Source organism: Archocentrus centrarchus, chromosome 22 (assembly GCF_007364275.1).
Source record: "Archocentrus centrarchus isolate MPI-CPG fArcCen1 chromosome 22, fArcCen1, whole genome shotgun sequence".
In the NCBI taxonomy this organism is placed as follows: domain Eukaryota; kingdom Metazoa; phylum Chordata; class Actinopteri; order Cichliformes; family Cichlidae; genus Archocentrus; species Archocentrus centrarchus.
This window is the reverse complement of record NC_044367.1, coordinates 20,499,456-20,628,377: the sequence shown is the minus strand read 5'-3', so window position 1 is coordinate 20,628,377 and position 128,922 is coordinate 20,499,456. Positions and strand designations below refer to the sequence as shown.

The window sequence follows — 128,922 nt, the reverse complement described above, 5'->3', positions numbered from 1 at the left end:
CACGAAACAGCTAAACTCAAAACAGCTTTGAGCTGGAGGCTCAAAGGTAAAAAACTTGAAATACAAATCTGAATCTCAACCAAGACAAAACACCAAGCCTGGGCAAAAAAAAAAAAAATAAAAAAAAAAGGGGGGGGGGGGGGGGGGGGGGGGGGGGGGGACACTAAACAGGGGAACTCATGGGGGGGGAGCACAGGCAACAACACAACAAAGAACTAAACACTGAGACCTTAAATACACACACTAGGTAATCAGGGAAAAGAGAGACAGCTGGGGAAGATGAGACACAGGTGAACAAAAGAAAAAACAGAATGAAATATAATAACTAATAACAGAACACCCAAACAATAACAAGCTAAGGATCTAAACTGTAAGGAAATCTAAGAAAACACAACTAGAAAATACAACAAAAACAGAACCTCACAGAAAAACACTGGGCCAACGGCCCAGCCATGGCCATGGCAATTACGACTTAATACAAACAGACCCATCCAGTGTGCCTGTCTTCTGATGACTGCTTTCAGCAGGATAACACTCCATGTCACAAAGCTCAGATCATCTCAAACTGGTTTTCTTGAACATTACAATGAGTTAATGGTACTCAAATGGCCTCCATAGTCAGCAGATCTGAGAGCAGCTTTGGGATGTGGTGGAATGGGAGATTCACATCATGGATGTGCAGCCAACAGATCTGCAGCAACTGTGTGATCCTATCATGTTAAAATGGACCAAAATCTCTGAGGAATATTTCCAGCAACTGGTTGAATCTGTGCCACAAAGAATTAAGTGAGTTCTGAAGGCAAAAGAGGGCCCAACCCAGTACTAGCAAGGTGTAACTAATAAAGTGGCTAGTGAGTGTGGTGAGCGGTGATTGATATAGTACATATTACATGCCTATATTATTGTTTAACACAACATAAGACAGAAATAAAGATACCTGGGGACATTTAGATGATGTCTTCAGAGCATGTAGCCAAGTAGCATCACATCAACCAAGATATTAATATAAGCTCCCAAGGAGCAAGCGAGCCCACAAGATGTGGTGAAAGCCTTTGAAATCGAGCAGGAGCACCCTCAGTTACACTTTTGTTTGCTGTAACTGTCTTCTGGCTGATGATTTTGTAAAGTCAAAATGTGCGGTATCCAAGCAGAAAACACAGTTGATGCACAAATTAAGAGGAAATATGGAAGCCTTCCTCAGCGAGCTCCACCTCTTTCCCACTCTCCCTTCCGAGCTCCACAGCTGTACAGGAAATCATTCATCCACCATCCACTGCTGTCACCATGGCAACACAGAAGGGGAAATCCATTCTTACTCTCTGTCAAACACCCCCCCCTCCTTTCTTTTGTCTTGTTGAATTAGGTGTAGCTTCATTCTGACCACGTTGAAGCTCTATTTTAAAATTTTAAAACAAGGTGTCGTGTGGTGACCCAAGTAATGCTCCCGTGTTACTGCGCCTCATTTGTATCCTCTCTGATATTTCCATACATCTGTTCTCCCCATCAGTGAGCATGCATGTGTGGGTGATCATTGGTGCTGATTGTTTGAGAGTATTAGGTGACAGTGTCTCTCCAGCAGCAGTGGTGACCTCTCCATAAATCCCATGGGGCATTGGGAAAGGACAGGCGGGGCAGTTATGCTCAGATCGGGCCAGCAGCTGCCTGGAGGAGGCAGATGGTCGCAAATCAGAGATGAAATCCAGGCCCCTCCCCTGCCTGCATGATAACCTACCCCTCCACACACACACATACAAATACTACATAAGCAGAACAGTTTATACAGCCGTCATCTTCCTCCAGAATTTTTTAGGCAAGTGGGATGAATGAATGTTGATGAATAAAAACCTTTTTAAAAAAAAAAAAAAAACATGAGACAAAAGATTAAGAAAAATATAACCTTTTATAAACAGGGGGGTCAATCAGAATCAGAGGGGATGCTTTCTGAGTTCCTGAAAAACCAGCTAAATTTCAGCTCCGCCCTGATGCACAAACATCATTAACTGCTGCAGAATAGTCTGAAGTCACCACATCTGTCCATGTGGAAATGGATTAACAGCTCTTAATAAAGCAGCCTATTAACCTAAACAGCTGCACTGACACCAAAAGGAGATGATCCCCAGAGCCGATAATAATAAAAAAAACAGTAATCAGATTACAAATAAGCGAATCTCTGGAGTTATCTCTTCTCTATTGACGGAGGGAGGTGCCTCACTGTTACTGGCTTGAGTGATGCTAAACAAAACCACAACACATGTAGCTCAAAGCCAGTCAGCGGTAACTATACAGTGCATCTGCAGTTGCTGCCGGGTAAGTGGAAAGCTCAGCTAGCTCAGAAAAATAATTCTTAAACAGTTCTTTAAAGGGCCTCTGGTTCCTCAATGAAGCATCACCACTTAAAGAACCTATAGTTTGAGGATGCCTCTTCATGTACTTTATGTGGTTCTTTAAAATATAAAAGCCTGTTTATTTGTATTGAAGTTATTTGATGGCAGTTAACGGAATGAAATATGTTATTTTGACAGTCAGTAATCCAGAATATCCATCATATTGAGTGAAATGCTTTGCTGAAAGTAGTGGCTCAACATATAGTGTCTTCAAATGGGAACTTGTTTTAGGTTTGCTTGCTAAAATATTTCTTTCGTCCCATTCTCCATCTCGCTCACTTCATTTGTGATTTCACCATGGACCTCAAGCTTGTACAGAGAGCAAACATGAACTTCATGTAGAGAATCATCACTGGTACGACTGCTGCATATCCGGCTAAAACCCACAAACAACATTCCTCAGTGTAAAAGCAAGCCTGTGTTGATAGCTGGATGTTGCATAGCTTTCTCCATTCACTGTCTGCTGTCTGTCCAATAATATACCAATATATCTGCCTCTGTTAGCAATGACTGTAGAATGTGTGGTGCATTAAAAGTCCCAAATTTACACAAGTTACATTTGCTTCTCTCTATTTAAATTGCACATTAGGTATAAAATATACAACAAGGTTTTGTTTTTTGTAATATAAATAGATTGCTGCTTCTCTGAATAGAATCTGCATGAAAAACACAGGCACAGCTGAGGGTTGCATTGTTGGCCGATGATGACATGACCAGTTTCCTGCTTTTCAATACTGTGTCAGACTTGCACCTCTATTTTTGGAGGACCTAATCACACATATTGTTGTTACTTTTTCAGCCAATGGTTGCTAGAGACCTTTCACACCTCATCTTAAACCAGTGTGTCAGTGATTGTGAAAACACTGTGGGTGGTTGCTGCTACAACATCCCATGACATAACTCAGGGCTCCTTTCAGTATACAATTTATTCATTTTTAGCTCAAATTTCTGTGTCTCTGCCTAATTCTAATGGACAAAAAAGATTTTTAATGGCATTCATCTTTTAAAATACACTTTCTACTATTAACAGTACCAGGGGCATAGCACAGAACTCCGGGAGTCTGATGATTTAGTAATACATGAAAACATTCGTGGGACTGTATACGGGTATCTTAGTGTGCTGCCTGAGGCTGTTTAGAACTAGCAAAAAAGCTAAACAAATAGCTTTATCCCCATTTAATTTAAGCAGCAGAGTTTTGTGGTATTTTAAAATGCAATTTCATCAGCCTGAAACACACTGACTTCCTCAGAATGGTTTACTTATCTCGCAGCCTACAGGTTGAGAACCACTGGGTCAACATACAATAAAGCTCAACAGTGTAGCAGATAACAATATCATTCACAGGTAGATACAAGTACTAAAATTGGTACATATACCAATTGTGTGATGGTAAATGATTATATATCTTTCTGTGTTAACCTACTGATAATAAAATTTGATGATAGAGAGAGCTGAGCCAGGGGTAAAGGAGTCTTCATGCGCTGAATACATGAACATCATTGACTGGAACCGGATGAATGTAAAATGCGTGAACCTACTGGCATCACAGTGCTAAATGGGTACTCCACTGACCTGCACAGCACCATGCAACTGCATTTGTCCTCAGATCATTTAAGCAACATGTGTCAGTACAATTATTGTCTTTTACTTGAAAATAAGGAAGATTGTGAGTTATACATTTGACATGCAGAACCAGTCAAAAGTTTGGCCACACCTTCTAATTCTGTGGTTTTTCATTATTTAAAAATTGTCTGCATTGTAGGTTAATACTAAAGTCATCCAAACTATGAAGAAATACAAATGGAATTATTTAGTAAACAAAAAAAGTGTTAAACCAGAATATGTTTTAGATTTTTAGAAGTAGGCACCTCTTGCATAGACAACTTTGCAAATTTTGGCATTTTCTCAGTCACCTTCATGAGGTAGTCGCCTAGAATGGCTTTCAGTTAACAGCTGTGCCTTGTCAAGAGTTAATTTCTTGTATTTCTTGTATTTCTTAATGTGTTTGAGACTATTGGTTGTGATATGAACAGGCAGAGTTGGTATGCAGTGGATAGCCCTATATGAGTAATGTTCTAATCCATATTATGGCAAGAATTATTCAACCAAGTAAAGTAAAATGACAGTTCATCATTACTTTAGGAAATGAAGGACAGTCATTCTGAAAAATTTTAAGAACTTTGAAAGTATCCTCAAGTCCAGTCACAAAGACCATCAAACGTTACGATGAAAATGGCTCTCATCAGGACCACCCCAGGAAAGGAAGACTAAGAGTTACCTCTGTTGCACAGGAGAAGTTCATCAGAGTTACCAGCCTCAGAAACCGCAAGTTAACAGCACCCCAGATAAGAGCCCACCTAAATGCTTCACAGAGTTCAAGTAGCACACACATCTCAACATCAACTGTTCAGAGAAGACTGCATGAATCTGGATTTTATGGTCAGATTACTGCAAAGAAGCCACTTCTAAGGAAGAACAACAAAAAGGAGAGAATGACTTGGACCAAGGAACACAAGGAATGGACATTAGACCAGTGGAAATCTGTCCTTTGGTCTGATGGGTCCAAATTTGAGATTTTTGGTTCCAAACACCATGTCTTTGTAAGACGCAGAAAAGGTGAGCGGATGGTTCCTACATGTGTAGTTCCCACCGTGAAGTATGGAGGAGGAAGTGTGATGGTATGAGGGTGCTTTGCTGGTGACACTGTTGGCAATTTATTCAAAATCCAAGGCACATTTAACCAGCATGGATACCACAGCATTCTGCAGTGACATGCCATCCCATCTGGTTTATGCTTAGTGGGACCATCATTTGTTTTTCAACAGGACAATGACCCCAAACACACCTCCAGGCTATGTAAGGGCTATTTGACAAAGAAAGAGGGTGATGGAGCGTTGCATCAGATGACCTGGTCTCCACAATCACCTGATCTAATTGAGATGGTTTGGGATGAGTTGGACCGCAGAGTGAAGGCAAAGCAGCCAACAAGTGCTCAGCACCTCGGGGAACTCCTTCAAGACTGTTGGAAAACCATTTCAGGTGGTTACCTCATGTGTGCAAAGCTGTAATCAAAGTAAAAGTTGCCTACTTTGAAGAATCTGAAATCTAAAACATATTTTGGTTTGTTTAACACTTTTAAGTTTACTACATGATTCCTTATGTATTCCTTCATAGTCTGGACTTACTGCACTATAATGCTGCTTCATGGTGTTTCATTAGAACTAGCTAAAGCTAGAATCCATTACAACCTAACAAAGTTTTTTTTTTTTAACTAAGAAGTGTCATTGTGGTATTTTAAAATGCTGTTTCATCAGTCTGAAACACTTTGGCCACTGACCGCTGGTCCAACATGCACATTAAAGCTTAGTGCTAAGGTGCTTCTGCTGAAACTGTTCATACAAATGATCACTTGGAATAACCTTCAGTTGTTGCTATATGAGCCTACCTTGCTTGCAGAGGGGCCTGCTCTTGCTTCACGCTTTCCGGCTGTTTCTGAGATTAAGGGTCATGTGTCATCAGTTGTGCTGCGTAATTCTAAATGCTAAATTAGTAGCCAAAATACAGTACTGTGCAAAAGTCTTATGTCACCCCTAATTTCTTTATATTTTTCTAGGAAAATGGGAAATAGATGCTGACATACATGGAAATACAGTTTACAAGGCAAACTGGCTCTAAAGAGTTTGAAAGTCAGTATTTGGTATGCTGCCTTATGGTGTTTCATTACAACTTCATTAGAACCTTTATTCTTCAACACAGCCTGAACTCTTTTGGGCAGCTTTCTGTAATTTCTTTAAGTAGTCTTCAAGAATAGTTCTCCAGGTTTCTTGAAGGACATTCAAAGCTCTTTGGATGTTGGCTGCCTTTTGTCGTGTTCTCTGTTAAGATAATCCCACATAGCTTCAAAAATGTTGAGGTCCGGGCTCTGGGGAGGCCAATCCATGACTGATATTGTTCCAATGTGTGTTTTTCTATCCAGTTATGCTTTTACTGCATTGGGATCATTGTCATGCTGAAAAATGAAGCCATTGGCAGTCAGATACTTTCCAGATGGATTGAAATCTGGTGGTACTTTCCTGCATTCATAATTCCATCAATTTTGACAACATTTCCAGAACCACTGTCTGAAATGCAGCCCCAAGCTGTGACAGGGCCTCCACCTGTGTTTTACAGATGGCTGTAGATACCTCCTGTTGTACCTCTCTTCCTGAAAATATTTAAGGACACACTGCACACCATTGTATATACCAAGTTTTTTTATTAATAGCTTTTTGTGAATCACCCTGTTGGTGCAAACACTATTTTGCACCTGTCAAATAGTGTTATCTTTGGCATTATTTGTAGATACAACTAAAGAAATAGGAAGAAATTACTGAAGCAAAATATAAAGAAATATATAAACGGGGTGGCTGGGGTGGCTGGGGTGGCTGTCATACGGCAAGAGGCAGGGTTCACCCCAGACAGGTCGCCAGCCTGTCGTAGAGCTGACAGAGAGACAACACACTAGCATTCACACCTAAGACCAATTTAGAATCACCAGCAAAAATTGCATAACAAAATTATTTAAAGATACACATTATTATACTTAAAAAAGTCTTGATTGTTCATTTGAACAGGACAGATGATGCCTGCCGGTGATTCTTGATTTTATAGACTGAAAGGACTGTGGGGATATAGAAGAACAAAACAAAACAAAACAAAAAAAGGCTGTAAACCACTGGTTTAGTGGACCCAGGAAGGGCTATCCCAGACTGGTAGTGGTATCCTGGTGACAGAGGCAGATTAACCATGACTCACTATCTCTCCATCTTCCTCCTCCCCCTCTCCCTGTCTCTCCCTGGATGTGAGTGGCTACTGTAAGTCACAGAAAATAACATCTGCATGAATGGAGCTGAGGAAAATGTGACTCACAGAAAACGTGACGCTCAGACAGTAGGCGGAACATGAATAACGTTTGCTGAGTTTACCTGGAGGCGAAAAACTTGGCATGCATGAAAGCAGATGTACAGTATGCTCATACATACACCATCTGCAGGGATACAGAGAGCTCAGAATTACAAACTAGATAACTCTTAAATAGTGCTTTCTAATTTAAATGAAATCCCAGGAGAGAATCAGGCTAATATGATCATCACTGATTTTTTTCTCATTTTTAAATCTAGGCCTTTTACAGATTTTAAAATGATGAACTCAGACTTATAACTTTTCACTTAGAGGTTTATAAATGTAGCATCAGTTATCAGTTAATTTAGCAGGATTTCCTGGTGTAGATGCATAACCTTTTCATGTGTACTGCAATGTTAAAACCATCAGCCTAATATTGTGTAATGCTACCAAAACAGATCTGGCACTGGGACGTTGGTAGTGGATGCTCTGAGTTCTGTTGGATGCTGGGAGGGCCTCTGTTTATTGGGATTGCTTGGTATTATCATACTGTTGATTAGTTTGGAGGCCTAGACAATACCTTGCGGTCCATGATGTCATGGCTTGCCATGAGTATTTTATTGTATTTAATTAATTAATTTTTTGGTTTAACAGGGCGCATTGCCTCCTGGCAGAAGGAATCTGCCACCAGGGAAAGGGGCTATGGCACTCTCTGTCAGTTTATTTCTGCAAAACAACATCAGCCTACTGCCATAACTGCGCAGAAGACACACTCCACCAGACCCTACTGATATAGTAAGACTAGCAGTAAGACTGATACCAATACCAATATTTGGCGATTTACAAATCTGATATTCTGATTCATCATCCTTTCTTTCAGACAAATGAGACATTTGTTACGTGTAGTTATTTATGTAATCGTTTAAGGTCTGTGTGATCCTGACTTGCAATATCAGTCAATATTGGCTATTTGCTGATATATCAGTATCAGCATGTATAACAACCGAAAAAAATTTGAAGAGTAAAGAAGAGATGGAAGAAACATTTTCTTTAACCATTATGAGTGTTGATTATGAGTCTACTCTTCAACTTCCCCATTGGCAAACACCATGAACACAAAAACCAGAGTCAGGCGGAGCAAAAATGAAAGCGAATATTGGTCAATATATCGGACATATCACAAAATGTCAGTATTGGTATTGGCCTTAAAAATCCTATATTGGTGGGGCTGTATGCTCTGCCCCTGTGTTCCAAATATGTGTTGCCAATGGGGATGTTGGAGACTGCCCTCTGGTGGAAAAAATATGAATCGTTAATGCACGGAAGATGGTTTTCACATTTTTAAAAATCTTATTTATTTATTTATAACAGGGTCATGATGTCACGATCGCTGACAGTTATTTACAAACCTGTGCAACTGACACCAAAACAAGCCAGATGGATTAACTGGTGAGTCAGAAAGTTAGCACAGTTTGTTATGTTAAACGCATGATCACCAGGGGAAACCTGAAAGCATAAGAAAAATCCAATCCCAACAAGGAAAACAAAAAGGTTAATATGAAATCAGAGGAATTCAAGCATATGATAGCACACAGCTATTTCATTCATTAATGCTGTTAGATGCTGTTTAACATCTTTGTTCATTGCTGATTGTGTTTGTGAGTTAAGTATCTGACTTTCACATCAGGCAGTTGTTTGCTAAGTGCCCTGGAAGTGAAGAAAGCAGAAAAGAAAAGAAAAATGTCCCAGTCCTACAATAATATGAAACATGGCGCCATCAAGATAATGTGACAAGAGATGTTGCAAAGTGCTGTCCCTTCTATTTATGCCATTTCCAGTTGTTGGTAAGCCTCTTGCGCTTACCAGGTGACGTCAGTTAAGTTTGCAAGTGTTAAGTGCTTAGGACCTGTTTTTGATTTCTTCTTCTGTCACACTTGATGTTGTTGATCTTGCCCAAATTGAGTGCACAGAAAACTTCTGTACTCCGATACGCATGGCACGCTGTTTGAGCACTCTTTCTTTTTTTGTTGTAATCTTGTGATCTTTGGCTTTACTGTGATATGCAATTAGACTGATGATTCAACATTTCCGCTGTGGCAGGGCATGTGTCATGCATGCAATACAGGATGTTGTTAGATGGGGATTGTTTCTTTTTTTTTCCTTTTCTTTTTTTCTTTTCCTTTTTTTAGTTATGTAGCTCTCATCAGTCAGGATTTTAAAAAAAAAACAAAAAAAACAAAGGCAGCTGAAACCGTCCAGTTTGAATATTGGTCAAGATTGAAATCCAGCTAGTGGAGACTGTCAGCTGTCCTGGTATGCATCTGTTTATTGTAGATGTTTAGAAAGACAGTCAAGGCTTTTCCTGTGGACCTCTGGGAGGCAGAGGAAATGTGTCCTAATAGCAGAAAAGAAAAGACACAAAGAGGGAGGGAGGACGAAGAGGAGGGTAGATTCTTGGAGCCTGAGCGTTTGGCTGAAGGGTGGAGACTCAGCGGCAGTGAGGAGGGAGGATCTCAGCGGGAGTAGACAGAGAGAGAGAGAGAGAGAGCGCGAGAGAGCGAAAGGCATACAGATATAGGAGTGTGTGTGTGTGTGGTGAGTGTGGATGTAATCGGCTGCCTCTGTGTGTGTGATCAGCAGAAGGGAGAACGTGTGGCTACTACTCCACATGACTGGATGCATTTGGATTCACGGAAGGAGAGCACACAACCACAATAAAGGTAGGTTGTATTTTTGTTTAAATTCTTGCCTGTTGTCATTTATTTTTGTGCATTTTGGTGGCATGTGGGTTAATCACATCCCAAACAGGGTGTGTTCCAGAGGAGGAGGGGATTTTTTTTACATATCCATGATGTCTTTTTGTCAGCACTTGAGGGGTAAGATTGATGCTGCTGGCTGGTTTACGTCATGGAATCCCCTCCTCCCTCTAAAAATCACTAAAAAGCTCCTTCCTCAGCGGTGAGCCACTATTTAATATCTCCCCCGTCCATTACCTTCTTCCACGTATGTTTGTGTGAGAGCAAAAAGAGAATGGACTCTCTCCCTTGCTTTTCTTTTTCCTCACTCCTCCTTCTTGCCTCAGGATTGGGCAGATCTTATGATGTGGGGCCAGAAGAATTAAGGGCATCTGTTTCAGGGGATATTTGCTTGAGCAGAAGGCAAAGAAAGAGGTGGATGAAAAGGGGAGAATGCGGCTGGCAGGAAGAGATGCACAAGACAGAAACAGCAGAAAGTTATCCCCAAAGCTTTACGCGAGGTTTCCTAGCCATTCCAAACCCTCTCATCCTCCACTGAGGAAAGGGAAAGACAGTTGACAACACACAAGCTCCGTGTAGTGGTTGTATCAGGCAGATGGCTGGGAGAGGAGGAGGAGGATGAGGAGGCAGGGGGGTTGATGTTTTTATGTAGCTCACAGACTACATAGTTGCTGACAGCCGCACACATTCAATAGAAAACCAAGAAAACAAACACAGATGTGCTGTTTCCCCAATCTTAGCCTGTCACACAAGGGCATCGTCATGCACAACTCATAGTAAATCACCCAATCATGTGCATGCAGTTGTGTTACATATCCAGGCCTATTACAAATGCACACTGCGAGCTGGAATTACGCAAGAGCTCACGTCCAGGCGGGTCATACTGTATCTCAAAGAGGAACTGCTCCGAGGCCACATTTTCAGCTGCATCGATGTTGAGACTAAAAAGAGCGGCTCACAATGCTTCACAAAACCTTGAGAGTTTTATAGAGCCCGGTGATGAGTGTTTAAATAGAAAGCGGAAGGAGTGAGGGAGGAATGATTGAAAAGAGTAAGGAAAACCAAGCAGCAGTCCGTGCCTTACTGAGCACGTTGACCTCTCGCCGCTCCTTTCACAGCCTCCAACCGAAAATAATCTGTCCATTTCAGGGGTAAAGCTTGAGGACATACAGTAAGCCTTGTTATCTTTGTGTCAATTTCCTTATTGAAAATGTAAGCCGGAGTAACTTCATAGGAAAATCAAACATGAGGTGGGGATTATGCTGAATTAAAGGCTTTGACCTTTGTACTCGCTTGTTTGCTTCTAACAGTGTTGATTTAGGTTTTTAAGCTTATTCGACTGCACTCTGTTCTCAGCTGTCGTCTATCAGCCAGTTAGAGGAAGCAAAAATCAAGCCTCAAGTTCTTGAAACAAAGCTGAAGTCATGTCCCTAGGCTTTAGTTTGAAATGAGTTTTTATTTTTTTTGTTTACAGACAAAACTTAAGACCTAATTTTTACAATTAAAACCCCATCAGCATATAAAGTGGAATGTCTGCCACGTGTTGGTTTGCAGCGGGCAGTTGGTCGATGTGGTGGACTGGCTGTTGGTTCAGTCTCTTGTCTCAGAACAGAGTAGTTTGACTTGGTATGCGCACACTTAACATTTCTAATTGTCAGTCACTCTCACTGGCTTCTCATCTCTTCCTTTGTGTATGCCCCTTTAGGTTGCAGTATAGTCAATGTATCTTTAACTCTCAAGTCTTAAAGAATGCATCTAGTCACTGCAAGCAAAACACAAATTGCAGTCCAAGGATTTGGTATCAAGTCACACAGCTGTCACACACTTTTGAGGCATTGTTGTGCAGCCACTGCAATTGGGGAGAGCTATTTCCATGAATTTGTGGTTGGGTGGGCGTTAGACAAAGATACATCCTGGTGAAGAATAGGGCCCCAAGGTTTCCCAGCAGAGCACTGATTGCAATGAGAAAATCATTATTTACATTTACATTTTCAAGAACTAAATCTGCAAAGTGTGAGTCAAATCCACCAGATGCAAGTCTTATCCAATTAAGTCTCAAATCCTCGAGTTTCAAGTTCACCGGAGCAGTTTTTAAGTCTATTGGAGCAAATCCAGCAGACAAAACTCGAGCCATGGCAGAGGTCACCGCAGGAAAAACTTTCTGTTTGAAGTCTCAGGTCTGTTGTGGGGAGTCAACTCTCATAGCTGTCATATAAGTTTATAGGCTCTCTTACATTGGTCAAGTCTCATAGAGTTTAAATAAAGTCTGGCAGCGAATCTGACTCGAGTTCAAATCGATCACAAGAGTTCAATAGCAAATAGCGTGTCAGTTTCCAGTCTTTTTGTTTGTAAATGCTGACCAGAAAGACCTGAATAAACAAGACTGGTTCATAAAGGATTGGATGAGATTCATGATTTGATTCTATTTCAGCCAAAAGTACAGTTAAAGCCAGTGAGTGTCTGATAGTCCTTCAGCAGACTCTAAACAAGTCCAAATGATTGTAATTGTTGTTAACAGCCCAGAAATCTGGCTGTGTTATTTGATTGCATGCTGAATAATTCCAGAGGAAAAATATGTTTATGCTGCCTCAGTCAGGGCAGAAATCCTTCTGATTCCTGTCAATGAAAGCATGGAAAAGAGGCTGATGTACACAAAAGCTGTTAAAACAAAAGCTGCTAAAACTTTTCAATCTCATTCCAAGTATGATTTAGAGAGAGGGAAAAAAAATGCTCCACATGATGGCCGATTAACATCCAAAAGCCTAGCCAAAAATCACCAGTGTTATTTGGCTGGTGACTGGTGTTAATTTTCCACCCTGGACACATGAAAAAAAAAAACAAAAAAAGGTTGTTTTTTTTTTGCATGCTCCTGAAGCTCAGAGGCTGTTCCTGTGACAGCCAGTGTCATGCATTGTTTCTACCCCACTAACTGCACTGCTGTTACATAACACGCAAATCAAAGGTTTAAAATGTTTTACGTTTCAGGACAAGAAAACCATTCGGTCACTGTTTCAATCTAACAAAGAAAAAACATGCAGGACCTTGATTGTTTGATTTAATAAACATGAACGACCACATTTAAGCTCCCTGGAGCAAAAAAAGCCTCCTCCCTGCTGCCTCCTTGACTCCCAGCGGATGCATCATTTCCTGGGCCACTGCCTTCTCCCCTCCCCCTTTAGGGACTTAGATTACACCCAGTACACATGTATACAGTATATGCACACACACACACACACACACACACACACACAGTCTACAGCCTCTGAGATGGTAAGATGGGCAGGGCATCCTGGGGGTGGCACAGATGTCTGGGCTCATCGAATGATCATGGGTGGTGGTGGTGGTCTGACCGAGAGGAAGTGGCACGAGGAGTGAGTCGGCGCACAAAGCAGCCATTACATTCCAAAATTAAAACAATACTGCTGAAAAAAATGAATGTGATGATGATGATTATAAATATTCATTTCACTTGACAGATTCTAGAAACTGTTTTTATGACTGAATCAATAAAATGAGAGATTTACCGCTGCATGTTTACTAGCCCTTTAAATGGTTAAATGATTTAATCAGTAGCTAAAAGTGTAACAGTTTTAGAGGTACTGAATGGAGATTGTATTTTTCATAAATGATGAATGAAACGCAACCACAAGCCTCCCTCCCACACACAATATAGATCCACAGCTCTGAGGTACTCTTTTAGTACTAAATACACAACTCTGGTGGCTCGTGTGCTCGCTAAATATGAGATTTTTCTATGATGTTTTCACACATTTTTCAGTCAATTTATGGTCAGTTGGTTAATTAGTAACAGAAGAAAGTGCAGAAATTGTTATATGTTATATGTTTAGGTCCTGCTCAGAGCCCAGTATAAATGAAAACTGTGATGGAGAAGGGCGTTCAGCTGTCGCACTCAGTGTCATCTCCACAGACAGTTATGACCTGACAGTTCAGCTCTCTGTGTCCCATCGCTTTGTCTTTGTGTGCAGAGGGAGGGGTGTCCTTTCTCCTGTTCAAGGGCAGGCATCCGTGCTAAATTACAGTCAATAGTCAATATCGTCTTGATTGTGCTCATTATAACTCCGGAGGTCAGTTTTATGTTTCTGTACTTCTCCTTGCTGCGGTCAAAACTACTCTGGAAGAAAGTGTTGCCACCCCATCCTCTCTTTCATCTCCCTGACAAACTTTATTTCCAGCTTTTTTTGCTTGTCTCTCTCTTTCTCTCCTCTAGTATCCGTTTACAGTTCTGTAAATCTTTCTTTAGCTCTATGAGACTCAGATGACCGAACTTTCTGCACGCATGTTCTTTTGCACGCTCACACAAGGCTACAGAAATAAATAAAACACTGCATTTTAGCAGGGTTTAGGATTTGTTTTGTTTTTGCAGGAAACCCTGACTCGCTCAGAGAGATTGCAAATATTTCTCTAAAGATGCTATGAGCTAATCTTAATTAATCTGACAAGAAATCATATGTTCTTAAATACTGCTGCTCGTATTGAGCTACGTAGATTGTTTGGTGCAGTGTGCAATTTACCTGCATCTACTAAATCATTTTTTATCCACTGCTCTGTCTGATTTTTTTGTGCTACTGAAACAATCTGCAGCACAAACAACAATAAAATAAAAATTTACTTTGACTTTCAGTGTTCGCGATCGTGTGAAAGTAGAGATGTTAAGTAAGACCCGATGATCTGGATAGGGTTCTGTTTCAACTTCTAGTTACACCGCCATTATAAAACTGCTGTTTCAATATGAAAACTACAGCTAACTAAATAAAAAAGATATTAAACGGATTTCTTCATAACTCTTGTTATGATATATCGAGAGGAGCGGCCTCACTCTTGTGTAGAAAGATCAACCCAAACGTGTCTGCCGTTCACAGTTAGAACATGCAGTCCATTATGCTGTTAAACACATTGCAGAGTGAGTCATTTTCACATATTGATTGACTCTTGAAGTCCAAGTCTTCTGCTGAACTCAGTAAATGTAACAAGGTCCCCTCCTTCCATGTATGGAGAGTTTCAAATACGGGTAAAATAGGGAACGACCTGCTGCAGATGACACTCCCCAGGAAAGCAGAATAAAATCTGTCATCAAAGGAGACAGCTTTCTTTAAACTGTAAGCATTTTGTGCTGTTGTATTTTGAAATAATACTTTAATTTGATGTAAATACTGAAGTTAATGGCACAGCTGCTGTTTAATCTGTGTCTGAAGAAATAAAGGTGAGACTGAAACTAAGACCTTTTCAGAAGGTTCTCATTTTGAAACAAGTCAAGAGAAACCATTCAGTAATCAGCCAGACACTTAACCTAGCTTGGTAAACCCCCAGTCACATAGGCCTGGAGACTGGTGGCAACCACCAGCTGCAAGGGAAAAATGTGCATTCCCCCAAAGGATGCAAGTGTTTGCTTTGGGTTGCTGCTGGTTGCTGTGTAACTGATTGCAATCACTTAGTGACATTCTGGTAAACACCAGTTGCTAGTAAAAAGTATGTATTCTGCAACCAGTTGGTGAATGGTTGCTGGCAGTTGCTAGTGTGAAATTGGTGGCACAAAGGTGTACGGGACTGCAACGATAAACTCCTTGTGATTGTTTTTGATGCTAGTACATTGCTGCGGTCACATGTAGTTTGTATGGATGACATTGACTTGTCTGCAAACAATGGTAAAATACTTTCAAAGGCTAGTGAACCTGAGAAAAGTTCAAAGTAGACCAGAAACAAAGACCGTTACCCTTCAAAGTAAAAGTTGTGCTTTTTGAAATGTGTTGGCTAAAGCAGTAAGGCACTTTCAAGCCAAACGTTCTCCCTCCACTACAGCTCAGAGAGTAAATGTTGAGTATTTGTAGACAAGTCTTCCATGCAGACTGCAGGTGACTGTGGCAATCTGCCAGTAACCAAAGCAATCACAAAGAGGTTTTTGGTTTTTGGTGCAGCACCCTCTTTTGAGACCATTTCATTTGGAGACAATCAGCAAAGTCTAGCAACCACTTGCCAACTGGTTTGGGATTCTACATATTTCCCTAGCAATCAATGGTTGGTAGGGTGTCCCCCTCCGGTCTCTAGGCCTTTGTGACTGAGGCCTAAAGTAGACAATCTGCCAATAATAAAAAAGCAAAGTTGAATGACAATTTATCTAATAGGAAACAGAAACTTTTACTCTTTTTGAAAGAAAAAAAAAAATCCATTACTTCAGAAATTACCAAAAATTTGCCGTAAATCTGCTTAGTTTATCATTGCAATTTATTTTGGTGAAAATCATTTGTAGCAGCAATAAGTACGGAGGCCCAGGCTTTGGTAAAGGTCTGCTGTTTGGATTCATTCTTGTATAGACAGGCCTTAAGAGACCATCAATTTCATCTCTGAGCAGGGGTTATTTCCTGCCTTCTTGCTGTTCCTGCAGACCCTTGCAGGTTAATCACTGACTCTCCAGGGTCCAGATGGCTGAGCCAGGGACACATTTTTAATTACCACGCTCTGATTTCACACCCTAGGCATCACAGAGGACAGAACACTCCCTGCCTCGCTGCTTAAATTTCTCTCTTTGGATGGTGTAGAAAAAAAAAGACAGGATAATAAGGTGTGCACTACAGAAAGTGAAAGGAGGTGAAAAAGGGAGGGAGAACTGAACCGAGAGTCAGCGTGTGTGGGAGTACGCGAAAGATCGTCACTCTCGACAGGCCAGGAATTATATTTTCCTCACCAGGATGTTTCCTGTGGCGCTTAATCACCCTTTAAGTCAGCGACACCCAGAGTCGAGCAGCAGCTATAATCACATCTATGGAGGTCCTCGTCACGAACACAGACCCCCCAAAAGCCTGTAGGAAGAGGTTCAAAAAAGCTCCAAATGTCAGGGGAAGGATGGCAGAGGGGGTTAGATTGATTCAGTGGTGTTAGCAGCAGGACAGAGCATGCTGGGGGTGTTTCTGTCATATCATTGGACACCTGTCTGCCATACAGGGAGGGATGGGAAGCAGAAGGCTGGAACAAAAGAGAGAAATGGATCACCACTCAAGTGTTGCATTTGTTTTTCTCCACTCTTTGCAGTTTAGTTCGTTAGAAATGCTTTACTGGCCTAAAAGTAGAGAACAATATTGCCGAGTATTAAGATTAAAAAAAAAAAAAATGCTTGCACTTGAGTGTTTTAACACCCTTTGTCTCTCATCCACTGATCTTGCTGCTGCTTTGCAGCATAAATATGATGACACAAACGGTTCACAAGGAAATCAAACTCAGCAACTTTTTTCTTCTTTTTTTTTTTAAGACCAATTGGCTTCTTGCCTTTCATGCAAGATGAAGTAAACTGAAATAAGCAGGCAAAAAGTAAAGTAAGTCCATTCCAGTTTCGTACTGACCATTACTTGGGCGGTATAAAACTATTCAAAGCCGTGTCTTCTCTTTTCTACAGTAAAATGTGAAACCTGCAAAAAATCAAACAACTTCTTACGTGTGAAAGAATTCATAACACTGCAGGTGTGGCTTCTTTCTAATTGTTTTGGTTAGTCCATAGCTTTATTTGGACTTTACAGCTAAAGAGACAAGTATTTTGTTAACACATTTGCCTAACATGTGAAAGCTCCCTGGTTTGATACCAGGTGAAGCCTCAGGGGGTCACATGCTAATGTAGTCCTATTGCCAATCCCAAGCCTGGATGAGTGGGAAGGTTTCAGCAGGAAGGGAATCCAATGTAAGTTCTGTGCCAAATTAAACATCCATCCACTGTGGCAATCCCTTGGGAAATGAAGTAGCACCTGAAATCACCTAGTACTTAATTTTGACCTAACAGAACTTAAATAAAGGTGATCGTTGTCTTGCTGTGGCATCATTAGTAGCATAATACCCCAGTAGAGCACTTCGCTCTCAGACTGCTGGCTTACTTGTGGTTCCTAGGGTATTTAAAAGTAGAATGAGAGGCAGAGCCTTCAGCTTTCAGGCCCCTCTTTTGTGGAACCAGCTCCTAGTTTGGATTCAGGAGACAGACACCCTCTCTACTTTTAAGATTAGGCTTAAAACATTCCTTTTTGATCAAGCTCATAGTTAGGGCTGGATCAGGTGACCCTGAACCCTTTCTTAGTTATGCTGTAATAGGCCTAGGCTGCTGGGGGACTTCCCATGATCCCATGAGTGTCGCTCTCTATGTGTTTATACACCACTCTGCATTTAATCATTAGTTGTTATTAATCTCTGGCTCTCTTCATCAGCATGTCTTTTTTCCTGCCTCCCTCTTCTCACCCCTAACCATTCATGGCAGATGGCTGCCCTTCCCTGACCCTGGTTCTGCCAGATATTTCTTCCTGTTAAAAGGGAGATTTTCTTTCCTACTGTCACCGCGTGCTTGCTCATAGGGTGTCGTTTGATTATTGCTGTTTACCCTGTATTATTGTAGAGTCTTTGCCTTATGATATGAGGTGACTGCTGTTGTGATTTGTTTGTTGTGATATAAATAAAACTGAATTGAATTCAAAATGTTATCATTACACAGCTGGAAATGTTAGTTCAAATGCATGCCAGTGTTTCTTGATGCTTGTTTATGCTCCCCTATTCAAAAGCTTAATGTAGCCTCCAGATTGAACCACATTCAGAATTGCCTTAAACCTGCATTTTATTTAATGGGCAGCAGGGGGTAACTCCTCTGGTTGCAAATAAGTCTGATTGCAAGGAAGTCTATTAGAAAATTCTGCTTATTATGGTTTCAGTAACTAACTAAAACTAAACTTATGCTCATTTTTTAACCCTTTTTAGTGTAAGCTAGAGGATAAATGAGGATATGCTGTAGGATATGGCTATCCTGTGACTTGGACATGCTGTGTTCTCAGATCCATCCATTGTTTAGCATTAGCTTATGCTATAAGACACGAGGAGTAATTTTTTTTCCCCAGTAAGTACATTTTATTTCAAGAATGCTTTTCTCTGGACAAAGTGAGCATGTCAGTAAATAATGGATGCACCTTGTTAACCAAGCTAGCTAGCTAGATGTAGAGTTATATGCTCAGCTCCATCTTCTCATCCCAATATGGTCACTATAGGTTAAAAAAACAAAACAAAATGCAAAACACCAGGCTTCAGAATGGCCATCTACAAACCAATGGTGATGTATCTGTAGCTATGTTCTTCTTTTATATACAGTCTATGGTTAATGCAGGTTTAACAAGTAATGCATACACTACTTTTTTTTATTTGTTCAGATTTCAAGTCTTAACTGTGTGTCGCGTGCACAATTAACACTTAAGTGAAGTAGAAATTTTTTATACATTATTTGCAAGATAAATTATCAGAAAAATACAGCTACATTTTAAAAACTGTGCCACAATTAGCCTAATTTGGTTTAAACATGGTCTGGTCCTTTTAAACATCACAATCTTAGATACAAAGGGTAACAGACTGCTAAATCATTTGTCTAACTTGTTGCAAATTCAGTATTATAAATACCAATGCAGTATTATAAAACTTTCCTATCATATTTCCATTAAACCTCTAAACCAGCAATGATCTACAGAATATAAATGCTGGAAAGTTCCCGGATGTAAAAGCGAGTCTTTTGATTGACAAGCCGGATATTTCTGTAAGCAAACACATGCTCTGAACAAATAAAACTTATGATGACACAGTCGCATGTTACTAATCACGTGACTCTGTCACTGTGTAATGTCAGTAACAGCACACAGGAAATACATGTACTGGCCAATTCATTGGGTATACCTGTTCAACTGCTCAGTAACACAGACATCTAATCAAGGAATCACATGGCAGCAACTTGGTGCAATTAGGCATGTAGACGTGGTTAACATGCTGAAGTTCAAACTGAATATCAGAATGGCAAAGAAAGGTGATTTAAGTGAGTTTGAATGCTGCATGGTTGTTGGTGCCAGATGGGCTGGTCTGAGTATTTTAGAAATTACTGATCTGCTGGGATTTTCTCACACAACCATCTCCAGGGTTTCCAGAGAAAGGTGTGAAAAAGAGGAAATATCCAGTGAGCGGTGGTTCTCTGGGTGAAAATGCCTTGTTGGTGCCAGAGGAGAATGACCACACTACTTTGAGCTGATAGGAAGGCAACAGAAATTTATATAACCACTCATTACAAGCATGGTATGCAGAAGACGATGTCTGAATGCACAACACATTGACCCTTGAAGGAGATTGGCTACAGCACAGCACACTGGGTGCCACTCCTGTCAACTAAGTACAGGAAAATGAAGATACAGTTTGCACAGGTTCACCAAAACTGGATGATAGAAGACTATGACAAACTGGTGGTGATCCCAGCAGCCGGAACTGTGAGGAATATTTTCTTGGCATGCTTGGGGCCCCTAAGTACCACTTGAGCATTGTTTAAACACCACAGCCTACATAGGGTGTTGGCCTTGCTGGCCATGTCCATCGCTGTATGACCAGTGTAGTCATCTCCTGATCGCTGCTTCCTGCAAAATAATGCACCATGTCACAAAGCTCAGATCATCTCAAACTGGTTTCTTGAACATGACATTGAGTTGAGCTGCACTCCTACAGCCTCCACAGTCACCAGCTCTAAACCCAGTAGAGCACCTTCGGGATGTGGTAAAACAGGAGATTCCCCATTATGGATGTGTGTGATGCTATCATGTCAATATGGACAAAAATCTCTGAGGAGTGTTTCCAGCACCTTGTTGAGTCTATGCCATGAGTGAAGGCAGTTCTGAAGGTGAAAGGGGGTCCAACCCAGTAAGTGGCCAGTGACCATACATAAAACATAGTAAGACTTTTGAAGTGCCTACAGGTTCTTTATGCTAAGAACTTGCAGAAATATGAGCTACTTGCAAAATCTGACAATTAACAATAAAGCTGTATTGGTAATGCATAGTTTTAAAGCAAATCTGAGAAAGAATTGCTTTGGGCTCTATTTTTTATTTATTTATTTATTTTTTTGTAGCCCTACACGTACAGCAACATTTGACAATTTTGTCTTTTTTTTTGTAGGGTATCAAAAACATTTTCTTTGGCTTCGATAACTACAAAAATGTTCTATTAAGAGATTATATATTACAAGACTATCCTGCTACATACTACACACCTGCTACATAATACACACCAGCTAATAGTTTAAGAGTCACTGCACAGATGAAATTATCATACAGCTTTCATAACACAGTGTAACAGTGTAGATTAATGGCTCCAGTAAATCTGGAGGGGTTACAGTACACTCCAAGACTGTCTTTTTTTTTTTTTTTTTTTTTGCTTGTTATTTAAATTCTAAGCAGCTTCAGAATTGCTAAAATACTTTGGCTCAGGGGTCCTGCTGCTTTTGGCGAGGTTTTGTTAATGGATTCCTCATTGTAACGTTGCTTTAATGTTGTGTGCTGTGCTACCATGATTTATGATGGCAGGAATTCCCTTCCTCTGCAGATCTGCTCATGCAGGATAATTGGCCCATTTATCAGAACCGAGATGCAGAGTTACAGATGCATTAAAGAATGAATCTGAATGACCAGAAGATGAAAGAGAGGCCAATGGGGAGAAAGTTAGGGTCAGTACCGACTGAAGACTTAAAGGAAAAGCTGGAAATTGTTAGAAGTGTCATTATTTGCGGTCATGCTGAAAGTTGGATGGCAGGACTGATAGTACTGTTGTATTGCTAGGCTAGTTCTGTCCTACCAGCACATCTAAATCTCACTAGAAAACACTTAATATTCCATGTGGCTTCCTGAAATCCTGTAAAACATCTGTATCCTAAGCTAGGCTAAACAGCTGCTCCCCGTGATACATATTTATTGCAGGCAGAAGAATGATCAGCCTTCTTCTCTTGATTGAAATCAGGTAAGTTTACCCCGAGGATTTGTATGCTTGCAACAGAGACGGCTATTTCCAAATTATGTTGTAGGTCTTTACTCTCACCAGGGGGCAGTGACAAAAATCCATGGCACAAGTAGTCTGTGGAAGAGCAAAGTAATAACACACAAAGAGCTGAAGTGAAACCAAGTGTTTCAAACAATGAAGTGTCTGAAACTGTAGCCATTTTCTGTGCTTATCTGGTGTTTTTTTTGTTTTTTTTTTACACCCTTCACTCCCTTTCCCATTCTGGCCCACTTTAGGACTACAGTACCACTGTACATGCAAGCATGTCATGCATAGGTTGCATACCCATAAACCTTCACTCTGCATAGCAAAATACATACACAAATGGACACAAAGGCAATACCATGAATCCCACATTATCCTTCTACCCCACACGACATCTCGGGAATACCTCGTGGGGATTTATTCAAGTTTGGCCCAAATTTTTAAATAGATTTAAGGTGAACTGACTTAAAATATGGGGGTCAGATTATGGCACCATTTCACACTAATGTGTAGTAGATTAAAATGATGAGGAGATGGCATTTCTGAAAAGGTCAGTTTCAGTGTGACATCAAAACACTCTGCAAAAACACCTTTCCAGCCATTATTCAGCATCATGCCTCTGAAACAGGGAGAGATTTCATTTTGGAAGGATATTAAATTGGTGACATCCGTCACAGCATGCATTTTTATGAGTCACACACATAGCCTCTCTAACACTTTAAAATTTGTGTGGATTCAGCAAATGAGATGAAGTATTATTTGATGAGTTTTTGGTGGCACTATTGGCAGATTTTCTTACCTTGTTTGCAAGGCTGGCCCCCCAGCTTTAGGATAACCTAATTGGTTGTGCAAACAAATATGAAAATCATCCTCTCATCTATCTCTCAAGCACAATTCCTTTTAAAGTATAAAGTAATTTGCCTCTTCACTTGTGCTCCACATTCATCTTCGTCTGTGCCGTTTCTCAATCAGTGATTTGTCTTTAGCTCAGTTTATGAGAGCTATCTGTGACATTCTGACACACAGTGATCAGAGGACAGAGGCTGCACAGACATACGTAATTTATCTGGAATGTGGGACTGAAAGCATGTGGAGCTCTGATTCTCACTCTTCTCAGCTTCTCTTTCTCTCCTCTTTGTTTGCAGAAAGTGTGGCACACACAAACTGCTGACTGAACCGCAGACGCACACCAGGGCAGAGCGCGGAGGAGTAAGCAGACAAGGTACGTCCAGGCAAGAGGAAGAAGGCTGATGAGGAAAGACAAGCAGCAACCTCTTTCTCAATTTTGTGGCATGAGTGCACAGCGGTGACACAGCCCTTTTGCTGCAACTGCAAAGAGTTTGTGAACCCGTCTCGACAGCTACCACAAAGTTGTCGACAACTGACGGAGTTAAGGCCTCTGTCCGTCTCAATGCATTATTTATCAGTGTCACACTTATCAGCATGATGACACCACATGCAACATCTCAGAATGGTATTTTAAGCAGCTAACAGATAAGAAGGATGCAAGAAAAGGAAAGGAGGATGGAAGGAAGGAAAATGTGAATCTGTTACATGTCACCGTCACCCCACCCTCCTTTAGCAGATATGAAAATGTCAGGGTGGCATTTTCGCACGCTCCAACAGTAATGAACAGGAAAGTGATCTCGTGGCCTCGGTGACAGCTCTACCCAGTTGCTGCTCACTTTTTCCTTTCTCTTTTTTTGGTTCATATATTACCATGCTACTGTGTTAAATTAACATTGTGAAAAGGAGTAAAGATGAGATGAAATGCAGTCTTGTGAAAAATTAGCTACACCCTTACTGCTTCTTTAAGAATTAAGAGCACTTGATTAATTAATTGATCATCATCAAGTGTGAACACTTGTGAAAACTGAAGTTTTGGTAGTTTGCTGGTCTGGAGTATTCAGGTGTGTGTTAACATAATGCTACATGCCAGATGTGGACATTTGAGCATGCAACGCTCAGAGAAACTGCAAAAAAAAACCCAAGAGTTACATCTCAGACTCTACAGGCCTCAGTTAGCATGTTAAATATTAAAGCTGATGACATTACAATTAGAACAAGACTAAACAAGTATGGGTTGTTTGAAAGAGTTGCCAGAAGAAAGCCTCTTCTCTCTAAAAAGAACATGGCAGCACAGCTTAACATAAAGTTGCACCTGAACAAACCACAACACTTCTGGAACAATGTCCTTTGGACAGATGAGTTGGATACAGCAGCAAAGCTACAACAAGGTGCTGCAATGGCCAGAAAATCCAGACCTCAACCTGATTGAAAGGGTGGGGCAGGACTTGAGGGAGCTGTGCGCAAACAAGTGCCGGCAAACCTCAGTGAACTGAAGCAACATTGTGAAGAAGACTGGACCAAATATTAGAGACTCATAAAGTCACTCATAAAGATGATTACTTATTGCAGCTAAAGGTGGTTCTGCAAGCTACTGAATCATGGGATGTGCTCCTGTGAAAACTTTCTTTTTTCACATGACTGTATACTTTATTTATCTCAAAAGTGGGGAAATTCCTGTGTTACAACAGCCATAAAAGGAAATACCCAGATTCACTAGCAGAGCTGCAGTGTCATACTACGTTAACTAGTGTTTCTCCTAGCTGGTAAGACAAAGTGTGAAACTTTTTTCATTTCTCTAATTTCTGGCTCCTAGTCTCCTCTGTCCTCCATCCTCCTCTCTGTGACCTGGAAATCAAACTTGGTATGCCATTGTAAAGGATGTCTCAGCTCCTAAAATGCATCTGGAGGACATGAAGCTTGCTGGAGAAAGCCTCCTCTTCACTAGTTCGTATTTATAAAGAAATTGTGGCGCATAGATGGAATACACAAAACATGGTGGGACTCCGGGGACTATAGGTATGATCTCTCATCACATTGCCCCATGTGGTGAATTTAATTAAAAGCAGGCCTAATTATAAAAGTTGGCGTGAACACTGTTATGCCCATCAGTACTTGGGCTGTAACGAAACAATTTATGATGCATCTGTGCCGAGCATCATATTTAATTGACCTCGCTTTGCTCTGAAGCGAGGAAGCCTCATTGTGTTAAATGCCTGATACCTGCAGTCCTCTCTCCTTGTGTCTCTCCCTCATCTTCTTACATCTCTGGTGGGATGAACTAAGACAGGAGGAGAGGATGCAAGGAAAAGGATGCAAAAACTGTGACTTTACGGGGGTTTGTTTCTGATATTTTAGCCTCTAAAATTTTCTGTTTCCTTTACAGCATTTATTGAAAACATTAACTCTCCATAGCAATTCCACTTAAAATAGGTTATTGTGCCTCTTTTTTGTGTGTGTTAAAATGGAAGACCTACTTTTCTACACACATCCCAGAAACCTGACAGAGTGACATTTATCCCTATCAATAGTCGGATGATATGCTGGCCTGTTTTGACATCTCCCAGGAGTGTTGAAACAATATTGTGGCCTTGATTTAAAAGACACCAAAGACTAATTTCTGCTCAGCAATCACGCCTTTGTTGTAAGTCTCTGTCCTATTTTTATTTTGGTGAGGGACAAACGTGAAGTTTGCATGCAGACTTTAAAAACCATATAACACAAGATTAAAGAAAAAAAAAGAGTTCTTAAAACCTAACAGAGTTGAATAGCAATATCAATAACATCATAATGGATTTTTTTTTTTTTTGTCACACTATGACCCTACAAGGTGACGTTTTGAAACTGAGAACATCCAGGATCCCTCAGCTGCAGTGATTATAAACCATCTTGTTTATGTTCCACTCTTCACATTTTGAGTCTGCTGCAGGTCGCTCTCATGGATCGTCTACACATTGTCATTTGGTTTGCGTTGACATTGTGCTGAGATGTTCCAGCTTAGGTTAGAGGAGGGAGGAAAATGGAAAAAGAACAACTCTTCCTGTCTTTAAACGCCCATTCTGTCCTCCCCTGAAAAATTTCAACTATATTGTTGATCATTAATCTTCTGGACTGTATTGAATTCAACTTTACTGTCACAGGTCATGCAAAAATTCCAAAAATTAGTCATTATAGCTTCTCATGCATGATGTTTTGCAGCTTTTCTCCCATTTAAAGCAGTATTTTAGGGTTAGTCCGACAATTAGCGTAGTACTTAATACCAGTGACCCAAAATGACTCTGCTTGTAGCCAAGTAAGAAGAAAAATAATCGTGTTATTTTTTCTTCATCTGGAAACTAATAAAGAAAACTGTAACGTTATATTCTCTCATTTTGTCAGATTAAGCTGCTTCATTTGTTTACAAGCTCTCTTGAAAGCATTCCAGCATTAACAAATCTAATTATGGAAAATAATGTGTAACCTGTGAAACTGTGCGGAGGAGCAGTTCACCGGCCTAATGAGCAGATGTGCCACCACGGAGCGTTAATGTTTATGCTTTGCTCCAGCACCTCACTGAGATCAGTGCCGAACCCACACTGAGTCATACCACAGTGCGTACAGACCAATGACGGGGTGGGGGGGTGCAGCGATGATTGATCACATACTGAGTATGAAGCCGTTTTGGAGAGCTTGATCTGTTTCATCAAAGCAGTTGTAGGTGTCAGGGGAGCATCCCGGGGCACAGTGACAAATGTGAAGAATAAATAGGTGGAGAAACATAATGAATACATTATGCTTAAACACAGAGGACCTCGCTGAATAGTCTAAATCCATCTAAAGACCTGTCCACCAATATTTTATCACCGAGTGAAGTAAGAAATGTGATCCATCAGTGGCGTTTCAGAGAATTGCACAAACACAAGGAGCACTGAAGAGGCAGTAATTTATTTGATCTGCAAGAAGTCCATGAAGCATTTGAACAGTTTTAAGCAGACAATACAGTAACTACAGTCAAGAGAAAAAAATATATATCATTTTAAAGATACTGGAATAAGTAGATATTTTCTGACAGATTCTACGTACATCTGTTTTTTTTTTAGCTACATCTGCTTTACCCTGTAGAGGGCTTCAAGAGGGCTGGAGCCTATCCCAGCACAGGTCAACTGGCTGCCATTGGGCTGACAACGAGACAAACAACCACATTCACACTTGTAACCAATTTAGAATCACCAGTTAACCTGCTGTGCACTGTGAGAGTAAGTGGGAGTGCCTGCAGATGAAGATAATATACTCAAACAAATGGCATGTAAAAATTATTTTGTATTCAGTTTAACATCTTGAAACTTTTATATGGAAGAGCAATTAAATTTCAGCAAGACTGTGTCAGAGCATGGTGGAAAGATAGGTGCAAGCCAAGTTTTGTCTGATAAATGGGACAATAATGGCTTCTGAGGCCAGGAGCGCTTACTTTTTCACTTTTTTTTTGGACCCCACCTCCAATGTGACACTGTGACTGAGAAGCATCAGCAATTATGTTCCTTGGAAAACTATCATTATTGTGCAAAATGAGAGCTTTTCTTTCTGAAACCTCTAATGTTTCTTATCATTTATCTTTTTTGAAATACAGTGCCGGACAAAGCGCCGCCCCCACGCTCCCCTCCCACCTCCTCTGCCTCCCTCTTACTGTCAGGGGCTGCCTAGCAACTGACACCATAAATAATATGCTTGTGTCTGTGGTTTGTGTGTGCTCATAGGCATGTGATAATAAACAGGGTATCTGTTACTAGCACTCCTCTCTGCATGCCTGTTAGAGTATATTATAGTGCTCGTCTGTGAGCTAAAATGTCTGGGATGTTTAAATCTCTTTCTCCTCCACGCAGACAGAGCACACGAGACCTGACTGATAGCGCCCATGGCGAGCAATAACACAGCCAGCATCGCACAAGCCAGGAAGCTGGTGGAACAGCTGAAGATGGAAGCCAACATCGACAGGATAAAGGTGGGTTGGCGCCTTGTCGCTTATGTCTTTAATCAGGTTTTAGTCCATTAACTTGCATGTATTTTTTTTTTTTACAATTGGGCTTAAACTTTTACAGAGGTGCTGAAGGTAATCGATAATTGCTTTTTATTTTTATTTATTTATCCAAGTAAAAGGCCTATGAAGAACAAACAGTGTCCTAAGAGAGCAACAAACATTGTTACAGTCATAAACACAGGCAAACACAGCTGTCACACATGATTTATTTTATTATTATTTGTCAGATTTACAGTATTGTGCAAAAGTCTTGAGCCATAGGTCAGTGTTATGTGGCTTAACAACATTTCTTCTATTTTGTTCAAAGGAGCCACACTTACTTGAGCAATTCTGAAGGTCTTTTAAAGTTTTTCTTTAGACACTGGCTGCTTTTTTCACTTGTTTTGTTTGTTAAGCCACATAACACTGACCGATGAAACATTCAAGATTGAAAAACGCACCAAACTCAAGGGATGAACCAGTGTTGTGTTTACACATTAAAAAACTTCAGCAAAGAGACGATTTTAAATTGTATCTTTAAGCACTTTGTTACCACTTTGCGTATGTCAGCTTGTACTGATGTATGTGTGTGTGTGTCCTTGTAATTGCAGGTTTCTAAAGCTGCAGCAGACTTGATGTCATACTGTGAAGCTCATGCCAAAGAGGACCCTCTGTTGTCGCCGGTGCCAGCGTCGGAGAACCCGTTCAGGGAGAAGAAGTTCTTCTGCGCCATCCTGTAAACTCGGCATGTCCCTTCAGCAGTCTGCTCAGTGTGGGGACTTTGAACATGGACGTTCAAAACACGTAGAAATCTTCTAGTAGGGCACGGTGATTATTGCCCTCTTTTCTCGAACGGCACTTAAAGAGTGCAAAAATTAAAATCTTCGAGTTAAAGTGTAAACATTAAAGGGGTGCGACTGTTTTTGAGGGGTTTGCGGCATGTTGAAGGGGTCTGCGCTTTTAGGTGACACAAAAGGGATGATGAGGAGGAGGAGGAGGAGGAGTGTGATGATAATCACCTGGATACATGATGGACAACCGGTCAACCTACCAAGTCGCCGGGTTGTGATGTGTATAAACAAAAAATAGATAAAATGTGGTTTTTTTTGGGACTTCCAGATGTTCTGTTCAATGGTTTGTGGGTTGGTTGAGCTCTATAGGAAAGCAAAAAAAATAAATAAATCTACGCCTACCACTAGACGCCACCTGTATATTGGAATGTGTTTTTTAAGTTGTTTATTTTGTGTTTATTCCAACTTTACCTAGATATCTTTCTATAACTATGTGATTACCGAAGTCTTTCTCTTTTACACCAACAGGTTAGTGAAAGATTTTTTAATGGGATGTTTGACACATTTGACTCTGTGATCATTTACACATTTACCTTTCTGAAAAATCAGTCTCTGTGTATCAACATCTAGCCTTCTGGCACATGTGATGCAGTTTGTCTCCTTCCGATACAAACCCTCTTTCTACTATTTGTATGAAATGACTAGCAAGTAAACTGTGCTGTGCTGTGAGTTCTGAATGTTTGTGTTTTCATCATTAACTATTGCACGAAACAGGCAAATGATCTTCTCACTTCCCTTTCATGTGGAGGTTGTATAAAATAGGCAATCTCAGTCTGGAGGTGACAAAAGTAAATATTAAAAGAAGAATGATTCAATGCAGGCTCAATGAGGACATCTCTCGATCATAAATGATACTGCTGAAAGCATTTTTCAGAAGGGATCAGATTTGTGAAATATTTTTTTCCATGTTGCTTGTAATCATATATACAAACTAAACAAATCAATCTCTGGAAACATTATCACATCTCTATGCTCCAGTCAAACTGACACTGATTTCACAAGATAAATACATTTTTACAAGTATTTCTTTGTAATATTTGGCATCCTAAACTCTCCACTACAGTTTAAAATAAAGTTTGAGAGGTGCAACATAAGTTCGCTAAAATGGCTTCAGCAGTGTGTTTGACAACAGTAAAGGACATTTTCTTCATTTAAAATAACTGTTTTGCTGCTCTCTGCAGGTACTTAAAGGTCAACTTAATGACTGTCATTTTAAAATAATTATTTGCATTTAAAATATAAAATAAAAATTTGTAGACCAGTTAACACAGAAATCTCCTGTCTGTTAAGGCTTCAGAACAGGGTCAATAACTAAGCTCACTGAAATCAAAACTGGTACTTTAGTTGTCAGTTTGGGTTGATTTTTTCTGCCATAAACACATATTCAGTCAATATTAACTATAAAACAGTAAAAACCACATTGTTGTGTCATAAACGTTAAAATAAAGTACTGTCAGAAGTGGGATTCGAACCCACGCCTCCAGGGGAGACTGCGACCTGAACGCAGCGCCTTAGACCGCTCGGCCATCCTGACATATAGTGAATAACTGCCAGACTATCTTTTAAACTATATCATACTACTATCTTTTTCAATCACGTTTACAGAAAATATGTACAATATAATTCCATACTGTGTTGCTAAAACAACGATTAATTTCACTGTAAAGCCGCTGTTCTAAAATCAGAAGACTCATTAGCTGGCAGCTTAATTTCCATCACGTTAAACACGATGATTTTTCACTGAAGAATCTGACAGCTGCTTCCCTCATTGATGGATTAACTGGGACGTTACACCTAGCATTTCGACAGACTTAATCCAACCTTGGTTATATAACGTCTATGTCTGGTTTTACTACAGTAGTTTTAGTACTAGTTATCAGCGAGACTGTGAAAGTACCTGCCATACACATTAAGTACGTGCTAACGGCGAACGTAGCTTGGACTAGCTTGGAAGTTCGTCTGCAACGGCTTGAACAAGTGTCAGAGAGCTCATTCATTAGTAAACCGTGAGTAATTCGATGGGTCATTTGTTAGGTAATAGAGAGGCAATAGCTGTCTACAGGAAAGCTAGTTACTATAGGTTGAATTGCTCAGTTTAACAGTGTTTACAAAACTGGGAGGTGGTTGGTTTCCTGATACAATAGCTAACGTTTAGCTAGGTGCTACCTTTCGTTTCTGATCTCTGAAAGCAAATAGGTGGAGTCTGGTGAGGCCTGGACTGTATTTCCATGTTTATATTGTGCCTTATTATGTTTAAATAATAAGGCACAATATAAATATATTATATTTACATAATAAGGCACAGGTCCGGTATGAAACTATCAAACCAATCCCTCACTGAATCACTGACTATCTATGCTAATGTTAACTAGACAGATAGCTGCACAGTGTCATTCTTTGCATTTTATTTACTTATTTATTTTTGCGCTCTCTCACGACTCTTTGCTGCTTTATTAAAATTGTTAAAGTCGTTCCTGCTTTATCTGTATCTGTGTTAAGTTTACGTGTGTCCAGGAGTGTTTTTAATCCTGAGAAAGATCCGCTTTGGTATCTCCCACTTAAGACAAGAGTATCGTTTTATTTTACGGTTTTGTTTATTAGTAATATTAACCGATTCTGTGTTTGAGTAAAAGTATGTAAAATAAATCATAGCTTTGTGTCCTCTCCTCAGCTGAACACTCATGGCATCCTTTCCGCCACATAACTTCTCCTGGGTGGAGCCAGGCAAACTGGCTGGACTGGCTATGCCCAGGTTGCCATGTGAATACCGGTATATGATGGACAATGGCATCAAGCACCTGGTTTGCCTCTGTGAGAGGAAACCACTCCACCATGACTCATGCCCAGAGTTGAACCTTCACCACATCAAGATAGCTGACTTCACTCCTCCTTCTCCAAGTCAGATTGATAGATTCCTCTCTGTTGTGGAAGAGGCCAACTCCAAGGGTGAGGTAAGATCTCAGATGCTGACAGGCTGTGCTTGATGGTTGGTTAAGGTTTTAAAGTACCTTCAGACTTCTCCTGGGTTGCTGTTTGAGTTGCATTCTAGCTCTGCACTGTAACCTAAAACATGTGACATCAGGGTTACTTGACATTCATGAAACCCTTTGGAACAAGGGAAGAAATCATGTAACACCATTCCAACAGCCTTTTAAACAAGGATGAAAGGCTTTAACAGGCTTTGTCAGAAGGGTTTTTACTAGTCTTAGCTGTGCTGAGTTCAATATACTCTGTTATTCGGATTCACTAATCCTAATGTTGGGAATCGATCTAAGCGGTCACACAAAGCTGTTCATCAACTTGTTTATCAAGTTGAATGAAAATGGTGGGATTGGTAGCATCCGCCCACTCACAAACATGGATGTGTGTACTGGCAGCAGAGCAGCTGATTTTACAAAGGAAGATAAAACTAGAAGCTGTTAAACACACAATACAGACTGAAAGAAGTGGTGTATGTGTGAGAGGAAAAGCACTGTGAAGGAATTTAGTATCAAAGCACTGTATGAAAGTTCATGTGCTTTAAGTGCTGTTGTAAGACTGGACAAGATCTACTATATTAATAAAGTTTAGTTTAATTAACTTAACTGAAGCTGCTGACAGTGTAAATTAACAGATTTATTGCTATCATAGCTTTATCATTAAGACCCAGGAGAATCTGATCAATTATAATCCAGCCTGTATTTATTACTTATAAATATACCCAAAGACATTATGCACTATTAAAAAACTTTAAACCCTCCTGCTCTCCATGCAGGAAAATTCTGAGCAATCTTCTAGGAATGTTGATGCTGTTCTCCAGAGAACTGATTGGTCAGTAGGCAGTGATAACACACCTGCTTATTGCCAATCAAGATCATAACTTGTTCTGGGGCAGGTTAGGTTATCAGCACAAATAATCATGATGGTATAACTCAGTGTGAAGTGATCCACCTATGTAGTACAGAAAACCTAGCGTTAACTCTTGAGTTACATGGATAAGATGAAGTTCTTCTTTATAGTACAAGACTATGGTTGTTTGAAGACTGGTTACTTTCTCTGTCAGTCTGCCAGTTATTTCTTTAATCAGTAGATTGTTTGTTTTTTTTTTTTCCATAAGCAAACAAACATCTTCATATTAAAATCTATAGCAGGGTTTCCCCTAACATTGCCAAGTGGTGCACTCTACCAAACCAAAAGGTGGAAAAATTAATATATTATTTAAAAAAATAAATAAACAAACATTAAATTGCCTTAATAACCTAATTTATTGCTCCTGGGACCACCTGCCTTCCCCAAGGCAGCAATCCTAGGAGAAATATTCCATAACCGCCAAAATATTCAGGTATCCTTACATATGAAATAAGTTTCAGCTCTGTTTCTGTTTCTCATCACAGACTGAATCCAATAAATATTTTATCGTTGTCTTCAGGGTGTGGGAGTTCACTGCATGCATGGTCATGGGAGAACAGGAACCATGCTGGCCTGCTACCTGGTGAAGACCAGGAAGATTTCTGGGATCGATGCAATCAACGAGATCCGTAGACTGCGGCCAGGTTCAATCGAAACTCATGAACAAGAGAAGGCAGTAGTGCAGTTTTATCAGCGCACAAAGTAACATTAATTAACTGCTTCAGTTACTGTTAAAAAAGAAAGAAGAAGTGCCTTAACTACTCCTAAATGAACACTATTTATCTATCGATAGGAAAATACAAGAGGAAAGAACAGTACTGTATTGAAATTACCCACGTATGTCCCTGGGACAATTTGATTAAGGCAAACATTTCTACCGTTAATATGTGCTGTCATATTGCTACCAAATGATTACATTTTTTTATTTAGACATTTTTTGTCTTCTGAGGTTTCCGTTTAAGCCTTCTTTATGCACTGGACGTGAGGGAAAAGAGACGTTGACGCTCCTTGAATGTGAGTTTCTCAGGAGCCGGCACTCTCTTGACTTTCTCATCCTGGTTTCTGCAAATACACAACCATAACATTAGGAGTACTTGAAATATGTCACACATACAGATGCAGCCACCTAAAGTTGCCGCATCCAGCCAGACGTCGGCCAGCTGAAGTCCAGCCCCCAGCTGGCCGACGTCCGGCTGTCGTCGGGCTGGAAGTCCCCCTCCTTCTCCTGGGCGTATCTACTTTCCAGCATGAACACACCCCTTTCCCTCAATTGTAGACTGTCACCAAAAGGTGGCGCCTTCTTAACAAAAATGTTGAGTTCTGTGATTCAAAAAAGTTTTGGTGAAGTATCAAGTTTTGAAAACCTAAAATAGATGCCTAAAATTTTTGTCAGTATGACCTTTCACACATTTCCATTGCGAATCACCAAAAGATTCCTTTGTTTCACTTCATCTTTTAACTAAATAAGTAAATAAATACAGTAGGTTAAAAAAGAAGCGGTGCTGCGCTGAGCCTACCCGGTCTCACGGCAGTTCGTGCAGTAGTCACGAAATTTAATCTATTGATTCGTGCTCATGAACACGAATTCCCTCTTTTTTTCGTGTTACTCGGCACGACTTCTATTCTGCCTGAAATGCAGTGGGATAAAGTTCGTGCCTCTGAGCACGGCTTCTAAGCTGCAGTATAGTTTTTTTTTTTTGGCCCTGTCCCCCTTTTTTCCCCCCTTTTCTTTTGAACCGGAAGCTCAGAAGCTGAATTATGCCTTTAATTGCGATCCTTAAGCGCCACTTTTCCTTTTGACATGAATTTCTCCTTGTTTCATTTAATGTGGGGTGCTGCTTATGGTTGTAACGATGACATTTGTGGGGCTTTTTAGGTCTAAATTTATATTTACGTGTTTATGGTTAGTGCTATATTCGGTGTCCAATTTTTTCTTTGAGTTCCGTGGTCTGGGGAAACAAATATCCTGTGCTGTTTTAAAATGTACTTATAAAGGGGACTCTGCAGATTTATTTTACTCAGGGATATTATTGCTTTCTTGTTTTGCATCACTGTGGACAGATGCATCATTAAGTCTTTTCAATTATGTTGCATTAGTAGCTGCATGTAAAATTAATGTTCAGCTTTGTGTGCCAGAAAACTGTAAACTCACTCTTTTGATGCTGTTTCATGAGCATCATGATTTAGTCCACTTGGTCTCCGAGCTGCAAAAAACATGGACATTTTCCCCAGTGAGAATAAACTGAGATGGCTGATGTGCACATACTTTTTGAATAAACAAAAGTGACAGAACATTTACTTTAATGCATGAATGAATTATTACCTCTTGTTTCTTCATCTTCCTTTTTGAAGAGGTGAGTTCCTGTCTGCTTTTCCATTTTGTCCTTCCCACCGGAGTTTCTTGTGTTGTTCTGAACCAGGAAATAAAATAATTTAATCTGTATTATTGTGGGAGGTTTGTTTTAAATAATATCCTCAAATAAATTTGTTGTTACAGAAGTCTGCATGTACAGTTGTGGTCAGAAGTTTGCATGCTAGGGCTGCAGCTATCAATTATTTTAGTAATTGAGTATTCTATCGATTATTCCATCGATTGAGTAACCAGATAAGAAATACTGTTGTCTTACTAATGAGCAATAATAAATATTGAAAAGACAAAACATGGATCTTTTAATAAAATGAACTGCTCATTGGTTTCCATTTTACAAATTGCAGCGTTTTTAATAGTTTAACTGCATACGCTATCTGTCCAAAAACTAAACCTTTTCATTGTGCTAATCATATATATTTTTAAATAAAACATCTTAACTGCAAAAATAAATAATCACAAGTGCATAATGTCAAATACAGTAAGGTATACATGCAACCTAAACTAAGGCATATTACTATTTGGGTTTAACATAGGAAACAATTTAACGAATATTTTTGGCCATGTCTCAGCTGAAAAAAAGAAACGCATCATCCTCATGTAACATTTGATTGGGATATAATCTGGATACATGAATGACACAACTTTTGACTCTCTATCCATCCAATCACTCAATTCTCCTATTATTAGCCCTATTATTACCCACCTAACTAACTGCATAATTTTCTCATTATAAGAGATAAAGCTTTTGCAAAAAATGAAAATGCCCATAAAATTAAAGTTTTTTTTAGTTTAGTTTTAAACCTTGGAAAATTAAGGGCATGGACAATAGGACCTATGTGTTATCTTGGTGATTTGATGTTTGGAGAGTGACGTGTGTGAGGTGGATAACATTCAAATCAGCTAAAACGTCTGACGGGTTTGTTGTGCCCCGCACCATCGTTGCAGCCCTATTACGCATACGCTCATAATGGGCATGAATGTCATGGTAAATTTTGGACTTTTAATGTTCTTTTTCCAGGGAGATTTAACCAAATATTAGTGGGGGAGTATGTACATATTTGAGCCTGTATGCATACTTTTGACCCTGTGTGGATTAGAGAAAATCCAAAATAAATTCAAACTTGTGCACTCAGTTCTTATTTTATAAAGTCATTAATGATTTATGTTGTACAATCAATCATTCCACCCTAAAAAAGGAACAGTTCAAAGAAATCATTAAAAGCCCAAAATTGCCATGACATTCATCCCCATGTTGAGTTTATGTAAACTTATAACCACAAATGTATTTTGTAAAAAGTAAACTTTTATACAACACTTCTGAAAGAAGAGATTTTGGCTTAAATGAATGGTGGCCTTGCAAGGAGAGGAGGCACAACAGCTCATTTTAGATTGTGGATGAACTGAGGGGCTAACCCAAGGTTCAGTGTGTGAATGTGTTTCATGCGAATCATACAAAGCTACTCTAGTGAAGTCCTAGATTAAATGAGCAAATTAGATATCCTTTAATACACTTAATACCAAGAAACCCTTTGGGCATCCCTGTGTTTCAGCTTTAAATTAAATGATCTGCGTAAAGCTGAGTTACCTCACAGCTATGAACAGTTTGCACAACAAAACAGGCTCAAAAAGTAAAGTTTTTGGTGTGTTTTCTCTTTAACCTTGGCCTGTGACGTGCTTTTCTCCAGCTGCTGTATCATCACCATCATGTCCAAATCCTCATCTTCTTCCTCGTCATTTCCGCCCTGCTGAAATTCCTGCAGCCTCTTCTGAAACTGCCATTCCAGGTTGAGCTTTCGGAGTCGGTCGTTCTCCTCTGCTGTGCGCCTGGCTTTAGCCTGAAGCTCTTGCACCTCCTGCTGCAGGAGCTCCAACGCCTCAAGCCTCTGCTGCTTCTCTAGCTTCTCCTGGGCTTCTCTCCTCCATGGGTCAAACATCTCCTGGGGGTCTTTCTGCTTCATAGGACCTGTGTTCTTTTTCTGCTGAGAGGGAGGTTCTTGGAAGGAAACGTGTTTTGTTGGAGTGATGCTCACTTGAGGTTTTGCTGCTTGATCTGTGTGTGTGCTGAAGTTTTTTGATGAAAGTGAGGGCCGAGGTAGCTTCTTAGTTGGAGATACTGGACATGCATGAGTACTACTAGCTTGGCTTTGAGGACTCAGTTTGTGTCCATTGACTTGAAGAGTTTGGCTCATTTTCACTGCCAGTAATGAAGAACTCTGCTGGAAGGTGGTGAGTGGAGGATTCAACTGTGGGCTCACCACTCTGGTTATGGGCATGTCGATGCGTATCGGCTGGATTGAAGGTGTGGGTGTTGTGTGTTGTGAAAAGGGCGTTCTCCAGACACCAGCACAGCTTACACGACTGCCCTGTTGTTGTTTTGTGGGAGAACTGTTATTAGAGAGGATATCATGAGTAGAAAGACAAGAACGGATTGGGAAAGACGTGCAGTAGTTCTCAGTTTGCTTTGCACCCTGATCCTTCTGTGTCCACTTGCTCTGCTTTTTGTCCAGCAGGGGGCCTCCACTGTCCATACACAAGTTCTCCTGAGAGAGGGCCTGGCGCTGGGGGGAGAAGAATAGAGAGATTTTAATATAATTCTCCATAAGAGTACAAGCGTACTAGTTTTCCTTTTTTATTTATTTCAATGCGAGAGGTCACTAAAACGCACCATGAAGGTTAGAGACGTATTGGAGCTCTGTCCAGCTAAAGGTTTCAAAGAGACATGGAAAGTTTTCTGCGGACGACTGGATTCAAACACATTCCTGTCCTGGGATCTAGGGGTTGGTAGAGTCAAGTACTCCCACTGAAATGTCTGAACACAAGAAAGGGAAAGTGTTCAGCTGAATCCTCAAATATTTTTTTTCTCCTGCAATAGATTTATCTGACAGAGCCTGTATAAGATCGTGACAAATACATAAAAATAAATGTAATTTCAAACATGGAAAAATTGTAAGAAAAAAAAAATTACCTAATAATCTTACATTAGTGCAAAGGTTAATAGTGGACACAGAAGCAGTGTTGTTTCCTGTGGAAGGGTCAACAGGTTTATCTCTATCCTCCAGGCAAAAATCTGCTGGAATAAGGAGAAAATCAAATTACTGGAGCTGTTATTATGACTTGCCCTCAAATATTAAGCATATGTGACAGTAAGAGATATATGCTGTGTGTGCTCAGCAGCAAAAAGTGACAAAAGTGCACCCACCAGTCATGTTGGGGTTGGAGCGATAAAGTTGTCTGTTTCTCTGCATTATCTGGTCTTTCTTCCTTTTGCTGCCTGCATGGAGCTGCTCTGAGGGACTGTGGTTCACTATGCTGTACTGCATAGCATGGTGTCTATCCCCTTGTGAGACTAGAAAAAGTTTTTTCACCAGATAAAATAGGGCAGAAAGTAAAAAAAAAAAAAAAAGCAGAGATTTGACTTGTGTATACTGGTTCTTACCTGCAGTCTTCTCTGGGCTGGGTTCACTCAGCAGGGCTCCGAGGCCGTGACAGCTGGCTGCAAACTTTGCAACCTGTAAGGTCACAATGGGGCCAGTTTGCATCATGATTGCTGCAGCCCTAAACCGGTGTAAGATTAATAATTCATTAATGTCACAGTTTAGAGACTGTATTGCCATTATTTAATGCTTAAACTTTGCTAAAACACTCTAATATTCCAGTTTTTAAAATTAAAAGCATGCTACTCTCAACCTGCTGTGTGTCTCTAATGGTTACGTTACATTTTCTGAAAAAGTAAAGACAAATACAGAAGCAGTGAATATTACATAAACTCTGTTGTGTTGTCTCATTGCTTTTTATTGCATGTCAAGATTATAGCCATGCTAGAATCTGTTGCTGCCATTTGCTTTGAGCTAATGTTAATGTCAGTATGCACAAAGAAAAAAATTATAATTTACTTACAGTCATGGTAAAAGAGTACACCCTCTTTCAGTTCAAAGGTTTTATGACTTCATAATAAAAATTACCTGATTATTAGCAGGTCTTAAAATTAGGTAAATACAACCTCAGATGAATAACAATACATGACATATTACACCATGTCATTATTTATTTAACAAAAATTAACTCAAATGCATAGGCAGTCTTGTGAAACTAATTCCACCTTTACTGCTTCTACAGCAATTAAAAGAGTAAGTAACAGCCAGGTGCTGATAATCAGATGCACATGATTAAGTGATCATTAGCGCCTGTGAGCACCTCTATAAAAGCAGAGTTTTTGGCACTTTTCTGATCTGGAGGTTTCAGGTGAGGAAAGACAGCAGCACTGACCTGAGAGAAGCAGTGACTGATGCCCATCAATCTGGGAAGTTTTGTGAGGTCATTTCCAAACAATTTGAAGTCCGTTATTCTACAGGTTACCTTGGCTCAGTGGAAAACATTCAAGACAGTTGCCAATCTTCCCTGGAGTGGATGTCCCAACAAACTCACCCAAAGGTCAGACCATCCAACACTCAGAGAAACTTCACAAAACCCAAGAGCTACATGATCTCACTCTAAAGGCCTGTCAGCACGGTGGTGGAGGGGTGGTGATTTTCAGAGGTGGGAAGTAACGAAGTACAAATACTTCGTTACTGTACTTAAGTAGATTTTTCAGGTATCTGTACTTTACTTAAGTATTTATTTTTCTGACTACTTTTTACTTTTACTCCCTACATTTTTACACAAGTATCGGTACTTTCTACTTCTTACATTTTCACACAGACTCGTTACTTTTTAACACGTCAGAGAGAAGTTTGCATTTCCGGTCAGTGCGCCGTCAAACATCAAACGATCTGAGCCTAAACGGAGGAATAATAACACATAAGAGACAATCGTACTGGTGTATCCTTCATCATCGGGGCTTATCTCGTACAAAGGGATTAAATACGCAAACCCATATAATTAATGTATCATTTATAGCGCTATAATCGGGCCGGACCGAGTCCGTAAGTTGCGCTGCGGCACATAAACAGCTTAGCTAGCGCTACTGAAGAGGAGCGAGCATGAAGGGAGTAACGTGTGGCAGGTAAATGCAACGTTTCTAAATGCTCAACAAATATCAGCAAACACACAAAGTGTGTGCAGTTTGTCACACAGTGTGTCTGCTAGCTAAAAGAAGAGCTGCTGCATTTCAGGGAGAGCAAAGAGAGAGAAGTTCACTCAGAGATGGAGAAAGAGGACAGGAGAGGAAGAAGAGAGGTTAGAATTAAAGGTAAGGACTGGAAAATAAACTGAAGTATGCTGACGTTGTGTAATTCAAAGATTCTATGAAAATACTGCAGTTTAGTGTGTAATAAATAGGTTAGCTTGTTGTACTGTATTTACAGTAAAGCTCTGTGTTGGACTGGAGCGCAGTGTTTGTGTTCATGGTCAGAGTTACAGGTTACATCAGTGCAGCAGAGATGAGTTTGAATCAAAGCTGCTGATGCTGAGATTCATTCACTGAATCCAACATTTCTACAGCCTGTATGTTGTCAGTGTAGGGGATGGAGATCAGCTCAGGTAGCTGTGAAATACTGGGTTACATCTTTGTGAGTTCAGTTCATCCACACAGAGCAGTAAACCTCAGAGCAGCAGCAGCAGCAGGTCAGCTGATCACAGCCTGCACACCAACATCATTTACTGCAGCTACAATAGAAAGTTGTGGTTCTTCTCCCCATGCAGAGCCACTACAGCTGATCTTAGGGTTCCTCCACCTTCTGAATCCCACTGTAACCCCTGAGTATCCTCATGTTGGTGTTTAGGTGGAGGCACATTCACCCTCTACTATGGAGGACACAGAGAACAGAGCTGTGTTTAAATTCCCTTTCACAGTTTGTGTCCTACATAACAGATTCAAGCTGAGTGCATTCATTAGGATTAAAATTTAGATTGGAATAATGTTTGCATTCTCATGTAATTTTATTTTATATTATTACAATAATATATAATGAGGTTCGGTTAGTTTTACACAAAAATAGCAGGTAGAAACATCCTCCAAAGAACTACTTTTACTTTCTTACTTTGAGTACATTTCAGAGCCTGTACTTTTTTACTTTTACTTAAGTAGAGAAGTTGAACCAGTACTTCGACTTTTACTAAAGTATTTTTTAACATAAGTACTTGTACTTCTACTTAAGTACAGAATGTCAGTACTTTTGCCACCTCTGGTGATTTTGGGCTTTTTTTTTTAGCAGCCACAGGACCTGGGCACTTTGCAGTCACTGAGTCAACCATGAACTCCTCTGTATACCAAAGTATGCTAGAGTCAATTCAGAAGCCATCAGTCTGACAGCTAAAGCTTGACCAAAATTAGGTCATGCAACAGGACAATGATCCCAAACACATCAGCAAATCTACAACAGTATGACTGAAAAAGAAAAGAATCAATGTGTTGCAATGGCCCCCTTCATGCAAAGTCCAGACCTCATTCTGACTGAAATGCTGAGGCGGGACCTTTACAAAGCTGGGCATAAATGAATGCCCACAATGAACTGAAGTAATGCTGTAAAGAAGAGTGGGCAAAACTGATCTGAGAGACTAATAAAATTATACAGAATATGATTAAGTTATTGCCGCTAAAAGTGGTTTACAAGCTACTGAATCATGAGGTGCAGTTAATTTATCAAACACTGCTTCTGCATTGTGGTTGAATTTTTGTTAAATAAACAATGAGGGGTGTAATATGTCATGTATTGTTCAGCTGAATTTTAAGACCCACTAAAGACCAGATTATTTTTACATACCAAAAACCTTGGAATTAAAGGGGTGGTTTTTTTTTTTTTTTTTTACGACTACAAGTGAAAGTACTTACTAGACAAATTTATAAATGCTCCATTACATGTAAAATTGCACAAATTGTGTAAGCATAAATAAGATTTACTTAAAATTGAGAATTTTCACTACTTATCCCTTTATCTTTGCACATTTCTTTCTACTACACTCATACACTTGTCTGGAATTTTTATTTTATTATTATTATTATTTTACATTACTAAAGTTGATAGGCATGTATTGAAACATAAATAAAGTATGCATTTGCTACATTTACCCTCTGTGAGAGCATGTAGCCTACAGAGGCTGACAGGAAGTACTGTGATGAGATTATAGATGAAAAGTAAGGGGATCACCAAAGTTATGTTGTCATGATGGGAATATTAATGTCTGTACAAATCTCATCCAGTACCTGATGATGCATTTCTCTAATATTAAAAGAGGATAAGTCAGGGATCACTAAAGTTACAATCAAGACAGTAGTTTTCAGTTTAGGCCAACCGCCCTGCTACCATCCTTTTAAAAAGAAAAGCTAAAAGGAGCTAAACCTTTCACAGGCTGGTGTGTAGCTACCTTTCTTGGCTGAGGCCAACCAGGCATTGACCATCCACACTGAGCAGCTGGTCTCCAGCAGTTAACTGGCCATTCTGGACAAAGTAGATATGTATAATTAAATTCAGCCTTTCCTCATGTGATTCCATGAAAATTCTGCTGTTTTTCGAATATGATCCTAAAATGTGGTTGCTCTCACCATTTCAGCTGGTCCTCCCTTGACGACAGATTTAATATAGATCCCGAGGGTACACTGCCCAGCTCCCTGCAGCAAATTAAGAGGGAGGTTGTTCATTTACTGGAATGCTTTCCATATCTTTTTAGTGGTTAACTTGTAAAAACTAAGAAATAATAGAGACAGTCAGAAATAAAATGGTCACCTTGGCAGCCACAATGCTGACTCCCATCCCACTGTTCAAAGGTTTGTTCAATGTGATCGTCATAATCTCTGGCTGTCTGTGTGCTGCCTGTCAAGACACACAACCTTATTTCAAAGTTACATCATATTTCAACACATCTGGGACTATGTGTTTGTTTGGCTTTACCAAATATGTGCTTTCTTCAGGCAGGGCAGATTCACTGAAATAAATGGTCCAGTCTCCTTTGGAGTTTGACTGGGATGTCAAAGAGCAGAGACCTGTGAGAGAAGGATGTAATATAGTAAAGCAAAGATCTGACTTACGATTGGTTACTGTAATGTGAATTCAAAAAAATCCATACCTTTTTGGCACATTGGCTCCAAAAACTCTCTAAATCCTTGAGGGATTCCTCTGACAGTGTCACAAGAGTATCCTCCCTCTGGCAGCAGGAAGGGCAGGTGGAGGTCAAGGCTCTCCTCCAGCTGGATGTCCCGTCCTTCGCTTCGAATCAGGTTATCTGCTGAGGCCTCGGCAGCTGTCACTACAGCATCGATCAGATCCTGCAGCGAGGACAGACAGTGGATCGCACAGCAGAAATATTTCAGGAAAAGGTCGATGTGCTGTATAGAGTAGATTGACATTTGCCATTATGTGGCAAGGCTTCAGGAAACGGATATCCAATCTGCTGGGATTCTGAGGAAAATATGGAAAAGGACTCTGACCTCTGACCTCCCTGGAAGCACTGAAATCAAGTGCTGTTACCATGAGGTAACTATAGTAATGAAACTGGTAGTGTTTCTAGCTGTAAAGGCAGTAAAAGAGCAGCAGCAATACTATAAGTTGCAGTAGAATTAGCACTTAGTTAATATCATTAAAATACTATATATTCAGTATTTTGTAGTTAAAACACAATTAGTTTATGTAATGTAATGCATTGCTGTAATGCATTTTATAATAACATAAAAAATCAGCGTAAAAAAACTGCAACCCTCAACAATTTATACATGTTGTGTGTTTCTAAAGAGTTCAACAAATGCTAATTAATCAAATGCTCACATTCTGCTTGGAACCTAACCATTGCCTCTGAATTTGTTTTTGGTTTTAATGTTCGCATCTCAAGTACTTTCTGACAATCTTGGAAATCTGAACAAAAAATTATTTGTCTGTCTGCTGCATATCCAGGTCACAGGGACAATAGTCTAAACAGAGATGCTCAGACCCTCCTTTCCCCCAGTAGTGCCTGATAGGTTCAGATCGTTTTATAAAACATGGAACAAAGCACGCAACTCTTATTTTTACTTGCAGCAAGGGGAAACCGTCCTCTAAGCTCACTCCGAACAAAGAGGAAAAGATCTCCGAATGACGGCCTCCTTCGCAGCTGTTTTATTTCACTCGCTCACATGATTAAATCACGTGTGTGTGTGTGTGTGTGTGTGTGTGTGTGTGTGTGTGTGTGTGTGTGTGTGTGTGTGTGTGTGTGTGTGTCCATCAAGATAAAAGGGACAATATAACATCGAAAACAAATTATCAACTTATAAAAACAGAAGCTATGATAATTCATAGCAACCAAAATAAAGTTACATACAACAATTCCAACAGTGCCCACACCAAGACATTCTCAAGCCAAGTGAGAGTGTCTTGAGTCTGCCACTGGACCTCTTCCCAGTTGGACATGTGCAAAACACGTCACATATGACGCATCCAGGAAGCATCTTAATCCGGTGCCCTAACCACTAACACCATCTAATATTATTAAGGTCCTGCAGTAAATTCTAAGCTAATTAAAGTAACCAAGGGGCAGTTTTTGAAATAACAGCTTTAGAGAAGTGTTGATTTAACTGTTGGACTATTGGAGGATTTTGTTTGTACACGCTGAAACCTCCTTGGCTGAAAAATGAAGCCGATATCGAAGGACCAAAAACAGTTCCTCAAATGTCCACTTGAAGCTGGCTCCAAATAGTGAGTTGATCCCTATAGATTTCAGTGTGTAAAAGTGTGTTTACACGCAGGTACAAAAATATTTCCATTCCTATATTTTGACTACTGCTTATGTATATATTTCTTGACTGTGTTTTTGTACTTTTTTGGTATTTTTTTGATGGTATATATTTTAATCTTTTTATTTTAACAAATCTTACCAGAATTGCAGGACATGTAACACTTTTTAATAATTGTAGTATTTTCTACATATACGTATGTGTATCTTTCTACATGTATGATTAGTTGGATTCTTTAAATATTTATTGAATACTCATTGCATATTTGTAATATATTGTTTTGTAATGGATTTATATATTTATGTTTTTCTTTTCTGTTGATGGATGATTATATACACGTGTGTTTTTTGCCTTCCTCCTTTCTGATAGGTGGGCAGCGTCCATCACATGACTTGTTGTGTACATATATGATGTGTCCTGTTTGTTCTCGCTAAGTCTGAAGAAGGGCAATTTGTGGCCCGAAACGTCACTTCTTATTAAGATTTGTTTGGATTAAAAACGTGGTTTAGGAGCTTTGCCGGTGTGTGGACCCCTTTTTTTCTCTTTGCAAAAATATTTCCAGCCAATCAACCCCTTTATGACAACTCTTTTTTTTTTTTTTTTTATATCACCCTCAAAATGTATTAAAGGTGAAAGTTATGCATTATTAGGGGTGTGGCAGCTCTGAGTGACAGGTGGGCGCTGACTGGGCCTCTATCGCTCTGCAACGTGTCACCTCAGCCAGTTCAAGACATTAACATGGACTTAACTGTCTTTGCACTACTGGTGCCTTTTGGATTCTTGATTCACATATCCAGCAAAACTACAGTCCTGTGCTCTAGCTTTGTTGTATGTTACTAAGCATTAATAAGCAGGTATCTGTATCTGTGCACCTACCTGATCAAGTATGATGGCATTTGATGGCTAGCTAGAGTAAATAGTTGTCCTCAAACCTCGGATTAAGGTAATATGACAGCTCAATTTACTATTTCTTATATATTATTCATTATTGTATTATTCATAATTAATTATTCATGCAGATCAATACAGCGGCACTCCTTTTCTGTGACTGAATCTCTTGCTTCAGCTCTGAGTTTATGTCAGCGTACTATTTTCTCTGCCACATAGAAATTTGCTCCACTAAATCTGACTAACTGAGCTTTAGATTTGTACCTTTTCTTTCAAGGATTTGTGAGAATGAGTGGATTGGAAGAGCAGACTGAAGGTACTCACAGGGGGGATGTGTGGCTCATTGGGTGCATAGAGGTAGCCAGCTAGCAACATGTGCAGCTGCAGAGAGTTCAGCTTGAAACAGGTAGTCTGGATGTCCTTCGCATCCTGCTTTGAGTACTTGTTCATGGTCAGGAGGGTGGTTGCCTAGAAACAGCCAGGCAATGCTATTTTAACCAAATGAAACATGCTGTAAATGAAAACTAAACATTCATCTTACAAAGTTGCTCATATGATTAATATAGAGACCAACACTTAATTCAGTTTTAAACCATTTTTGAGGTAGATAGTTTTGGCATATTGGTGGTAAAAGGTACTACTGTTTTAACAGTATTCAAACAGAAAGTTACATACCTGGATGATGTGCCCCAGGTGACAGTCAGCAGCCAGCTCCAGACCCTGTCGCTCTGCCCAGGCTTCAATGGCTGTGAGCCTCTGGCAGAGAGCAGCTCCCCAGTAGTGGGAGCGTAGGCCTGGGGTGCTGGCTTCTGGGCTCACGACCTGATTGAAAAGCCAGATGCTGATGTAATGAAAGAGCTGGGAGAAGAGTTGGATGGTGAGGGCAGGGTTGACCTGACAGCGGCGCAACAGAGCCATGGTGTTCATCAAGGTGCTAAGCACCAGTTCTGTAACAGGAAGACAGGGGGAAAAAAATATGTTTTGCACCATTAAGTAGTAGCAGTAGTAAACAAATTATATATGTGCTTTTTTATAAAGAACCAAACCTGTACCTATACCAGCTGGCAGTGAGCCATATTGCTCAGGATCAATCAGAAAAGTTGGCAAATGTTTCCTTAACTCATTCTGCAGACACTGTAGCAGACAGCTTTGAGGAATAAAAAGCAAACAAGAAAGAGACTTTATATAATACACTATGCATAAGATTAGATAAGATCAGAGTTAAGCTACACAAGTATCATCCTGTACATGTACACAAACATGAGACATGCAAAAGTGTCTTTAATTGTTTGTAAAACTAGTTTGGCTTGTCTATAGTTAAAGAAGGCTTGTTATGCTATTTTCTTCTTCTTATTATTATTATTCATTGAGCTACTGAAGTAGCTTTGCATGATCAACAGTTTTAAATAATCCTTATTTATTTTATGCCTTGGTGCTTCACAATTCATTTTCTCCCTAAAACAAATCATTTTCGCTTCCTACCCTCTCTCTTTAAGCCTTCTTCCCCTCTCACTATCATGCAGAGCCAAGAGCAGAAAAAACTGTCAGAAACCAAGGGATTACAAATACTGACCTCATTATTTGAAACTTTGGGCATATTTAATAGAAACATCATCCTTCTGTTTCCTATTACACAATTGTTACAGCAGATACAAGGACAAGCATAGTAAGTCCACTTTAAAGTTCTTGTTTGTAAATGTATCACTGGATATATAAAAATATCTTTAGCTCATATTAAGATCATATTAACAAAGCAGGAAGAAAATTGCATGTTAAAGTCAAACATTGCTGGAGTGCTTGTGCTCTGTGGGAGTAGGCTATGGTCTGACTGTGTCATCTCTACCTGTAGGCTTTGTGCACCAGGTGGGACAGATCCAGCTGGCTCTGCTGTGTCAGTGGGCTGAGGTCTTGGTCTTGCTTGAGGAAGTTTAGCAGCTCTGAGGAGTTGGCCATCCAGAAGGCAAGAGCCCCAGCAATGGTCTGCTGCCTCTGGAAAGGCAAATGTAGCCCATATATGAGCATCATGCAAACTTGAAGAACACCTGCAGACACGATTCTGAGGTATTAGTGTCTGAAAAGTTCATTGTGATTGTAAGCATAATTTATCTTAAATAATAAATTAACCATTTCCTATAACCTAGGCCATTTATTGAAACAAATCTTTGCAAATGCCACAGAATCTTTCATGGACTTGCCTGGATGACCGTCCCTGTCATCGCCACCATTTTCTTACTGATTGAGGTTACACTGTGTGCACGGCCTGAGGGTGGAGAGCCTTGACTGTAATGGCGTTGTAGAGCAAACCGGCACACAGCATAGAGGATGTACGCAGGTGAGAGCTTGAAGTGAACTGTGGAGCTGTTGGTGTAATTTATAACTGCAGACAGGAAGGGTTCTGCAGCTACACGGTAAAAGAAACCAGCAGGGGGCAGGAGGACATTATGAGACAGAAATGCAGTGAGCTTTGAAATGGCTTGTATCAAACCATGAAACACTTGAAGGAGAAGTGTTTTGTTTCATACTCACAGTTATCAGAGAACTGAATGGTAATCGGTAATCCAGGTTGATCTGAAAATTCAGATTTAAATACATAGAGAAATGAAATAAAGTGTGCATTTAGAAGTTAAATATGCCAGGCTGTGTGTATGTAAAGCACATGGTTATGATCTAGGCTGTACTGCTTAAGATTACTTACCCATAAAAGTCTGCCTCTGTGTTTTGTTCTTTTCTGTGCAATACTTTTGTGCCTCAAGGTTAGACGAGGAAATGCTGTCATTGTTCAGCGAATTTTCAGCGGGCCTGGATCATAATTAAAAAGCAGTGGATGTTATTCTGATGATGTGAGACCAATAAAAAGTAAAAAAAAAAAAAAATGTGAATAATGAAACATTTTACCCATCCTCATCCTCTGAAACCTTGTCATCTGTATTATTACTCCTCTCTTTCTTCTTTCCTTTTCTTGACAGTGTCCTCTTAAAGTTTTGTATCAAGCCTCCTTTCTCTTTCTCCTGGCACTTTTCCTTTATTGTTAAACACATAAGCAGGTAGCACAGTTGTCAAATAGTACATTATGTTATTATTCAGGTTCTGGTTTTTGTGCATAATGGGTTTGAGGGTTACCTCCAAACTGTCCTTGTCTTTCTTGAGCACAAAACGTCCTTCTCTGTTGTCTGATTGCCAATTTAATTGCACAACTAAAGGTCTCTCATTCAGATCCAGTTTGCGTTCTCCTTCCATGCACAAAACACAAAAAGCAAGGAGAGCGTAGTTACTAAATCATATAACTGACTACAGAGTATCTCTTGGGCAGTATGTGGCTGTGTTTGACTACTCCTTTATGTAATATCAATTGTTTTAAAATACTAAAGCTGTGCCTGACATTTCAGTTCTGATAAATGCCCTTGTGATCTATTTTACTGTATGAGGATTTATTGCCCACATGTCCCATTATGATAGCAAATAAGCAGCCAGGCACATGCAGTTTCTTCACTTGAGTTAAGTTCTTACCTTTATTGGTGTGGATTTCATACAGGGCGTAACTAGTGGTCAGCATTTTCATGTCAGGCCTGAATTTCTCTGACAGCATTTCAATGATGTCACAAGTCACAGAGTTGCTGCAGACACGCAGACACTTTGTGGCCACGTTGCCTCCAGCAGGATCCTCAAAGTAGAACCGCATCACACCATGAAATTCCAGGTTCTGCCATAAAACATGCCATTTTTTTAGAGTATTTTTGGGTGTGTTTGCCTTTCATATTACTGTAGTTGTGAAAAAAGGGCGCTGGAGTTTGGAACCAACAACTTGGGTATACGCATGCTAACCTCTCATCACTGAGTCACCATTACAGATGACAGCTTTTAACTCTGTCCTGTGTTTTCTCTTCATTCAATTTACTTTTTTCCTCCATTGCTTAAAAAACCCACGCTTTTCTACTCTTTTGTGTGCTCCAGACTGTGGAGGTAAATAGACTTTGAGAATGAATGGCCCAATCTTGTCTTTAGAAAGAACTGTTTTATATATAGGAATTTGAAAAGCTTTCAAAATGTCCCTGAGAGATTTTCCTGCAGCTTATCCCTTGGTCTTATGAATGATGATCAGCTAGTTATGACCCCACAGAGAGAAATGGAGAGGCAAGAATGTGGCAGTGGCTTAAGCCAGAACTAAATGTATGTTAAATGAGCAGAGCAAGATTTACAATTTCTAGGTTCCTATATACAGTTGTGGTCTGAGGTTAACGCACACTCACTGTGGAAATGAATGTCATGGTAATTTTGGGCTTTTAATGATTTTTTTTTTCTCTTTTGACTGATAATGATAATACAGCATAGTTAGCAAGTTGCACCTAAACAAGATGGTTTTGGTAGCTATCATCAAGCTTCTGGCATAATTCTGGCTGGATATTTGACCACTCTTCTTGGCAGAATTGGTAAGTTCATTTAAATTGGTTGGCTTCCTGACATGGACCCAACATATTCCACAAATTTTCAATAGGGTTGAGGTTTGGGCTTTGGGAAGGCCATTCCAGAAGCTTAATGTTAGCCTGCTTTATCCATTCCAAAACCAGCTTTGGTGTTGTTTACAATCATTGTTCTGTGCAAACACCCTGTTGTGTCCAAGTTTTCAGCTGAATCTGAAATTCTTCCTTATTCCATCGACTTTGTGTAATTTACCAATACCACTTCAATTCAATTCAATTTAATTAATATAGTGCCAAATCACAACAAACAGTCACCTCAAGGCACTTTATACTGTAAGGTAAAGACCCTTATGTACAGTTGTTTGAACTGATTATCTTGGAATCTGCCATTATTTAGAAATTGTTCCAAGAGACTCTCCCAACTTGTGTAAATCTACAATTTTCCTTAGATTTTCACTGAGTTCTTTGGACTTTCCAATTGTTCTGAATATTGTTTAATCCAATGAGTGCTGCCAAACAAATCCTTTTTATGCTGGCAAAGACAAAACTACCAGTTATAAGATTTAAATGAGTGTATGTGTATATTTGAGCCTGTATGTATGTATACTTTTGACCCTGTGTGGATTAGAGAAAATCTAAAATACATTCAAACTTGTGCACCCAATTCTTATTTTTTAAAGTCATTAAAGATTAATTTCATTCCACCCTGGAAAAATAAAAGCTCAAAGAAATCATTAAAAGCCCCAAATTACCAAGACATTCATGTCCATGATGAGTGTATGTAAACTTCTGACTACAGCTGTAGAGTCTCTAATCAGACGTCCACCATTAACCACAAGCTCTGCATATACACTATAATAACGTGCGGTCAGAACAGGATGTGTAAGTCAAATCAGAGTGGTACAGGTGATTCATGCTGTTGTCTTCTAACTTACTGGTATTAGGCATAGTATTTATAATATAATATTTCATCTACTACCACCAACTGCATACCCTTAAAGCAGTTTTCTTGCCATGACAGATTGTCAGAGTCAATCCTTACAGTGTCAATGGTTGCCACGCCATCACACAATAAGGTCTTGCCACCCAACTCAACCATGGGGAACCTCAGTGGGAGGTTGTACACATTCTCACAGAACTGTTGTTGCATCCAATAATTGCAGTTTTTCAATGAGAATCTTTTTTGCAGAACCGCTACTGCTCAATATATTTGCGTTTGTCTTAGGAGCTTTGTTAACAGATAAAAGTGAAAAAGCTTTAACAGCAATTCTATTTCCAATTTCTGTGCCCCTCCAATATAAGTAATAGTCTCAGCCTGGCCACCCCAGTAAAAGCTTGAATAACCACATAATAACTAAATAGCTTCATTTTTCAGTGGTTTGAAAAGTGTGGTTGGTGGGTGTGTATAAAACATTAAATCAAAAGCTTAAAACCACACAAAGACTGTATAACTAACCATTATCCATCATTGGTGAATATGTTAGTTATTTTATAATAGATCATTGCTTTGTTATATAAAAAGTCAAGAATACAACAAGAATAAGCCAGTTGCAAAGTGTCTTTATCAGATCAGAAATACAAAGGTCCAAGTTGCTCAGTTGTTTCTTCTATGTGACAATTATAAGCAGTAAATCCTGTAATTTAAGAGGCCAGAACTCCAGAATTTTCTTTCTTTCTTGAGAACTAGCTGTAACTAGCTGAATTGTTCATCAGTCATTTTAGCTTTTAAGGTAACATTTTTGTGTCATAATATTAACTAACACTAATAATTAAAAGTATAAAAGCAGATTTATATTTAAACATACACCTAAAATTCTGGCGCTGACAGAAAATATAGAAACCGTTTTGTGTGATGCATTTTTGTGCCTGCAGAAAACTCACCTCATCGGGTTGGCTAATTTCAAACAGGTCCAGTCTGTTATTGTTCCACTGTCTGATGACTTTGGCTAATTTGTCTCGTTCCTCCACTTCAGGCATTTTTAACAACCCGCCTCAAGGTTGCTTTCTAACTAACAGCAAAGCTCCTTCCTACAGGAAAAAAAAAACAGAGGGAAATATCCTGTGGCACAAACGTGAGTATTTACTCTGTTAGGACTCTAGTCTTCAATAAATCCATTCCCCATTTACGCTGTCTTCTGCAGTGAGTTCTTAAACATAGTTGCCTACTTAGTACCCACATACTCATCCCCTCTCCAAGCCCCCACTCCCCTCTGCCCTCATTTAGCAGGTCAGTGGATCTTTGTTATGTGAGAGACACAGTTTCCTAATCACACATCTGACACAGGCAACTAATTCCCATCTTTATAGTCCAACACAGATTTAATCTATCATCTTCTCTTTTCATAATTTTCAACTGTAATTATCTATAACGATTATGCGTTGCTGAGAAAAACTTTTTTTCCACAGTGAGCAAGATTTTCATCCTCCTTTTGCAGCATTGTTTATGCTTGAGGGAATTCCACTTCTCATGCATGCCATTGATTTTTCAGCACAATTTATGGTTACATGTCTTCCCATTCAGTCAACACTATGTATGTGGGGCAGCTTTTGTTGGCTGCTCCAAAGCTTTCTGGGTAAACCTTCAATGGAACAAAAGCCCTAACAAAACCATCCTCAATAATATATACAGCATAGCATTTAAAAAACTGAACAATCAAGGGTATTGTTGTCTGGATGATGGAATGTGCAGATTTCTTTCAGCAGAAAAAAACATTATAGTTTCTGCCATTGGTGTCTATTTGATTAACAGATAGAAGCTCCAATCCATGAGAATAACAATTTATAATTGAATTCTATTCTAAACCTTTAAGTGTGTACAACTCTGTCAAGGCTATACAATATTTTATATATGAGATTATATATTATAAACTAAATGGCCACTTTGTTAGGTACAACTGTTCCAGTATCTAATCTATCACTTGGAAGTAAGTTAATGCATTTAGCCATGTAGACAAGGTGACTTGCTGAAGTTCAGACTGAGCATCAGAATGAATGTGACTTGGTGCTTGACGAGCAGGTCTGAGTATTCCACATCTGCTGATCTACTGGAATTTTCCCACACAACCATCTCTAGAGTTTACAGAGAACGGACCGAAAACAAGAAAATATCCAGTGAACGGCAGTTCTTTGGGTGAAAATGCCTTGCTGATGTCAGAGGTCACATGAGAATGAATGACCAGACTTCTTTGAGTTGATAGCAAGGCAACAATAACTTAAATAACCACTCGTTACAACCAAGGCATGCAGAAGAGCATTTCTCAATGCACAACATGTCAAAACCTTGAAGTAGATGGGCTACAGCACATAAGTGCCACTCCTGTTAGCTAAGAACAGGAAATTTAGGCTACAGTTCACATAGGCTCATCAAAATTGGACAGCAAAAAATTGGAAAAATGATGCCTGGTCTGATGATTCTTGATTTCTGCTGCAGCATTTCGATAGTCAGATCAGAATTTGGTCTAAACAAGATGAAAGCATGGCTCATCCTGTCTTGTATCAATGGTTCAGTCTGTTACTGGTGGTTTAATGGTGTGGGGGATATTTTCTTGACACACTTTGGGCCCCTTAGTATCAACTGAGAATCATTTAGCCCATCTGAGTGTTGTTGCTGACCTTGTCCATTCCTTTATTACTGCATGGCTGCTCTGAGCAGGATAACACACCATCTCACAAAGCTCAAATCAGCTTTTTGATTCCTATTTGTGGTTTAAGTTGCAATGACTAATATGCATCCATATGCATTTTAGAACCAAGTTCATGAAGTTGTAGGAGTTGTGAAATAATAAGTGGATGTAGCCTCCGTAAATCACCACCTTATTGTGGTGAAGGGGTTTGTGTCCCAGTGATCCCAGGAGCAATGTTGTCCAGGGCCTTTGCCCCATGTTAGGGTCTCCCATGGCAAATTGGTCCTAAGTGAGGATCCAGACAAAGAGTGATTCCAATGACCCCCATGAAAAATGCATCAAGGGTACAGTTTACCCTGCACGGAATAGGGTTATGTTGGGGATTATTTTCTACTCAATGAATAAAATGACAAATGTTTAAAAGTAAACTCCAGTAAATTAATTAATAAATAGTGGCTGAACCAAATAATAAACAATTAAATAATACATTAGACAGAGAGCAACAGAAAGATAGTGTCAGACCAACTTCACAGCCTTTGGGAGATATGTTTATCTTATTTATGACCTTCTTGGTCTGGCTCCAGATGAGTGAAAGAAAATGGATTGATGGACTGTCATTGATATATCAGGTGTTTATTTAATACAACCAATAAATTGAACAAAAGTGGCATTACTCAGACAGGACGTGGTGGATATGATGCAGCAGGACTGTGTATTTAGGACTGACCAAAAATAAAGTGCACTGCTCATTGACATATGAACATAGGATCATCTCAACTTGTACCATGGCGGGGCTCAATGATGTGTGAGTGAGGAATAATCTATAGCAGGTTTCTTTCACAAGAAATATTTGTTATAGCACCAAACTTGTGTTTTGGGAGGCAAAATGTTAAGTGTTTTAAAAAATGGCCACTTGGTGGTAAAACTGCATATTTTAGAGAGTAAATGACAAATCTGGAAAAGGCTTGCTTTTCCAGATTTGTCTCGCTGTTCTCTGCATCTGTAACTCAAATAGCTGAGATTTTCAAGCTTTCAACAGCTTTTAGCTCAAGGTGGCATAGAGGTGCGAGGGTACGAATATGCTAATCCTTTTTTTCATTTGACTGTCTTTACACTGCATGTGTTTCAGCACCTCACCATGTCTATATTTCAAGTTAACACTTCATATTAATGTAAGACAGGTCTGCACAGCCACTGCTGCTTTTGCACAACTTTTCACTGGCTGTAAATCTAATACACAGACATGGAACGTATTGTAAACACAGGACATCTGCAGAAAAAAAGCCTCTAATTTTGCTGCCCTATGAAGCTTCAGAGTTTCATCAAGCTGTTTCCCTCCACATCCTTCAATATCTCCTTCTTCCTGTCAGAAAACACACACAAACAGAAATGAAGGACTTCAAGCATGAATCTTCTCTGCTGCAAATGCCTAATTGGAAAACTGGGTTTTCAAGCACACTCTTGTCTCTCAGACATCAAACAGATTTTTTTTACTTGATCATTTCCTGCTGTCTTCCTCCCTCATCCAGTGATTTTGTCAGCACTTTTATACTTCATGGATGTAACTTTATCTTATAATGTATTTTTATTATCCTCAAACATTTTTGAGAAACAATATCATTATTTGTTGTCTCTTCTTGATGGCTAGTACTGGTTTGTTGCTTGAAATACTGCATACTGTTGACTAAGATAAATAATGATAAACATAAAATGTCACAATTTATTTTCACTAGAATTCATTTATCCTCCCAGATTCTCCACATCGTCTGTGGTCTCTGGCAGGGTGACCACACATCTCAGGCAACAGTGTCACCAGTGCTCTATACAGCATTGACATCACACCTGCAACAAAGTCAACATATTTTTTGTTTTCAGATAGCAAAAGATATGTTAAATATTTTATATTTTGACTTTCTCTATTGTTTTAGATACCTAAATAGGTAACAGGAATTGTTTTACTCGGCTGAAAATTCAGTACCATGTGATCATGTAAAAATCTATATAAACACCATACTTACATGATATGAAGAAACCACAATCTTCTGATCTGAGATGCACATTAAGTTGAACTTGACAATCACTTTTCACAGCATAATAAAAAGAGCAAATCACACCTCAGAGTTGCTGGATACATCTCTGTGTTTGCAAAGTTGACATGATGACAGGAGAATGAAAATACAGTTCAAGCAGAAGCATTTTCCCCACTAAGAACTTACATCTATTGTAATGCTTCTGAAATGATTTCAATCATCTTTCAACACTGTCAGCTGTACCTACAAGTAGATACAAAGGGGACTACAAGGCATTCCATTTTAGGTTTTCCTTAAGCCACTAACTAAATAAAAGAGAAATTAGAAGGATTTAGATTTTCAGATTTTACAGGAGCCTCACAAAAAAAAGAAAAAGAAAATACTATAAATATTTATATTGAGTGTCAAACACATTCCTGATCATCTACATTTGAGATCTGCAGCTTCTTATTTTAATTTGTTGAATTGCAGTTATGCACCGGGTATGCTGTCTGTGATATTCTGCATTTAAACTCTTGCTATGACGGGTATCTCTGTGCTATTGTATAATGTGTGATTGTAGGGTCTTTACCTTACAATATAAAATGATTTGAGTTGACTGTTGTTTTGATTTGGCGCTATATAAATAAAATTAAAATTGAAATCTCTGAATTAATGTTTTTTTTTTCCTGAATAAATGTTACATGCACAGTTTGTTGGCTTTGCAGCTTATGGTGCAGCATCTGTAATGGCCAATAGAGAGGAGCAGCCACACTCCCTATGTGGAAACATCAACCCTGACCTGACTGTCATTCACTGCATCATTCACAACTGGAACCTGTGGTACATGATGCTGAAAAATACATTACAGAGCCAAGTCATTTTCACATATTTATTAAATCTCAGACTCCAAGAGTCTGCTTTTGATTTCAGTAAATGGAACAGGGTCCTTCCTTGTTAAATCTCCAGAGTCCTGCACATCTTAAACAGTAAGATGTGCAGCACAATGCGCTGCAAATCACAATTTGCAGAAAAGCAAAACAGAATGTTATCTTTGGAACTACTGTAGCAGTATATTTATTTCTTTTTAAAGTGACATTTGTGCTGTTGCATTTTGTCTTTATTTCATAGTAAATGTTGAAGATAGATGCCACAGGTGACCAAATAGTGCTAAGTAGGAGGGAATCAAATTCTGGTATGTTAAACTGTAAACTGTTGCAAGTGTCTGAAGAGGAAAAGACAAGACTGGAAATATTTCATTTTTAAAAATAAATTGCAATATTACAGTAAGCACGGTGATACATTTTTAAGGTCAGAACGTGATTAATTAAAGTTCATAAACAGAAGCATGGGACTGTGGTCCCCAAATTATTTTCATGAAAAAAAAACAAACACCCTTAACAACAGGTGCATTAGAGGGACAACAATGAGACAAAACAGGAATGGTTTTACAGATGGAGCACCCTGACATTTTTTTCTGACTTTTTCGCTAGTTTTGCATTTGGCTAGGATCATTGTCTGTACTGGTAGCATGAGACGATGCCTGGACCCTACAAATGTTGCACAGGTAGTCCAACTCCTCCGGGATGGCACATCAACACGCACCATTGCCAGAAGGTTTGTTGTGTCTCCCAGTACAGTCCCAAGAGCATGGAGGAGATTCCAGGAGACAGGCAGTTACTCTAGGAGAGCTGGACAGGGCCGTAGAAGGTCTTTAACCCATCAGCAGGACTGTTAGCTGCTCCTTTGTGCAATGAGGAACAGCAGGAGCACTGCCAGAGCCCTACAAAATGACCTCCAAAAAGACCACTGGTGTGAATGTCTCTGAATAAACAATCAGAAACAGACCGGATGAGGGTGACCCGAAGGCCCGACGTCCTCTAGTGTGCCCTTTGCTCACTTCCTGGCACCATGGAACCCGATTGGCATTTGCCATAGAATACCTGCGCACATGTGACAGACGTGAATGGGTCTGGAGAAGCCATGGAGAACATTATGCTGCATGCAACAATGTTCTGCTTGACTGGTTTGTGGGTGAATGGGGAGATATATCCATGGAGGAACACACAGACTTCTACAGGCTAGGCAACAGCACCCTGACTGCCATTAGGTGTCAAGATGAAATCCTTGGACCCATTGTCAGACCCTACACTGGTGCAGTGGGTCCTGGGTTCCTCTTGGTGCACGATAATACCCAGCCTCATTTGGCGAGAGTATGCTGTTCCTGGAGGATGAAGTAATTGATACCACTAATTGGCCCCCCACATTCACCTAAATTCAATAGAACTCCTCTGGGACATTGTGTTTTGGTCCATCAGATGACGTCAGGTTGTACTCAGACTTTCCAGGAGCTCAGTGATGCCCTGGTTCAGATCTGGAAGGACATCCCCCAGGACACCATCCATTGTCTCATTAAGAGCATGTCCCATTGTTTCCAGGCATGCCCACAAGCACGTGGGAGCCATACAATCTACTGAGTAGCATTTTGAGTTGCTGCAATGAAATTTTGGCAAAATGGAGTAGTATATTAATATGTGGTCAAATTGATTTGTTGGTGAAAAAAAAAATTTGTTGTTATTGGTGCACAAAAAAAACTGACAGCCACAAAAGCTCCAATTAAAAATCCACATGCCAGGGAAACCTGATTCAGGTCAGCAAGCCGGGATTTCTCACAAACCAATGAAAACTAGTTGGGAAGAAATTCCAAGAACTACAAAGATTAACGCTGCTTTTCTTTGGGATTTCACGATTACCACAGCAATGAATAAGTAACTAAGTGAAACCCCAAAAATACCAACTAAAATGTTTTACAACAATAAAAAGGGGGCAGTGTTAGAAAGTTTAGACACAGCAAAGCCTTTCTTTTCTCAGCAGAACTTTTTTGACACTGCTAAAAGCAGTCACTGGGGAAAAAGGATTTCCTAGAAAACTCTCATGGTAACATATCTTGCTCGTGTTGTCTTTAGCTGCAGGACAGCTTGGTTCATGTTTCACAGTTACACAAAATCACATGAATATTACATGTGATTTATGTGATAGAGTGAGTTTCCTCTCAAGCAGTCAAAACGTGAGTTAGTCTAATGCAAAAGCAAATCAAGAGATCAATTAAAAAAATTGTAAAGTGAATTTACTGATAATTGACCTGCCTCATACTTCAGATTAAAAACACTGTTGGGAATAGGACAAAAATGCCTCTGAAACAATAGTGCTGTGGTTTTTATCAAACACCCATCTGCTTTCACATGCTACCAGCTGGGTTGCGTTAGAAATCCACTGCCAGTCAAATTAATCACATTTGCTTTGGCTTTTGCTCCATTCCACTGCAAATCTCTCACAGCAGCTGAAAGATCCAGACCGTTCCGTGGCTGGAGAATGGTCACGTCCCGCACCTTGACCTCACTCCAGCCACATTCCTCCTTGAGGCCCTAAGATACAGGACTCCAACACCAGTGTTCCAGAGAGTGCCCTAAAAACCAACTCCAACAGGTACAAAAGCAAAAACTGTCAATGGAAATGAACTGAGTGTGGCAATCCTCCTCTGGAAAGGCCCAAAGTTTCCTACATGCACGATGAGTTTGTCTATGTCTGCCATCTGTGGTGATTATCTGAAGTGTCATAAAATGCTGGGTCTCTCTTCAAGCAGCTCCACTCTGAGGATGTCTAAGAAGAGCTGCCTTTTTAAAAAGACGGGGGTGGGGGGGGTGTTGCTTTTTTATTGTTGTCATTAAATGTGCAGCATTATGAGACTTTCTGTGCCTGTGATTTATGGTCTGCAGGGGCAGATTTTGCTCCTTTAGCCTCCATCCTTTTTTTAATCAGTAAGAGAAGTTTTTGACCTGCTCTTGTTTGTTAGAGCCTTTTCAAATGAACTGAGTTCATAAGTCTTTAAAGAATTACATCTGTGGTATAAAAAATTTCTTATGAAGTTCACAAAGACTCTCTGGTCTCCCAAGTTATCTGACAGGGAGGAATGAACTCTTGTATAAGCATTCATAATCTCCTGAGGATGACCAAACAAAACATTTTGGAAACAAAAGTACTGCTGTCTTTCAGGTTTCTGTGTTTTTATTTGTCAGAAAAGTAGAAAGGGATACAATAGGTTTTTCAGTCAGTAACATTCAGTACTGTCATCGTGTGATCATCATCATCATCATGAATCATGACCCTGCACTTTTTCTCATTTAATGTTTTCATATTATTTCATTTTAGTTTGTCTCTTTTATATTCATACTATACGTAATACTTACAAAGTTATTACCTGATATAGGACTCCAGCTCCTCAGCAGTTTTTCATTTCATAATGCAGCACATGTAGTCAGTGAATGACAGATCTGCACTGCAGACGCAGAGAGTCCTGAACTGGAGCTATCCTTTTTTAATAAGTGCACAATATGGTTTGGTATTGTCTTGCTGAAAGATAAGATAGTAACTGAAAAAGGCCTTGTGTCATTTACCACTTATGGCATCTTCACATATGAGCAAATTATTCATGGTACTAATGCAATCCTACGCCATCAGAAGTGGCTGTGCTAACAACAAGGCCTCTCTCCTCTTGATTCCACTTGACATGCTAATTATGATTTCCATGAAGAACTTAAGATTTTTCAGTGAAGTGGAAAACTGAGTCCATGCAGTGATTTTGTGTCAGTGATGCAGAGTCATGAATAGTCAATATATAATGCACATCCTGTTTTATCATTTTATTTTTAAATTGTTGAACTCCAGTCCATTTTTACTCCTGAAATATTCAGACTCAGCTCTTTCGTATAGTTTTCATGTTACAAATAAACCTGAAAACTATTTTAAAAATGAAACTTTTTTTTTTTTCACAAACTACAACCTCAGAAAAGAGGCTTTATTAGGTAAGTTTTTACTGGATTCTGAAATCAAAATTTTGGGTTATTATCTCAAAAAAAAAAAAAAAGTTTTTATATATAAAACTTCCGAGTTAGGTTTCACAGAATTCAGATTTAATCAGAAGTGTGAGTCAGTAATTTGAAATTTTGAGATGATAACCCTCAACTTTGCTGTGCCCAGCAAGTGGCAGAAACAAACTTCCATAAGAATGTATTTTGGTGGTTCTTGAAGTTCTGTCCACCACACTAACCAGAAAATTTGTTTGATGATCTGAAACAGTTAAGTGTGAGATATGCAATATAAAAATAATAAATCGGAAAGAGGCAAAAACTTTTTCACAGCACTGTATTCAAAAGTAATACCTTTAAAGCACTTCTCACAAAATCATCTTTTCAAAGATGCTTAATAGTCACTTTTATCTTAACTCGGTACAAAGAATTAATCAGCTGACATCATCTGTTTCGCTTTTCCTTTAATTAAGTTATGCTGTGCATGAAGGATTTTAATATTCATTGTGCAGATAAAATGTCCTCCACCGAGGGTCGGTCTATTGGACTCTGGCAGTGGTGAGAGAACAGCACCTTCCCATGCTCATCCAAAACAAAGTTGCCTCCCAGCTGAAACAAATGAGAAGGGGAGAGGACAGTAACAAGGAATTATTCATGAATCTTAAAATTCTTTCTTTGCGGCAGAAATTTGGTAAATTTCTGTATCACTGATTAAAATTCATAGCTAGATAAATAGATGCCTTGCACAAAATGCCCGGATTGCATTCTGATGTCTTTAGGTTTAACCTGAAACATGTCGTCTTGAATCCATGGAAGCTCTTGTGGAAACTCCATATCATTTGCTACATATTCAGAGTAGATCAGCATGTTACTGAAGTTTAACACTTTCTTCAGAGATGCTCCCAGGCCAAATGCACCATAGATCTGCAATAACCAACAATGAGTTCATTTATTTATTAATCAAAGTCTGAAGCGTGTATTCTGTAGTTGTGCTGCCTGATGTTGACCCCTGACCTTTCTTTCGGGATCCAGCAGCATGTCGTATTGGCAGCCTGTTTGCTGTAGCCAGTGTGAGGCTCCCTCCTGGCAGCCAAATGAAACGACCACCACTTGTACTGAGTTTGCATCCAGAGAACTCTGCAAAGCAATGTCATAAGTAAATGTATAACTATGTAGATTTTATACACTGGAATTGGAAGGTATTCTTTTACTGCACTGGTAGTGTGTTTGGGATCATGGTCATGGTGAAAATTGAAGCTGTTGCCAATCAGATTCTTTCCAGCTGGTGTTGCATGGTGGACCAAAATCTGATGGTACTTTTCTGCATTCGTAATTCCAGCAATTTGGAAACTCTTTTCAACACCACACTGGCTGAAATGCAGCCTAATAGGTTTTTAGGCCAGATACTTGTTTTGTCCATTTGTCCAGTTTCCTCAAATTTTTTAAGGATACTCTGCACACCATGCCAAGATATACAGAGTTTTCAGCTAATAGCTCTTTGGGAATCATCTTGTTGGTCCAAAATTATTATATGCCTGTCAAACTGTTAACTACAGAGACTCAACTAAGCAAAGAGGAACAAATTATGTTGCCGTAATGGGCTGCTAATAAAAAAATGTCTAAAGATACAATTTAAAATTGGTTCTTGCTAAATTGTTATGGGCAGATGCAGCACCGGTTCATGCTTTGAGTTAGGTTCTTTTTGTATGCTTGAATGATTCATAGGTCAGAGTTAAGTGGCTTAAAAAAGCCAAAAAACATTCCTCTGAAAATGGTCAGGTACAAGGACTGGACTGAAAATGAATGAAGAAGCAGCCAATGTCCAAAGAAAAGCTTTGAAAGGCCTTCAGAAAGCCTGGAGAACGGGGTGCCTGGGTGGCTTAGTGGTGAAGCCAGGGACCACATACAAATCCTGCGTTGCGGCGCGGGTTCGCGTCTCGACCTGTCGCCAATTTGCCCGCGTGTCTTCCCCTGTATCTTTCCCCCATTTCCTGTCTCTCTCCACTGTCGATAAGAAAGCTGCTGTGGCTAAAAATGCGCAAAAAAAACAGAAAGCCTGGAGAACTGCTGCTCAAGACTACTTTTAAAAAATACGAGAAATTCCTTGGAAGGAAAATATAAAGAAATGAGGTGTGGCTCAAGTTGCACAGTACTCTAATTTGATTTTAATTTTTTTCCTGACAGATTGCTTTCTGCAAAATCTAAACATCAATAGCACCACAAGAGAAGCATAGTCAGAAAAGATATGTTACTGCAGTGACAGTTAGTCATTTTTGGATGAATGTAACATAATGTGTGATATTTACTTGATTCTTCTGCAGATCTTTTATATGTAGACGGCAGAGCAGACAGGAGAATTGACGGATTAACACCAGCATTATCTTCTTGCCTCTCCCAAGATATTTCTCCAATGTTACTGTTCTGTCAAACACAAACCCTCAGTGAAATATAAAAGCACAAAGCAGACTGCACCAGCAACACACAAACACTGACAGATATGAGTTATGTTTTTTAATACGTATAGGGGCATTAAGGACTTTAATCAAACCCACTCTCCAGTTCTGGCATCAATGAGTGACGTATCTGGTGAAATACATTTTGATTGATGGTCGACATTGTGTATTTTCGGACTCAGTTGTAACTCATCATCCAAACGCTGTAGAAAGGCATCCCACTGCACCTGTGTTACATTGGCTGCACTCTGTAAATTGACCGTGACGAGAATGCTTTTTTAAAAATGTTTCAAATTTTGAATTATAAGAACTCACTTGTAGCTCTTTAAAGTCCCGAAGAGCATCTCTCAAAGCAGCACAGCTGGGAACATCAAGCAGCATAGCTTTCAGGGGTGATGTCAGTTTATTGAGGCTGTGATTTACTGTACTGTACTTTGTGAATCAGTGAGTGGACGCACAAGAAGGTTTATTTGATTTGGCCTTTGCCATGTAATCCTCTAATCTATATGATAATAGGTATATATCGACACATCTAAAATCAACTTTTTCCTCTTACTTTTTATTTTTTCTCCATAGATCTTCTGCATCCTTTTTCCTTTTAACAGAGAGGCTGTGAAACAGAAAAAAAGAACTTGAATTATATGACTTTTCAGTGTATATCTTAAGAGAAGCAATAAATAAATAGGTTTTAACAGCAGAGGCTGTTTAGTTAAACTGAAAGTGTGTCTTTAAACCTGTTGTAGAGAGCTGCACCAACTTCTATCAGACCTAGCAGTGATTGTTTTCGCTCTATACGGACTTTCTGCCTGATGAATTCCTGGCATGAACCTGTGTAACACAAAGTACATGAAGTTAGCAGCTAACAGTCTGTTTCAGCTGATTCTTTATGTCTAATGATTGACAGGCTTCTTGCAGCACCCGCTCGTGCTGCGACCACATATCCCCTGACAACTGCTCCCTGCAGGTCTATTTTTAAGTACACTTGTGTGGACTTGCAAACTGCGACCTACCTTCCCTGCTCTCCTTCTCAGCGAGGTCCAGCAGAGCTTTCCCTTTTTCAACAAAAGATGAGAGAGCTTTTGCACAAGAAACTGCCGTTGGGTCAACTGGTTCAGCCATTTTCTGCTTGAACGTGGATCTGTTTCACTTTTGTGAGATCTGCAACTTCTTATCAGGAACCGCAGCGACATCTGTCTCTGCTTTCTTTCAAAGTCCAGTCTGGCCAAGTTTAGAACCAAAAGATTTTCTGCTGAAGCTCAGTTTAAAGGGACATTTCACTGATTTGACACAAGCTTGTTTACAGGTTCTAAATGATTTCAAACAAAAAGCATTTGCTCAAAACTGAAACCCTACCAATAAAAAGGTGATTGGAAGCTGGGAAAGAGGAGAGAAAATTCACGTAGTCTGCCATCCAACTCAATTTCTCCTTTAGTTATGCTATAACTGGTGACTGATTTTGCCACAGTATTTTCATTTAGTATTTAAATGAATGATGAATTTCTCACGGGATTGCAAAGTATGTTAATGCTAATATGAGAGAATTTATTAGCTGGATATACAGTTAGGCCCATAAGTATTTGGACAAGGGAAAAAAATTTGTAATTTGTGTACACCGCCACAGTGGATTTTAAATCAAGCAATCAAGATGTGACTGAGTGTGCAAACTTTAAGGCATCATTAGCTGAAAACCCAAATAAATCTTTCAGAGAGGGAGAAAAACTTTAATAGAGACTGAATCAACAATCTGGTAAATTCTTAAAGAGAAGAAATGCACTGGCCAGCTTAGCTATATAAAATTGAAATTGTTATTATATGAGGTATTTTCTAATTCTGTTGTCAAGTTTTATAATGATCAGCCAGGAGAATTTCATGGCCATAAGCTGTGGAACTTGGTCTCACAAAATTGTCATTGCAGAAAAAAAGGGTAGCAGGAAAAACTCCTGATTGTTAATCAAGTGCACGAAACTGTTTACCTATAACCGGAGTTTGGGGTACTAAAATGAACCTACCTTTAAATGTCTATATATGAGGATTAGACACTGAACACAGAGGCAGCATTTTTATTTTTATTGTGAGGAATCTCACACAAACATGGTTTCTTTTCACAGTGGTTTCAGCATTAATCAACTGACTCCATTTCCAAATCTCTCTGTTTTTGGTGTCCATCGTCTTGGACTTCCTGGTGGTCACTCTGCTCTGTGTGGTTCTCCTCTGGCTCCTCAGAGGGTCCATGTGTTTGGCTTGCATCGGTTTCTGTAGGTGCAATATGAGAGATTGTGAAAGAATTGGCGACCTCTTTCAGAAGGGCTTGTTCAGCCTTCAGTTTAGCCAGTTCCTCGGTGAGTGGAGATGTGAGCGTCGGTGTCCCAGAAGGGGCAGGGGCTTCCCTTGTTTTCTGGATGGAGCAGTCCTCGTTTGGGTCTTCAGGGGTCTTCTCAGAGCTCCCCTTCTCTGGTGGCTCAGCAGAGTTGTCCTCTGGTTGACTACCAGCTCCATGCACCTTTGCATGTAGACTCTTCCTTTCTTCTTGCAAAGCCCTGCACAGATTCTCAAGCTTCTGGTTTTTGATGGTGAGAAGCTCAAGCTCTTTTTCCTTGATTGCTTTCTGTAAAAAAAAAAAAAAAATTAACATACTGGATAAAATATCATCTGGTAAACAGATTTTTCTTCTGGTTGATCAGAATTTTAAAAATATATCTAAGTATGAGGGTATTAATGACTGAAAACAAAAAAACTCTTACATCTGCCACCATGTCAATAAGATTCTTATTGCAGCCATCAAAGCGAGTCTTCCATGACTGACACTCTTTCTCCAGCTTTTTCATTTTCTTGGCCATCTACACACACACACAAAAAAAAAAAACATGTTATGCTGCTATCATCTTCTAAAAATAGCAGCAACTGAGCGAGTGTAGGATTATAAGGTTTGTCAGTTTTTGAAGTGTTACTGAAAAGCTCATGGGATTTTTTTTTTCCTCTTATTCACATTTTTTCATCTTTTGTTTTTGCAGAAAAACTCAATAATTTAGCTAATATCATGAAGCAGACTTCAAATATTCTGTAAAACTAAACTTACTTTGTCCATGTCCTGTTTGAAGCTGCTGTAGACACTGTTACTCTTTGATACCGTGCCCTGGAACTCATCAAACTTCTTGGTATACATGTCAAGCTGAGGAGGAATGGTAACAAAACATTATACTTTTCTCCAGGGAGGTAGAAAAACAAGCCAATTTTGCCCGTCATGCCCTGATACCGTACCTGGGCCTTCATATCGATCTCTTGCTCCTTCATGACCTTCACTTGCAGTTTATATTCTGCTGCCTGTTTCAGTAGCTGTGTGATTTTGAGATGATACAAAATGAGTATTAGGGGATTATAACTACAAATGTTTTATTAAAATGCTCAAATGCATGACAAAAATGTACAAGCTCTTTTTCCAGCTTGTGCTTTTCCTCCGCCTCCTTCAACAGCATGTTTGCCTGCGCGAGTTTGGTTTCCAGCAGCTTCTCTTTCAGGTCTCTGTGCTTGAAAACCTTTTCCAGGTTCTGGAAGACATTTGAGTGGATTTATGAGTCACTTTCACAGAGAAAACTGTTTCATTTCTCGCTCAGGGAGCCTTTGGCTACATAAAACTGAAATAGTGTAACTAATAAATGTAAGACCTGGGAGAAATTTGCAAATAATTCATGGACACAGATGTGTGGGGGTTTACATAAGTACAGTTTATCCAGTTTTAATAATGCATGCTGACTGGGAGTACAAATTGACTTTCCTGTTATGTTGTATGAGTGTCTGCTGTAAACCCATGTCTGTTCACAGTGTGCCAGGATCCATACCGCCTCTCGCTGGTCATATTGTGAAATGAGTCCCTTCAGTTTTTCTGCAAGAGCACTGTTCTCCTGACACAGTTTGGTGTTGCGGCTGCTGTGTTCCTCAATTTGGGCCTGAATCTCACTGAGCGTCCCCTGGAAATGGGTGGTGATCTCTTTCCTCTTCAGGTCATCCTCTCTACACCTCTGCAGGGTCTCCTCCTGTGATTCAGGCATGAGCGTTAGTCTTAAAACCACACTGCACTGCAAGATGCTTTTGTACTCCCAACATTTACTGTACATGCTCAACCATTTAATTTAATTGGAGCTGTGCATCACCAGTGACTTCGATAATTTGGTGTTGCTTTAGCTGGCAGCCATACAGGAAGCTCATGTAGGAACTATTTTTTTTCCTGACGAATTACACCCCTCAACTCTATCATTGTACAGGAGGAAGCGTGTATCTGCCCATGATGATAGACTCATGCGTGTGAGAGAATGTAAATCTTTTCAGCTGAGTTGCACTGTTAGCTGCACAGTTCTTTTCATTGGTGGGTGTAGGTTGATATAAAGGTGATGAAACCACCCAAAGCAAGTCTCTTTTATTTAATAAACCAGGTCATATTTGAGTCTATAGTTAAATCTAAAACTGGGCAACTCACACCAAAACAATCCAGATGGACAGACAGTGCCACAGTCCAGGGGAAAATATGCATATTTGGTTTGGGAGTGAACTATCCCTTTAAAATATGAGTTCTGCTGATTTGAACAACACTAACAGCACTTGGCTTCACACCGGGAGTTGTGGGTGTGGCAGTGGAAAAGGTCAAATCTTGAGCTTTGACATAATGGCAGCTTTTCAGCGCCAGCTGATGTCGTGTCCTGTAGAGCAGAACATATGCTGGTACCACCTGGCACCATAGCTCAACAGCAAATGGCAATTTCAGCAGCTCAGGTTAGACTTTGTTTGTGTTTACAGACAGTACAGGAAGAGCAGAAAGCTGAGCTACCTTTAAAGTCTTGTTATGTCTTTGCAGCTCTCTGCACAGCCCCTCCAGTTTGCTGCGAGCCAGCACGGCGCGGCTGTGCTCACTCTGCAGCTGGTCCTTCTCCTTCATCACTTGGAGCAGCTTCTTCTGCAGAACCTTCATCTGCTTCTGATCACTGCGATGCTCCTCCAGCTGCCAAAACACACACACACACGCACAGACACAGTAAGCGCCGTAAGGGTGAATATATCTTTTCTCTGGAAACAAACCATAGCTTTGATGAGAACTACCATATATTTTCTTTTCTTTGCCTTCATTTTTTATCCACTCACCAACTCTGCATGCTTCTTGATGATGGCCTGCAGTTTCTCTTCTGGAGTGTCAAGTTTGTTCAGACTTTGCATCAACAGCATAGCTTCCTTCCCTGAGCAGCCACAAAAAATTTCACCTTAAAAATCAATCAGTGATCACCCTAAAGCCAATTTTAAACACACACTGATACAGAAATTATATTTGGATTAGTCTCTGGGACTCCAAGAACTCTACTAGTCTGTCTTGTGAAAAATCATCTTGGCAGCTGAATGACATAAACTATAAAAGGCATTTGGAAATACTATTTTACCTGCGTCTCTGTTGCAGATGGATGCACTTACACGCGTTACGGCTCTGCTTACACACCTATCAGTTTCAGTACAACCTGGACTTTTGCTGACTGAGCTGAATCAAACCCACCTCAGATAGAAATCAATAAAAAAATTTTTTTCCAAAACCACACACAACACCTAGATTTTTCAGCATCTTCTTCTCCATTTTCTGGTCCTTGCGGGTCTCTGCCTCTTTGACGGCTGTGACCTCCTCTGTGTCCTCTGGCTCAGCTGGAATCTCAGCAGCCTGGTAGGTGCTAATGATGTCCTCCAGCTGTTGGCCCAGGTCCTCTGTCAGGTCAATGTGGTGATCCTCGGCTGGCGATGCTTCAGGACCTGTGGGTGAGGGTTTACTCTCCTGACAAGCCTCCATTTTTCTGAGGTAGTACCAAGAGGGAGACGGTCGATTCTGTAATGGAACCCATAAATAGTGTTTGAGAGGTTGAGGATTACCCTTAGGATAAACTCGTGTTCGATTCTAGTGAAGAAGTAAACATGCAGGAACGCAGCTTCTAAGTCATCCTCAGTGTCCCCGTTGATCTTGATTATAACAGCTATGCTTAGTATTGCAAACTAATTAATTGATTAAATTAACTAATTAATTTCTGCAGAACCATTTGTCATAGGAGAAAAAACACAGATCTTACTAACAACATTAAAAATGACGTGACAGGTAACCAGCAAGCAAAGGAGAAATAATTTAAATATTCACACCTGTGAATCAAGTTTCATGCCGTAACAGTAAGTAAATGTCATCCAGTGAATTGGCCGACCCATCATGTCAACAGATATTATTTTTGCAGATAAACACACAATTCTTTGAATTATATTCTGATCATTGGTAGAAGACTAACGTCTGTAACACCGTAGTTTAAAAGCTCAGCAGCAAAACCGATTAGAGCACGTTCACCACCACCATCATGAGCTAGTACCACCGAGGTGCTTTTTTTTGTTTGTTTTAGAGTTTTAGCAGCTACAGAAATATAGTACTGTGCATAAAAGTCTTGAGCCATATCCCATATCTTTAAATTTTGCTTTCAGTAAGCCATACTTTCTTTTACATGGTCTTGAACAATAGTTCTTCAGGTCTTTAAATGTTTTTCTTTGGGCATTGGCTGCTTTTTCATTCATTTTCTGTCTCGTCCTTTTCTTTTTTGTATGTTAAGCCCCCCTAACACTGACCCATGAATCAAGCATAAGAAAATACACCCAACTCAATGGATAAACCAGTGTTGTGTCTACATATAACAAACAAGATAACAAGGAACCAATTTTAAATTGCATGTTTAGGCACTTTGTTACTAGCAACCTGCCACAAAAACACAATTTGTTCCCATTTCTTTAGTTGAATCTACAAAAAATGCCAAGGATGACAGGCATATCTCAGCATGTCATGATCCTTAAAAAACGAGAAATCTGGAAAAGTGGAGAACTAAAGAAGAAGTCAGGCCTAAAAAACTACCCCAAAAATGGGAAAAATCCAGCAAAGACCTGACACTGGACCTGAGAGATGCATCTGGCCCTTCAGATGATCCATCTAATGTTCACTGAAGCCTCATCAGAAATGGTCTCAGCGGAAAGGTGACTGTCAAGAAGCCATTCTTAAAGAAAGAAAACAGGAAGAAAAAGCTGAGGTGTTCGAAATTACACAAGAACTGGACTGAAGATCAGTGGCAAACAGGTCTTATAGCATGATGAATCCAAATTTCAAATTTTTGGTTCAAAACGTCATCAACGTGTACAGAAGAGGTCAGACAAGAGATACAACAGTGAGTGTCTAAAGTGGGGATGCATTTCAGCCAGTAGTGTTGGGGAACTTTTCCAAATTGATGGAATTATGAATGCAATATTAGATTTTAATCCACTATGTAATAACATCTGGAAAGTATATGATTGGCAACAGCTTCATTTTTCAACATGACCATGATCCTAACCACATTGCCAATGCAGTAAAAGCATACCTGGATAGAAAAAAGGCACAATGGAAAACTATCAGTCATGGATTGGCCTCCCCAGATCCCAGACCTCAACACTTTTGAAGCAGTGTGGGATCATCTCGACAGAGAACAGAACAAAAGGCAGCCAACATCCAAAGAAGAGCTTTGAACATCCTTCAAGAAGCCTGGAGAACTATTCCTGAAGACTACTTAAAGAAATTAATAGAAAGCCTAAGAGAGTTCAGACTGTGTTGAAGAATAAAGGTGGTCATACCAAATATTGACTTTCAAGCTCATTTGAATTGCACACACTCTGTTTTTACCTCATATACTGTATTTCCACGTATTCACCTTTCAGCTGCACCTACTTGCCATTTTCCCAGCAAAATATAAAGAAATGAGGTGCGGCTCAAGACTTTTGCACAGTACTGTACAGTATTTTCTTGGTTTTGAAACCATTTTTATGACAAAAACAATAGCCACTTAAAGTAATACTAAAGCCTATTAGTGAATAATAAATACAATCCCCTACTGAGCCTTGCGTTGTACAGGCTCACAGCCAGAGCCTGTTTATGTGCATAAAATTAGTGCAGCCTTCACACTGCCTGTGCTTTCACAAGCTGAGCACATGGCACCTGTTCCAGACCCACAGGCTATTTTAAGAACTTCTTAATATGGGCACGTTATTTATTTATTTCTTATCCGCTCTTATTGATGTCAGCGGTTGTGCGCAGTAAAGCTGCATTTTTCAACTATTAATATTAAATAAAAATACAAATGTTACATAAACAGCCCCATCAACATGCAGTATGATTCTAGGAAGTAGGTAAGTAGGTATTCAAAGGATATTTACCTATAGAAGTAGCTTTAATGCACCATTACTTTGAGCAAAGTGAAACTGTTCCCTTTTCCCGTGTGCATTCACACAGACGCGCCTCACTGCTGTTAACGCCTTCTCACCTCTAACAAACTTGGCAAAGCTGCAAACAGCCCTCAAATTCAAAGAAACACTCATTAGTCCGTTAAAGAACAAGTTTGCAAACCATCCCAAGCACGGAAGTTAAAGTTTTAAACTATCAAAGTCTAAATGTCCCTGAAGAAGCAGGGCAATGAGCAAAGAGGGTCTTACCCGGACCAAGGGCCAGAGGGGGAAAGGGAAGAGTGTCGAGGGGCTTGGACAGGCTGCCACCACAGATACAACAGCTGTGATAAGACCACCTCAAAATAAACCAGAGGAGCACAGCTCACTCTGAACAGAGAGAGGGAGTACAGAGATACTCCACAGTATGCCTCTATTAAAAACCACCCACAGACCTCCTCTGATTGTAATCTTAGCAGGAATTTACCCAAGAAACACCTGTGTGGATACTAACAGCAGATGAATGCAATAACTCTTCTGGTAAGATCTTGAGCAGCCATTTTACATGATGCCTTTGAAGCAACGCAGCACTCATTTTATTTTAAGCAAGGTTGCTGTTAGCAGCCATATAATTATTCTAACAATTGGGCCTGACAAGCCTAGTGACTGAGCAGGAGAGAAAATTAAAAAAAAAACCCTGATCTGTCTCTCTGATTGGCCAGAATTAGAACAGACCGCCTCCCCCGACCCAGAGAAAGGGTGGCAGAGAAAATGTGGTTTGATCATTTCTTCACTTATATATGCTCTTTACCTGCAGTACTTCTGTACAGTACACTGCATATGCTGCTGATACACAGTGGAGTGTACTGACAAATAAAACCTGAATATGGTTCAATACTAGTCACAAGGTGAGAGCTATTTTTGGAAGCATTCATTTATTCTTCCTCTCCCATGTTATGACTGCAGTAATAATTTTTCACCAGAGGATGTCACTGGTTCGAGTTTCTCCAATTTTTCACTGTACCCTAAAGATAAAATGTGAGTGATTTCATCTGAAAACCTTTTCATCTGAGCTCTAATTTAAACAGCGGTGAATAATGCAGGAGGAAAGGTATGGAAGCCGTTCTGAATAATCAGGTTCAGACCGTGAAATAAGCTGCAACACACATTCTTGGGTTAGAAGTATATTCTTTTAAAACAATTTTGAATTTAATCTGAAAAAGTAGAGCACCAAACAATAAATTCCTCATAGCATAAAAGAGGCACTCCATCCTGACTAGCCAGATTTGATGCAAATAGCTAAACAACGGATTGGCTACTGAGGTTTTTCCCCTCGAAAAATCTTAGCTTAGAGGTAAAATGATTTGTCCTCTGTGTGTTTTACAGGGAATTTCCATAGACATGAGAGGCACAATGCAGTTCAGTATATATGAATACACAATTTTAAAAAAACACACACACAAACACAATCTGAATACATAATGTATGCAAAAGCAAATAAAAGGCTTCACTTACCCTTCACATTTTATGAGCAGTCTGCACAACAAATGAAATTGCACAACCATAAAATCAAAGCTACATACACCTTCAGAAAGGAGAACACAAAATTAAAGCAGTGCACCTTTAAATCTTTTATGTAAACATGAGTGAACAAAGTGGGGTTTTTTTTTTAATTTGAAATCTCAAACTGATAATCACTTGAAGATGTGAATACATTTTTCTTTTTAAAAAGATGAGACACACCATGTTAGCAGTCAGCCTCATTAAACCTCTGCCATTACATCAGCTGCAGGCATTTTACCTCTTAAAGAGATATAAACAATCCACATAAAAAGTTTTCAGAGTTCAACACTGCAAAAATAGTTTAAATCATAAAAATACACATATATATATATACAGAGAAGAAGTAATGCATTTGGTGAATGATTACTTACATTGTGAGCTGAAGCACAGTAATAGTCATGCTTTTAACGTCATTACTTTACCATTACTTACAGTAAGTGATATTGATTTATCCAGTTACACTTGAAATGCAAGAAAATGTACTATTGACTGATCATTGTAGCCCCTTGGATTCGTGTGCAACATGTTTTACACAATGAGAAAAGAAAAAAAATTGGAATGTGTCAAAACCACAAGAGAACAAAATGTTTTTAACTCCTTCGTTTCCACCGACCGAGTCAGTCAAAACATGAAAGATGAGAGGATGAAAGTGCATCTTTAAAACTCATAAAATGCTCATGGTCATCTTTATAAGCAAGAAAAAAAACTGTTTAATCAAAGAGACGACATGAGATCAAAAGCAATGCCAGCGTAGCTCACTGCATAACTGCATCACTGCTGCATAAGTACAGATATACCATATAAATAGTAGTCAAATATTTACCAGTATCAATAAGTGCTTACGTTCTAATATATAAATACATCTTACAGTATTCATAATTACATAATTACCTCCTCTATTTTTGTGCAATAGCAAATCCCATGCATTTTTGCCAAGATAAAAACCACAACATTAAGAAAAAACTGCAACATAGGAAACATTTTTTTTTAAGATTGTTTCACATAAATCAAGCTGCATCCGTCTGTCGACAGAACTGACGGGGCAAGAAAGAAAAAGCTCTCCTCGGAGCAAACTCTCTGAATAAAGAGTACCTCGACCACTTTCCATATTTCTCCTTCTGACAAAGAAATGAAGAAAAGCAAAATAAAGGCACAGACCCTCGCTGCTTGATCAGAAGCACCAAACTGCACAAGAAGCGTCTACTTAAAATTTGGTCAGACTGTTTCATAATACACATACTTTTCCCCTTATAAATAGTCTTTATTTACTGCACTACTGCATCACACCTTGATATGATTACATAAACAACAGTCTATTTTTAAAGTACACACAGTAAAATACACTGTTTGTATGTATCTAAGAAGGAGTATATGTTAAGGACATTTGTACAGAATTCATAAATATAATTTATGTGCAATTGTACGCAAACTACTATGTCAGACAAAGGCATATTAGCATAATATCTTTCCATATTGCACCTGAACCCATTAATGATTCTCCACCTTGCAAAACATCCTGCTGCTTGTCCAAATTTTCCAAAGAGCCTCTGAAGAGAAGAGCTCATCAGATGGGATGGCTTTCTTCTTCACTGAAAAGATTTGACCTCCACTCATATTATCCACTTAAGAAGATGTCTCGGGTATGTGCAAGACCAGAAGAAGTGTTATTATATTGCCTCTAATGGGATAAAGATGAGGTCATGTGCCTAAAGGGCTGAAGATGACAAGGTTGCAGGTGTAGCAGGGAGGTGTCTTTTCCTTGATCAAACCGAGAAAACCGACAAAGGGGGTTTTAATGAGGGTCTTCTGTGGTAATCTTCAGTGAGGCAATGGCTTTCAAGCAGGTCTGGACATTCTCCTCTTGTCTGCTGTCTCCGACTTCAGGGTCGAGGCTTTTCTCCTGAGCTGCCACCTGAGCAGCATCATGGGAGGACAACTGGCCATGGCCTCTGATGTCCTCTCCTTCTGTCTCAGGACCGAGGACAGATCCCTCCCTACTGCTGCAACACCGGCCTTCGCTGCTTTGGGGGCTTGGCGCCACAGAGGGGATGACATCAGTGCTGGAGGAAGGCGGGGAGTGTAATATCTGGAGCCCACCGACAGGAACAACGGGAAGCAAACTGTGGGCCTGCTGCTGGGAGTGAAGAGGGAGATGGCTGAGGATGTTCTGGTGATGAGAACTGGCAGCACCAGGCAGATTAGAAGCCAAGCTGCTCCTTTGATCCTGGAATGACACATTGGCAGAATTAGCAGCAGTTTGAACGTCGCCAAGATCATTTCTCATGTGAAAATGTATCAGTTAGAAATCATGAAGTAATGTGAATATTGAAAAGCACTTCTCCAGCACAAAACAACCTTCTCCAGCAACAGAGTAGTCTACTAAATTTCATATTTCAGAGGAAGAAAACAAAATCTATGTGTGGATGGATAATACTGGCTTGCTAATAATTTGTTTAGGCATCAGTTACATCGGCCTAGAGACCAGCTGCCAACCCTCCCAGCCACCTCCATTCGCTAGGGGAAAAAGTGCATTCCCTGAGTGGTTGTTGAGTGTTTGCTGACTGACCGCCTTCAAAATAAAAGTTGTGCCTTATTGCTGCAACCAACACATTTCAAAAGGGGCAACTTTTACTTTGAAGGCAAAAGTTCTCCGTTTCCAGTCTCCATCACACTTTTCACAACTTCACTACCGCAGTTTGAGAGTATTTGCAGACAAGTTGTTCATCTTCCATGCAAACTACAGGCAACAGCGGCAACCTGCTCGTGAGCAAAGCAATCACAGAGAGGTTTGTGGTGCAGCATCATATAATTCTTTGTGACAAATTTCACACTAGCGACTGCAAGCAGCCAATCACCAACCGTTTGTGGAATGCACAGTTTTCCCTAGTGACCAGTGGTCACCAGGGGGTAAGTGATTGCTCTCTAGGCCTGTGTGAATCAGACTTTTGTAATCGATTTCACAGCAACTGCCAGCAACTGCCAGCAAGCTTTCACAACTGGTCAGGGGATACACATTTTTCCCTAGTGACTGGTTGCCAACCAATCTCTAGGCCTTAGGGGAGAACAGTCTTGACTACTGGATAATACGGTTCAGCAAAAACTAATGATCAGGTTGCATGAATTGTACCAAGTGGTTAATTTGCTGAAAAACTAGTAACTCATAGCTAGCTTATAGCTTGGGGATGGCGTATTGGCTCTGAAATTCATTGGACATGGGATTGGAAACTTTCACACCAACATCGACCATACATTGCGGTCATGATAGCACTACATTAGGTAGTCAGCAGTTGTGCTTTACAAGTGAATTATTTACTGACTTGAAAATGAAAAAATTCATGCAAAAAAAAAAAAAAACTGCCCCAAAAAAGAGCAAATGGCGATAGTATCTTACGTTAGGTATAGATGCACTAGTGAGTAACAAAATAAAATTTCAGAAAATTCGTCAAGTATTTTTTTTGGTTTTTGCACCAAACATTTTTTGTGCCCATGGTCCAACTACATGTATTCAATTTCATCAGAGTTTATCAAAATAGTTTTTAGATACTATGCTTTACACATGAACAGGTTAACAAAGTGACCTTAAAAGCTCTTTGTTAGTGTTACAATTGAACTGGCTGGAGGACACATTGTGCTACTTACCATTTCCATTTCAAAGGCTCCTTGTTGCTGAGCCATCTCCATCTTTGCTTGGTGTCTGGTTTTATCACCGCTGCCTTTATGTTGGTGTGAGCCTCTGCGTGGTGAAACGGCCCTCAACACAACCCTCTGTCTGCCTCTGACTGAGGAGTCCCGCTTTCCAGCAAGTTCTATTCCAGGAGACATGGATTGTTCAATTGAAACCGGGGAGGGATGCTGTATGGGTGTGAAGCTGGGTGAACCAGGCCTCAATGGAGAGGTATCCCATCTGGGAGAGGAGCGACCACGCGGCGAAAGTTCTCTCCTTGGGGACGGGTAACGTAGACGTGAAGGAGAGGGCTCCCTGATGGGAGACTCCCAGCCAGGAGAGAGTAGACAAGAAGAGTAAGGGTCAAAAAGGAAGCTGCTCTGATCTGGAGACAGCATAGTCAGGGAGTCTTCATCCACGGATTTCTCTCTCTGGTCATTTGCGAGGACAGGTCGATGATCTGAGCCTGTACGCCTGCCGGAGGGTTGTTGACTGACATCAACTCCTGGCAGAGATGCAAGAGAGCAGCCGTGGATGGCAGCGGTAGCTGTAACTGACAGAGAGGTAACGGCACACGGCTGAGGACTCGTGCTTCTTGAACGCAACTTTGGGGTGGTATCGCCCTCATATTCATCGTCCTCATCGTCATCTTCATCGATTTCGTCAACTTCTTCATCCATGCCATCAGAGTCCTCAGCGTCTGAGAACTGATGTTTGGTTGTCACAGCCACCTCTGTCTTGGACTTTTGTTGGATGTCATCCACTTGAAATGAGAAACACATTTGTTTAGTTGGATTTGTTACACAATGACAGCTGGGCACATGTACAACATTTACACACAACCCAGTCTTACCATGTTCCTGTATCTCTGTCTCATCCATTGTCACTGACACTCCCAGTTCAAGGCACTTCTTCATGTGTGCCTTTGACTTCATGTGTTTAGTTAGGTTTCCTGTGGAAGAAAGGCAAATTTGTTGAAATAAAACCAGGAACATCTGAACTTATTTCAGATATATTTCTTTAAAAACCATGAATCTGATGACTTTTCTTATCACTACTACAGCTGCTACAACTCATTAGTCTTTAAGATTAAAAAATGCTCACCTTTAGTTTTAAAAGCAAAGTTGCAAACCCTGCAGATATACGGTCGCACGTCTGTATGGGTCCGAATGTGTTTCTTTAGCATGCTCGGCTTCTTACAGCGGATACCACACTCCTCACAAATGTATTTACCCCGACCCCGACCTCTGACATACACATAGTCTTCATTAGACTTGTACCTGAAAGAGAGATTTTATTTCTAATGAAGAAATGCATAAAAAAAAGCACAGTCATAAATAGAGAAAAGCGCATGGGCCAACAGAGAGTGCACATACTAGCATTCTAATATATCTGCTGTATATGCGGTCAGCAGAAGTGACAAGTGCAATAATATCTTGACTGACCCTCCTTCAAAGCTCTTAATTCGTGTTGGCACAGTTTGGGTTGTGGCAGCTTCCCTCTCTTTCCACTCTTCCTTGGCAGTTTTCACTCTGCAGCTGATGTCTTTCACCTTCTTCCCGTAGGTGACGTCCACCTCTTTGGGCTCCGGTTTCCTCTGCAGCTGAATCAGAAGAACAAACATTGTGTTAACATCCTTTTAAGTGGACACAGTATCGACAGTGTAAAGCGATCCCACCAATATTGTATGTCACACACGGCATTACACAGCATGTTTTGCAAACAGGAACTATGCTACTGCTGGGGAAAAACCCAGCACAGGTAATCCTGATCTAAATGTCAAAGTTTGTCCTTTTTATCCATTTAAACTGAGCACAGTGGAGAAAAGCATCCCAGTTCCAAGACTTAGACTTCTTACCTGAATATAATTTTAGTGTCTGGTATTTTCATCTCCAAGACATATATATATATATATATATATATATATATATATATATATATATATATATATATATATATATATATATATATATATATATATATATATTATAATCTAGACCATTTGGTGATTCAAAGTTAAATATCATTATCAGCAGCAGGCAAATGCTCGCTCCAGGCTCTTTCCAAGGAAACCTTCTGCCAGTTGATTGAAGCGTGCAGTTTGCCAAATTCTGGGTAATAAGGTCCTTAAAACTTTCTGCATTTTAAACAGTGATCTTGTGATAATTATTCCTGATGATATTAGTGACTACTGATATTAGTAACAGTTATTAAATATACCATAAATAGGGCTTTAAATTAAAATATCTCAACAGGTGTTTAAAATACCAGTATGCTTTTGAACCAGAGATGGGATCATTTTCTTACCTGTTCTATGGTCTGCCTCCACAGGATGAGTGATGAAACCAGCTTCCCTGTACCAGGCTGGCACATGGCAGCCATGGTGTATATAACCTTGTCTCCCCTCTGTCTGGACTGCAGCAGAGCCAGAGCAGTGCTGGTACTCAGTTCAAGAGGGTTCGGGTTATGGGAACTCACACGCCAGGTGGCGTACACAGAGGAGAAAGGGGCGGTGCTGTGAGAGCAGCTTGGCGTGGTGTAGTTGAGATAACACCAGCTCACACCTGTTGTCGTGCGAAGACTTGGAAACTGAGATAACAGCCTTGAATTCTCGGAGTCTGACATCAGGATGTCTTGACTGGTTACCAGCTGTGCCACTATATCCATCTGCACTCGTTTCTCCATGCCAGCTTCTTTCACTTCACTGACTGATATCACGGCATAAGGAGGCGAGCTTGTATCCAGCGAGCTGCTTTCCATAACTGACTCCGCGCCATGGTCAGTGGCCTCGGTCTCTTTTTGCTGAAGTGTGATAAATTTACTCCTGTGTGAGTCATTCTGAGCCTGAGGTGTTGGTGCACCCTGCATCCCTGACCTGTGCCCCTTCTCTTCACTCAAATTACATTTTCCCAACTCCACAGCACTGAGCTCCTCTACAATCTGCCCAAACATTCTCTCCTCTTTCACACGCTTCTGCTGCTTGACCTCCATGAATAGGTCCAGGCTGCTGGCAGGGGATAGCATCCGTTTGTTTGCACCACCACTGGAGGCATTAGTGGTTGAGATAGTTCTGGAGGTCAGAGAGAGAGGGATGCCTGTCTTGAGCTTGGCTGATGACAAATCAAGGGCCTCAACACTGATGGTGTGTGTTGTAGGTAGTTTTGTATAAGCTGATACATTATGAGAATCGAGATTTCCAGGCAGTCTTGAGCTCTGACTCTGAAGGGTGGCGCTAACACTGTCATACTGATAGTCAAAAATCTGTGATACTGAGGTGTATGTGATACTGCCATAGGATGGTACATGAGTCTGAATTCTTACGGGAACCATCAGGCTCGGATGTGCAAGCTGAGGAAATGTATTCCCAGTTGAAAATATTGGCAAAGTATGTGGCAGGACAGTGGCGGCAGTGAATGGAGGGGAGATGCTGCTGAGGTACTGTGGAAACACTTGCGATGAGACTTGTGTTACTTCAGTATCCATATTCAGTGACTCCTGTCGCACTAAGTTTCCCCTCCTTCTCTCTTTCACAGAGCTAATGTCCACGTGTCTAACTTTGGATGTTGGAGAAAGACTGCCATAGTCAAATGATACGCTGCGCACCTCTGGGAACTCCTTGCGCAAGTTACATGGCGCCTGCTCTGAGGAGGAGCGTCTCATTTCATGTTGTTGACGCTGGTTAAGCACTGAGAGGGAGTGCCCACTCCCTGGCACAGCTAAGAATTCTAGTGGCTTGCCAAATTCATCCTGCCTGGCTGGAGAGACTGACTTCAAGCTCTCTTCCCTGTCAAATGATAAGGTGGAGCTATAAGATAAGTTGCTGTCTTGACTGGGGCTGCGGGAGAGGCTAGTGCAGGCAGACTCAAAGCTAGATTCACCAGAGGAGTGCTCAATATCAGCTAAGCGTAGCCTTTTCTTCTTTGGAGGGAGCTTTTCTGGAGGGAATTGTGCCAAAGTTTCACTCCTTTGAGGCCACTGAAACTCCTCCACATGCTTCTCTGGCTCCTTTACCTGCACCTCAGGAGCCTTGTCTGGGCTGTCAGGCTCTACTGTGACTCTAATTTCTGGGACTTGTATGTTAGACTGCCGCACGAGTTTCGGCCCCAGTTGAACTGGCTGCCTTAATCTACTGTCACTTCGTTCCATCTCATATGATTCAGTTGCGTCCATAGCTTGAAATGAAGAAATTATTTCCCGTCTCTGCCCATGATATTTGTAAGATTCTGAATGTTCAGAGTAAGGCCTGTTTATTGAGTTTGTGTGCTGGATAACTGAAATTACATTCCCTAAGGTTTTTCGAGCAGACATTTCAGGGCACACTGATATGTCCATGTCACACCTGTCCATCTGTGAATGGACTTTTCCTAAAGCCATAATGCCCACTGCACCTTGTTTTACATCATAGTCCTTGCTTGAATCAAACATGTCTTCACACTGTTCATGATGGCCTTCATACTGACTTGACAAATCCTCCTCTTCCCTTTTTTCCTTCCGACGCTTGCGCGTTGCCAGTTCCATTGCATGCCTCTGATGGCTCATACTAGGCACCACAGAATGGTAGTTTTCCATTTCCAGTCCTGAGGGTGAAATGCCACTCTCACTAGTCTTTCCGTGACTGTCAGTGTCGGTGTGGCCATCTTGCACAGATAGTTCGAAAGCAGCTTGCCGCCTGAGTCTCCTCATGCCCCCGGTGCCTGTTCTCTCATCAAACGAGTGGCTGCCTCTGAGTGCTTGAGGCATAGTCAGACAGACTGCCGAGGATGTTGGCATTGAGTTGCTTCTGATCAGAGGCCCTACATCAGAGCCAGCATCTAATAGGGGTTCTTTTACCTCTTCCCTTGTGAACGACTTTGTGTTTATTTTGATTGATTCAACGGTGTCTTTTTCTTGAGTGAAAACACGGGAAATGCCTTTCTCTGAGCGTTTGTTGGTATATTCACTTGAGTCTGTGCTGCAAGCCACAAAAGCTGTTGCCTGCTTAGGGCTTGGCCGATAACACTTTCCAAACATAATTTCTTGGTAGGACTTTGCATTAGTGTTTGGAGGACCGGTCTGGTGCTCAGCACTCTCAGAGCGCGAGAAGTACCCGGAGTCCGTGCTGCCCTTGCTAGACTGACTTGGAAGGGACAGATTGTGGTCAGAGTCACTGCTTCTTTTCTCAGACAGCCGGAGTGCCAGCCTCTGTTTGATTGTGGAAGATTGAATTGCACGACTAGCCTCAGCAGCAGCAGAAGGTGCATTGATTTCTTGGGATTGGGATGAACCATCCTGAGCTGACACCGACGTGGCTCCCTTTTTCTGAGCAATGAGATTTAGTACTTTTACAGCAGTGTTATCTGATCCCTCCATTGGAGAGTCCAGCAGCAGCAGCGGGTCATTAAGAGTGTCCTCGTCCGTGTCTGTGCTTTGCTCAGCATCGGAGAACAGCTCTCCTTCCCCTTCAAAAGACCCTTGGTCTGTATTGGCATTGTACGAACCGAGTTCTGAGAATGGCACTGTTCCAGCTTTGACTGAGTGAGCGTGAGACTTTCTGTGTTTGTATAAATTACTCTTGGTTTTGAAGGAGAACCCACAGGGAACACATGGATAGGGTCGTTCCCCGGTGTGTGAGCGAATATGTTTCTTCAGCACGCTGGGTTTGGCACATGCCCTTCCGCAGTAATCGCAAACATACTTCCCCGGCTTTTGTGGTTTCTGTTCCACCTTACACGCCGTTTCTGAAAGCAGATCCATCCCTGAATGAGAACACTGCTGTTGGACTTCAGGTGAACTGGGGGACTTTCTGTGAGATGCAGGTCCTGGGGACTGTGTAGAAACTTTCTGTCTGCCACTAGAAAACTGCTTTGTGGACTGTAGTGGGTGTGAAGATACTTCATAGTCTTGATGGCTTGTCGACTGGGTTTGTGAGTGCTGATCTTCTAATTGCAGTGATTTCCCTGAGTCAGACATTTCTTTGAAACCACACGAATCTTTGCTCTGAGTTTCTGCTCCTTGTTGGTGCCACCCTTTGCCTTCCGATTCGACTGGTGGTCTCCGCCTAGTTTGTGCAGCCTCTGATGTGCATTTTTTCTGTGCAACATTTCTGTCCTGACCCTCAGTGGAGCTTTTCACCCCTGCAGTAGTTTCAAGTGACTCCATGAATCCAGTGTCACTTCCTTTGCGATCGATTTTCAAGGACAATAACTGTTACGTAACTTTAGTGATATTAACATACATGTGAATTGCAGGGAAGGGTCATCTGAAAGAAACAGGAAAGAGCTGTTAGGATGCAATAATATAAACTGGGACCACATAAATACACAAGAAAATGATCATTACAAAACAAATGAAAGAGGAAAGTCTGTGTGTGTGTCTGCGTTTGAAAGTGAGAGCTATTCAAGGCTGTTTCCCAAAAGTCCTTTTAATAAAAAAAAAAAAAATTGGGTCTCTTTACCAAGGTACCTCATGTTAACCCTAGCACCACATTTTCTGATGCTCTGTGAATGTGCATATGAAGAGGCATTTAAAGTACAAACCAGTACTGTGATATGTCCTGAATGGCTGTGTATTTTTATTTTGAGCGTATATTTGTGTGGTGTGTGAGGGCTAAATAGGAAACAGTCTCAAAATTAAAAAGCATTTCCTTTAATGTGTAATGTCACTTTTATGAGCACATTTACTTTAACCTCTTAACACCAACCAGGTCACTGGCAACCCATCTTTGGTTAGGGGTGGGGTTTGGATATGGATAAAATTTTCACCTATTTGGAAAAACTTTAAAAACAGCTGCAATGTGTGAGAATCCATCCAAAAGCTAACATCTTCTAGTTTCTGAAAATTCACCTACTTTTATGGCTAAAACAAAGCCTAACCCTAACCCTACCCCTAACCTAACTCTAGATGGGTTGCCAGTGACCTGCTGGGTATTAAGAGGTCAATGGAATTAATAAACATTGGCCAGAAATTCAGTTTGCAGTTCACATGTTCAGCCTTTGTTGACATTATTGGCAATTATTGGGAAAAAAAATAGACTAAATCAGACAGAAAACAAGGCTGTTATTGGAAGTGAGCATTTTTTTGAAGTGTAGTATGCATGCTGAAGCATGCCGGTCGATAGTCTTAAATCAATGGCAATGAAGTGTAATGAGCCTGCCTGCACCTTTAAAGTCTTTTATCTAAATCTGGTATCATTTCATATCATCTCTAGTGGGATTCAAACCTTCCAACCCATCTGAGCTACTAGTGTCGATTTCCGCACTGAGCTGCACAGCTCCACTGTAGGTAAACACGCAGGACTCAAGCGAGAAACAGCATGATGTCTGTGGCTGAAGTGAACTGGTTACACTTTCACTTCATACCGTGGGGATGGATGGGTATCTGAGGGCACGTCATTTTCATCTTCTCAGGATCAAATGCTGTGTCCTCCCTAACGACATTATGTAATTTTATCTGGTACAAACCCTCTGAGTTCCCCTTAATTAGGACATCCTTCAACTCTCACTCTCTTTCTCTCACTCCCTTTCTTTCTTTGTTAGCACACCACCACACTGCTCAGGCATAAAAAACAGAGGATATGAATCCAAGGTGACTCTCGAGATGCCGAGAGACGCTCGAAAGCAGCAGTAAAAATGATAATCTACCTTTTGTGTTCTTTTCCAAATGCCCATTCCCTCTTTGAGCTCACCTTTAGAGTCTCTGCTGTCAGATAGATTTGAATGGTTCCTCCATACAGGAAAAAATAATGAAGGCATATGAAGGATGGTAAGGAGGGGAGGGGATGGAGGGGCAGCTTTGGATTGGAATGATCCATGTTTCAACGGGGAGGTACAGAGGTAAACTAAGCAGGGGGTGCCTGGGGGTAACAAAAATTCAGAGGCCTGGTAGGGAGCTCCCTTTCTAGGTCGATCTGACCTCATTGCTTAGTTTCCATCCTCTGTGAGCCACGACAGGAGGGAAGAGGGGAATATGGGTGCAGAGTGACAATGAGATAAGACCCTCAGAAACAATGCATACCTTTGAACTAAGCACGACAGAGAGGAAACGGAGCCGTCACATTCAGAGTCCTACTGACGAGTCTCTGAGCACATTCAGACTTTTGAAATAAAGAATGGGCCAGCACACCTTTGAAAGCCAAATTCCTCTCACTCCTGGCAACAAGCGCTAACCTATACGAAAATATGTGACACAGCAGCAATGACGTGCAACAACAGGAGGCAGGTGGGCGGCAGTAGGTGTGTTTCAGGATGACTGTGGGCTGACTGTGGTACAGTATGTCCGCATGGATGGAGAAATGACTCCGCGGAGACATTTGTCGGAACCGCACACATTCGCTGGGCACATCCCTTTACACATAAGGGTGGACGATGAGCTACGGGAGAGCATCGTTATGCCGCTGCATTACATCATTAGAGGCTAAGTTGGCCATTAAAGGGAACAGGCTTGAAGTCTCACGCTGACAACAAATCCATAAATATCATAAGGAGAGGCTGGTTTTAAAGTCCTCTAACACAGTGTGCAGAATGAACCGGCAGCTCTCACCGTGATCAGAATGGCACACACAGCAGCTGGCATTCAGATATCAAATATAATCCTCATACAAACCTGACATTTGAATAGTCCCCTGTCCCATATTGACAGTCACATGTGACATTCCTCATACTGCATAGTCCGTCTCTCCATTCTCCTCATGTCCGGGTGACAAAATATGAAAGAAACAAACGAGGTAAAAGTCCCATCAGTCGTGAAGCTGCTGGCCGACTGGATGTACATTAGAAGATCTATTGATGCGAGCTAGTCACCAGAGAAAATACCCAACCGTGACGTGCGGACCCAGGCACAAAAATAGCAAAGGGGCCCAGAGAGGGATACACAACAGCCCACGTTTAAGGGCGCTTTTCCTCTGCCTCCCTCTCTCTCTCTGTCTATCTCTCTCTTCGCTCTGTGCGTTTTCACACACTCCGCACACAAAGTGGGGAGCGGGCTGTCATGATCCAAAGAGCTAAACATCACCCATCCACACAGCTAAAATTCATTCAGGTACACATATTCATTAACTATTATTATCTATGTAAATACGTCGGACAGTCGGTAGGAAGAAATGCAAAAGCGCTCCTCTGAAAGACTCTAATCACACGGTGCAGCAAGCTCTGAATGTACATCTCCTACAGCGTGATCCTATTCAATGTGTGCATACGAAGAGGAACTCAATGAATGTGGCTGGCTGCGAGGCTGCTGCAAAAATTAGACATGTTCTCTGAATTCTGAGACACCCACAAGCCCTGTTCAGAGCCAGTTCTTCCCGTCACGACAGGATTTGCTTTGTGAATGGAGAGAGTCGTGATGAGGGGTGTCATTAACGCGGCAAAAAAAAAAAAAAAAAAAAATAGGACAATAGTGCAGATTATGTGCAGCTGCGAACCTCATCTTGTGAATCAGATGTGTGAGTTCAGTTGGTGCCATTTGGAGCCTTTGCATTAATGCACCAACTCGGGGGAATCTTAAGACTTCCTCTGAGCAAGATTCACTAAGAATTAGATAGAATATATATATAAGTCATGCACTGTATTGTTATATTTTGATCTTTCATTTTGCAATGCAACTTAATGTATTTTTTTATATATATATAGAATGAAGACTAACAGCTTAATTTTATTAATGCAGCAATTACAACTATAGTCTACAGTTTAATCTATTTACTGTTTGCACATAATCCTGTTACACATAAGCCTGTTGCTTATAATTATATAATTGCCTGTGATGTTTCCTGATCAGGTTAGTCCACAAATTTCTATAAACAAAGGGAAATGTAACCTGTACAGGAAACTAGCAGATTTGGAAAAGCACTCCAGTACTGGCATATAATGTTACTAGTGACTTTTCAGATCATTTTTGGCTTATTGTTAGACAATATGATACATTGTTATCAAGCTTCCCATCAGTTTACTGTGGGCCACAGTGTCAAACTACTGTTGTTACTTTGTGCTTTCTAATTGCACTCTAAGGCTTAAATCTTGCATATTTTTACTCTGCTACATGTATCTGATTGGCGGCATTACTTTGGAGATACATCCGGTTTTTGGAATCAGAATCATATATGCATATAGATTAAACAGACGTCCTTTAAAAACGCATGACAAACATTTGAATTTGATTTGAATTTTAATCTGAATTTATCATGCCAAGCCAGCTGATAAACTGTGCCATAACATCTTCTGAAGCTGCTCCTAATTTTTTGCAAACACATCAAACGAGGTCTTTCCTCACTTTGAACTGATTTAACGATCACCCCGCCTCAGTCATTTGTGTGAAACTTTGGCCTTTCAACACAATACAATTTACAGAACTATACATAACTATACACTTTGTCCATCCTCCTCCTCCTCCTCGGTTTCACTCTTTGCTATTGGGTGAGAACAACTGGAGGCTTCTATGAATAGGAGTCCTTGGCTTTGGGCTTGCACCAGCTGTGCTTACTGTGGCTAAGGCATGTTTAACAGAGGTCCCACTATTAATGCAAAGCCTACACAGCAGGAAAACTTATGTAATTACTCATTGTTCAACTTCACCTCAGGGTTCAAAATCCTACCCAAATGGCAAGCTTTCCAGCAAAACTGTAATTTCACAAAGCATTTCCTTCAGAAAACAGCAACTTGCTGTGTGCCAGAGAAGCAGTGAATGCAGAGACTGTATATTGACAGAGTCCCTCCACAGTATGGAATTGCAGAGAGCTATTATTAGATATAGCCTCTAACAAGCCAAAGATGAAGTTGAAGCTAACTAACTGCAGTGCAGCTGAGATCCATTATGCTGTATTCAGTATCTAGAGGAGCGGCACTAAAATGGCTGATACTCAATGTGCAGTGAAGGTCAAGTCGTGCGTCTCTATAAATATAATGGTCTGTCCCCCAGGACGTTCCACACACTGCTTGGCATTTCCACTATCTAAAGCTATGCCATGGCTCTACTGACCAGCTCAAATCTGCCACAAATCTGCATGTGATCGAATGCCACACATGCACCTGACTACTAGCGGGCCTTTAATGATATTAGTCCTAAATTAGAAGGGAGGGGTTGGGGAGGTTTATGAATGGAAGGAATGAGGTTTTCCCCTCAGCTCACTGTGGCAGCAGTCATACGGCAGCCTGGGATAAGGGGGGAAACTGAACACCGCGGGTTGAACAAACACAACAACATTAAACTAAACAACTTCTCGCTGAAGGCATCAGTCCATTCAGAAAATTTCCCCCGATTCACTTTTTTCTTTTTTTTTTTGATCAGCCATCCATCGTTCCTTTGTCCATCTCTTCAAGTCAGCCTCTCGAGCAGGCATACTTATGCCATTATCACAGCAGTACCTGAAAATAATCTAACATGATTTTGTGTTTCCATGGCAACCATGCCAACGTCTGTAACAGTTTCCCAGTTCCTGTCTACATATATATTACTGCCTGCAGATTACAGCACCAAGACTGCAGAAATGAGTCGGCAGTGTGGGCATCAGCTGTGTCAACAACACAGTGAATCACACATTGTTACATTTTCTGTGCTGATTGGTAATCAAATGTACATGCAGTGCCCAGTGAGCACAAAAATAATAGTTAAAGAGAAGGCAAGGGTTTTTCTTTGTTAAAATCTAGGCAATTTAGTAATGTTTTGTAATGTATATTTAAGTAGCCCTTACTTTAAAATCATATGCAAACACTTTGCCTCAGAAAAAAAATAAGTGGAGCGAACTTGAGGTCAGTCAAGTATTACAAGCAAAGTCCTTAGAATGTCTTTACCACTAACAACAAATAAGTTAACTTAAATGCACTAAATACTCACTAGTATGGAACCATTCCCCATTCAATAAATATATAAATAAATCCAACAATTGTTATTAATGATGCAAGTACAGTCATGTTAACAAGAAAGTTAGCACAGGTGCAGTCCTGTGAGAAAAATAAGTACACCCCATGATTCAGTAACTTGTATAGCCTTTAGCAGTAATAACTTGAAATAATCATTTTCTGTGTGACTTTATCAGTCTCTCATATCATCGTGGAGGAATTTTGTCCACAATGGTGGTGTGGTGGTGAGCACTGTTGCCTCACACAGCAGTGACGGGCCCGGGTTTGCATGCTTGTGTAGAAGAAGATGGATGGATGGGTTTTCTCTAAACATGGTTTGGTGCATTATGGCCAAACATCTCCACTTTGGTCTCCTCCGTCCAAAGGACATTGTTCCAGAAGTCTTGTGGTTTGTTCATATGCAGGTTTACAAACCTAAGCCAGGCTGCCATGTTCTTTTTTTTTTAGAGAGAAGAGACCTTTCTCCTGTCAACACTTCTAAACAAGCTGTACTGTACTGTGCTGAGACTGTGGAGCCTTTCTTTTCCCCATGACTGTATATGCAAGTACACTCCTTAGTGTGAGTACAAATACATCAGTGTAAGCAAGTACACTTAAAAACGAGTATAAATTTAGTATATTTTGACATTTTTTTGACAAATGTCAATCCATCCATTAATCCGTAATGAAAACAATTAAACTAGACAAGACCCTTGAAATATTAATTTGTCTATTTAAAAACAGTTTGATCATCTGGACAGGACCTAAAGAAACAAGTTTGACCAATTCAGCTAACATTATGGTTATATGATATTACATTACAGTCCTGAATGCCAAAGATTCATTTTTGACATCTTAATAACATTCGTGTATCAAACTTCACAGCTGGCCTTCACTTTCCGGATACTGTCTGAATGCAGAATTAGTAAGAGCACTGCACTACTATCGTGCGCCTGTCTGTGCCCCGCGTTTTGCACCCTCACATTTCTGTTTGTTTGTTTTGTTAGGTGATCAGCTGCGATGTGCGAGTCCCAGGCTGGGGATAGCCTGCTGAAATTGGGGTATGCGTGTGTGTGTGTGTGTGGGTGGGGGGGGGGGGGGGGGGGGGGGGGGGGGGGGGGGGGGGGGGGGGGGGGGGGGGGGGGGGGGGGGGGGGGGGGGGGGGTGGGGGGGGGGGGGGGGGGGGGGGGGGGGGGGGGGGGGGGGGGGGGGGGGGGGGGGGGGGGGGGGGGGGGGGGGGGGGGGGGGGGGGGGGGGGGGGGGGGGGGGGGGGGGGGGGGGGGGGGGGGGGGGGGGGGGGGGGGTGGGGGGGGGGGGGGGGGGGGGGGGGGGGGGGGGGGGGGGGGGGGGGGGGGGGGGGGGGTGCACAGACGTGAGAACCCCTTGCAAACCCCCCATCAGCACGTCATGGAACATTTGCAGAACAGGGACCTCCCACCTTAAGGCGTGCAACAGAGAGCAGCACAACAGTGGGATCTGCCCTGCACCGGACTCACTGCTCAGGTGACAAATACTCCTTCAGCTGCGGCGGTTTCATGCAGAAAAGAGCAAAGAACAGCCTTGAAACAATTCTGCAAAGCTACCCGTCAGTGTGCAACATGAAATAACTATCACTGCTGCTGCATTTTTCAGAACCAGAAGAGGGGGTGTTGTTTTCCTGGGTCATCTGGGCACAGCGGGGGTGCATAGATCTGTTTGCACGTCAGGCGCTTAAAATGTCCAGGCGGCTGGGGTGTTACAGATGTTGACAGTAGGGGGGCGCCAAAGGGAGGTAAGAAATGAGATGAAATCATGGATCACGTCGGAGTAATCACAGTTGATTTTATTTAAACATTTGTTAAAGATAAACCACAGTGCCAGTGCATCAGGCCATGAAGCATATATACATACGTATAATTACAAAATTAAAGAAAATAAAACGTTAAATTTATTTCATAATGTTTGATCACCTGTCTCACCTGTCACATTTACTCAGTAGGTTAATGCATAAAAACACACTATAGCAAGAACCATTTCTGTATATCAAAATGACCTTTTTCTTAAAACATAAAACCTTCATGATAAAAGACAGTAGAAAAAATAATAATCATGTATACCTTTTTTGTAAAAGATTATATTCTAATAATACAAATTGCAAAGAGTACAGTGAGCCCTTTTTATCCTTATAACTAACCCACTTCAGGTGAAATTATTAAACACACAGACTGGTGAGAAATTAAAGGAAATCATGGTGTTATATGTAAAAATGCCGAGCAGGAAACATTTATTAAGATGGCAAGAAGAGTGATCCAAGTCAAAAGTGCTTCAATCAGAACAGTGAATAATCAGCATTTACATATAGGGAAAACTTTATTAAGTGGGGTCGGCAACTGTGGTCAACAGTGCACATTTGACGACTGTCATGTTTGTGCATTAGTCTGATATGTAAAGGAAAACAGAGGAGGACTCTTCCTCGGGCTACTGAGGATGTCAGTGCAGGGAGTCATCACACCCTGCAGCAACAGTCGGTCAGCAATTACATGAACAGGGATGTTACAGTGGGGCTACGGAACATAAATCCCATATTACAAACATGAATGCACATTTGAGAATCCAGTGGTGCATAAACAGGGGTCTACAGAGACATGGAAAAATATAGTCATCCTTTACTATATTATAAAAGAGTTACTGACTTTAATGCTGGGTCACTACATGCTGCAAGGGCATTTTACTGGCATGGTTTAGAATACTTGCCGTTCTTAGAGGGACGGGTCACTGAAAATCAATGCAAAGTTGTTCTGAGTGATAACCCTTATTCTGTGATGAAACATTTCTGTCCTGAAGAGTATAAAAGTTTCAGTTTGAGGAGCATAAAAATTCAGTGAATTCTAGCTATGGGAGATTTTGGACTTTCTTCCTGTCACAAAATAAAGGAAGGAATACGTTTTAGAAGAACAGTGTTACATCCTTTATTTAGTTGCAGACACTTATAGAAGCTGCTCTGGCATTATTATGTAACATTCTACTAAGATGTTGATTTAGCCTTGATTTGTCACTCATCTGTATAATCCTCCTCAGCTCGCTGCTCTAATCAGTTCCTCTTCAAGTGATGTGACTTTCTTCAAGTGGTACCTGTCAGCCTCAGTGTCCAGCCCCACTGCATGGCATCTGGCCGAAGGACAGCGGAGGCAGGAAAACCTGCAGTCCGCTGGGCTTTACAGGCCTCCATTTCAAGGAGCCGTGACCAAGAAGCTCCACCTTTAAAAATAAATAAATAAGCAACTTTGTTAACAAAGAAAGCTCAACCTCAAAAAGGTTTGGCACGCTAGAGGCTAGCAGCCTAAGGTCCTTGGATATGGAGTAAGTCTTACCTGAGTTGTCCAGTACTACTGGCTCACTCAGAATCACTGATCCATTTTTGGCCACTCAAGTAAGATGGAAAAGATGGCTTTTTCCTGGGGTTTAGATGTGTACCTGTTGAAGATTAGCCCATTAAATACCTCAGATTTATATATATATATATATATATATATATATATATATATATATATATATATATATATATATATATATATATATATATATATATATATATTATTGACATGCCAGGCCCAAGGCAGACTGAAACTATTTTGATACAATGCATCAAAACACAAATAGAAACCCACCACATATTTGGAGTCAAGCTGTCATTCTAGCTCGCCATGCTGTTGTGTTATAGATGGCGTCCCCGTTCACCTTCAACCACTGGCCCATCTGCCTCAGACGCTCCTCAAAGATCGGAGAGATTCTTCCATCGCGTGTGGGGCCGATATTCATCAGCAGGTTTCCTCCACAGGACACAGTCTCCACCAGTGTCTGATATACACACATACACACTAAAGTGTCTGTACTACCTCATCATACATTAATACAAGCTAATTATGACACATTAACATAAACAAACAAAATCAGAAGTATGTTTATCCAAGTATTATGAATTACTGGAAGTATGTGGGTGGCTGTGGCTCAGAAGGTAGTGCAGGTCATCTACTAATTGGAAGGTTGGTGGTTTGATCCCTGGCTGCTCCAGTCTGCATGCCAAAATATCTTTGGGCAAGATACTAAACCCTGAGTTGTTCTCGATGTGTCCATCAGAGTATAAATGTGTGCTTGAATGTTAGATAGAAAGCACTTAGATGTAGACGTGTAGAGGAAAAGTGTTTGTATGAATGTGCTGTATAAAGAGCGCTGAGTGCTCGAGTCAAAAGTCCTATCTAAGAACCAAGAATTGAATGGTTGTTGTGTTCTGCATGCTTTTTTTTATTATTATTAATATTATAAATCTGGTTGTTTCAAAGTTGAATCTTAAATCTAAAACGGATCATGCTTTAGCCATCAGGACCCCTGAGCACTTGAACAACCTGCCTGAAGCGATATGCGTTCCTGAATCAGACTTGTCCTCATGTGATGGTATATTCTGTCATCCTTTTTTTATATATATTTGTTATTGGGGTTTTTTTTTTACAGCTTAATTATCGTATTTTATTTATTATACAAATAAGTCTTGCCTTTTTCATCCTTTCTCGTGTTGCTTTAACTCTCTGAAGTTTAAGTTTTTAGGTGTAGTACTATTAATCGTAGTAGCAGTAGTAATAGTCCTGCAAAAAAAAGCCTCTCAGTTAATCAATAAATAGTTGTGTATGTAAATTTGTCATAAGTGGTATAAATACAGTTCTGTGCAGTAGTCTTGAGCCACCCCTCATTTTTGTTAGGAAAATGAGAAATATGTGCTGTGACTAAGGTTAAAAACAGAGTTTTTAAAAAAATTTTAAAACCTGTCTTGTGTGGCAGGTTTTCAAATCACAATTATGATCTGAATGCACTGTTGTGCCAAAAAAAATACATTACGAGTCACAATTTTAGACAAGGAAGTGTGTCCAAACTTGTCACAAACTTGTCACTGGTAATGTATTTGTATTTGGCTCCTCTTGTTAGTGTTTTTCCCTGTATTTTATATATTTATTTGTGTTTTTTTCACATAAACCTATATGAATTGTAGCAATGCCAGAGTTGACAGGCGGGGAAAAAAGTGAAATAAAAAAGAAAAAGGGACAGAAAATAGGAAGAAAAAGGCACAATACTGTTACATCCGCTGTTTTTGTTGATTAAGTAATTGATTGACTTCTCCTGAATCTTAATAGTAAGAAATGTGTGGAAAAAGAGTAAACCTGCCTTTAGCTAAATCTGTCAATGAGCTATTTAATTATGATTTTTTTTTTTTGCTAAAAAAAATGTTCAGCAGTTTTGTTACATAATAAAGCAGTTTCTAGGTAAATAAGATTTTCAGCTCTTACCGCCACAAGCTGCTCGATGGTGAGGTAATCACTGAGGGGAGCGTTACGTCTGTAACTCCAGGACTTTGTGTCAATGGTCATGCAGTTTTCCCATTTGTGCTTAAGCAGGTGTCCTGGCTGGTAGCGATCATTACAGGTGTAATATCCACCGTGGGTGCAGATGGAGCCAGCACCCCACCGATCATTCGTCACCACCGTGTCACGTACTGGACTGTTGAAAAATGCAGATTTCGTTAAGGTCAGTTTTTATATGCATGATGGAAAAACAGGCTTTAAACTACACAATTTGCAACTTTACCTGTCATTATAGAGCCAGGCTAAGAAACCAGTGCTGTTCCAGTATTTGTCAGGTGCATTTCCATCTCCATCAGACCAAAGCACCTCTGGTTTGTATTTGACAACAAGCTCATAAAGCTCAGGTAGAGTTTTACTGGTAGGAAAGTAGTTTGTAGTGAAGACATTGGCGGCATCCAGGTCAAACAGCGGGTTAAACCACTCAAAAAGGGAGTGATACAACCCTACGTGCAGGTCACTGTAAGTGCGAAGAGCAGTCACCACTTCATCTACCAGGTCTCTTTTTGGTCCAACATCCACTGCGTTCCAGTTCCAGGAGTTTTTTGAGCCCCAGAGTGTAAAACCTAAGAAATACATCAACAAAACAGAACAGCTTCTGTGTGGCTAAAGGACAATCATACATTACTGACACTGATACTGAAAACAAACTAGTTCTTGATAAAACATGTACATCATAGCTGGTATTATAAAACAGCAGCAAAAAAAAAAAAAAAAAAAATGCAAGCACTTTTTTTGTAGTGTACCTTCATGATGTTTTGTGGTTAGAACGATGTATTTTGCTCCTGATGAGGCAAAGATGTCGGTCCATTCTTTGGCATCAAAGAACTCAGCAGTGAATTGCGGTGCAAAGTCCTGATACTTGAATTCTGGAGGATAATTCCTCTCCATAAAGTCCACATATGGTTTTAGTTTTTGCTTCTGCCAGTACCACCTGCGACATATAAATAAATGCAAAATTGGATGAGGGAGGGGCAAATTTATAATAAATGTCACTTTAGGTTGCATGTCAAATCAGTAGGTTGCAGTTTCCTTAATTAAAGAGACGCATACCATACAATATGTATGAGGAAGTCAGGAGAACAGAAAAGCATGTGACGGTGGTAAAAGCGTTTGAGGATTGTGGTACGGTGGTGTGGTGTGCAGTAGGAGGACAGGAGGACATTATACCGATTATTCATGACAGATATGTTTGACTTATGTTGAGAGATTATAGGCCAGCAAGTCATTTACAAAACCGTTTAATACCAGTAATCGTTTTCTGGCAAATACTGGTGTTGTGCCCAAAGTGAATTTCTCTGTTTCTATATGTTTTTCAGGTGTGATATCATTGCTTATATTGTAAATAGACTTTAGTTGACAGAATTTATGACCAGCTTATATATAAAATAAAGAAATGACCTGTTTGCAAGTATCTTTATGAGTCAGCATTATTATATCAACATTATAATCAATCTAGTCTTTTGGGGGGTTTTCTGCAGCCCTCTTGGCCAGATCTGTCTTAAAGGACATTTATTAATGACAATAACAGTTTTTACCTGTATGTATGTATGTATATATTCTACCTTGCGACAGGAATGTTGTTTTTGGCTCAAAATGACTTGATATCATTAATGAGAAATATGTATGACGTATTATAGCTCGAAAAAGTCATTTACAACAGTTTAAATATAGGCAATCTTTTGTTTTTGTTTTGGCAAAGAAGGTGTCATGACTTGTAGGCAAAAACAAGGGACCTCGAAAGAAGACACCTTGCTGTGCTTCCCTTTCCAAAGTTTTCCTTATTATTTCGCTATTTCTTTAACAGTTCAATTTTTTGTGCTGATTTTTAAACTACTTGTCTGGAAAAGCGTAAATCCTCTGATGTTAGAAGAAAAACTCACCAGAACCACTCGCTGCCAAAGCTCGGAACCGAAAAGACTCCCCAGTGTATGAAGATGCCGAACTTAGCCTGGTCGTACCACTCTGGCAGCGGTCTGGAGTCGATGGACTCCCAGTTCGGTTCGTATCTGGCCCTAATGGCCCCGATCATTAGTAAAAATACCGAAACGACGGTTAAAGCTCCCATTTCAGTGTGCCAAAATCATCTGACAGCACCTCTTGGACATCATGTGATAAAGAGTAAAACTCGCGGAAGTTGCCGTTGGGTAAAGGTTCAACCAATCATATTTAAGAGAGCGCCGCTTTCCGGAGCTGCACCTCCCGCATTGATCTCGTGAACCGAAGAGACGGCACGTGCGCATGCGCAGTCGGCTTTTATTTCAGGAAGCCGGTCTGTTTTTATTTTGCGGACGACACCGTCCACATGCAAGGCTACGTTGACTGCCATTGTCATATCTCTGCGGGGGATTTTGACAAGGTCTTAGCGCTCGTTTAAGCATTGAAAATTCATATTTTATCTTTAGCAAACTTTAGTGAGATTTTAACCTTTTCTCGTTTTGTCTCCAGGATGTTGAAGAGGTGATTGAAAATTCAAAAAAGGTGAGACGTCTTCTACAGTAAAGCCGAAAGTCAGTCAGATATTTGTTGGTTCTGCTCATTTTGTTATTATTACTGTCGTCCAGGCTGGCTTGTTGGCGCTATTAGCTGTGGCTGAGCATTCAAGAGAATTTGAGAAGATTATAGAGTTGTCACAGAGGTATCCAGCATTATGTGATAATGTAAATGTACTGAGCCGGCCGTGTTGGTTTTTTGTTTTGCTTTGCTTTGCTTTAATTGACAGTTTCACCTTTCTCCAGGTTTCCAGGTTTTATTTTCCCTGCTTGGGAGTTCACCCTGTTCAAGAAGTGTCCCCGGAGCAGCAGAGGGGTGCTTCTCCTCAGGTAGGAGTGCTGCATAAAGCAAGGGTGTCAAACATGAGGCCCAGGGGCTAGAATCGGCCCAGCAAAGACTCTAATCTGGCCAAATGGACATCTTTGGAAAAAGTGAAGAAGGGCATAGATTTGGAATCAGCTTTTCCTACTGATAAAGACACCCCCCCCCCCCCCCCCCCCCCCCATTTATACTACACCAAAGTAATTAAGTAATAGATAAACAATTAAATGAGAGAAAGGTCCTGTTTTTTCACTACTATTGAAATTTCCCTTCTTTTAGATATCACAGGGATTAAATGTGTAGTTAAACTTCTTATGATGACAGAAAAGTGGGCTGGACCAATGAAATTTCCCTAAGATCAAAGTGGGTTGTATGTGGCCCGCGATATAACATGAGTTTGATATTCCTGGTTTAAAGGGTTAATACACCCATGTAACAGTTTTCAACTTACTTAGCAGAAATATTAAACTGCCAGAACAACTTTATTGGTTTAAAAAACACCACATGCCCCCTCAGACAGATGTTTATTTGTACACTCAATGGTTTTCCTTTATGTCTTGTTATATATGACAGTATGGGCTTAAGCATTGCCATCAACAGGCAGACACCTCATATCCTTATGCAGACATGCTATTAAAATAATCCAGTGGAATCACTGTCACATCCTGAAAAGAGAAATCTTCTTGGCTTTGAGAACTTTTGATTTGTAAGGAATAGTTTATTTGAAGAGTTTCAGGAGTGTCAGGATTTAGAGTTCATCACTGCACAGAAAAGCACTACGGCAGAAACGATCCATCAATAGCTTGATTCTGAAAAAACAAAATGTGATGTGAATTTTTTTGCTTCAGTGCTTTGTTTTATTCAATGTTTCTCAAACTGTGGGGCGCACCCCACTGTTTTGCAAAATATGTCCTGCTATATTTACACTATGTTGCCAAAAATATTCACTCACCGATCTAAATCATTGAATTCAGGTGTTCCAATCACTTCCATGGCCACAGGTGTATAAACCAAACACCTAGGCATGCAGACTGCTTCTACAAACATTTGTGAAAAAAATAGGTCGCTCTCAGGGGCTCAGTGAATTCCAGCGTGGTACTGGATGCCACCTGTGCAACAAGTCCAGTTGTGAAATTTTCTCTCTACAAAATATTCCACGGTCAACTGTTAGTGGTATTATAAGAAAGTGGAAATGATTGGGAACGACAGCAACTCAGCCATGAAGTGGCAGGCCACATAAAATCAGAGCGGGTCAGTGAATGCTGAGGTACATAGTGCACAGGGGTTGCCAACTTAATGCAGAGTTAGTCACTACGAACTTCCAAATTTCATGCGGCCTTCAGATTAGCTCAAGAACAGTGCATAGAAAGCTTCATGTAATGGCATTCCATGGCTGAGCAGCTGCATCCAAGCCTTACATCACCAAGCGCAATGCAAAGCATCAGATGCAGTGGCGTAAAGCACACCGCTACTGGACTCTAGAGTAGTGGAGACGTGTTCTCTGGAGTGAAGTATCATGGTTCTCTGTCTGCAATCCGATGGGCACAGATGGCCCCTTAGTTCCAGTGAAAGGCATGCTTCAGCATACCAAGACATTTTGGACAATTTCACGCTCTCAATATTGTGGAAAGTTTGGGGATGGCCCCTTCCTGTTCCACCATGACTGCACACCAGTGCACAAAGCAAGGTCCATACAGACATGGATGAGCGAGTTTGGTGTGGAAGAACTTGACTGGCCTGAGTCCTGACCTCAATCCAATAGAAAACCTTTGGGATAAATAAGAGTGGAGACTGTGAGCCAGGCTTTATCGTCCAACATCAGTGTCTGACCTCACAAATGCACTTCTGGAAGAATGGTCAAAAATTCCCATAAGCACTCCTGAACCTTGTGGAAAACCTTTCCAGAAGAGTTGAAGCTGTCATAGCTACAAAGGGTGGGCTGACATCATATTAACCCTACGGATTAAGAATGGAATATTCCTCAAGTTCATATGCGTGTGAAGGCAGACGAACAAATACTTCTGGTGATATAGTGTAGCTATGCAGACAGATGACTACAGGCATGTCTTCAAGACATGATGGCATGGATGACTTCTATTTTCCAACTTCTAAATTCAGCCAAAACTAAAGTTATTATATTTGGCCTTAAAAAGAGACATGGTGTCTTACCAGATACTTACTCTGGATGCCAGTACCTTAGCCTTCAGTAACACTGAGAGGAATCTTGGAGTCATTTTTGATTAGGATATGTTCTTCAGTGCACGCATTAAACAAATATGTAGGACTGCTTTCTTTAATCTATGCAATATATAAAATTAGAAACATCCTGTCTCAGAGTAATGTTGAAAAAGTAGTTCATGCATGTATTAATTCTCGTCTGGACTATTGTAATTCATTATCATGTTGTCCTTAAACTTCCCTGAAAAGCCTTCAGCTGACCCAAAACACTGCAGCGAGAGTACTGACAGGAATGAGAAAGAGAGAGATCATATTCCTTTGTCCACCAGAGGGCACCCTGCAACTTCCCTGTTGGCAAGTGTTTGGAGGGCCACAACCAGCTGATCCAAGCTGATGTTCTGATCACACAGAACATAAACAAATAACTACACATAACAAATGTTAGGGAAATCTGTTTTTGTTTTGTGTGTCTGAAATAAAAAAAAAATTGGCCGATATATTGGAATATTGGATTTTTAAATATCCAAATATCTGTATCAGACTTAAACATCCTACACTGGTCCAGCTTTACAGGACAGTAACAGAGTGACATGGTGAAGGATGGTGTAAGTGAATACCACTGTGTATATCTGCATGTGGACAGTTTGTCTTTTTTTTTTTTTTTTTTGTATTTTTTTCTATGAGGGGCTGCCAACTTTGAACACTAGCAGGTAAAATTACTATAATTACAGATATAAATTCTGGCCAAAGGAAAACTGGATCTGTAGCCATTTGTTGGGATTGTTTGTTTGTTTCCACAGCTGTAATGTATTGTGGTTTTATGAAAATAAAACATACATACATCAAATCAAATCCCAGCTGTTATAGGGGAGAGGTGGGGTACACTTGGACAGGTCACCAGTGTGCCACAGCCATACTTCAGTTTGACCTTAAAAAAGTCCTTTGTGGCACTTACAGCAGTGGAAAAACAGCTGCACCTTTTTCCCTGCAATACTGTGGATGATTCATTCTCTTCATTATTGCAGTGACTAATAGGTCCACTAAAATCTGGTAGAATATCTATTATAAGGATGACGGTGCTACAAGAATGGAAAGGCAATTTGTCTGTGCTTCTCCTCCTCCTCCACAGCTGTATTTTTCTCAGAACAGTAAAAGCATTTTCATGATTTGATGCTGCTAGTACTTTGGAAATATTGCATGAACTAGTTATTTTTATGCAGTTAGTCAGGAGTGTGTTTCTGTCTGTTTTGCAGGATCTGGATGCTGCTTTGCCCATCATAGAGAAATACAAAGACCAGCTTGTCGCCATTGGGAGGTAAAGATTCAGCATCTTTGATGTGACTTCAGTTTCCTTTATTAACTACAATGTTGTGACTTGTTTGCTGTTGCAGGTTGGTTTGGATTTTACACCCAGATATGTCAGGAGCGACACCGATAAGGAGAATCAGAGGCTGGTCCTGATTCGTCAAGCACAGATAGCCAGGAGCTAGATCTCCCACTGTGAGTCTTGACTTCAAGACGTTACCATGAGAATTCAGCAAGGAATAATATTTAAGAGCTTTTCCTGGCGGTGCAGCAATATATACAATACATATAGTGATATGTATGTTTTGTTTGTTTTTGTTCATTTTAAATAGATGAAGATTCTTATGGCTGCTCCCTTGTTCACAAGAGGTCACCACTGCAGATAGCTCTGCAAATTTAGTTTGGTAGATTTTTACACCAGATCCCTTTGGGATTCCCGATGCAACCCCAAAGGGATCTGTGCCTCCTCCCAGTCTCAAACCAGGGACCTTTTGTGCGCTTGTATACACAAATAGTCCCAACGTTATAAACCACTACAATTAAAGTGTAATAACCTAAATAAGACAGTCAGGAACTGATTCATGTATAAGAAATCAAAACAAAATATCAACATTGTCAGAAATGAGAGAAATGAAAAGCTAAACCCTATGAGAAAAGGTCCACCACAGTGTATTATAGGAGCCAACAGTATTCTATAATATTTTGTGTTTTGTTTTGCTTTCTTTAGAAATGTTCATTCAAGGTCTGCAGGAAGACCCACCATTCAGCTCCTTAAGGAGCAAGGTGAACAGCTAAGTTTCTGTTTCCACGTGGATGAACAGTTTTCTCGAGTGTTTGAGAAATAAACTGCAGTTCCTCTGTATTGCCACTAGGTGTCAAAAAAGCCCTTCTTCATGCTTTTGATGGGAAACCGTCTGTTGCCATGGAGGGAGTGAAGGCCGGCTATTTCTTTTCTATCCCACCATCCATAATAAGGAGTGAGCAGGTACAGCCGAGCACGCAGCCAGGTTATTTGTGATTCGTGTGTAATCAGACCAAACACGTTGCTTTAATTGACAGAGGTAACAGTTGTATGTGAGTATTTACACTCTCCATGCAGCACTGCCATTTTGTCTTTGTTTTCATTGATTGATATTATCACACTGAACGTTAATGATTGGTGGTCTATGTGTGTATTTTCCACCAAGAAGCAGAAACTTGTGAAACAGCTGCCGTTAGAGAACATCTGTCTGGAAACTGATTCTCCAGCTCTCGGCCCAGAAAAGCAGGTAGAATATTTTTACATTTTGTGCAGTTATGACACATACTGCATATAGCTAAAGCATATAACTTTTGTTCCTTGTCCTCACTACAGGTGAGAAATGAGCCAAAAAACATCTGTGTCTCTGCCGAGTACATCAGTAAGATCAAAGGGGTGTCACTGGAAAAAGTGATGGAGGTGACAACACAAAACGCTCTCCAACTCTTCCCGAAGCTGAAGGCTGCCATCAGACGTTGACAGAGAGCACAAAGAATATTTTATCTATGATTAAAACCCTTGAAGGATTTCTCGACGATTTTATTTGCCAAGGCGACGTTATGTATGTGATTGAACCAAGATCCCCTCCAGTGTAAAAAGCTAAACAAGAACGTGAAAAATCGATCCTGTCTTAAATAAAGATGAGATTACACTCTCTTGATGCATGTGAAACCTCAGCACTGTGAACAAATGCAGCAGTTCACACACATAAGTGCATCCCAGCATGTCAGCTTTTTACTGTAAACCTAAGCAGGGCTTATTAGTCATTTCCTTGCTCACTTTTTCTAATTAAAAGGCAATTCATGGTTAGCATTGCCTGGTGTGAAGTTTTCACGCTCTAATGGCAAGTTCACAACTGTATGGGGTAGTGTTGCCTTCAAGTGTTCCTCATAATTTCACACATTTTCACTTTTGAGCTCTGAAGCTTTATTAAACCACTCAAATCTAAATTTCATTCTAGGTGTTTTACAAAAGAATAACTTAAACTCAGAGGGCAGTTTATTGGGTACACAAAGCTAAAACTAATGCAGTCCAATACCAGTGTTATAACATATTTTGCTTTCGTGAAGGTTGTAATGCTCAGTTTTTGTTTGTTTTAGAGAGGATTGACGTAACAGTTGGTGGTGCTGTTCAGTTTTGGTGCGATTTACTTTTTATTCTTTTATCCACTCCGTAAATAATAGATAGCAAAGCAGACTAAATAATAGAAACACGCCTGCTGATTTTGTGTTTGCACATCTTAGATTTAGGAAATCACTGTATTGATTTGTTGAAGTTCTGAGATAGACGAGATTCAGCTGACGTGCCATCTGGAGAAACTGGTGCAGGGCTCTATCTCTAGCAGATTAGACTACTGTAATGGACTTTTGTCCAGTCCTGCTAAGAGTGATAAAAAAAGCTTCAACTTATCCAGAACACAGCTGCTAGAGTCTTAAAGACTAAAAGAGCTGAACATAGTCTATCACACCAGTTCTCAAGTTCTCACTGCACTGATTCATTTGATGTCTGTTGGAGAGCAAATTTTGTAAATATTACTGCTTGTTTACAAGCAATTAAACGCTCTGGGCTGACAGTATATACATATATACACTGTATATAAGTATCCTAGGAACCACAAGTAACCCATCTGAGAGCAAAGTGCTGTATTGGGGTGATATGGTACTATGAGGTCTTTAAGATAAGATGGGGCCTGATTATTCCAAGCTGCTGCTGATTTTAATTACTTATAAACAACTTAGTAGTTTGATCATTAATAAAAGTTTGCTTTGCAATCAATCTGCAAGACAGGGTGGCAACCAGGGGCGCGGTGACCATCGGGAGGTTAGGGAGGTTCCCCGAACGGCCGATCATTTCCAGGCTGGAACCGGCCACTGATCAGAATTTTTTTATTTTTATTTTTTAAACCCAATTAAGCACAGCAGCTCTCGCGGCCACAGGTGCAGACAGTGATGGTCGGTTGCGAACGTTTCGGCTCTAAGAGCTGGCTCTTTTAAGTGAATGACAGGAGCTGGCTCTGAGCCGTTTTTCATCAGGAGGGGCTACAAACACAACAGCCCAGCCAGCACACCATAGGAGAGGTGAAGAGCGAGACACCGGGGAAGGGGGGGTATCCCCCCTTATTATTATTATTATTATTATTATGGGTCTGTTTGGTAGATTTGTTTGCAGTGTTTTGTTCATTTGTTTTTGTGTTAAAATATTATACATTATATATTATAAAACATTATACAAAAGTAAGAATGCCTGCTTTCGTAATAAAACAAATACATAAAATCAAGCAAGTATGCAAAAGTAATTATCTTACAAAACATTCATATTTGCCAAGTTAAGCTAAAATATATGAGACTGCACACACACACACAGTTGTTTTAATGCTGCTGAAAAAACACTGTTTTTATACTGCAAATAAAGTTCTCTTGTTTTAAAATTATGGTTTGCCCGTTGTATGATTGGATAAAAGGCCTCGCCAAACCAAGCTCCCGGACTAAATTTCAACCCCAGCCCGCCCCTGGTGTCAACCCATACCACCCCCTAAAAACTACTTAATAATGCCTTACCCAATACTTTAAAAAGTAGTTCTGTAGTAATACTGTTATAGCAGTATTTTCTATAATTTTTGCGCTACTGTACTATTATTGTTATTACTATTGTTTTTGCTGTTGTAATTTTTGAGCAACCTCTGGCACACATTTGGGACAAATAGTTCTACCTCATTTTAGTACATTAATAAATAACCTTTACTTTTATCGTTGTCCTAAAAAGTAGCCATAATAACCTTTGAAAGAACGTGAGAGAGCGCATGTCCACCACATGGTCTGGCAGAAAGCCTTGAAGGCTGCTTCCCCCCATGTACATTTTTTGCGAGTGGCTCGTGAACGCATCACGTGCTCACATCTCGGACCACCCAATCTGAGGACACGTCAGCCGGTAGCGTGCTGACGTGTGAGCGGCGACTGACAGTTTGTCCGGCCAGTAAGTGGGTTTGTTGACGGCAGGAGCGCGTGGCTGAGCTTTACCTCATTGGTCCGTGTTTATTAAACTTCCTCCGGGGGAGCCTCGGAGAGAATCTGCACGTCCTTCAGCGCGTCGCCCGCGTTTTTCCTTTCGTCCGAGTGGACGTTTTTAAGGGAATTGTGTCGAGTCAAATTGAGGAGAACGGCGCTTCGTGCTACGGGAGCGCAATGCTGGCCGCTCCGTGTGCTCACTGAACGTGGAGGACGTGTGAGGACGTGTGTTGCAAAGCTTTTGTTAGTGGTGAGTGGAAGTTGGTTCCTGGTGGCTGTCTTTTGTCTCGGGTTTGTTTTAAAGCTCCTCGGTGTGCTTATATTTGTTATGTTCCCCTTCATTATCAGGCTGCGTGCCACATTAATATCACACTTTTACAGTGTTTGTTTATATTATTTTTGATCAAGCATGCTATCTGTAGTGTTCTTTAGCGCTTCTCCACTTCACGCACCTCTTCATCACACCCCACTCAAATACCTACCCTTACTTCACTGCAGGTTTCTAACAGGCAGCAGCAGCATGGCAGGCGACACGGTGGTCTGGAGGAGCCTCAAATGGGTGAAGCAGGCGGCCAGCAGAGCCTCACCAGGCGGCCTAACTGGCACCGGGAACCAGAGGCTGGTAAACTTTCATCACGCCACTGGATCGGCAAGGGTAAGCAGTCACCTGTGATTTTGGCGACTAGGATCAAGTTTCACAGGGCATGCAGCACAGATACCTTGTCTTTTTGCTTTTTGGGCACCATGATCTCATCAGCAGCTCAGCAGAAGATAGAGGCAGGTGATACAGAAGCAGAAGTGAGAGAGGGTAGTTTGTGAAGCAAGCAGTGAAGGATACAAGCAGATTTTATACACGTTTTTATAATACCGTGCACTAGGTTTGTGCTTGATAAAAGTCAAGCTCTGGCTGCTGAGTTTGGGGCCAGCACACACTCAGCTTGAGCATCGCTCTGAGTCTGGAGATGTTTTGCTTCCAATTGTTTGTTAGCATGTTGTCCTCAGATCCTTTGGAGAGATTTGTTTGTAATCGTGGCACATTCTGCACTGCCCAAAAGTTGTATACCGCTCAGGCCACACAATTGTTAAACAAGTGCATCTGTCCATGATGCAAATAAATAACTTTTGTAAAGGAAGTAGCAATGCCGTTGTTTTAGAAGTAACTTTAATGAGATTCCTGAATTTAGACTCAGTAATATATTACTTTACAGATAAATGCAATGCATTACTGTAATTACATTGCATTGTAATGCATTGCATTGAACTACTCATGATCAGAGATGCACCGATTGCAGCTGATTTGGATTTGGAAGGACTATAACTTAAAGCATTAACAAACAAAAATCAACTCTTCTTCTATGCATAATTTTATTTTTATAACAAAAGAAATTAGTAAACCTCCAAACTGTAGGAAGCTCCAGAATCTTCTCATTATAAATGCCTATATTGATATGTCAGCATGTAGCTAATGTTGGCTGATCGGCCGGTCACCAGTCCGGGCCAAGAATGCTGAAAACCGGCTAGTTCTGGTAAAAAGGGAAAAAAGCAGGAATTGTGCTTTTATAAATGGCATTTTTGTGTCTGTGTGTGTATTATCATTATTATTTAAATGCATTATAATACGTCAGTTCAAATCTTTGAGCTTTCCTGTACTTGCTACCATTTTTCCCACTGTGAGATTGTTTTCTTCTTCACTGCAGCTTAGTTGTCATCTTTGTTTTAATAAAAATATTGATATTTGGCACCAGAGAAAGTGAAACGATAGTTTGCTGTATCAATATTTTGTCCCACCCTTGCTTAACACCTCCTTACGTAAATGTTGATGAATGCCATTTTTTTTTTTTTTTCATTCAGGAAAAGTCCAACAACCAAAAAGACGTTTGCGTCCACAGAGCCGCTGTGGTGACGTTTCACAGATACTCGACTATGGCTGCTTGTTTCACGGGAACTGCAAATGATGGCGATACTAAACGTCTGAGATACCACAGGGACTGGTCAAGTCGGCTGTTCTCTGGACATACGAGGCTATTTAACCAGGACAACACCACAGTGGGGCGGTTGACGCCGGAGGATATCGAAAAAGCAAGAAATAACAAGAAAAGGGACTTTAAGCAGCATACACAAGTGGTATCTCCTCTCTCTTTTTTAATGAGTGGTATCTCCTCTCTCTTTTTTAATGAGTGTTTTATTGGCAAATATGAGTGTGTTTCACACTTGCAGTGAAGCGTTTACCTTTAATTTCCTTTGATTTCAGCTGAGTGAAAAAGCTCGAGAGAGGAAGGTGCCCGTCACACGGATAGGAAGGCTAGTAAACTTTGGAGGTAGGTGACTTTTTTTTTCTTTAAAACAAGTGTGTTGGTCATGTTACACCCTGAATAAAAGAACTGGACAATGACAGCCTGTGTGAGAATATTGGGCTGCTGCCAGGTGCTGTGAAAGTGTGATCTTGCATGAATGTGAAGCAACAGTGTTGAAAGCCAATCACACTCCCAGTAAAAGGAAAACGACCACTGGCCACTGGTATTTATGATTGGTTATGTTTTGATAGTTTTAGTAAAGTGCTTTGTGTGTTTCCTTCAAATGTGAAAGTAATTTCCTTCCTCCTGAAACATTTGCAAAGCAGATATTTTGCTAACATTTTGAAGGCTGCACTCGCCATCTAGTATATGTAAAAACATGAGTTACAGCTTTAATGGGACCTCCTTTTTTTTAGAAATTTAGAGATTTAATGTTGAGCTCACTTGTCATTTTTAATATCTGCATTAATTAAATAAGAATCTGACTTTTTTTTTTTTTTAAATAATTGTGGATGTAGTTGAGATTTTCTTGGGCAGCTCACAACTTTTTGTGATAGAAGTTCTGCAAACTAGTTCTGCATTTGGTTTTGGCATTGCTGGCACTTCCTCCAAGTCTCACTCTGTGAGACATCAACATGTACTCGAGTTAAAAACTCCCACACAAAGCCTGAACATGTCATTTATAGCGCACACATCCTATTTAGAAAAACACAGCCCTTTTTCTAAATCCGATGGCTGCTGCTGCTTTTATTCCCTGTACAGTAAAGTGTTTCAGTATCAAAGTTTAATTTTGGATTAGTGGAAAGAGTCTGACCTCGTGACCTTGGTCAGCAGTTTCCAAGATCTGGGGTGAGACTGTGGGAAGTGCTGACGTGCTCCCTCACAAGACTTAAATTACAGAGTATCAGTAGCAGCGAAAATGTTTCTGGACCATGCCTGAGAATCCAGCTAATAGGAAAATGTGCAATCAACCATCAGCTGCCTCCTGGTGGAAGTACTAGTTGCTTCTCTCACTCTTTCCTGGCCTCAGTTTTCCCCTGAGCCTTCCTCTGTGCTGCTTTAAGATATTATACCTAACTCTGGTTGCTGATTGTTGTTATCGCAGCCTTTTTTTTGTTGTTGTTGCAGCAGTTATCAGATGCACAGTAGGACATTTGTAAGGGCAACGATAATCGTAATCTGTCCAACAGTCTATTCAGTGAATTGCTTCTTTTTCTAATATTCATTTCCTTTTGCAGGTCTGGCAGTTGGACTCGGCATTGGAGCAATTGCTGAAGTGGTCAAGAAGAGTTTAAAACCCAAAGAACAAGGTGACTACAGGAGGACTTTTGTTTAATTGGTAGAAGGATTGGTAATGATTCAGTTGTTTGAACTGTAGCTGCTCCCCTAAAGCAAGACAGCTTTACGTATCATTTAGCTGAGATAGTTAAGATAAACAATCATGAGTAAACAACACACATCTTCCAGTTTATCATCAGGATGTCCAGGTAATCTAACTCTGGATATTGGGCTTCAGTACTTTTTGGGTAGAAGCAGAATGCTTTCGCAAGCGCAGAATATCACAGTCTAGTTCAATATTTTGGGAAATGCACAATACTGTTCTAATGTTTGGTGTGTAAATAAAAAGCTCAGAGCTTTTGTACAGATTAAACAATCAAGTACATAACGTTTTGACTCTTTAGAGCCTAGCTGTGTTCCACTCCGGTTACAAACAGTGGTCTCAAAAAGCCTGATTGTATCAAAAAACTTCTGTATTGTATGTAAATCTGGAAATAAAAATGGAAAGTTTGAGGATTTTAATTAAAAAAAAAAAAAAAAAAAAATCACACTAATCATATGACTTAAAACGAGGTAGAGATATTGAAGATGCTGCAGTGTCTCTAGGTCAGGAGTTGAATTTAAGCAGATTAGTGGTATTGATTATGTGGCTTGCTTTGTGCAACAGGTCACATTTCCTCTAATTGCAACCTTCCACTGAAGCATGTGTTCAGATGATTGGATGATGGAGTTGATCTACTCATCAGAGGCTTGTTCAAGCAAATCAACTTGCAGACATTGTTCACTTGTTATAAATATAGCTGTGCCTCAGTGAGCTGTACACACGATCAGGCAGATTATCATAAAGCTTCTACTGTAAACTACTTTAAGACTAAGGAGTGCTGGCTGTCATGGACGTCCCTCCACACTCACCTGACCTGAACCCCACTGAGGGACACTTTAAGACAGAAAGCCCTGTGGAGCATTGTCAGATCATGCTGGGATAACATGACTCTTTCACATTTAAGTAGAAAAATGGTGGCAGTTATTCTGGATTGATATATTTTTCTGAAAGACAGTTTCATTTGTGAGTTATTTTGGCTCCTGTACTGAATAATATTTGTGTTTTCTAGGTAACAAAAAGGCTATAATGGATTCAAATGCCTTCCTCTCTGAAGCCAACGCTCAAAGAATCGTCCGGACACTTTGCAAAGTTCGAGGTGCTGCCCTAAAAATTGGACAGATGCTCAGTATTCAAGGTGAGGTATAGACAGATACACCTGAAGGATGCACCTTAATGGATCAGCGTTAATCACTATATACACAAGAAGGAGTTAATCTTTAGTGATACAGTATGAACTGATATCACGTGATTCAAGGACATGAGGACCTCTGGACAAATTGCTGAGGCATGTTGTGGACAGGAAACCCATATATATCAGTGTGCAAATAAAGGTTCAACTTTCATCACAGACAAAAAAAAATCTACTGTCTGCTGCTTCAACGTATCAACAAGACTTAGTCATGTGTCTGATTCGGACTCACTGGCAAACAAATGAGATCTCTTTACCAACATCGAAATGTCATCCCCAAAAATAAACATTTGGACCAGCTGAACACAATACGTGCAATTCCAGGGGAGTTATTGTAGTTGCAGAGTCTAGCCTAACCACGGTCTGACTTTAAACAGCATGTTTACAGTGCAGTCGTGTTTTGCTCCCAGCTCTGGCCTGTGCAGTCATATACCATGGCTGCGATCAAGTCATACAGTTAAACATTTGTTTTCTGAAACATTAATCCCTGGCTGTATTTAAACACACACACACAAGGTTGTTCAACAGCACTTGATTTAAAACTATAGAGGCTTCATTTTCCCTTATCCAAGCTGACACGGTAGCCGGGTGTGACACAGTTGCAGCTTTATCGTCAGCCAGTTTCATTTACTTTATCTTATTATTGACCTTGGAGGGGGGGAAAAAAGCTGTTGACAAAACTGTGTCACTTCAAGGTCCGTGTAGTATCTCTTCAACTTTCAAATGATCCTTATCTGCAAGGGGAGTAGAAGTGAAATAGTCTGCGGATTAAACAGTGTTAATATTTTTCATGTAAAAAGGCTGAACAGCAACTGTTTCCAGTTTTTCAGATTTGTTTCTTTTCTTTGTCCCATATAACAGCAAGCTTAATAAGATTTTGGATAATTAGTAGATAATAAAATAATTTGAAGGCATTACCTGTGGGGAATTCTTTTTCTCCACTACAGTAAAGCTGACATTAATTTTTTTTTTATACTTTATATATTTTTTTTATTTAGATATTTAAAAATATTTTATTGCATGTGAAAGAGATTGACCTTGGTCATGGACCTATAGAGCGTTTGACCTGACTCACCTGTAGTCTGGCCCCTGCTTTGGTTCATTCATATCTGTTATTTGTCTTGGCCTGCTGCATTTGTGTAATTATTGGGCTAAACAATTTTGACCACCTCACCAAACATCAGATCTGCAGTGTTAGCAATTAGCTGGCGACCATAGCAGAGTATTAGAAGCTGCAACATTTGTAAAACATTTGCTTCAAGAGGTGATGGAGAGCAAAAATAGTTAATAAGTTGCTTTGCAACAAAGCCTGCATTTTGTTTCAGTGGACAAAATAACTCCGAGGGTTTCAGATGTTCCCGTTTACTTTTTAGGTTCTCAAACTAAGCAACTCTTTATGCTAACAAAGATCATTTGATGTGATCTGAAGGTCCAGAACAGCTGGACCTTCAGAGTTTTCAACAGTATTAAAGTTTGACATATTCTTTTTTTTTTTTCTTTTTTTTTAAGTGCATTTGTAACTTTTTGTATTGAATTTGAATTGTTTTAAAACAATTCATGACTTGTGCTCAGATATCAGATCAACATGTTTTTCATTGCACTGTACTTTTCTTGTTGTCTATCAGATGATGCCTTTATCAACCCTCAGCTCGCTAAAATCTTTGAGCGAGTTCGACAGAGTGCAGACTTCATGCCTACTAAGCAGATGATGGTACAGTATGGAGAGCATTAGTAAACCATACAAAAAAGTTATCTTTTTTTCAGTTAATATATATTTATTCTCTCTACAGAACGTCATTAGCAGTGATCTTGGCCCAAACTGGAGGGACAAACTGGAATACTTTGAGGAGAGGCCGTTTGCAGCCGCGTCCATTGGTCAGGTCCATTTAGCAAAGATGAAGGACGGCAGGGAGGTAGCCATGAAGATTCAGGTGAGAGGAGTGTTTGTACTTATGTAAACTGTGGCATAATTCAGCAAACGGAATGAAATAACTCAATGAAATCTTTTCCTTCAGTACCCTGGAATAGCCAAGAGTATTGAGAGTGATGTGAACAATATCATGACTGCTCTGAGGTTAAGCAATGCGCTGCCTGAAGGTATTTTTCTTATCATTTAATGATAACAGCTGCTATTGTCCAGTGTTTATAACCCCTGCTTTTTTAAATGTACTAACCTGCAGCTCGACTGCCATGATTTTCACCCCTTTTTTTTTTTTTTCCTCTCATTTGATCATCTTTCCAGGCTTGTTTCCTGAGCATCTCATTGAGGTCATGAGTCGAGAGCTAGCGTTGGAGTGTGATTACATAAGGGAAGCAAACTGTGCCAGAAAATTTCAGTGAGTTTGAATTTATTCTTATTAAATAGACTGAGCTTGTGTTTTTTGTTTTGTTTTGTTTTGCCTTTGCTAGAAGCATACTTTGCACCAGAGCTTCCCAAACTTTCCTCCACTTTCATCCATTAATATGATGAAGTACACTGCTCAAAAAAAACGAAAGGAACACTTTGAACAAAGCATCAGATCTAAATCAGGGTGGGGGGGGGGATCATGCTGGATATCTATACTGATATGGACTGGGTAATGAGAGGATGCCACATTGTTTGATGGAAATGAAAATTAGCTGAATTGAAAGACACCCTGAAAATCAAAGTGAAAAAAATTATGTGGCAGGCTAATCCATTCTGCTGAAATTTCATTGCAGCAGCTCAAAATGGTACTCAGTAGTTTTTATGGCTCCTTGTATGCTTGCCTGACAACATCAGGGCATGCTCCTAATGAGATGACAGATGGTGTCCAGAGGGATCTCCTCCCAGATCTGGACCAAGGCAGACCAAGGCAGTCTGAGGTGCAACCTGGTAACATCAGATAGAGCCCAACATAATGTCCCAGAGGTGTTCTATTGTATTTAGGTCAGGAGACCACGAGGGCCAGGTAGTAGTATTGATTCCTTCATCTTCCAGGAACTGCCTGCATGCTCTTGCCACGTGAGACCAGGCATTGTCGTGCACCAGGAAAATCCCAGGACCCATTGCACCAGCATAGGGACTGACAGTTGGTCCAATGATTTTATCCCAACACCTAATGGCAGTCAGGGTGCCGTTGCCTAGCCTGTAGAGGTCTGTGCATTCCTCGATGGATATGCCTCCCCAGACAATCATTGACCCACCACTGAACTGGTCATGCTGGGCAATGTTACATGTAGCATAATGTCCTCCATCGCTTCTCCAGACCCGTTCACATCTGTCACATGTGCTCAGGGTGAATCTGTGAAAAGCACAGGGTACCAGTGGTGGACCCGGCAATTCTGGTATTCTATTGGCAACTACCAGTCGGGCGCTCAGGTCACGCTCATCTTTCTGATTGTCTGGTCAGAGACATTCACACCAGTGAACTGTGGGAGGTCATTCTGTTCAGATTTTAGTGAAACTTACACACAGTGATCACCAGATGTGTCTTCACCCAAATTATGTCCAAGGTCACATTTGTCATTTTACAGGCTTGTGAACTGAGACATATGAGCTGCTGCATCATTGATATTCTGCTTTGTGGTCTTCATTGATTGGATGTCTGTAAATATGGAACTATTCAAGTGAAGTGTGACATTATTTCTACTCAGATTGTTTTTTATTATTCACTTTTAGAGACCTGAAATGGTAAACTCTTTCAAATGTAGAGAAAGGTCAATTCAGTTTTATAAATATAATAGAGCGCCAAATCACAACAGTCACCTCAACGTGCTTTATATTGTAAGGTAAGGACCCTGCAATTATTACAGAGAAAACCCAACAGTTAAAATGACCTCCGATGAGCAAGCACTTGGCAACAGTGCGATGGAAAAACTCCCTTTTAACAGGAAGAAACCTCCAGCAGAACCAGGCTCAGGGAGGGGCAGTCATCTGCTGCAGCCAGAGAGACCCGGAGATTAATAATAACTAGTGATTAAATGCAGAGTGGGGTATAAACAGTTTAAAAAGAGTTGAATGAAAAGAAACACATAGGAACTCATAGGAACCACCCAGCAGCCTAGGCCTATTGCAGCATAACTAAAGGATGGTTCAGGGTCACCTGATCCAGCCCTAACTATAAGCTTATCAAAAAGGAAAGTTTTATGCCTAATCTTAAAAATCCAGTCCAGAAAAAAAGTTTCTTTTTTCTTAATTTGTACGTGAGCCCTCCCATATTTGACTGTTTGTGTATAAATGTGTTGTTAAGTTTAATTTCTCTAGTTTTGGTGCATATTCTGTGGCTTTACACCACACTTACCCAGAGTTTACTTGTGTGTGCCCCACCCTCATTAGATATTTCGTTTGTTTTACCACTATTTTTGTTCTCAGCCCATTCAAGGTGTCTACTGTGTCTCAGAGTATTTTTTTGTTTGGCTGTTGCATCATGGATATACAGTATACACAAATACAGCTGAAGAATTTTTTTTTTTCTCCCGAGATCCTACAATAACCCTTTCACAGGTTTTCTTGTGTCACACTGAGTCATAAAGAGGTTCATATGTCTCAGCAGTTCAGTTTTAACTATATATATATTTTTGATTTTAACATTTTCAGCTGCAGGCAGCTTTGATAAAGGAGTCATTTGGAAACAAACAGCAAATATATGATGAACATACAGTACTGTGCAAAAGTCTTAAGCTACCCCTCATCTTTAAAAAAAAAAAAAATTGCTAAGGAAAATAGGAAATGGGTGCAGCGATTTATTGAAACACCTGGAGAAAATGGAAAAGTAGTGTAAAAGTCAGAAATAGTTTATTCTATTCTAAGGAGCTTGAAAGTCAATATTTGGTATGACAAATACAAGGATTGGACTGAAAAGCAGCCAATGTCCAAAGAAAAACTTTGAAAGACCTTCAGAAAGCCTGGAGAACTATTGCTTAAGACCACTTTAAAAAAATTACAAGAAAGTCTGGCTTATTGGAATCAAAATATTTTTTAAAAAATGAGAGGTGGCTAAAGAGTGCGCTATAAAAGAGCACCTGAAGAGCCAAAAATTTCTCAGGAATTTGTGTGATGGAGACCATAGACTGTATATAAATGATGGCTGTAGCACCCATCGGTTTGTGGACTACCTTTTTGAGTCCTCAAGTTTAGCAGGGTGGCCATCAGTGTCTTGGTGTTTTAAATGTTATGAGTGATGTATTAATCTGACAAAGAGAGCTGATACAAGTCGTGACAAGATAGCCACATCCAGTAGCCATACCCTAATTTATCTATTTTACTGCAAATTTGACCATAATTTAGTTATTGAATGTAAGACTTGAAAACTGACAGTAAGCTCAGCAGGCGAGTGTTTACTGAGGGCACAGTCAGTAGTAGGGTTTTCCATAGACTGCTCTACAACTGGACTTATTTTTGCAGAGAAAAAGAGAATGTAGTTTTTATGCACCTCCACATTAGCTTCACCCTTCATACCCAGAAGCTAATCCTCTTCTTTTATACAGTCTATGATAAACACAGCTTTAAGTTATCACCGTGAGTCCTTCTGTCTGTATTTTTGGGGTCATCTATAGGCCTCGTCTAACTTTGTTGCTTTTTTGTTTGGTAGAGAGCTGCTGAAGGATCATCCCTTCTTCTGTGTGCCTGAAGTGATAGACGAGCTGTGCAACAAGCAAGTCCTCACCACAACACTGGTGCCTGGTTTCCCCCTGGACAAGGCCACACACCTCCCTCAGGAACTCAGGAATGAGGTATGCTTTCAGAGCTTCACCCTGCCCCGAACTCTATATACCACTTATAGTACAGTTAACACCTGTGCTCTGCCAAGATGACGCCCCCCTTTTTGGAATAACTGAAGGCGATGTGCCAAACAGGGGGCCGTGCCACCTTTAAAACCCCCGAGACATGGCAGCACATAACAGAGATAACCATTTCAGTATCAACACGCACTTATAAAAACACCTCATGTCACTTCTAATTCTCTCTCCTTCTGCCAGATTTGTGAGCAAATCCTTATTTTATGCGTGAGGGAGCTTTTTGAGTTCAGATTCATGCAGACTGATCCGAACTGGTCCAACTTCTTCTTTGATCCAGAAACTCATAAGGTCAGTTTGTCCAAGTCATTCCAGAAACACACGTGGATTTGATCTGTCTCTTTTTCACTGACGTGTGGGTTCTGTTTTCTTGACTTCATGTCAGGTGGCACTGTTGGATTTTGGAGCTACACGAGGATTTAATAAGAGTTTTACTGATACCTACATTGAGGTGAGAAGCGTTGTTGTACACTTTATTTTACCATATCCCCAGTGGTGTTGGTGCTACCTGAATTTAAAAAGGCACTTGTTGCATCCAGCAGATACAGCACGTGTAAACTGTATCTGCTGCATGTAATGAGTGAGTTACAGTCGGGTTATTTATGGGGAGGGTTGTTTTGTTTCCAATTTTTGAGTTGAGTAGGGTTGATTTACAGTTAATAATAGTAATTACAGGATCCAGATCTCATCTTTCTGGTAACATGCAGAGCAGACTGCTCTAGCAGGAATGTAGTGTGTGAGAACCTGCCTGAGAGTTTATGATTTCTTCAGTTATTAGTTCATCCAGTGGTACTCATACAGTAGGGCAAAAGTTTTGTTGAATTCCTCCAAACTGAAGCAACACTGTGAGGAAGAGGAGGCCAAAAATCCCTCCACAATGATGTGAAAGACTGATAGTCACACAGAAAATGAGTGCTTCAAGTTATTGTTGCTAAAGCTCTTGAATCGTGGGGTGTGCTTCACAGGAACTGCACAGTGACTGTATTTTTGTCATTTTACTGTAAGAAATATCTGCTAAAACCATTCTAAAGGTAAAAAATGTGCTTTACTGTTATGCAGACAAGAATTTCAGGAGTTGAGAAATATCTTTTTGAGTTGAAGTGACTTGCTTTTTCTCTCCCTCAGATTATAAAAGCAGCTGCAGGTCAGGACAGAGAAGGTGTCCTGCTCAAATCCAGAGAAATGAAGTTCCTCACAGGATACGAGTCAAAGGTGATAAACAAATGTAATACATTCCTTTTGCTAATGAACCAGATTGTGATGTAGTTCAACAGTGACTATGAGTTTATGTTTAAAATTTTCTTGTATTTCTTTTAAGGAAGCAGGAAAAACACAAAAGGTTTATTTTCCACACAGACAGCTGATTATTTTATTTATAAGCACATAGTCAGATTGAGGAACTTTGCAGTAAAATGAACTGCTGTGAAATCTCAGCACACCACATTTTTAAAATTCAGAGATTTAGTCCAAATTTTTCAAAATAATCTGTCACTAAAAATATTTACTAGTTCTGTCTCGCCCTCTAGTGGCATCCAACGGGAACTGCAACAGCCCTAATTATTTCTTATGTAAAGGAAACTTCTAAGATAACAGCAAAAATTACTTTAAGTGTATAGTTCTCCTCACTTGTATTTTTAAGGGTACCCGAAGAGCACATTGTTCTCATGTCTTGGAGAACTTGCCGTAGTTCTTCTGTCGATTTAGTGTGTTTCTGTGTTTTCTGACTCTTCACACAAGTTCACAGTGAGTCCCTGATGCTGAGATCAGGTCTGTGTGAGGGTTAGACCATCTTTAACCTGATTCTCAGTTCTTGTGGCAAAGGAAATAGACTTTTTATTGAGTCTGGCTGTGGGTTTGGGCTCAGTGCTCTCCTGCAAAAGTAATATGTAACCAGCTGTATGAAGTGTTAGAGAGCTTTAGTACTATAGGGGGATTTGTTGGCAGAGCCTTTTTCGGCCTGTTTCCAGTCTTTGTTCCAAGCTGCTGGATGCAGCATCCTGTTCAACACAAATAAGAGTGATATTAATTTACTCATCTAAAAGCAAAGAAGCGGGTTTCTGTACATGTTGAAATTTTGCTTCAAAGCCTCTTAATTATTCTGTCTTCTGCAATAAGGCGATGGAAAATGCCCACGTGGATGCGGTGATGATCCTCGGGGAGGCCTTCAACTCAGAAAAGCCCTTTGACTTTGGAACGCAGAGCACCACCGAGCGCATCCACAGTCTCATCCCAGTGATGCTGAGAGAGCGGCTCACCCCGCCGCCTGAGGAAACCTACTCCCTCCACAGAAAGATGGGGGGCTCCTTTCTCATTTGCTCGAAACTCAAAGCTAAAATTGCTTGCAAGAACATGTTCCAGGAGGCCTACAGAAACTACAGGAAAGATGGATGCCCTGGATCCACACATTGAAGACTGCTTTTCCAGAAAGCATGTTCAAACCAGGAATTTTTTCATATTGAACAATTCTTATCTGCAGATTTTTGGGCTTTTTGGGACAGAAAGCCTTTTGTTACCTGATATACTGTTAACTACCTAGATTTGTTTGTTTTTTACTCTTCTTTAACTAAACTGCTACCAGTACATTAAAAAAAATAAAAAAAAAACAAAAAATGCATATCTGAATAATCTCTACCTATTAGGATCGATTTCATATCTGTGTGTTACACATTTAATTGCTTGCTTTGACTTGTACTTCCATCTATACTAACTCTTGTTATACCGTCCTTAATAATGTGCTAAGACTATTTGTATGGATTGTTTGAACAAATTTGTACCTCATAATTATGTGCCTGTATGATCTGAGGAAGTGTACTTCATCTGACCAGGATTGTCAGTTGAAATAAATTGACGCTGATGCTGCAAAAAAAAAAAATCAAATATGTCCTACTCGGCACTGGGGATGCATAGGGGATGAAAATGCATAAAAAATTTGGGTTTATATTTAAAAAAAAAAAAATTTAATTGTGGAGTGAAAAAAAAAATGAAAGAATGTAGAAACTGGAAAATATGTCAGTGTCAGATCTGTGCAAAGAAAGGAAACGTAACAGTCACACAAATATGATGTTGACACTGTTAATGATACAAATCTGAAATAGTGCTGCATCAAAGATGAGGCCAGTCATTGTGCCAGTTTTAAAACAGTTACAAAAGGAGTTATCCAACCCTCTCAGTATATGTTTAAAACTCTGCGTATTAATCATAATAAATTTGATTCTGAATATACAATTACTCTGCAAACAAAACGTGGACCTAAAACCTGTGCATGTGTTCAGCAAACATGGGCTCTTTGACACCCTGTAGATAATTATCGCATTTTAAATGGATAAAACTGTCATTTTTTCCTCATTCTTATAAATCTATAGTCAAACATATCAAAGTTTGCAAAAAAAAGGCAATTTATGAAAAAAAAAAAAGAAGTAATTTGTAACTTAAAAAGGGTATTCAGAGCCTTTGGCGTGGTTCTAAACTTTGTTTAAGCACCTGCTGTTTGCTGTAACACCAACCGAGTACACCTGTGGTAAAATGAATACCTTGGACGTAGAGAGGCCCAGATCTGCAAAAAAAAAAAAAAAAACTTCACCCTGCATGTCAGGACAAACACCCGGCCTTCTTTTTACAGCAGATTAGCTAGGTGGTTGCACCTTCCTCTAGAGGCTGAGCCAAGCTGAATCACTCATGTAACTAGCGCCACAGAGGCTCCAGTTAAAGTTTCAAAACGCATTATGGAAAGAATTTAATGCTTTCACAGCAGACGTGCTTTAAAGTTTGAGCCACAAACATTTAGCTGTACCTTTAATTGGTTAGTCAAAGGCGAGTAGGAAGCTGTTAACTGGGAGCGCCCAGTGCCCGAGGAACTCCTTGCCTTTATTTTTGCAGTCATCATTCTCTGTTCAGTCAGCTTATAACCTCTGCACTGCTGCCAGAAATCCTGCAGCGCTCCACTTGAATTGTGATGCTGGAAAAACCAAACTCAGAGCGCAGCAGCTTTGTTGCCTTCCTGAGGATGATCTGGGAATCAGCATCTTCCTCTGAAGAAAAAACAAACACATACAGACAACACTGTCATTAATTTATTATCAGGACTACAGTTCCTACAACTTTGGCTGACACTGACTCGACTTTTACTCTTCATTTTATTTTTGATGCTAGAATTAATTTAATATTTAGCTTCTCACAGAAGCTCATGTAAGTAAATAAACCTTTAGTGACAGTTAACTGTTTATGTATTCTGATCTTGTGCTTCTGATATTTTTGGTACTTTCAGTATAAATCAGATTACATATACAGTCATGTGAAAAAGAAATTTTTCCATAATTCAGCAGCTTGTAGAACCACCTTTAGCAGCAATAACTTGAAGTAACCTCCCTTAATCAGTCACATCTCACATCATTGTGGATGAATTTTGCTCCTCTCTTCTTCACAGTGTTGCATCAGTTCATTGAGGTTTGTGAGCATTCAGTTATGCACAGCTCTTTTAAGGTGGTGATCAGTGAATTAATCACTTAATGATTAATTAAGTGTATTTGATTAGCAGCACCTGGCTGCTACTGTACTTACCCTCTTAATTCCTGTGGAAGCAGTAAGGGTGTGCTTAACTTTCTTTTTCACATGACTGTGTACATTTCCTTGACTAAGCTTTAGAAATATTCTTTTCACTGCTCAGAGCAAACATTTGTTTTGGGGCCTGTACTGACTCTCCAACATCTGCTCAGTTTTATATCATCCAAGGCCACCAGAAATATTAAGTTGAGTGTTTGTTCTTAATAATGAGCAATTTCTTATCAGCTACACTGATATATCATTTCTTGTCTGTTATTTACTTGCAGCACAAAAATTGCAGCAATTCGATCAAAGAATATACACTAAACTTGTGAGGCCTGTTTACAGGACCGGGATAAAAGGTGCTGCATGGATGTGCACCGACTCTACCTGCGACGACGTGGACGGAAAGCAGAGAATGAGTCATGTTGAGGCTCCACATGTGCAAACCGTGAACAGCAGAGACTCCTTCTGCAGACAGCAGCAGCTCTCTCACAGCGCCGAAGCTCACGTCCCGAGGAGCGCCTTCAGAAAACAGACGCGTTACATAATCTGTTGCTAAAATCGGAATGTCGCCACAGTCAAAGGGAAGCGTGCTGACCTTCCAGGAGTATCCTGAAAACATCCTTTGTGACAGGAAGCGCTGTCCCGAGAACGAGAAGCGAGAACAGAAAGGTGCAAATCGGATCTGCTACTTTATATTCAGGCTGTGAAGAAGACAGAGATGTGATGAGAAACAAAAGACAAACTACATAATGTAACACATTTTGAACATAACCTCATCCTGCTCAAGTTGGCTCCAAGTTCTCTCAACTGTAAATGGACTGGTACTTATTTTCTAGTCAATTTAGCACTTAAAGTGCTTTCCTACTAAAAGCCTCATTCAACCATTCACACAAGTGCTTTTAGCCTCACTCACACTCAGATGGATGCATTGAGGACAAATTGGGATTCAGTATCTTGCCTCAAGAGGAGCTAAGAATCAAACCACCAACCTCCAAAATTAGCGGACAACCTGCTCTACCTCCTGAGCCGCAGCTGCCCCCATTTTAGTCTGTGGGTGGTCTCTTCTTTGTGTCTCTTCTTGATTCTTTGGCTGCCAAATTTGACCAAAGATGTCTGTTTCAAACAAGGCCTGTACTTTTTTGCAATATTAATACTCTATTGAGTATTTACAGCAACAAGTCCAGTATTAAAAAGTCACAATCTGCATATAGTATACATGTATGAGCAAGAACTCATCTATTTTTTTGTTTTAGGTGTGTTTGGGTGGCAGAGAGCAAATTGGAAAGAAATTAAAATGACTTTGTTTCACTACATTTGTGAGGGAGCTTGTTGCCAGTCTATCACAGGGCCAACACAGAGAGACAGACAATCATTCATGCTCACACTCACACCTACAGCCAGTTTAGAAACACCAGTTAACCTAGCATGCATGTATTTGGATTGTGGGAGGGAGCTGGAGTGCCTGGAGAGTACAGGGAGAGCATGCAAACTCCACACAAAAAAGGCCCCAGAGGGCCAGTAGATTAAAACCCAGGACCTTCAGTGCTGCTGCAGAAATTTTGACCTGTTCATTATTTTTCATCTTACACTGACCCAGAAGCGGATGATGGTGGCAGCTAACAGGACACCGACACTTTGCAGCAGATCTCCCACAACATGGATAAATGCTGCCTTCACACTTGCATTGCCGTGGTCTCTCCTCTGACACTGTTCATCCCTGTGCACCAGGCTGGTGGCAAACCCGTGGCTGTGGCCATGTGAGTTGCCAGGCTGATGCAAGATCAGGACCATCCTGAGTAAAACAAAGCAAATTCTATTTTTAGAAAGCATCTCATCGCTGCTGACTGCCCTCAAAATCAAACAAAAATAATCCATACAGCAAGCTCGGCATACTCACAGGACGTTGACACCCACAGCACAACCTGAAGTTATGAGCATGATTTGACTATCAATCTCATAGTCCCCACTGGAGATCCTCTGCACGGCTGAGAAGACGAGCACTGCTGTCACAGCCCAGATCGACATGACAGATAGAAACATGCCCAGGATCTCTGCATGAAACAGTAACTGCATCAGAGATGACATATGACTTAAAAGTATGAAGCACATACATACTACTGTTATAAAACAGCAAACCTAAAAATGGGAAGATTCATCAATAAAAAAGACTGATCATTTTATTAAGTACACCTTGCTAGTACTGGGTTGGAACCCCCTTTTGTTTTCAGAACTGCTTTAGTTCTTCATGGCGGAGATTCAACAAGACGCTGGAAACATTCCTCAGAGATTTTGGAGTTTCTGACATGACAGCATCGCACAGTTGCTGCAGATTTGTTGGCTGCAGCAACTGTGATGTGAATTTCCCATTCTAACACATCCCAAAAATGCTCTGTTGGAGGCCATTTGAGTATAATGAACTCATTCTCACATTCAAGAAACCAGTTTGAGATAATCTGAGCTTTGTGACATGACATTATCCTGCAGGAAGCAGCCATCAGAAAATGGGTACACCACAGATATAAATGGATGGAGATGGTCAACAACAATACTCGGATAGGCTGTGGTGTTTAAATGATGCTCAGTTGGTACTAAGGGGCCTAAAGTGTGCCAAAAAAATATTCGCCACAGCAATAGACCACCAGCAGTAGCCTGAACTGTTTCGACACGGCAGGATGGATCCATGCTTTTGTTTCATTTACTCCAAATTCTGACCCTACTATCCAAATGTCACAGCAGAAACTGAGACTTTGATTCATTCTTCTTTAGCTTTTGGATTCCTGCTAAAAAAAAAATAAAAAAAATAACCCACACTAGGAGGTCTGTTTATTCTACAACAAAGTTCAACTAAGAGCCATCGTCAGAGTTAATCTAAATGTTTAGTGTTAAACCTGGGATGCTTAAAACTTGATCCTACCAGCCCGATACCATCCAAAAGTCATGGTTTCAGTCTGAGGCCTGGATGCGATCCACAGAGAGAAGATGCTGATCACAATGCTGCCAAAATCAGTCAGAAGGTGAGCAGCATCTGTCATGATGGCCAGACTGCCAGCAGCGTATCCACCTGCAGAGGAAACAGCATGTCAGGGGAGGAAACTGAATGTGTGTTCGCACTAAAAAGGGAGCTGACAACAGGAGGAAGCCTGTAAAAGTCACTTTAAGGGTCTTCAAAGTTGTGAGAAACTAGGATTTTATTTCCAGACACTTTTTCATCTAGCACAATCTGAGTTGCTGACAGCTTGCAGAGACAAACTAAAGGGAAATTAAAGACATTTAAGAATTCCTGAATCTTCTGTCTCACCAATGAGCTCCCCTGTCATGAACACGAGACTGACAGCACAGGCAATGAAGAGCTTCTTTCTGGCCAAACATCTCGTGTCCCTTTCGGTCCCCGACATCACATCAGCCTCCTGGCAGAGCCACTCGTGCTGCCATATTGCCTCCATACTGAGGACGTCTTCACTAAATTCTGAGTCTGAATATGTTTTCTCTGGACCACTCATCCTGACAAGATAAAAAAGCTACACTTAGGGTGGCTCAATGTGTAAGCCAACAGATTTAAAGCCATCTGTGTTAAATTTTTTGCTCTTGAGAGGTCAAAAAGAATAAAGACATACCACATGAGGGGCTCCAAATACGTCTCAATTAGATGTTGCTTCTCTGGATCGGTTGACTCCATATTCTCATGTTACTTACAGCTTAGACACTCCCTAATTTTAGGTTTACCTAGAGCTAAAGTGAAGCCTGGCAACTTACCACCTGCTCCAACCCACGTTATCTGTCAGGGGTGGAGTACCACAGGAGCCAATGGCAGGTTGCTGAGCCAACAACAGTGAAATTACAAGACAACTGTGTTACATTTTCTGAATTATTCAGCTTTATTTCATCAATCCAGAAATTAAAACTTACACTGATAGTATGGAAATGTGTTGAAGTGGACAGAAAAACAAAACATGGGAATGTTTAGTCAATAAAATTTCTTTGAAATTGTTCAAAAACTTCATTCAGGCACTTTTGTTAGGTTTGCTAAGTATGATATTTGGCATCCAAAAGTATACAGGCTAACCTTTAAAATGGATTTTTATAAATACACTACCGTGAAACAGTGCAAGAAGAACACTGTCAGATCCAGATTTGTACAAGATGCAGCCAAATAAAGCACAAACCCAATTTTTTTTTATCCCAAGAGATTGCAGAAAAATGTCATATAAACAATGAAGAAAAAAAAAAAAAAAAAAAAAGAGGATTATTTTAGGTTTTAACTTTATAATAAATTTGAAATAAATCCTCTAATAATAAATATAACTCTGCCTTTGCACAACAATCATGGCAAAAATCAAAATGGCAATAAACCAGAAAACTGTGTTCTTATTTTCTGAAGCAATGATGCTTTTAGTGTCGAGTGTAAAAACAAGTATATACAACCTTCTGTAATGATTGTACACCGAAATAATTACCTCCCTGCATTTTTTTGCTTTATGTGCAATGACAGAAATACCAACTGTACCTCTTTTAAAAACACAAGCTTACTTGAATTCCAGGAGTTAAAGCAGATTATTGTCACTGTGTCTGTGTGTACTTAAGTCAGCATGGAGCTGGAGCCATAAACTTAAACATAAAGACTGGAAACAAGTGGATACAGCTAGCCTGACTCCATCAATCAACATGTCAGCAGCTTAAAACAGAATTAAAAATGGTCCATTAGTCCAGTAGGCCTTTGTTCAACGTAGTTAGGGAGAGGCAGGCTTGCAGTTTTCCTCTGCTTTCACTTCTTATTGCTAAGCTTGTTGTCACACACCCTTTTTCCCACATGACCAGTGGTTGCAAAATGGTCACAGAGTGACTGAGACCTTATTCAGCTGAGCCTAAATTGTCCAAAGTGGGACAAACATCTGCAAAACCCACAGACAAGTTAATAAATGTGTTGGCCTGAGCAAAGGGAGTGCTTCTTGGCTGCAGCTCCCTAATCTAATGCTGCTTTCATGTGCACTCACAGTTAAATGAACCAAATTTAGGGCACCACCGAAGTCAATTCAACCTGTCAGTGTCGATTAAAACCAACTCTATGGATGTATTTGATGTTTTACAATTATGGCAGTCAAGCTGCAAGCATAGAGATGACTGGGCCATCCATTTGTGTGAAGACTCATAAGCCGTCATCCATGTCTACAATCCATCCCAATTAAGCTCAAGGTGGAACAACACAAACACAAAAACAACAATCTTTATGAAACTCTCAGGAGAAGGTGATCAAGTAAGTCCTTAAAATATCTGTAGGCATTAAAATATTAAACTTTACTGAGTTATTTACAAGCTAGCAACCAAATGTGCTACCTAAGGCAACGCTGACATGCTGAAATTTTAAAAGCAAAATCTTTATTTACCTGTGACAAATCCCTGTGTGGGTTGGCTGCATCTATAAACCCTTTCATTTGTACAGTATGTTTCTATGTGCAGTGCGACTGAATAAGCGTTTGGCGTCCAACAATGTGAAAACACCACTGAGAAATAAATAAATACATTTTGCCAGGCAAAGTCAAAATTTTCTTATGTCTAAATTTTGACTTACTGACTCAAAGTTCTCAGTAAGTCCAAATTCTGAGATACATAACTAAAAATTTTGAGTTATTAATTTAAAAGTTTGAGATACTAAAACAAAATTTTGACTTACGCATGGCTTGTTTTTTTTTTCTTTTTCAGTGGTGGAAAGAAGCTTCCAAAGAAAACCCTGAATCGGTATATTTAAAAAAAATTAGGATATTTCTGAACCTTGGGCCAAAATGCTCTCAGATCATCATGGCAGCTTCAGGATATTCAATATGAAGTCGTGAGTTTAAAGTGCACATTAAGAAAAAACCCCGAGCTCAGAGGCTTTGATCTGCATGGCTTCGTCATTTTTCTCTGCCCAAAATTCAGAAATTAAACATTTAAAAAGAATAAATATGAGACTGGATCAAAGATAAACCATGTTTAAAAAATTCCTATGGCACAATCAAATTGCCGTTTGACTCATGTAAACAAACAAATCTCTGAGATGAATACATTTTCTGCACTTGGGAGACAAACACTCAAATACAGAAACTGCATTTATACCCATCAGTGCAGCAGCTGCTGCTGCTGGGACTGATTTTATGATGGAGTCCTAAGGCTCTCAGGACTGCCATGACTCAATAGCCCACTGACACCCCCCCCCACACACACACACACACACACACACATTCATTCGTTCATTTCATTCTCAGCTGACAGTGCAGTCTGGGGATCTTCAAGCCCTGAGCCGCCATTGGCTGCCTGAGGTTGAATCACAATCGGTGCGTTTTCCCCTGAAGAAGGTAAAGAAAACAGGTGATGAGTCAGTTGGAAGAAAAAGAAAAAAATAGAGGCAATAGCTCACAGATGATCTGGAAGCAAAATATAAAGAAATGAGGGGTGACTCACGACTTTTGCACAGTACTGTATTAAAAAAAAGTTTCAACATTTCATTTGTGGTCATTTTACTGCTGTTAATCAAATGGGGGGTTCAAATGCCTTACTGCAAACATTTATGGAGATGAAATACTTCATATAAATGGAATAATGCTATTAAACAAACAAGCAAACAAATCCATCCTTAAGACAGTTACAGTGAAATGCACTTAGTCAAGCAGGTCTCAAACAATACACAACACATGATGCAGCACAGAGCTGGTGCTACAACAAGTAAAGACAGGTTAGGACAAAGAATAAGCAAAACTCACTGCAGTTGTATTTGTTGCTTGCATAAAGACCAGTGGTGCTCAGTAATGGAGGTGTATGGTTAAGAAATGTGAGGTGTCTTCTCAAGGTTGAGAACAATATCTGTCACATATGCACCTTTTCTTAGTCAGATAAAACTAATGTGTGGCTCCGCTCCAATTCATGTTGGATTCTGAACACTAAGAACCACTGCTCTTGATATGCAATTCTGGCACTTTAGTAGAATTCCTGGTTTTGCACCGAGCTCAGTAAGTGTTAGGGAAAATAGAACATAAAAAAAAAAAATAGATTTTTCCTGCATCCTTCACATTTAGACAATCACATTTAAGAATTAATACACGGACAAAATATTAGCATGTGATTTGGCAAGCCTGCTGTGTTAGGAGGTGGCAAAAATAAACTCTTCCACAGTGATACACACTGCTTCAGGATCGAGCAGGTGAGTCAAGCAGCACAGAGCCGACGACAGGTGAATGTTACCTGAAGAGTTAAGAACACTTTACCTGAAGGGACAGCAGCATCGCTAGAGTTCGGCTGAATAACTATTACCGGATGTTCCGCTGTGAAACAGAATTCAACACTTTGAAAACCCACTGTTTCCTGACAACATCTCTTCTTGGAATGTACAAAGAAGACAGTTTTCAGAGGTAAAGTATCACCAAATACAGAGATCAAGATCAGGGCAAAATTTAAAGGATCGGTGTAACATTTTTTAACAGAATCTGTCTATCAGCACCAGTGAATTTCTCTACGTGCAGCCATGGTAAAAAGAAAGTACACGCTTTTTAAATTCTAAGGCTTTACATATGAGGATATAATTAAAAAAAATAATCTGGCCTTCAGCAGGTCTTAAAATGAGATAAATACAACCTCATATGATCTACAAAACATGACATACTGCACCATGTCATTATTTATTTAACAAAAATTAAGCCAAAATGCAGAAGCAGTGTGTGACAACATATGTGACAGTCCAATTAGAAAAAAGAAGAAAGCATATGGTGTGTTTGGAAGGGTTAACAGGAGAAAGCCTCTGCTCCCTAAAAAGATCAAGGATAGACGAGACCAAAGCGGAGATGTGTGGCCGTAACGCACATCACCATGTCTGGAGAAAACCAAACACAGCATGTCAGCACAAACACCTCATACCAGCTGTCAAGCACAGTAGTTGGAGAGCTGATGATTTGGGATTGTTTTGCAGCCACAGGACCTGGGAACATTGCAGTCATTGAGTCAACCATGGGGCCCTCTGTATACCAAAGTATTCTAGTGTCAAATGTGAGGCCATTTGCCCAACAGCACTGTTGTTCGTCTGAGGTTGCATTTATTTAAAAGTTTTTGTTTTTTTTATATGTTCAGATATATAAAACCTTAGAAATGACAGAGGCTGTACTTCCTTTTTTTTTCTTTTTTTTTTTTAACCATGACTGTATGTGTCTTTTTCTTAACAGACAAATGCACAGTTAAGATCAAGAATACTGGCAGCCTTAAAGCTGCTCCGCATAAAAACACCCATGTTATCGGGAAGAGTGGGCTCTAAACACCTTAAGAGGCTGCCTAGCTTAGAGAATGCAGTTTATGCCATCTCCACAGCAAAGGACATCATAAACTGTATCAATGAAACAGAGGCAGACTAAGCAGTCATCCATTTGGTTTTCAATCAAATTTCAATCAAATTGTTGAGTTTTGTGCACCATGATATTTTCCTATTATCAATCCTAGATTTCTCAAGGAATTTTTTTAGATAAAAAGATGCTGATAATCAACAAATGCACACTGTGCCACTTGATTTTCCAGCTGCTGCTCTTTGTTTCTATGCGGGCAGCTTAAGTATACGCTGTATACGCTTAAGTGAATATAAAATGCTTCCTCACCTGCATCCTGTTCTTTGATCTGTGCCTCCAGGTCCTCAGGGTCCATATATTCAAAATTTTCCTCCTCTTCTCCTTTGCATTTGCCACAGCAGAAACAGCAGCAGCACAAACAGCAGCAGCAGGTGAAAATAGTGCAGCACACAAAAAGGGCCTGAAAGAAAATCAATGTGACTGTTAAGAGGTTTTTTTTTTTTTTTTTACACTTTATGGCTTGTTCTCAAATTTTGGCATAACTTTATGTTTACATCCATGCCTGAATACACCTACTATCAGTAGTATGTTTTCAACTTTGAAACTACATCTCATCACCTCTCACCTTGAACCAGCACTTTGACATGAGGAAGTAATATTTGACTGCGTCCTCCCCAAACTGCTCGGCCACAGAGAGACCCATGGATCCATACTGATCGTAGACAGCACGCTTATTTGGATCACTGAGGATCGAGTGAGCATTGTTGATCTCCTTGAATTTCTCAGCAGCTTCAGGGTTATCTGGATTCTTATCAGGGTGATGCCTCAGTGCCAATTTCCTGTTTTGTTTTGTTTTTTTTAAAAAAGCAAGTGAAGGTTAGAATTGAGATTCATTTCATTTACTTAAATAATTTACTAGGACTGATAATTTAATCAACTGAATGTTTGGTACGGTAGAACCATTAGATGGTCAGACTAGAGTGGGAATCTGTATCTCACTATTTTTGTAAATGAGAATTGATTTTTTTTCAAAGTACCTGTATTAGAAATTAATTCATCAATGAAGGAATCATGATTAGAACAAATGCAGCTAAAAAAAATAAACTTTCCAAACGCTGTAACTTGTGCTGCTTAGCTAATATGACCCTTGAAATATTACCCAAAATGCACTTTTAAAGTTTTCTCATAAAACTGATCAAACGTCCACAGTACCGGTACTTGTTACTGTTACGCTACATCACATAAGTTGAGCTTTGCTATTGAAACTATGATATATCCCCTGATATTAATACTCACAGTTTGCCACAGAAAAAACAGTTCTGAGCAAATTGTAAATTCTTTTTTCAACACTAAAATTTAATGTGGCTATTTACTGTACCTACAAAGCCTGAGGGCTCAAAAATGCTTGGAAAAAGGAAGGCAAAAAAGTGTTTTAATAAGATGAAAGGACAAAATCAGAGAGAAAAGGCTGAGATGGTTTAGAGATGCGCAGAAGGATAGTGGACACATTGGACAAAGGATGTTGAAGACGGAGCTATCCAGGCAGGAGGAAAATAGGAAGACCACAGAGAAAATTCATGGATGTAGTGAAGGAGGACATGCAGAGGGTTGGTGTGAAACAGGAGTATGCAAGGAATGGAGTGAGATGGAAGCAGTTGATCTGTTGTGGCGATGCCTAAAGGGAGCAGCTGAAAGAAAAAGACGAAAGCATGAGAACAGAAAAAAATATTTCTCTTATCTGTTAAAATTTCTTTATGGATTTGTTTAATAGTTAATGCTTTGTTTTGTTTATAGCTGACATC

The 128,922-nt window shown here is 40.2% G+C and overlaps 11 protein-coding genes, 1 non-coding gene and 1 pseudogene across 17 annotated transcripts in view; 4 read left to right on the top strand and 9 right to left on the bottom strand.

Annotated features, from left to right (window-relative positions):
* Positions 1 to 9,774: 9,774 nt before the first annotated feature.
* Positions 9,775 to 29,195, top strand: gng2 (guanine nucleotide binding protein (G protein), gamma 2). The gene is made up of 4 exons (XM_030718142.1): positions 9,775 to 9,986; positions 22,982 to 23,058; positions 27,542 to 27,660; positions 28,287 to 29,195. Exons 3-4 carry the CDS (start codon positions 27,574 to 27,576, stop codon positions 28,413 to 28,415), a joined length of 216 nt encoding a protein of 71 aa, XP_030574002.1. The 5' UTR covers positions 9,775 to 9,986; positions 22,982 to 23,058; positions 27,542 to 27,573; the 3' UTR covers positions 28,416 to 29,195.
* A 782-nt stretch (positions 29,196 to 29,977) lies between these two features.
* trnal-cag (transfer RNA leucine (anticodon CAG)) lies at positions 29,978 to 30,060 on the bottom strand. Its single transcript has one exon. It is a non-coding gene; the product is annotated as a tRNA-Leu (tRNA).
* Positions 30,061 to 30,083: 23 nt separating this feature from the next.
* On the top strand, positions 30,084 to 33,149 carry dusp23b (dual specificity phosphatase 23b). Its single transcript, XM_030718141.1, has 3 exons — positions 30,084 to 30,532; positions 31,198 to 31,477; positions 32,935 to 33,149. Exons 2-3 carry the CDS (start codon positions 31,208 to 31,210, stop codon positions 33,118 to 33,120), a joined length of 456 nt encoding a protein of 151 aa, XP_030574001.1. The 5' UTR covers positions 30,084 to 30,532; positions 31,198 to 31,207; the 3' UTR covers positions 33,121 to 33,149.
* A 203-nt stretch (positions 33,150 to 33,352) lies between these two features.
* Positions 33,353 to 51,853, bottom strand: afdnb (afadin, adherens junction formation factor b). Of its 3 annotated transcripts, none has more exons than XM_030718135.1 (24): positions 51,610 to 51,853; positions 48,818 to 49,010; positions 48,431 to 48,540; positions 48,206 to 48,330; positions 48,006 to 48,109; positions 47,837 to 47,878; positions 47,506 to 47,711; positions 47,154 to 47,299; positions 46,363 to 46,457; positions 45,986 to 46,257; positions 45,635 to 45,778; positions 42,787 to 42,985; positions 42,612 to 42,703; positions 42,447 to 42,533; positions 42,266 to 42,331; positions 42,088 to 42,161; positions 38,222 to 38,340; positions 37,985 to 38,131; positions 37,764 to 37,855; positions 37,451 to 37,594; positions 36,444 to 37,343; positions 34,738 to 34,825; positions 34,567 to 34,618; positions 33,353 to 33,476 (listed from the first exon to the last, which is right to left on the bottom strand). In XM_030718135.1, the coding sequence occupies exons 1-24, from the start codon at positions 51,703 to 51,705 to the stop codon at positions 33,383 to 33,385; spliced, it is 3,687 nt and encodes a 1,228-aa protein (XP_030573995.1). In that variant the 5' UTR covers positions 51,706 to 51,853; the 3' UTR covers positions 33,353 to 33,382. The 3 variants fall into 3 exon arrangements, with proteins under 3 accessions (XP_030573995.1, XP_030573996.1, XP_030573997.1); XM_030718136.1 differs by having other exon boundaries at positions 37,764 to 37,852; XM_030718137.1 differs by having other exon boundaries at positions 48,431 to 48,537.
* Positions 51,854 to 57,772: 5,919 nt separating this feature from the next.
* Positions 57,773 to 58,952, bottom strand: LOC115772757 (solute carrier family 22 member 2-like; annotated as a pseudogene).
* A 1,681-nt stretch (positions 58,953 to 60,633) lies between these two features.
* LOC115772156 (uncharacterized) lies at positions 60,634 to 63,843 on the bottom strand. The gene is made up of 9 exons (XM_030718140.1): positions 63,689 to 63,843; positions 63,413 to 63,506; positions 63,235 to 63,288; positions 62,994 to 63,039; positions 62,778 to 62,905; positions 62,532 to 62,646; positions 61,240 to 61,362; positions 61,012 to 61,149; positions 60,634 to 60,834 (listed from the first exon to the last, which is right to left on the bottom strand). Exons 1-9 carry the CDS (start codon positions 63,795 to 63,797, stop codon positions 60,727 to 60,729), a joined length of 915 nt encoding a protein of 304 aa, XP_030574000.1. The 5' UTR covers positions 63,798 to 63,843; the 3' UTR covers positions 60,634 to 60,726.
* An 880-nt stretch (positions 63,844 to 64,723) lies between these two features.
* txlnbb (taxilin beta b) lies at positions 64,724 to 71,315 on the bottom strand. 2 transcript variants are annotated; one of them, XM_030718138.1, is made up of 10 exons: positions 71,187 to 71,315; positions 68,259 to 68,529; positions 67,809 to 67,900; positions 67,498 to 67,668; positions 66,515 to 66,709; positions 66,104 to 66,223; positions 65,937 to 66,011; positions 65,755 to 65,847; positions 65,420 to 65,515; positions 64,724 to 65,283 (listed from the first exon to the last, which is right to left on the bottom strand). In XM_030718138.1, exons 2-10 carry the CDS (start codon positions 68,491 to 68,493, stop codon positions 64,798 to 64,800), a joined length of 1,563 nt encoding a protein of 520 aa, XP_030573998.1. In that variant the 5' UTR covers positions 68,494 to 68,529; positions 71,187 to 71,315; the 3' UTR covers positions 64,724 to 64,797. The 2 variants fall into 2 exon arrangements, with proteins under 2 accessions (XP_030573998.1, XP_030573999.1); XM_030718139.1 differs by lacking the exon at positions 71,187 to 71,315 and adding an exon at positions 70,911 to 71,157.
* Positions 71,316 to 72,087: 772 nt separating this feature from the next.
* On the bottom strand, positions 72,088 to 85,007 carry hivep2b (HIVEP zinc finger 2b). Its single transcript, XM_030719558.1, has 7 exons — positions 84,724 to 85,007; positions 78,451 to 82,381; positions 77,589 to 77,746; positions 77,248 to 77,423; positions 76,997 to 77,095; positions 76,119 to 76,906; positions 72,088 to 74,703 (listed from the first exon to the last, which is right to left on the bottom strand). Exons 2-7 carry the CDS (start codon positions 82,279 to 82,281, stop codon positions 74,272 to 74,274), a joined length of 5,484 nt encoding a protein of 1,827 aa, XP_030575418.1. The 5' UTR covers positions 82,282 to 82,381; positions 84,724 to 85,007; the 3' UTR covers positions 72,088 to 74,271.
* A 4,765-nt stretch (positions 85,008 to 89,772) lies between these two features.
* Positions 89,773 to 95,536, bottom strand: fuca2 (alpha-L-fucosidase 2). The gene is given in 10 exon segments (XM_030718889.1): positions 89,773 to 91,088; positions 91,091 to 91,191; positions 91,294 to 91,348; positions 91,351 to 91,403; positions 91,598 to 91,625; positions 91,628 to 91,787; positions 93,266 to 93,476; positions 93,564 to 93,903; positions 94,084 to 94,271; positions 95,221 to 95,536. Coding segments are annotated over 10 exon segments (1,359 nt in total). The 5' UTR covers positions 95,406 to 95,536; the 3' UTR covers positions 89,773 to 91,050.
* Positions 95,537 to 95,547: 11 nt separating this feature from the next.
* LOC115772566 (putative deoxyribonuclease TATDN3) lies at positions 95,548 to 101,570 on the top strand. Its single transcript, XM_030718890.1, is given in 11 exon segments — positions 95,548 to 95,696; positions 95,786 to 95,818; positions 95,902 to 95,983; positions 96,083 to 96,159; positions 99,583 to 99,666; positions 99,721 to 99,811; positions 99,814 to 99,829; positions 100,362 to 100,417; positions 100,507 to 100,619; positions 100,822 to 100,902; positions 100,989 to 101,570. Coding segments are annotated over 11 exon segments (831 nt in total). The 5' UTR covers positions 95,548 to 95,642; the 3' UTR covers positions 101,133 to 101,570.
* A 2,048-nt stretch (positions 101,571 to 103,618) lies between these two features.
* On the top strand, positions 103,619 to 117,185 carry coq8ab (coenzyme Q8A, genome duplicate b). Its single transcript, XM_030718464.1, has 15 exons — positions 103,619 to 103,907; positions 104,156 to 104,312; positions 105,509 to 105,781; positions 105,909 to 105,975; positions 107,190 to 107,261; positions 108,342 to 108,467; positions 110,147 to 110,232; positions 110,312 to 110,452; positions 110,537 to 110,618; positions 110,764 to 110,857; positions 114,074 to 114,215; positions 114,462 to 114,569; positions 114,664 to 114,729; positions 115,404 to 115,490; positions 116,394 to 117,185. The coding sequence occupies exons 2-15, from the start codon at positions 104,178 to 104,180 to the stop codon at positions 116,685 to 116,687; spliced, it is 1,773 nt and encodes a 590-aa protein (XP_030574324.1). The 5' UTR covers positions 103,619 to 103,907; positions 104,156 to 104,177; the 3' UTR covers positions 116,688 to 117,185.
* An 889-nt stretch (positions 117,186 to 118,074) lies between these two features.
* Positions 118,075 to 122,603, bottom strand: LOC115772310 (zinc transporter 2-like). The gene is made up of 8 exons (XM_030718465.1): positions 122,438 to 122,603; positions 122,122 to 122,324; positions 121,738 to 121,884; positions 120,721 to 120,874; positions 120,417 to 120,615; positions 119,419 to 119,524; positions 119,208 to 119,342; positions 118,075 to 118,306 (listed from the first exon to the last, which is right to left on the bottom strand). Exons 1-8 carry the CDS (start codon positions 122,497 to 122,499, stop codon positions 118,173 to 118,175), a joined length of 1,140 nt encoding a protein of 379 aa, XP_030574325.1. The 5' UTR covers positions 122,500 to 122,603; the 3' UTR covers positions 118,075 to 118,172.
* Positions 122,604 to 123,093: 490 nt separating this feature from the next.
* The window catches only part of dnajc5gb (DnaJ (Hsp40) homolog, subfamily C, member 5 gamma b), an 8,007-nt gene continuing 2,178 nt past the window's right edge, over positions 123,094 to 128,922 (bottom strand). Inside the window, exons 3-6 of one of the 3 annotated variants that reach the window (XM_030718467.1) lie at positions 127,746 to 127,959; positions 127,430 to 127,580; positions 126,059 to 126,115; positions 123,094 to 125,143 (exon numbers count right to left, since the gene is read on the bottom strand). In XM_030718467.1, coding sequence (XP_030574327.1) covers positions 125,040 to 125,143; positions 126,059 to 126,115; positions 127,430 to 127,580; positions 127,746 to 127,959 — 526 coding nt within the window. In that variant the 3' untranslated portion in view covers positions 123,094 to 125,039. The remainder of the gene's footprint in view (positions 125,144 to 126,058; positions 126,116 to 127,429; positions 127,581 to 127,745; positions 127,960 to 128,922) is intronic. The other 2 variants (XM_030718466.1, XM_030718469.1) reach the window with 2 other exon arrangements.

Excerpts from the sequence above, each read along its gene's own strand:
- gng2 (XM_030718142.1), top strand. The coding sequence starts at position 27,574 with ATGGCGAGCAATAACACAGCCAGCATCGCACAAGCCAGGAAGCTGGTG. Across the intron at positions 27,661-28,286 it reads CCAACATCGACAGGATAAAG|GTTTCTAAAGCTGCAGCAGA; the intron begins GTGGGTTGGCGC and ends TTGTAATTGCAG.
- dusp23b (XM_030718141.1), top strand. The coding sequence starts at position 31,208 with ATGGCATCCTTTCCGCCACATAACTTCTCCTGGGTGGAGCCAGGCAAA. Across the intron at positions 31,478-32,934 it reads AGGCCAACTCCAAGGGTGAG|GGTGTGGGAGTTCACTGCAT; the intron begins GTAAGATCTCAG and ends CGTTGTCTTCAG.
- afdnb (XM_030718135.1), bottom strand. The coding sequence starts at position 51,705 with ATGCCTGAAGTGGAGGAACGAGACAAATTAGCCAAAGTCATCAGACAG. Across the intron at positions 49,011-51,609 it reads AAATTAGCCAACCCGATGAG|AACCTGGAATTTCATGGTGT; the intron begins GTGAGTTTTCTG and ends GTTTTATGGCAG. Across the intron at positions 37,595-37,763 it reads CTATTAACCTTTGCACTAAT|ACATTTCAGTGGGAGTACTT; the intron begins GTAAGATTATTA and ends TCTTGTGTTCAG.
- LOC115772156 (XM_030718140.1), bottom strand. The coding sequence starts at position 63,797 with ATGGCTGAACCAGTTGACCCAACGGCAGTTTCTTGTGCAAAAGCTCTC. Across the intron at positions 62,647-62,777 it reads ATTGATGCCAGAACTGGAGA|AACAGTAACATTGGAGAAAT; the intron begins GTGGGTTTGATT and ends TGTGTTTGACAG. Across the intron at positions 60,835-61,011 it reads TTCAAGACGACATGTTTCAG|CTGGGAGGCAACTTTGTTTT; the intron begins GTTAAACCTAAA and ends CATTTGTTTCAG.
- txlnbb (XM_030718138.1), bottom strand. The coding sequence starts at position 68,493 with ATGGAGGCTTGTCAGGAGAGTAAACCCTCACCCACAGGTCCTGAAGCA. Across the intron at positions 65,848-65,936 it reads AGATCGATATGAAGGCCCAG|CTTGACATGTATACCAAGAA; the intron begins GTACGGTATCAG and ends ATTCCTCCTCAG. Across the intron at positions 65,284-65,419 it reads TTATTGACATGGTGGCAGAT|AAAGCAATCAAGGAAAAAGA; the intron begins GTAAGAGTTTTT and ends TTTTTTTTACAG.
- hivep2b (XM_030719558.1), bottom strand. The coding sequence starts at position 82,281 with ATGGAGTCACTTGAAACTACTGCAGGGGTGAAAAGCTCCACTGAGGGT. Across the intron at positions 77,747-78,450 it reads GGAGGCAGACCATAGAACAG|CTGCAGAGGAAACCGGAGCC; the intron begins GTAAGAAAATGA and ends CTTCTGATTCAG. Across the intron at positions 77,096-77,247 it reads CTTTGCTTTTAAAACTAAAG|GAAACCTAACTAAACACATG; the intron begins GTGAGCATTTTT and ends TTTCTTCCACAG.
- coq8ab (XM_030718464.1), top strand. The coding sequence starts at position 104,178 with ATGGCAGGCGACACGGTGGTCTGGAGGAGCCTCAAATGGGTGAAGCAG. Across the intron at positions 105,782-105,908 it reads TTAAGCAGCATACACAAGTG|CTGAGTGAAAAAGCTCGAGA; the intron begins GTATCTCCTCTC and ends CTTTGATTTCAG. Across the intron at positions 105,976-107,189 it reads AAGGCTAGTAAACTTTGGAG|GTCTGGCAGTTGGACTCGGC; the intron begins GTAGGTGACTTT and ends TTCCTTTTGCAG.
- LOC115772310 (XM_030718465.1), bottom strand. The coding sequence starts at position 122,499 with ATGGAGTCAACCGATCCAGAGAAGCAACATCTAATTGAGACGTATTTG. Across the intron at positions 122,325-122,437 it reads TATTTGGAGCCCCTCATGTG|GATGAGTGGTCCAGAGAAAA; the intron begins GTATGTCTTTAT and ends TTATCTTGTCAG. Across the intron at positions 119,525-120,416 it reads CCACCATCATCCGCTTCTGG|CCTGAATATAAAGTAGCAGA; the intron begins GTCAGTGTAAGA and ends TCTTCTTCACAG.